The sequence below is a fragment of the Python bivittatus genome, unplaced genomic scaffold (genome assembly GCF_059951505.1).
Source record: "Python bivittatus isolate LINGU-HERP-01145 unplaced genomic scaffold, Pbiv_v1 ctg000980_np1212, whole genome shotgun sequence".
Taxonomy (NCBI): Eukaryota; Metazoa; Chordata; class Lepidosauria; order Squamata; family Pythonidae; genus Python; species Python bivittatus.
Genome location: NW_028277125.1, coordinates 17,155,006 through 17,299,184, shown reverse-complemented (window position 1 = coordinate 17,299,184; position 144,179 = coordinate 17,155,006). Strand labels below are relative to the sequence as shown.

Here is a 144,179-nt window from a genome sequence, read left to right as displayed (position 1 = left end):
GATGCAACTGCTAAAAAGGCAAACATGTTTTTGGAATATATTAACAAGAACATAAAGTCCAGATCACAGAAAGTAATTGCCCTGCTCTACTCAACCTTGGCCAGACCCCACTTAGAATGTATTCACTTCTGAACACTACAGACTAAAATAAATATCAGCAAACTAGAGCAAATTCAGAAGATCCTGAGGGGATTGGAAACTCAGTCCTATGAGGAATGGTTAAAGGAACAGTCAATTTTAGCCTGAAGAAGAGAAAAATATGGGGAGGTATGATACCAGTCTTCAAATATTAAATGGTTGTCATACAGAAAAGTGGACTTCTCTGTCACCTCAGATGGCAGGATGAGAACAGTTGGGTTGCTGTAGATTCATGTCAGATATTAGGAAGAATTTCCTGAGGTTAAGAAATATCAACCACAGTGGCTGGATAGATATCCATGGAGGTATTCCTTGAGTTACAACAGCAATTCAAACCAGAATTTCCATGGCTAAGTGATGCAGTTGTAAAGTGTGACTGCATCACTTAGCGACAGTGATCCCTGCAGTCCCAGTTGCCATTGTTAACCAAATCCCAAAATTGTTAGGTAAGGCAGCTTCCTGGTGGCTTCCACCACCAAAGTCAGTGGGGAAGCCAGCAGGAAGTCGCAAGTACCAGGCTGGCAGACAGCTAAGTGACTGCTGCCTGGTGGGGGAGGGAGTGAGGGGGTGCAAGGGAGTGCATGAGAGGTGCAATGTGGGTCAGGGAGGGTGCATAAGGTTGCCTAGGGGTGTGTACTGGCTGGCACAGTGCGAACACAGGGAGGCTGGGAGAGGTCTGTAGGTGGGAGAGTCTAACCCTACCAACTTGCAACCTTCCCTGCCAGCTTCCCCATTGACTTTCTGGGGAATTTGGCAGGGAAGGTTGCAAATGGGGATCATGTGATTGTGGGCACTGCAACTAGTCTAAGTGTGAACTGGTTGTCAAGATCGGTGATCGTCCCAGGGTGCTGGGACGGCTGGAACTCTGAGTACCAGTCATAACCACCATTCATTCAGCCCCTTTGTAATCTGAAATGGTCACTGAACGAATGGTTGAAGGTCGAGGACTACCTGTATGAAATACTATAGCAGAACCTGCACTAAGCAGTGAGTTGGGTGACCTCTGAGGTCTCTCCCAATTCTTTGATTCTATGAAATGGTTTTGCTGGTTATTTGTTTGTTTATTATTTATTTAATCCAGATTTGTAAAATGTCATGAAAAGACAAAAGCAGCAAAATTAAAACCAACAAATTCACCCATCCCCAAATGAAATCTATTTTTCCCATATATGTTTGACTGTTTCTGTTTTCATATTTTACTTTCCCTTTGTTAGCTATTGTAGAGCAAGAATGCATAAAGCACACTTGCACCTGCATGTTCTACCAAATATAAGTAATTGTTCTCAAAGTAATAAAATAAGTTCTGGGATGATAAGAAAATGGATATTCCAAAACTACAGTGTTCCTTTCTACCACAGTTTCCCTTTTCCCATCTTCTGAAGGAGGGGGAAAACTGTAATGCACACACTGTAGAAGTGATTGATTCTTCATCCTAATCAGAATGAATGCTAAATTATAGGATTGTGTAAGAAAGCACTAATTTTACCTTAACAAGGTGACCCTGTTCACTTCTCTGAGATGCTTCATATCACTCTGACATATCCAGTATACAAAAGCAGCTTCTGTGCATTTGTTGTATGTACGCAAACGCCTCTTTTAGACAGACTAGAGGAGGCAGTTGGAGTAACACAAAGGAAAATGAAGCTACAATTTCAGTTTTGTGTTTTAGAGGTGGGTCTGGTGGTTTGCAAAGCACCTTTGGAGAAGTACTTTACTCAAGGCATAGTCAAAGCAAGAATCCCTTCAAAGTCCTTCACAGTCATATTAAATACAATCATAAACATTTTTTTCAGCCACAAATATTCCAGCTTGATACTGTTTCCTCTGCCTTAGAGATCATAGAAGATGTGAGGGTATGAACCCTAATGTGCAGTTGCTTTGAGGAAAACCATATTGCTTGGATGCATATTTCCCTATTAGTAGTTTTCCTAGTAATATAAAACAAAATGTTTCTAGAAGAATTTGCAGGTCTGAAAAATGAGGTGGGATTGGGCTCCAAGGATGTATATCCCTGAGGGGTTGAAAGAATAGAAAGTTCCCAGAACACAGAGCCAGTTTCTTGAGCCAAGACTGTAGGAGATAAGCTTGTTGCCTAATAAAGTATAGCTAATGTGTTGCTGATACCTGGGGTTTGAAAAGGAAGCCATTTTTGAACATGCAGAAAAAGATGGAAGCTCCAATTTGGTGAAGGCCCAGTGATCATTTAACCCTTATCTGGACTTTGCCATTGTAACTGGGGATTGTATGTTAGGGTGGGATTCAGGCTGTGAGATTTCTGGCTGGGAGCCCAGTGATCATAGTCTCTGTGTGACTGAATAAAAAAAACTTAGTTGTATCTGTTTCTGAATTCTTTAGTTCCTTTATTAGTGGACAATTTTCCAACAACAAGGAGGTTGAGAGGAGTATTTAGGTAAACCTGAAGAAGGAATGTGAAGCACCAGCTCAGCTCTGAAAAAGAGGAAAGGGAGAAAAAGAAACTCAGGATTATCCTGCTTGATTCTTTTTGTTATAAGAGGGGGCGGGAACTGTCAGAATTTCAAGATTCAGTTATTATACCCCAGAACAATAAAAGAGTCCTGTGGTTCTGGTGATGTCTGTTGCTCAGCTGACTTACTCAAGGGGCTGACAGGAGGTATACAAAAGACATTGACTGGCATAAACGTTTTGTGTCTGGTTCTACCCTGACCTGATTTCCATATAACTTCTGGTGATTTAAATTTCCCTACCTCCCACCTCCAACATTGGTTAAGTTCTTTCAACTTGCTAGACAAAGGTGCAGTGGAATTGGGTAGTACTGAGTCGAAATTCTTGTGGGAACCTGGCAATTTTCTTGGAATATATTTAAAATTGCATCATCTGTAACTTGATTTGTTTATTAGGCATGTTTATTTAAACATAGAAATTGTATTTGGGAAGGAAGGAAGCAAGCTCAGATGTTATATTGTTTGCAGGTGCTTTCCTATCAGTATATCCAAACCAAGCAAATGTAATTAATTGCTCTGGAAAATCCCTTCTGAGTGCAATTTCCTTTCATTGTCCTATTCCAAAATCTGTTCCAAGGCATGCTAAATAAGCTGAAAAAGTAGAAGTCAGGCAATGACTTTTTTATGTGTATGTTTAGCTTATCCAACTCTCACACACACCCATACTGAGAGAGAGAGAATCTTCATTTCATCATGGTAGGAAAAAAAATCTGACAATATGAAGTTGCATGTTTTTCTCTACCTCCCCCTCCCGACAAAAAAAAAAAAACCACAAAAACCCTCTATTTGAACACTGAACATGTTTTTTTCCATAGTGCATTTTATAACTTATTGCACTTTTCCATCCTAGCCAGCTGCCTTGGGCTAATCATTTGGGACAAAGCTGAACTCCAAAGCACAGTATGCAATTGGCCACAGTTACACCAGCAGGTCTGTAGATCCATGAAACATTTAAGATGGAAAAAGCTCTATTAAATCAAACTCAACGTGCCTTTGCAAAGAAACTACCTTAAAAAGAAAGGGAGGGAAATATTTTTGTGTTTTTACTTTTTTAGCAGCTGTGGGATGTTTGGTCTCTCAAGTGAGCCTGAGGTAAATTGGTGTCCTACAACTGAGTTAATTAAAAGCAGTTTTCATCCTTTGGTAAGCAAATGGTGAGGAAATGAAAACAACCGCCATTTTCTTGATTGATAAGTGATAATGAGGCAAATGCCACCAGATTGTGCTATTGCTTTCGTACATACTATGATGGAACCATATTTCCAAGATCCTCTGAGGTAAGTATTACTCTTTTTGAAGGAACCTCCAAATTGAGCACATAAAACAGGAAAAAAAATATGCCACTTATCTTAGGTTCATTTTCTCTGTAGTATTTGCTTGGCTCTCCGATTCAAATACCAGCAATGTTCACTGACTATGAAATTCAAATACACACAGCTGTAAAGGAACAACTCATGTGAAAGAGAACTTGCTACGAATGTGCAGAGCTATGGTGAAGTTGGGCATGCTAAGTTAATTCATTTCATGGGATAGCACTGATATTTAGGACTTGCCAGTGGCATCCTTTTGTGAACTTTGTGACAGGTATAATTTGATCTTCTTTCTTTCTTTCTTTCTTTCTTTCTTTCTTTCTTTCTTTCTTTCTTTCTTTCTTTCTTTCTTTCTTTCTTTCTTTCTTTCTTTCTCCCTCCCACCTACCCACCCACCCACCTACCTACCTACCTACCTACCTACCTTTTCACAAACTCGGCTAAGAAAACTTTGCAAAGTCATATAAACAAAATGAGTTGGAGTGAACATTCAGTTTCAAATTATTTGATTTCATATGAGCAAATTCCCACATGGGAATAAGAACTTTATTAGTGTGTTTATTTATTTTCCTGCTTTATCATTTAAAAAGCCATCCCCAAATTGGAATAAACTTTGAAAGATGGCAGTGCCTAGATTTGTATCTAGTGCACCATGCTGTAACTTATATAAAGAGCATTACAGTTTTATAAAAACAAGGGTTTATTTTATTTGCAAATGTAGGGATTCCATGAGGATTTCTCCAGACTTTTTGACTTTCCTTTTAGATCAGAAGGACTCTGCCTGTAGAAGAAGAAATCCAAGATTACATTCCCACTTCATCTCTTGCAGACATTTATGCAGTTCTTTTCCCTGATGTCAGATGTCCAACACCAAGGAAAGGGAAAAGGAAAGATTGATGGTATGGCTTTGGAAGATCAGGATAAGTACTGGAACTGCTGAAGGACCTAAAAGACAAATTTCAGCACAAGTGTAAATAAGTTTCTTCCCATTGGTTGCAGTGAAGAGGAAAGTTAACATCTTGGGGCCAAGAAGGGGATAGACACATGCAAATGTCCCTTTTCCCATACTTCTGCTTTACTGATTTCTTGCCAGAAGATTTTTGGAATACAGTAGTGTTTGTGGATGGAGTGTTTGAAGTAATTTGATAAGATTGTTCTGTTCCAGAAATTTAAAAAAATGTGTTGGGGGGGAGAGAGTTTGCTTGCCTGTTTTATCTGAAAATACAGTGATCAGTTTATAATCTGTCTGTCTCTTAGCCAAAGTGATGGAGTAGGCAGTGCTTGGATTACTCTAGTAAATGACCTTCTCTTAAGAGAGCCAGAAGGAGTATTACTTTTCTTGATTATATTTAGGACTTGCCAGTAGCTTACCTGTAGTAGTAAAGGTATTGATTTGCAGAAAGTGTAGTCCAAGTTGAATCCCTTTCCAGAAGGTGATGCTGAGGAATTACACTTTGATCCCTATATTCTATGCATTCTGGAGAGTTCATGCATATTTGTATGAAATTGCTTAAAGGAGTTTCATGGGAATTTGAGATGAGATATATCTGTTAAATATTATTTTCAATCAGATAAGTCCAAGTCACTGATGGGGAAACCAGGGATCCCAGAATCTATAGTGAAGCTATCTGCCAAAAACATTATTGGATGAGTTGTACCCATTTCAACTGGATGAAACAATACATGGCCATTAATTTGTTTTCACTTGAGGCATGGATTACCAGGCTTAAAATATAATATTTTGGACATATTATGTGAAGATCTAGCTCTCTTGAGAAGTCTATCATGCCTGGAAATTTGGAAGGAGACAGAAAAAGATCCTCAGCAGCAAGGTGAAAGGGCTTGAGTGCATATCGTTGGAAGGCCTGAAGGCCCAGGTTGGGTCAGCTCATCCTGAAGGAAGTGTATCTATGTGGTTGCTAAGAGTCAACAGCAACTTGAGGGGGATCAATCAAATCAAATCAATCAATATTATTGGAATGCCAGCGGTATCTGCAACAAACTATAATGATGCAAAAATGGCAACATGCACATGGTGATGTCATATACGAATGGTACCCTTATACAGTATATGTGTGGCCCAGCATCTGATGCAAGTATGCACGTTGAAGTATTGCATGATTTCCTGCTATTCCTTGGGAGAAGCAATGTGTAAAGCAGTCTTTGTTGTTAAGGGCATCTTATGAACTGCAAGTTACAGTAGTTAGGGTCAAAAAGGGGACTTATACATGACTCTTAAAAACAGTAGTGACAATAAAGAATAATTAATGAGATTACTATTAGTTTCTCATTTTGAAATGTGAAAATTATCTGAACAGAAAGAATGGACACTGTGATTCTGCACCTTTCCTTGGAATGGGAATGTAATGGTAAAGCAGCAGCTTGTTCATAATACCATATTTGAAGTTAGTAGTCAGTATTGAACAGAGTCTTCTTTCTTTCAGGATTTGTAAAAAGTCCCACAGAAGAAGAGGAAGAAATAAAAAATTCTTCTTTGAAGAGGCTCGTTCAGCTTCCATAGCTTATGTGTATGCATGTGTCTTTGAGCCTTGTATTGACTCCTGACAAGTCCATGGACAATTCCCGGCAGTTTTCTTGACAACATTTGTCAGAAGTTGTTTGCCATTGCCTCCTTTGTAGAGGTGAGAGAAGATGACTGGCTCAGTCACCCAATTGTTTTCAGACCTAAAGCACAATCTCCCAGTTTCTTAACCATTAACTGTCATACCAAACTGGTTTTCTCCATATTGTTACTGCTACCAAAATCCCATCCATGCATAGACTGAGAAGCTCTCTGTTTAGCTTTAAAACATAGGAATGCCCAATGTCCTATTTTCCCTATTCTTTTATTTATCTTGTCTTCTCAGTTTTTTCATTATCCAATATAATAACTTTTAAAAGTCTACAAGGGATTCTGAATATGATATTTAGATATAAAAAAAGAGGATTTTAAATACAAACCTAGAAAAGATATTTTTTGTTGCTTTAAGGAACAATTAAATAGAGACTTATAGCTCCTAGAAGGGTACAATACAATTGGTTAAAACCTACAAATATTTCATGGGGAAAATAAAAACTGTAGCTAAGTAATTTTGTAAAGGAGGGGGCAATTGGGGAAAATTATTTAGATTTCTAAAAGGGTTATAATAAAAATCCATCTCAAAATATTATTACAGGAATCCAATCACTTCTTGCAAAAGGTAAATTTCTGTCAGGGAGTAAGAACTCGTTAAAGAATACAGAGGAAACTTGGAATGAAAATAAATGGTTTCTTCTCAGGAAGAAAGAAAAAAAAAAGGAAATTTGCCAAGAAATGAAGCTCATCTTGGTCTACCATAGGATGAAGAATAAACATGGCTAGGATAGACTTTCTGTAGCTCACATTACATTACGGAGCTTTGCTGTGAGAAGCCACCATGATGCAGATGCAGTATTAAAAAATGTGGGTGCCTGAGGTGTGCTAACGTATTAGAAGATATTTTATAAACTGAAACTTAATCTAAAGATGGCAGGGATACTGATGCTGAGAGCTGTAATTCATTCATTAATTCAAAACATCCCATTCTTCAACTGGAAAGGGTCACAGAACCATTTATTTACTTATTTATTTTTTTAAAAAGTCTATCTAAGTGAGTGGTATTTAGAACTATTCTTGAAAGGATTCAACTCCATCTAAAACAGTGTTTTTCAAACTTGGCAGCTTTAAGATGTGTGGACTTCAACTCCCAGAATTCCCCAGCCTGAATGGGGAATTCTGGGAGTTGAAGTCCACACATCTTAAAGTTGCCAAGTTTGAAAAACACTGGTCTAAAATATCAGGATGCAGTCTGGGGATGCTTTTTGATCCACTATTGTCATTAGTGGGTAAGTTGACTCTATTATTGTTATCACCTGAACTTCAGTTGCAAATTAGACTTTGATGGACAGAGTTGACCTAAAGTACTCATGTTCTATCAGTTTCTCTCTCAGACTGCTTCTGTATGTGAATGTATTTTGGAGAATGCTCTGGAAATTATAGCTGGTTCAAAATGAATTTTTCTGATTATTCAGATTATCATAGTATGCTAGAGATTTTTGACCTGCACAGGTTTTCCGTCCATTTCTGGGTCCAATTCAAACTGCTGTTGTCCATCTTTAAACACATAGTCCTAGTTACCCAAAAGCTTGCCTTGTCTTAGAAATATGTTGTGATTCACACACTTAGTTCTTGGAATACTTGTGCTAAAATTCATATCTATCAAAGAGAAGCATGACCTTCAGCAAAATGTGATTCAGTGCAAAATGTTCCTATTCAGCCATGCTTTCTTTAAAGATTGACCAGCCCTAGAACTGGCAAACTGATATCCTCCAGCTGAGCAGAATTGGATCTATTAGTATTTAGATGTAAAAGTCACACAGTTAGTGGGAATGTCCTCAGACTGACTAAAGTACCTCTAATAGCCACATCTGCCTTCTGGCGAAAAAAAAAATATAAGGGGCAAATCTGCTAGGCAAGAGAGGAGATCTGTGGTGGTGTTTGTGAATTAAGTAGCAAGGACTGGAGCTGCTGGAAAAAAGTAGGCACCGTTAGAGATAAGATGCTTAGAAGAAGGTGGGATTTGCAATTGAGCAGAAGAATTGACCATAGAAGTAAGCAAGATCAGAAAGAGAGATCTGTACTATAGACTGGACTGAAGAATAGGTCTGAAGTTGCATTTGGGAAAGAAAAAAACAAGATGTTGGATTACCAAAAGTTCTTTTCCATCTTTCCCTCCTTTCTACTCTTAAAGCAAGACCCAAAATGAAACAACAAACACTTTAATTTGGAGAAGACACTGTGTGTGTATGTGTTTTGAAGTAACTGTGGCTACATTAAGCTGGTTTTTCCCCTCTATAAACTCAGTAGACTTCAGGGGAGTCTAGTCAAAATTCTTGTCCTACTTTTCTCAAAGTAGTAAAACCTTCAGCAAAACAGGCAATCAGGTGAATGGAATTTGAGATATAAGCTTGCTTACTACAGCTGCAAAGTCATTTGCTGCTGTTTTACTCTCCTCCTTGTATCCAGCTACAGTACATCTTACATCATGGCAGGGGCTTCCACAGCAACCATTGCTGACTCCAAAATAGTGGGCATAATTGGGTAATCAAAGTTTGTGGGTTTAAGAGGAAGCTAATAATTATTTTCCCATTTTTCATTTATGAAATCTTACACAGGGTATCTTAATTCACATTCTGCTAGATCAACCAGGCACCTAAGATCCCTTCAGGTATTCTCCTGAATGGGTAAGGGATTAGAAGTTGGTAATGGATTGGGTATGTATGTTAGCTACTGCTCCCACTTATTATTTCCTCAGTAAATAGGATCCAGATCACATCAAAAGCTACATTTGTATTCAAGCGAGAATACAGCTTCCTTCCAATACTTTCTATCCAGCCTGAGCCCTCTATGCTTTTAGTGGACCATCTGACAGCATTCAGTTTAGATCAACATTTTATTCTCATATTGGCTCTCCAGATGCTTATGATTGCCAAAAAGGGAGGCATGAACTTAACAGTATACTTAATCTTCTGTTTCTCCTGGGATATATAGCAAGTGGAAAATGAGCTTAACAAATTATTTTAATTGTTTTTAATTTGTGTTCTTGATTTGATCCAAAGTCCATACATCCTTTAACAAATACTTTAGATTAGACTAACTTTGCAATTTTATATCATTTTTTTTATGCCCACCTACAGAAGGAAGAGCTAGAAATATTTATATACAAACTTATTAACTCATCTGTGCTCTATGCCAGCCCTTTGAAGTAGGCCAGATCAGGAAACAGACACCAGAAGAAACATTAGAACTCTACTTTTATTATATGAGCTATAATAATAGAACCTTGAAAGCCTGTCAGCCTTTCTCCTTCCCTTCTTTTTATATCAAAAGAAACTCAGGGTAAGGCAATCTTGAGTTTCTTTCTCACACCTTTTCCTGGGCTAAGTTAATATTTTCCAGCAGTTGCTGCATATTTCTCCAAGGTCATCTCAGTATTCCTCCACAAAGTATGATATATAAGAGCTTTGATGACACTGAAATATGATGGAAGTATTATTCCAGTGTCAGCCATTTCAGGTAGGCTGTGTCAGAAAACAGACTCCACAAGGACTACAGGAATTCTATGGCTGTAGGATATAATAACAGAATCTTAAAAGCCAGACAGAATCTCTCTCTCCTCACTCTTATATCCAAGAGAATCAAGGCATGGCAATCCTTGGTTTCTTTTTCTTTCACTCCTCCTAGGGCTGAGCTGCTGCTTACATAAGCAGTCTCACATTCCTCCTTCCGGGTTATCTCCATATTCCTCTACATTAACTCACCAGGAGAGTTAATCTCTTCTAGAATGATGCAACCCATGATAAAGAAGTATGCTGAAGGTCTTAAAAGTCTCTAAGTTTTAAAAGCTATAAATATTTTAAGCTAAAAGTCTGGAGATGATATACATGCAGGACTTGTAAAAAGAGGGATTATTACACCAAAAGACTGGAAAGAGCATATAATATAATTTAATATCCAATTTAATCTAAAGATATTTATGAAATGATGTAATTTATTTTGATAAATATGATTTGGCATATTATTATTTGATATTAGTGTTTATTGTGCTTTACATAAGCCAGTGCCTTCCACTTACAATTTAAAGTTTAATATAGCAGAAGAGGGGAGGTAAAGGAGTAATAAAAAGAAAAAGGGAAATGCAATTACTTCTATTAAATATTTTATTAATGTCTTACCTACAAATTATTTGCTATAGAGCGTGGTAATATGGGAATTATATTAGCAACAGTAGAAAAAAACCTTCCTGAGAGAAACTGCTTTTCTAAGATCTCAACAGTCATTCAATTCATAACTATAGCTTTATATTACATCCATCAATATGGAATTTATGTAAGAATAAAATTTCCAATTCAGCGTTGTACATTCTTTGTCGCTAAAGCATGCATTGTTTGGTTAACCAGTTAAGCTTTGCTCAGAGGTTTTGTTTTAAATAGGGGGGAAAATACAACTGAGATTTATATTTAAAGAAAAATCTCAGCAAGCTTTTAGAAAATCTAGTCCATTAAATGACCATACCATGAGTGACTGTAGAAATATAGAATATATAAAATCTACATCTTTATTTTAATGCCTATATATATATAGACAGACAGACATACATACATACATACATACATACATACTTTAGAAAAGATGTCAGGATGCCAATGTATGACGGACAGGCATGCTGAAATTAAATAGGCTGGGAGACATTTATTTATTTATTTATTTTTCTGTAAACATATTTTAAACCTCAATAGGAGTTGCATTCCCCTCTTTTTTTTGCCACAAAAAGGAAGTAAAACAAGAGTTTATTGCAGTAATACTTCACACTGCCCTACTTCTGTAAATTGTCTCTAAGCTCTAGGGTAAATACAAGAACATTCATGTTTTTAAATTGGATACAAAAGTGCTTTCTCTGCTGCAGCATAAATTGCTACATGCAGGCTATCAGATATGTTTAAACATATTGCTGTTCAGCAAATTGCAAACATTGTTAAGCATTGCTTTAACTAAAGCTGTTATTCCTAGTGTTCATGTTAAGGGGCATTTTTCATGCTTTGGGGTTAAAGGTTTAACAATAATTAAGTTCTTAGCTACCAGCAGTGATTCCTGGCTTCTCATCTGGAAACACTGACAATGTATCAAAGTGCAGGGTAAAGGATAAATAAAGTTGGAGGTCCCAACACAAGGCCCCAGATTACACAAGGAGACACGTTGAGGTGTCTACAATTCTATTCCTTTACCTGCAAATGAGCAGGTAATGTACAGAAGGCTAAATGGTACGGAAAGAAATCCTTGAAAGTGTTCTTGGGTCAACAGAGTCTCTGGTATTTCTTTATTTCACCTCCTGACACAATTCATTGGAGCAGGGGGCAAATTCCATAACTGAAAAATACACAGTCCTTATTTCCTTGCCTTATCTTTTCTCCTTCCTCTACCTTGTCTTCCCTATACCACCCCTTTTTTTTCCTTCTCCCTCTCTTCACTTTTCTGCACTCTGCATCAGACAGACAGAGAGAGAAGGGATAGAAAAACAAGACTGGGTTCTGCTCCTAATTGTTGTGACCCAATATGCCCTTGTAGTGGATGTGTGGTTATATCTGTAATCTGTTTTAAAGATGAAAAATGTATTTATGGGCCTGAAAATAGTTGGAGATTCTTCAGCTAGTGCATTGTTCTTCATAGGTCCTCTTGGAACCATTCCTTCCTCCCTCCCTATGCAACAGCTGAATGCAAGAGGCAATAGAAATGGCATTTACCAGTTAATTGTCCTCCATTCTAATTCTGAAATTTCACCAGGCTTTCACTTTAGCCAGGTTGGATGCACTACCTTCCGCAGTGCAGTGGGGGCCTTATAAAAACATCTCTCTACATTAACACATATGCCCATGTGGGAATGGCTTCATAGAGTACCTGAACGATATGCTCTTCTGCTGCTGTCTTCACAGGGAATCTCAGATGACATTCATCTATCCCATTCTAAAGAAATACTCTGGTAGAGAGTACAATGCTTATTTGTCACTTCTTTTGTCTGACCCGGGTTCTCATGTATCTTCCCAGGTTGCATGATTTGGTGCCTCTATTTGTTCTGTTTGTCCCATTTACAACTAAAACTTAGTGCTAATCTTGCTAATCACCACTATTATTTGTATTGCATTAATATTATTGTTATTTTATTGTATTTTATGCCTACCTTTTACTCATGTCTATGCATTTTAGGTGTATATGTTTCTATGTATCTGTGATATACATATTCGGGGGGGGAGGGGCTTAAAAGCCATAATAAAGAATTGATTTGATGTGGAAATGACAATGATGGTAGCTAAGTGTTTTTAGATTTTTTGGATTTGAACCATTCTTAGCATCGCTCAAATGTTCTATTTTAACCAGACATTTCCTATTCCTTTCAGGGAGAGGTGGAACAGGGTGAAATATTTTTAAAAATATCCAGAGGTGGGAATGTAATGACAGAGTTTGTCCCCCACACACATACATATGCTAAGGATGCCAATGATCATCTCCTTCAGATCAGCAAATCTGGTTTTCAGGGGCCAGTGTGCTATTTTCTGAAGAGTGATGCCCTTGAAATGGTACAATTTGGAAGAAGAATGGGGGTACTTTTGTCATTGTGTGACTGTAGAGAGCCATAGAGATGATCTTGAAGAAAATATGCAGAAATGTTTATAAAACAGAAGCATGCTTTAAGCCAAGAAATGCTGCCAAGGGAATGGTCAGATAAGAGACAGCACAGCCCACAGCTGGATAGTGGGTCGGGCAAGAGGCTCAGAAGGGACCCTCCCTGATTCCTCAGGCTGTAAAGGAGATGGGGGGGAAGGAATTGTACTTTCAGACTTGCAAGATTCTGTTAATGTAGCTTTACAATGAAGCAGAATTAACTCATCTGGTCATGTTTCCTATCTAGGCTACCTAGTAAGGCTGACAACAGTATTAGGAAACATGCCATCTCTGATCCTGGAAGTAATATATAGTGTTTATGAAAATGCCTTTGATAGTCTTATCCTCCAATATCTTTTAAAGCTGTCCAAGCTGGTAACTATTAGCATCTGTGATAAATTCCATAGTTTAGCAATGCATTGTGTAACCAGGTACTTCTCCCTCTTTGACCTTTGCCTCCTGACAATCAGCTTCATTAGACTATGACAATTTGAGAGGAAGGAAAATGCCTTGCCATTTTTATACATGCTAGACCATCACAGAAATGTTCTCTATTGAGGATTTGCCTACCTTGTAAGGAAATAATGATTCCTTTCTTGATATGATACTCATACTTTTGCCCATTCTATTGGAAGAAAGTTTTCTCTTTTTAATTAGCTGGCTCCATAGAGAGATAAGGAAAACAGAGTGATAAAAAACTGCTATTGCTAAGTTTGCATCTTAAAAGAAACAAATGTCTTTCCTTCCATTCTGAGTTTTTGTCATTTTTTTTTTTTTTTAGCCCAACAATTTATCCAGCTAACAAATAGTGCTTCCCCTATTTTGACCACTGCTGGAACATTCCAACTTATAACATTTTAGACAGATTGATAATTGATAATCTGCTTTTGCTTGATAGTCTCTGTTTTTAGTTTTGAAACTCTGAATAGTTTTTATTCAGCAAAGGATTTCAAAGATAAGTTCAGTTTTCTAGTGCAGTGCTGAAAAAAGTTTTTGGTTCAGGCTCAATTGTCTAATATTTATTCAGAAAAAGATTCTCTATTAATTTTTTTTTCTGAAATCCACTATTAGCCAATATCCTGTCCATGTTCTGTTAATGAAATTGTGGTGTTGTAAAGATTGGAAATAACTATAATAAGCGTCAGTAATTCCATTGCCATGAGATGCATTATTATTGGTTTGAATACAATTCAAATCCCTTTTGCTTGCAAGATCTATCACTGAGCAAAAGACAAATAATGCCTTTTGAGATTTGAGAAATGCTAACCAGAAAAAAAAAAAGGAACAAATTAAACTTTGCCATGGATGAAGGGAAATAATACCTTTATGTAAAGACATTTTGAAATATAGCTGCATTTTTCTTTTAAAGAATATCACCTACCATTTAACACTGAGCTGAAAGTGATGGAAAACCTGAAGAGATTTTGTTTGGTTATTTTTTCCCCCTTTAACCACTGGAAATAGTGCAAAACACTGACATGAAGGGACATTGGTTTTCCAGATTTACAGTTGTAGTTTAAGTTTAACAGACAGCAAGGATTCCAGCAAAATTAGAATATTAATGGAAACACAAAGACAGAACTTTTCCTCTGTTGTATTGAGCAACCAAGTGCATGGGTCCCTCAATATATTAAAATAGGAATAAAGTATGTGTCACAACTCTGCCCCCCTCCCCATGAATTAACAGGAACTAATCAGCATACCTTTCATTCTCTGATGAAATTCTAGTGACATTGAAAACATGTTACATTTTTGACATCCTGAGGGGAAAAAAAAGTACCTTGCTATGAGAATGTTAAGCATGACTTTCCTTTACCCTTTTTTTAATGATAAAATCTGTTCTGATTCTTGCATCTGAGAATCAAACAGGATACACAGATCTTTATGCAAAACGTTTGTGTTGACTGGAACAATTATCAGAATTCTAGAAAACAGGGAATTGTCAGTCTTCCTTTGAAACTATCATTTTTCCTTTCTATATAAATAGCATTTCAGAGGAGCTTTTTTTAAAAATCAGGATACAGCAGGAAATAATTTTGTTTGTTGTATACATACCTTTGAAGTAAATAGTAGGGAATAAAAGGTCCTTCAGTTAAGTTTCAGGAATGATATATGTTTTCTTTCTGTCTGTCTGTCTTTTTTTCTTTCTATCTTTGTCTTTCTTTCTCAGAGTTTTTTTTTTTTTTTTTATAAATTGGAATTGTGATTTTCCCCACCTGATGCTTCTCTCTGGGTTTATATTGGAAAAGGTTGCCCTTCATTTATCTCATCTCTCCAACGTGATGCCTCTGAAGTTGCCAAGTGAGAATCATATCAATTCACCAAAATTGTTTTCACAGTCTAGGATCAATGATTTGATGTCTCTGAAATGCTTCTTACATTATTTTTCTCCACCATATGCTCTTGTTTTGTGTTCAACAGCATTCCTAAGCAGAGATAGTTACTATGAAAAGTAAGATAAACATTTCAGGACTTCTGGGGGGGAAAAGTGAACTAAAGACAGCTATGACAAAAGTGGAGCTGACAACCATGGGGGAATGAGGAGCCAGCGAGTAGACCAGCTCTTCGTAATTCCTCTCTGGACAAGGAGAGGACTTGAGATTGCCCACAAGTGCTCCATACAGTTGCTCCTTGCAAGGAGAATGCAAGACAACAGTCTCCAGTGCCTTTAAAGCTCTGGGAAATGAGAGAATAGCCATCTTGCTGAAACTGCAGTCAGTGCCTGCAAAAAAAACACTGGGTTCACATACAGTACTGTCCAAAAGTTTTAGGCGGGTGTGAAAAAATGCTGTAAAGAGGAATGCTTTCAAAAATATGTATTGCAATTGTTTATGTTTATCAATTTGCAAAATGCAAAGTGAACAAACAGAAGAAAAACCCAAATCAAATCAATATTTGGTGTGACCACCCTTTGCCTTCAAAACAGCATCAATTCTTCTAGGTACACTTGCACACAGTTTTTGAAGGAACTCGGCAGGTAGGTTGTTCCAAACATCTTGGAGAACTAACCACAGAACTCCTGTGGATGTAGGCTCCCTCAAATCCTTCTGTCTCTTCATGTAATCCCAGACAGACTCGATGAGGTTGAGATCAGGGCTCTATGGGGGCCAAACCATCACTTCCAGGACTCCTTGTTCTTCTTTACACTGAAGATAGTTCTTAATGACATTGGCTGTATGTTTGGGGTCATTGTCCTGCTGCAGAATAAATTTGGGGCCAATCACATGCCTCCCTGATGATATGGCATGATGGATAAGTATCTGCCTGTATTTCTCAGCATTGAGGACACCATTGATCCTGACCAAATCTCCAAATCCATTTGCAGAAATGCAGCCCCAAACTTGCAAAGAACCTCTACCATGCTTCATTGTTGCCTGCAGACACTCATTATTATACCACTCTTCAGCCCTTCAGCAAACAAACTGCCTCCTGCTACAGCCAAATATTTCAGATTTTGACTCATCAGTCTAGAGCACCTGCTGCCATTTTTCTGCACCGCAGTCCCTGTGTTTTTGTGCATAGATGAGTCACTCAGCCTTGTTTCCACATTGGAGGTATGGCTTTTTGGCTGCAATTCTTCCATGAAGACCACTTCTGGCTAGACTTCATTGGATAGTAGATGCGTGTACCTGGGTCCCGCTGGTTTCTGCCAGTTCTGTGCTGATGGCACTGCTGGACATCTTCCAATGTCGAAGGGAAGTAAGCATGATGTGTCTTCCATCTGCTGCATTAAGTTTCCTTGGCCAATCACTGTGTCTCATCCAGTTTGAAGCCTCCTACACAGCTGTTTCTGTTTCAGTTAATGACTGTGTTTCAACCTACATATGAAATTGATGATCATTAGCACCTGCTTGGTATAATTGGTTAATCATACACCTGACTCTAATCCTGACTTTGTGCAAGTGTACAAAGTGTGCAAGTGTTAAGAATTGATGCTGGTTTGAAGCCAAAGGGTGGTCAAACCAAATATTGATTTGATTTGGGTTTTTCTTCTGTTCACTCACTTTGCGTTTTGTAAATTGATAAACATAAACAATTACAATATATATTTTTGAAAGCATTCTTACTTCACAGCATTTTTTCCCAGCTGCCTAAAACTTTTGCACAGTACTGTACTTCCTTTTCTAATCAGTTTTGGATATTGCTTGTTAACTGCTTTTCAGTTATTAGGAATCCTTGCATCATCTGAAGTCTGAACTTCTGAGTGAGTTTCCTTCAATCCTTAGTGAAAGAAGATTTAAATACAATTTTAAGGGCTTAAAACTTTTTTCGTTTGGAATAAACAGAAAAAGGATGATTACAACTTTGATATTGGAAAGTTACAAATGGACTAAGGGTCCACAGGGATTTGAAATAAGATTTTGGAATTAATCGTAAGAATCCTTCCTGTGGGAAAATGCTTTTGTTTTTAATTCTTTTAAAAAAAAATGATAGGATGAGACTTAGAAGGTTGGACACTGGAGGGAACCAGAAGGGAACTGTGCCTGGGAACTGCTGGTCAGTCTGAGAAGATTCCTGTAAACAGGTGCTGACAAATAAACCTTGCTGATTGAACCTGCATGGTCTCCAGGAGTTCTTTGGGCTAGGCCTGACATAAATCTTCTCAGACTGACCAGCAGTTCCCAGGCACAAGTCTCTACTATCTTCTGGAATGTTTAGGGATGCGCCAGCTTTCTCCGCCTATCTCCAGAGCGTTGCTCTGGAGATGAGAGCACCGTTTTCACCCCCCTTCCTCCATTCCAGTTCATCACAAGATTACAGTTAAAGGAGAAGAACACTTAAATTTGACTTACTAATACAGAATGAAGCAAAACATTTTAACACTGGATATATTGAAGGATATTTTTGAACAATGGACTCAGAAGTTAATTTTAAGAGTACCTGTCTCTATATATAGTCTATGAAAGCAGAACAAGTTCTATCTGACAAGATTGAAAATGACCTGAAAGTGGATTAAAAAATGACAGGCTACAAGAATGATATGGTAAAAAAATGCTACACTGGATATACAAAAAAAGCTGGCTGATGTCTTAATAATTAAAAGGAATATACAAATAACAAACCAGAAGAGTGACTCGGGTAATTTTCCTATATTGGATTTATAACAGAGACATGTTAAAGCTTTGAAGAATTTTGTGGGAAACAAAAATGAAAAGAAATAAAGTTTGAGGACATTATCTGAAGGGACTAAAGATCAAGATTGTTAAAAGTAAAAGGAAGGAATATAAAGCTGGCTTATTTGATCAAGGTAAAAATAGATATGTTGTTATTTCTAGCAACATTTAATGGACTTTTCCTGATTGGGATTGAAACAAAGAGGCTTTAAAAATTTGTGTATAGATAAGAGATGGGATATGAGAAGAAGAGATCATTTGTTTTATTTTAAGAGGCGATAATAAGTTACTAAAGTTGTTTATACTTCTTGTGATGAAGGGGGAAGTCATTTCTTTATATATTTCTTTACTTTTTCTTTACTATATTCTTATTTTTTCTTTCATTTCTATTTTTCTGTCTTTTTTTTCCTACACTTTCTGTTTTTTATTTTTATTCTTTTATAAATTTTTAGTTTATATTTCTTTTTATCCTTTTAATTGTATATAGTAAATATAGTAAAATTACTATAAAAAGAAAAGAACAGTAAGACAAACATTTCAGCAGAGAATTTCCAAAGTAGGAAAGCATAATTTCAGGTGCATTATTTGATCCCATTGCATATTAATAATAGACATAAGACCTTCAACTTTCCCAGTTGAAACTATGATTTTGATTAAGGAGTTTTTATAATGTCTTCTGACTGTCAGATGGTGTTCATAGGACAGACAGGCAGAAGACTGGCAGAATGCATGCATGAACACCAACCAGCAGTCAGAAGACATGATGAAAACTCCTCAATCTCACAACACATGGACAGACTCAACTATAGTTTCAGCTGGGAAACTGTGAACATCCTAGACTAAGCTAAATCCAAAAATGTTAGGGAATTCCTGGAAGCTTGGTACTCAGACAAATCAGCTATCAATAGACACAATAGAGATAAACCACATTTACACACCATTCAAAAGAGATGATAAGAAAGCTAAGAAGGAAACAAAAAGACCAGAACACATCCTCTCCAGCAGCCTACACCCAGGTAAGCAGGGAGTAACACCAGACAAACAATCAAGCAAAAAACAATACCCTAATCAAGGAACTAACAAGGAGAAAATCACAACCCATGAACACTGGCAGGGCAAGCTACTGTATATAAACAGGGAGCAAACCCCACACTCACTAGCATTGATGACATTACCTAGTCAGGTAATGAAATGTCTGCACTCAAACAACCAAGCTCAGAAAGCACCAAGGACTCCACAGTTCAACTCTGAGCTACATATATTCTCTTCTATATAATGTGTATGTCATGCACAGTAATGCTAAAAAGCCAATAATATAGATTGTTCCTTTGTAAAAGTAGTGAGTTAACAGTTTTCTGATGAGATCTTAAATCTTAACTGTGAAGGATCCTTTGGTATGTGTTGTTTCTGCTTCATTAGGGAGTGTTAGCGATAAGGATGTTCAGGCCATTTCAATTGTCCTTGAGATGCCTCATCTCCTAGGGAGCAAGATCTTTCTCACAGATCAAAAAGAAAGAGGAACTAGAATCTCCTGTTATGCCAGTACCTAGCTAAGTGATTTAATGTAACCAAACCCATTTGTAGGAATAAAATAAGAGCTTATAGAAGAAACAAAACCAAGCAATGGTCATAATTATAGTGGCAATGGCTTGTTTGAATAGACATTTCTCCCACATTCCCCCCTTTTTTATAAAGTGATCATCTCCCCCACTGGTTAGCAAAATGAGTGGAGGTATAGCCCAATCAGGAATCTGTGGGTTTGCCTAGTGTGAAATAGACAGACAGACATCAAAGAGATAGGCACAAAGTATCTGGTCAGAAAGATAGGAAAGTGCTAGTGTTGTTATGGGACAAACTAATGGTATGGGGAAAGTTGATAGCCAGACACTAAAGAGTTGAGAAAGTTGTGAAATCTGAAAAGTTTGAAATATGATTGATCAAGAGGTTCCAAGCCGAGGTATGAAGGGATAGAGAATTCTTGAACATACCCTTTTAGTAAAGTATATGAGGTCTGAATGTTGAAAGAGTGAATGTGAGATGTTTACAAAATAAAGCTTTCAAAACCTACCAGTAGTCTAATGAAATTGTTAATGGTTTCCTGATTTTATAGCAGAGAACAAACTTCATGTAACATAAGTAGTGGGGAATGTAAACAAAGGTAATAAGTGCCCCAAAAGAAAATCAAAGTGCCTTGAGAATTTAAGTTGGAAAAAAAAGTGTCGTAGGAAGTAGATGTGCCTTTCTCAGACTGAAATAAGAGGATTGGGCAGATCTTTCTTTAATGGCTGCCAGCTGGCTTCCTAAGTCTTATACATGTAATGTCTTTCATTACAATTCTTGGACTGCTTTAGACCTTCCTTGGTTGGGTGCCTACTTGTTCACTGTCCACAGGGAGTTTCCTCATACTCAGCCCCCTGAGTATGACTAGACTGGACAGCCTTGGGCTCCTTGGTTGCCCTGTGCAGCAGATTGCCTGAGAAATCAATGTTTGGGAAGACAAAGGAAGACATCACAGAAGAATTATGCTGTGGCCCAGTCTTCATTTAGATATGTTCGTGCCTGAGCTGAAGGATCATTAGAGAGGCTGCTGTTGTTGTAACCCTATCCTTGCTATGGCTATATCAATAAGCTGTCTGTAAAGACTCTCTCATGTGGAATATTTGATACAAAACACAAGTTTTCAAAGGACTGAAAAGTTTTATAAAGGTATAAAAGGTGTGGACTTCTCCTGGAATCCAGGAGAAAGCACATAGTGATGCTGAAGAGCCCAAGTTAAGAGATCAGCCTTGGGACTGTACTAGCGTTGACTACAAAAGGATCCACCAGAATCCAGTAGAAACCATCAAGTGATATTGGAGACCTGAGAAATTTGACATTATATTGGTGAATAACTGGAGAACTCTTTGAGAAGGGAGCAGCTGAGATTGAGAGTATTGTTTTGGTAATGGATTGTTTCAGAGAATGGTCTTGGTTGTTGTGGTATAACCTTCATTATTTAGTGTGATTGACATATACAGTCTAGAGGCATGGGGGGCACTTTTACTATTTGCAGTAGAAAAACTGGGGAATAATTTGTGTTTTTTGAAGATTGTAAGAAGTCCCCCCCCCCCCCAGTATCCCTCTCTCCCTCCCTGGGTGTTGGTATCATCAGCAAAACAAGCAGAACAAATGTGGCTATAAGATAAACATTTGTAAGATAAACTTTCAATTTTAAAGAAAAAGGGAGAGTTTCTTCCAATTTAATGTTATAGTTTAGCTGTTTACATGCTGGCTGGGGAATTCTGGGAGCTGAAGTCCACAAATCTTATAGTTGCTAAGGTTGAGAAAAACTGATTTAGAAGATGAAATAGTCTCTAACATGCCTATCTATGACTTGATATTGTAAACCAGGAAGTAACCTGGTAGGTAAGGGTAGGTAAGGGTAGAAGGGCTACGTGATGTGCTTATCTTTTGATTTTGCTGTTGATTCATCCTGTGTTAAACTTAGTCTCTGCTGCATATCTCACCACAGCCAGACCAGATTATCTGCAAAGGACAGAAAAGAACTCTCGGCACTGTCAAGCCCTTCCACCCTATGCTTTGGAGTTACCTTAAGGTAAGAAAAAAGCATGGGGGAATTTGGTGAGTTGGAATAGAACTCAGGCTGGATTATGTAACCCAATGATAAATAATATGCTTGTACTCCTTAATACAGTCTTAAATATTTCCTCCACTGTACATTTATATAAAATTATCATACCAGGAGCAAGGTTGATGGATTCAATTATATTGGTAATGGTTGTACCATTGGAAGATCTGAAGGATCAGGTTGGGAGAAGTTTGTCTTGGAGAAAATCTCTCTGTGTGGTTGCTAAATGTTGACACTGACTTGATGGCACCTTATCAATCACATTGATATAAAATATATGAAATTATTATATAAAGTATTTTGAGGACTTTTATAAAAGATCCCTAGTGTTGAGCTGGCAATGACTAGTTGGTTATAAAACTCAAGTTTCAAAAACAGAAGATTCAAAGTTGCACATGGTTATCTATCCTTTATCTCTTCATTCCTAGTGTCAACTATAGTACAGCTTATTAGAATGGTAAAACATTTATGTAAGAAAAGCTACCATGTTGTTGTCAACATTGTTTGACTCATTACAAATTCATAGGCAATTACATATTTCATAAAGGCCATAGAATTCTGTCAGGCTGAATATGTGAACCAAACATTGAAGGAAGTTCTTAAAAAGCTTTGCTATCCTTCTGCTCCCTCGTGGCTTCTATACTTATCAACTATTTCATCTGCAATTTGGTCTTCCCAGAGTGGGGGAATATAGTATAGCCTTTATGAGATATGATTTGAGCATCAGCTGGTTTTAGGATTTACATGATCACCTATAATTTTACATCCCACTGTTACTGAATATACCGTGGAACTAGCTGATGTTAAAGAACAAATTGGTAGGACTATTGAACAAATAGAAGAAAAAGCAGCATTGTGAAAAGGAAAACATTGATTGTGGAAATTCAGGTAGAGAATAGAGTAATGTGTCAGCAATTAGGAGCCAAAAGCATAGCCATAGTAGAGGTGGGAAGGACCTTTCACAGCAATAGACATAATTAATCTGTATCTATCTCTGTTAGAGTTACAACCTGAATTCAAGTGGGTACATCATAGTCAAATATCTACACATATGAATTTAAGCCTTATTTTCTCTGTGAATCTTCAGGAAGGGTCAAAAATAAGAGCAAAAGCTCAGCATGTTCTTTTTAAAATTTACCCTAATGGGATTTTTCCAGAACATTGGACCTGGCACTAGTTTGAGACTCACAAGTACCCTTGGAATTTAAGAGGAAAGCTTCTACATTGTGCAACCTTGCATACAGTAGTTACAGTATTTCTACTCTATATAAGAAGAGAATTCTACTATGGAAATTTTGAAGTTCATGCTTAAAGGTGGGAAGCATGCTGTATGCAAGCAAAGTTAATTTCTTGTTGTCCTTAACTATGGCAGTTAACTACCCTATGGTAGCTAAGTAACAAGCATATTACTAATCATTTGGTTTGCATTATAAATGTATGATTTTGTTCCAATCAAGATTTCGTTTCAATCATATACACTTGTTCAACTGTGATTAAAATTATATGATTCAGTAATCCCAGGAATCATGGCTGTAAGTATTTGTGCACTTAATTCTGTTTAGGTTACAGATTGGGCAAGCTACTATGGTCCAGATATGCTTTGTAATTCTTCAGTGAATATTTGTCCTAGAATGCATGCATGTATGCCTAGATTTATGTGTCTATATGCATTTGTCTATGTGTCTAGGTGCATGTGTGTGAAATATGCCACCTCTATACCAACAGCAAGTGTTCTTTTCACTAGCATAATAGCTCCTCAACTGTCAAATACAGAAATGGACTTGGACTTTCCACACTATAGGATTGTAGAGTTTAAGGCAATTGCTTCTCAACCTGGGGGAAAAATTCCAATCTTACCAGTTTTAAGGAGCTATATCTTACTGATATATGGAAACCAGAAGGGTAAGCCATAGATCAACAACGTGAATCTGAGGACAAGTAACGGAGGATAAATGATATAGGGAAAATTGGTCCACCAGAGTGGATAATAAAAATCATAGAACTAAATGTATCATGGGAGATATAGTACTGAAATAGAAATGAAATAGGATATTTGAGAATGTAAGAGTGGGCAATAAAGGACATATAACCTAATTCAACTCTGTGCCCAAGTAGAATTTGAGGACCTTACAGGAAGACATTATGCAACAACATAAAAAACACCCCATTGTGGAGTGAATGAATGTCTTAAAATGGGAACAAGGAGGAAAGACATTTTGGGAACTAAAAGGAGTAACTTTAGATTCAACATACTTGAGCTTATTCTCTGCTTTCCCATCATGTAAGGAATATGTGCAAATTATTTATAAGGTATGGAGAACATTGTTAGACAGTTGGTATGTTAAACAGTTGACTAGATATAAGAGAAAAAAAGAAGATACAGCAGAAACACAATTACAAGGAATTGGCACAAGAACTGGAGTTCTTAATACTTTAGATACAGGAATGATAGGTAATAAATTGGGTGATATGACTGAAAAAAATCCAGAAACTAAGCAAACCAATTTCTGCCTTCTTAACAACTTTGCTTGAATTATTAGGGGATACCACAAAGATGTTGTCTGAATGGCACACCATTAAATTGTACAGCTATTGAGACCCTTAAAAAGATGTGTCCTGGGCTAACAAAAGCAATACATTTTACTTCACTGCCTCTTTCTAACAAAATTGTTATGCACACATTAATTATAACAGCCCCAAAGGAATGGATAATATATTCTGTGAATAAGATCTAATACTAAATATAATGGCTAAGTGTACTTGATGAGTCCTAGTAAGGCTGAAACTAGTTATACGTTGCCTCCTTGTGGCCAAATAATATATAAAATTAAAACAAAATAAGTGCACAATTTTTTTTTTTAAACGTAAAACAGAATCTCTACATCTATACATGAATAGATATGTATGAATATGTGTGAATAAGATTAAAATTTCTTTCACTGTTCTCTTCTGATTTGGCTTGATCTTGTTGGTAATTCCAGGCCTAAGATTGACAGTCCTGAGGGCATGAAAGAATAGGAGCTGCTCAGTAACTTGAGCAGATTTAATGGATTTAATGTGATCCAAGAGCCAGTTTGGTGTAGTGATGAAGGCATCAGGCTAGAAACCAGGAGACTATGAGTGCTAGTCCTGCCTTAGGCATGAAGCCAGCTGAGTAACTTTGGGCCACTCATTCTCTCAGTCCTAGGAAGAAGGCGGCAAGGGCAAACCACTTCCAAAAAACCTTACCAAGAAAACTGCAGGGACGTGTCCAGGCAGTTGCTAGGAGTCAAGTCTGACTCAAAGGCACCAAAAACAATGTGATCCAATCAGTTTGTAGGATTAAATAGGAGCTTATGTGTGTGTGATATTGAAAACAAATGCACGCAATGATTACAGTGACTGCAGCAATAGCTTGTTTAGCCAGCAATTTCTTCAACACAAGAAATGCATATATAGGAGGACTGTGTTCCTTTTCAAGGAAAGGTTTTGGGGTAGTTGGAAGCCCAGAAGTGGAGTAGGAGGACCTGACTTTTCCCTAAAACTATTTTCATATAAAAACTACTTAAAACCATTTACCTCTAAAGATTCTATGTAGAGAAAACAGATTAAATTCTTCACCTCCCTCAAATTATCCACTCTTGTTAACCCAGAGCTGATAGTTGGGTGAGAGGAGCTTTGAACCCATCTTCTACCTATCTAGAAATGCCTTTTTGTTCATTGGGACAAAACTCCTTGGGCTGAGGAGGCCGGGCAGAACTCCAGTTGATTCATTTTTCCAGATTGTGTTCAAAATCCACCCCTCCCCATCTGAATTATGTATACATCATTTCTGTATAAAATGTCCCTAATATATGCCGTTTGGAACAAAATCATGCTTATTCAGTTTCTTGAATGTCATGCTTTTCCTATATATATCTTCCCCTTGGGCTTTTAAAACATACTTTTCCCTGATATAATCTCTTTTTTAAACAATGTAATTACTCTTTTAGTGTGCCACTTTTATAGAATCATAGAATTAGAAGGAGCTATCAAGTCTTCAGCTCCACACAGGAAGAACATAGTTTTTAGAAATGTATACTTTTCAGAAATCCATAGGTTGAGCCTATGAAAATACTTTGGCCTAAATTTTTGGTCAAAGGTTAAAAAACGCTATTGGACACTGTTCAGTACCACTGATTCTGCTGCAACCAAATTCATTTTGGTGGCTCTTACAGATCTTTCTCCATAGAAATTTGTGATGGGTTTCTATAGCATCCTTCTCATCAACATGGGCCAGCAACTCATGCATTCCAAAGAAAGTGCTATGAATGGCTGAACGTATTTTCTTCAGGGAATGTTCTGCTCTCTTGCTATTTGAGAAAATATGAAAAATGAACAATATCTTTCTCCAAATTGTCATCTACATAAACGTCATAGGTCTTGACTGTACAGTGCTTTATTCAAAATCCCTAAGCATAAAGTCAATTTTAATTTATTTGGTAAAATTGGAAAATTAATATTTTATAGAGACTGGGGCAGATCATGAATGTGCTTCATTTTCTGACCTAGATTTTTGTAATCACTAAAGTGGTACATTTTACTTCTCTAATGCAACAATATAGTTCCTATTTTAACAATCTCCTCTATAAAATATTATGTCCTTACCTTACAGCATTTGATAAATTCATTTTAGTTTTGTTTCCAATGGATTGATTAAAAAACAACAGAAACTTGCCTGCTTTGTTTTTAATAAAGTTTAACAGTAAGTTTCAGAATGTATATGAAGAAACTTGTGGAACATATTTTGACTTTGGCTGCCTTTTATCAGAAGTGGTGAAAAGCATAACCCATCCTGAATTAAGATCCTGTTCAGATATAAAGATCTTGGTTCTAGATTTAGAATGAGTGATATGCCTGCATGCTTCATCCACTCTATCCTTCTCCTATCTCTCTTGTCTTCTAATTCAATATTTTTGACACTTCTAAAACCACTGTTTCATATTATTTCTGAATCATGAAACCATGATTTAATCTTATACCACAAAGTGGAATATAAAAATATGTGCAAAATTGAGCACATCAGCTTGGTAACTTTGGCAGTTGGGAGGCTCATTCTCCTGTCCCCGCAGAATTTAAAAGCATTTTAGCTTCACCTGACTTTGGCATAGGGTTATCACTGATAACTGATTAAGGACTGAGGAAAAGTGGACTCACAACATTGTTTACATTATTTATGGATACTGAAATCAAGGCAGGGAGAAGGTTTTGTTTGTTTGCTTTTCATGTTTTCTAGAGCAAGGTAAAATTCTCCAATAAATTGAGGAAAGGGATTAAAAAGCACACATTTTTATATCAGTTAATTCTGAATTAAACTGCATGGCTGGTACCTAAAAGGAAAGAATTGGAGTGGGTTAAGAGAGGAAGGTTCAGTGGGGTAGGCTCAGTTTCCTTCAACAATATTAATACTACAGGCATGAAATTTGAATTAACAATGTATCTATTATGTTACTTTAAAACTGTTCTTTCACCTTGATGGATAAAAAGGCATTGTATAAGAGTATCCAAAGATAACTGAGAACAACAGCAAATGAAACACAGACAGATCAACTGAACAGGTCCTGGGCATTTCAAAAGATGTTAAAGCTGGTCTCAAAATGATTGTAATGTTAGCACTGGCTCTACTGCAATTGGGAAGATAGTACATGCTGTACTAGAAACCAGAACATTGTGAGTTCTAGTCTTCTCTTAGGCGTGAAAAACAGCTGGGCGACTTTGGGCCAGACATGCTCCCTCAGTTCAACTAACCTTACAGGATTGTTGTTGTGGGCAAAATAGGAGTTGGGAACATTATGTACAAAATAAAAGATGGAATTTAAATATGATGATGATGATGATGATGATGATGACGATGATGATACCTCATTGAGAAAGAACCCTCTTATTCTCCTATAATTTTACTCTAGGTAGCTGGAGAATACCTAACCTTGATTCTTCTAATTATGCCCCAAGTTCTCCACTATATTCAATGATCCACCAAATTAGGGAAGGCATTCTGTTGGATTTTGTCAAGAGGAAGCCTGAAATTAGTTCAGAGATGTCACAAATCCCAAAGCAGCTCTTCCCTTAAATTCATTAAACATTAAATTCAACATTGCTCCCTGGCAACTACACTCTTCCACAGAATAGCTAGCAACAGATCTATGTCCCATCTAGAAAGCTCTTGGGTCTTAAAGAGGCTGTATCTTTTGCATCAAGCCCTGTGGGGTGAGGTTTGCTGTGTTCCATCCTGCCCTTTGAATTTAAGGAGAGGGAAAAGTATCCTGGGAACTGTGGTATGCCTCTATTGTAATCTCTGAGTCATCCTGAAATTGTAATGATTAAAGAATAATAATAATATTCATATGTCCAGAACTGCAGTAGTGTAAAACACAAGAAAGTCTAGAGAGGTACTGACATGTCAGTCTATTTCCAGGCCATAAGCCTAAGGAAGCATCCAGACTCCATGAGGGAGACTAAGACCAGGGTGCATAACATTTGTTGGGCTAAAAGACATACTGCAGAAAAAGTATAAACAAAAAATATAAACCAACAATGACACATAAGGGGAAGATGAAAATGAAAAATAGCAATACAATGGTAATTTAGTAATATCTTGATATCTTCTAAATGGCTGGCAGGCCTTAGGAGTTGAAGATATTTTTTAATGGTGATTCTGCTCCTACCTTAGGGGGCATTCCCAGTCAGTGGTCATGGGAGGAGGGGAGACAGTGCTTGAAGTTTATTCAACCAAAATTGAATCTCCCTCTCAGGCCAATCACCTAGTTCAGTGTTTCTCAACCTTAGCAACTTTAAGGTTATCATGCTGGCTAGGGAATTCTGCACTTGAAGTTCACATATCTTAAAGTTGTCAAGGTTGAGAAACACTGATCTAGAGGGGACTTATTGCAAGTCCCCCCTTCTTGTGAAGTCTGTGGGGAGTAGGTCATGTGACACCACCTTCTCAGTGGTGGCCCCATTTTATAAACCACCCTCTACCTGGAAAGATAAGTGGCATCTACTCTACAGGTATTCTGAAAACAAATGAAAGTCTCATCATTCCAGCATGCATTTTGTCCTTCAGTTAATTGAATTGGACCTTTGGTGTATTAGTTTTATTGTTGTTGCTGATTTTTATTAACCACATATTTTTAAATACACCCCTTTGCCCTTCACTGTATCTTGTTCAGAGTTTGTTTGCATTGGGATCAGCTATCAATACTGGAAAATACATAAGTAAATCAATACATTATCATGTTAATATGATTATTTAATTGTTGAATGTTAAATAAATGCTAAATAATCATAACATGCACTTCTTGTGATCTGCATCTCTCTATAGATTCACATACTTAAAATGAATTGACAACCATGTGAGGGGGAAGAAAGCCATTCTCTTAAATACATATTCTTTACACGTAAATAATATATAACCAGTTGACCACACAGACCTGGGCTTTTCTAGTAGTCTCCTAACCAAATATTAACCAGTTTCAACCCTACTTTAACTTTTCTGAGATTAGATTAGCCAAGTGCTATCATTTACTCTGGCACACCGGTAATTTTACCCTATTGTCCCTTAAACATATAGGCACCTTAGCACATTTAATGCCAAAGTATGTTGAAAGATTGTCAGTGTGTTTAGTAGAAAGCTCTGATAGCCACAACTGAGGATCACATGTTATCAGAGTTCCCAGTTTTGGAGAAAATTGTAAATACATCTATTTGTTTGTTTGTTTGTTAAATTTAGGTCACCCAGCTCCTTAAGACCTTGGGTGGTATAGAACATTAAAAACAGTATGATAGTAAAACAAAGAACTATATATGCCCAGAAGAGAAAACACTGAGACTTATAAGTGAGTTGCCACCCTCACCTAAGGCCTGGGGGAAAAAAATTCAAAGACTTTTTAAGCATAGTCAGGGTGGGAGATATACAAATTTCTGGGAGGATGCTGTTATAGACTGCATCCCAACAGGTGACTTTATTTGATTGATAGGACCTGGAGCATACCCACTTTGTCTGATCATACAGGAGAGGCAGAAACCATTGGAAAAAGGTGGTTCCTCAGATAGTCAGATCCTATTCCACAAAGAGCTAGGTGGCAACCAGCATCCTGAATTCCACCCTTAAGCCAATTGTCAACCACTGCAGCTCACAGAGCACCATTGTTACATTGGTATATGCCCATTACTACCTGTGCCCTGTGTTCTGGGCCAGCTGTAACTTCTTCAGGGTCACCCCATGTACAGCACATTGCAATAGTCCCCATGTGAGCTGACTAGGGCAAGAGTGGGTCTCTTCCATGAATCCATTCAACAGATTTCTACTTAATGGACAAAGAACTACAGAGAAGCCCTCATTCCCACTATGTGTTAAACTTCTTCATGTGCCAATTAAATAGATGCAAGGGCTGAATTCACTTACATGTGTTCACTCATAAATCAATTCTACATTAATTCATGATTTTATTCTAATCTGCATTTACATACAAAAGGTAATTCTTCCCCTTAAAAAAACCTTCAAAAGCTATCTTCTCCCTAAATATACATAATTAGACAGACAGACAGACAGACAGACAGACAGACATTAATCCAAGAAGAAAGAAACAGATCAGATTCCACTGGAATTTGCAAAAGTATATTATTTCATTCCCTTGTATTAAGTAATTATCAGAATTATGGAAATGAAATTAGCAAATATGAAGCAATAATATCCAATTAGCCTCATAGTGAAGAAAGACATGTTATCTCTCTCTTAGTTTTCTGCATCTTGCAGAAAAAAAAATTACTACTACTACTACTACTACTATTATTGTTGTTGTTGTTGTTGTTGTTATACTTTCCTTGAAGGCTCTCAAAGCAAATGGAAAACTGCAACTTATTTACAGAAGCAATGGTGCACCTCTTGCACTAAGAGATGTTACTATCTATATATTCTCAAACTCCTGAATATTTATCCCTGATTAACCAACCTTCTCTCATTACAAACACATTTATTAGACATAATCTAGGGAATTCATTCAGGGTACCTAACAATCATAAATAATAAAAATAAAAACATCAGGCAACATATAATTACTCCTGCTAGATGAAGAAACTGTGGGAATTCCCATTTATTTAATGTCTAAAGTGCCCAGTGACATGTACTGTAGGTAGGTAGATCACTGCCCACTATGTAAATCAGACCACGAAATCAACCCTACAGTTGGTATACAACTACTTTTATTGAGATTGGGTATAATAATAAAATCTTACAAGTCTGATTTTGCTGTATCTCCTCCTCCTCCTTATAGTTCAGTGAATTAGGAAGGTTTCTGTCTGAGGCATCTCTGAATATTCTGGAGTTTAGAAATGCTGTAGCCCTTGTTGCCTTGCAACAGACTTTCCATATCTTCATCAAGGTCATCTTCCTTACTCTGTATGCATGCACTTTCATTATGTATGCAGTAAATACATGTCTGTGTAGGAGTAAATGCTAAGACTATTCAGAGACTACCCAACCAGCTTTGTGGCTGGATCCTCACATTGGAAGATAACTCAGTCTGCCTTGTGTTGGCCTGCAGGAGAAGCAACTCATCCTGACTCATTCTCGATTATGAAGCATTATTTGAGAAAACCAGAACTCCATCTCCCCTTATCTAACATAGAAAAAGAAGCAAAATATTGCCTGTATGCCTACAGCTTTTTAAATATTCCATTGAGGTGTGAAGAAAAAGATGCAGGGCAGTTAGAAATCAAGCTTTCAATTTCATAGAATTTAGTGCAGGCAATCTTGAATTAAATTTCTTTGTAATCTTCATCGCTAACCACTCATAACTTTTTAAAAATAATAATAATGTCATGAGAATGGGATAAAGTGTACAGGTGCCTTATAAGGGGATGAAGCATACTAAATTTAAATAAGAGTTACTCACAGCTTCTCAAGCTAACATGCATTTTGATGGTAGCAACTTTTTACTATAGTTCTACAGTATTTCCAGTTCCCCTTTTTCCAATAAGAGCTCACCATTTCTCCTCAGCCTCAGTCTGTCCAGTGACACTCTCTAATATATAAATACAAATAGCCATCAATCAGTGAGGACAAAAGATGACAGTTGACAAATGTTGCATGCAAGGACAAAAGGTAGGAAGAAGTTGGGTGTATGGAAGACTATATTGACTATATTTTAATAGTTAAAAAAGAAGATAGTAATAAATAAAGAATTATTTTCAGAGAAGGCAAAGGAACAATGAAGCAGGACTAAGTAAAAAGACTTAGAACAATTGAAAATTGTCATTAGACAAAGTAAAAGATTGGAAGAAGAATGAAATAAGGGAAGGGAATGACAGGGAAAGGAGAGGAATGCAAATTATAGAAACAGAAGCCACCTGAGTGGCTTTGTCTGATCTTAAATGTTAGTTGAGATGTTGTAAGACAGGAAGAGAACAAGGGATAGATTATCTGTCTCTTCCTGAAGTTCCTCCATGAAAACATGCATATATCCCATTTTGGCTTCAGGGTGATTTATAGTAAAGGAGATGGAAAATAAGATAGAGGGATTAAGAATTCAACCTCACATTGCTATTTGTTCTCCAAATTGCCAAACAAACTGCTTTATCATTTTTGTTTAAATGCCTCATGGGTCTACATTACATATCTTTGGTAGTAAGGTCTTCTACAGTCTCCAAATATGAACACTCCAGAGTTATGTACAAAAAAAGTGACAAATGTATTTATTAATGGCACACTGCTGAACAGTTAAACAAGACAGGCCATTAAGCACATATATTTATGTGCTATTATTATTGATTGGGTATAAAGCTACAAGTTATTTTACTCATATATGTCATAGTATTGAAATTAAGATTGAGAAATCTAGATTGCATTAAAGGAAAGCCATAGAAAAACAGAAAGTGGCCTGTTAGCCCAAATGATGTGAAGAAAACAATGCTGATATGGAAAAAAAATGAATTCTTTTAACAATCCTCCTTGTTGGTTCCATTTTATGTTCTTTATTCAAATAATAAAGATCAGGTAGACTTTTTTTTTTCCAGGAAGATTCCATAGATTCCTATGTCCAAAGGTAAAGTCACTTTTAAATTGAACTGGGAAAGAGGGAATATTTAAAAACAAACAAAAATCACTTTGATCTAAATTTTTTGAAGCATTAGCAGATGAGCCTTGACAACAGTGACAGGATGAACAAAGACAAGCATCCAAATAGAAGAAAGATGATGAGGAGGAAGAAAATCCTCTCTGAAACTTGTTGCTACTGCTACAGAAAATATTTATATTTATTGTAACTCTATTAGAAAATTTACTATAATAGTTATATATTATTATAAATGTATATCAAGGGAAAGGCAACAAGAATGAAAGCAAAAACAACAGGATGAATTTGTTAGGTGTGTATTAGAAGGTGGGTAGCAGAATCCTGATTCAATAAAATGGTATAAAAAATGACAATGAGCATCATTTGGTGAGTGCAGGCAGAAGAGCGTAGACCAGATTTTGTCCTCAGAAGAACATTGAGATGTATTTGAATGTGCAAAAGAAATGTTATTGCATATTTGTTGACTTAAAATGAACAGGCTTATATGGAAAGTTACATGCAAATGTGGAAACGAAGATTGTTTTTTGAATGCGATAAGAGTGGAAATAAAGTATGCATGAGAATAAATAGAATGCTTAGTGGATGGTTTAGAACTGAGCAGGAGTAAGTCAAAGCTGTATGATGTCCCCTTGGTTTTTAAAATTTATTTATGAATAAATGTATATGGAATGAGGGTGATGTTAGAGATATTTTTGTTGTGGATGGGTACCTTGGTATACTTTTCTATGCATATAATAACGTGTTGCTGTTTGAGGATCCAAATGATTTGAAGCAAATGTTAAATAGTTTGTATGATGCAACAAGGAATATGGATCTGCATATTAATATACCAAAGAGCAAGGTAGTTGGGGTTGACTTGGAAAATGAAATAAAACTTGAATGCATGTTGTGATGTCACAGGGATGTACATGGATGAAGCATTGCACTGTTGGGATGCTCATTTCATTCTATTGATCAAATTATTATACTGTGTGGATGTCTCTGGTAAAACAAGAAGAGATAGGACTGAGAATGGACAGGTTCTAAATGAAGGTGGATGGTAAATAAAACTGAATAGCTAGTATGAAAATAGTGCATTGGGAGGTTTGGTCATATTGTGAGAATCCACGTGTCATGGATTGCTCAGACCCAGATGATGACACCGACAATGAGCAGCCAGTTCCAGAGTTGATGGACAAACCTGCTGCCTGAGGAGCTGCAGGTAGAGGAGGTGGGCTGAGGAGGTGGGTTGCTTGGTAACCAGCAGGCACAGCTGCTACCAGTCTCTGAAGATGAAGAATCTGAACTGCCACCCTCTCCCAGGCCACCTTCCTCCCATGGAGGAAGCAAGGGAGGCTCCTAGCAAGAAAACACTGGGGCTGCTTCTCTTTAAAAAGAGCAGCAAGTTCAAGCCTCTCTGTTTGCAACCACAGCTCATTTACTCAGGCTCTGTGTGCCTTGACTCCCAGTTTGAAACCCTGTGACTTTGACTCTGGACTGACAAACCTTCTAAAACCTTTGGATCCCTGGACTCTTGTGCCTGCTGTTTTGGATTGGAACTCTTTTAAGGCAAGCTTGTTGGACTTTGGAGGACTTGTTTCTCCACCTTGTGTGTGTTTGCACTCACATTTCCTTTCCCACTTGTTTATTTATTTCACAAAACCTACCAGTAAAGTCTGCAACCACCTTTCTGTGTGCTTGGCCTGGGACAGGACAGTATGAGGATTACTTTGTAAAACAAATACATGAAGAAGAGTGAGTAGGTAAATGGAAAGGAAACATGGAGAAAATCAGATGGATGAGAAGATGGGGAGGAGAAGCCTGAAGAATAAAAGGTAATGTATGAAATGGTGTATGGAGATGGTGGAAGCAAGGATATTTTCAAGGACAGAAAGGTATAGTGAATAATGTTGGTGTAAACAACTTTTACCTTTGTTCCCTTTCTTTTCCTTTCTTGGGTCTTTGGTTTATGATTTCTTATTCTTTTTCTGTGTTCTTCAGAAAATTGCTTATCTTGAAAGGAAATAGCATGATCGGTATATGTGTATCTCACTATACTTATTATTGCAGCATCAGCGTACATGGCAATTTGCAGAGCTTCCCAAGCTCTTGTTTCCTGCAAGATTACAGAAACCTTTCTCCACTGATAATCTCTAGAAGTGTTGAGTGAATCTTCAACAGCACTATTTGCAAGGTGCTAAACTGAGGAAGGTTAGCATATAATCTAAGTGTAAATTAGAGAAGATTATTAATATATAAATTGGATATAAATCCAATAAAGCAGGGAAGCAGATGAGGATTGACTTCTATCTCCCACTGCAGAGATAACACAAAATGTGAGAAACAGATCTACAGCTTCAGGATCCCTTTCACCCCAAGGAATATGACAACACAAAAGCCAGTAATAAGATAGACCTCTTCCCCAACTTTCCAAAGCTTCAGCCCAGGTCACTTTCTGGAGCAGGGAGGTAGAGATAACTTCCTGGAACAAATCTCCTGTGTCCCCCACAACTACATTACTCAACCTTTCCATGAGGTCTGCCTTTCATCTTCAGAAACTCTGATCTTTATACTGCAACGACTTAATGACATTGCAGTCAAGGTGGACAGCTTCCAAGAAGCCCTTGATCTGCAAATCCTCCAATGGCAATCAGGGGCTTAAAAAGGCAGCAGAAGCTGGCCACATTGGCATTCTGGCAGCCTGTCCTATAATGTCAACAGAGCATCCAGAAGCAGTTGTTGCAGCCAACTACTGTTATGTGCTACAGAAAAAGCAACTCCTCCTAGAAATCCATCAGAATCAGAGATGGAACAGATTCACACAAATGAGCAAATTCATATGGGAGACTCATCACATCCAAACTGTCAGAGTGTTTAAGGACAAGTTAGTCCCTGACCTCAACAGTGGGATAGTGACAAATGGTCTTGACCCTGCAGGTAAGAGCCATAAAAACCTATGTTCCACATGCAGTAAATCTGCCAATCATGCCAAGACCAAAGAGCATAAGCACACTTCAGGGGAGGAAGTTAAAGCTATAAGCACAGAACTCATTAATCTGAGAAAAAAAATCTAGCAGACATCAAAGCAACAATTCTGACACACTCTCCCAGTGCTGCTAGTGATATGGAAGTCCAGCACCAACTTAATAAATCTGCCCCATTGAACTTCTTACCTTCTAAACCATCTCACTATCAGGTTCGGTCAGCACGGGGCTTCGGGGAAGCTCGCAGCCAGACCACGCGAACTCCACCGGCGGCAGCTAGCGAGGGAAAGAGGAACTGAAAGCGCCGCTAATTAATGGGCCACCTGCACCCAGCCAAACAGGAAAACCGCAGCGGAAGTTTTAACTATACACTGATAACGGCGTGAGCCAACAATGAACGGGGCCGCAGGCAGCGAAACAAGATCGCCGCACAACACAGAACCCTCGGGCTTGCACGTAACCGGGGGGGACCAACCCAAGCCGGAGGGGGACTGCCAATCAGGGACAATGGACCCTGACCGAACCTGCCATCATGGACAATCAAGAGGGATTATTGGGGGGCCGATAATCCGCAGCAGTAACGTGATCGCGGGGCGGAAAAAAGCACGGGAAGGGGGGAATATAATGAGTGATGCAATTGTACCAAGCCAGTCCTGGCTTTGCTTGTGACTGCTACGTTACGCATGAGTAAACCTCTTTTGTGAACCACATGTGTCACGGGAGTTTCTCTGTCGAACGGGGCAAACCTTACATAAAGCCAGGACTCACCGTTAGTACTACCCGGTGCCACCGAGGAGCGTTTCCCTTTCTAATACAGGCATGACCAGCGACGAGGAATCCGTGGGTCAGCTGGAGCACGAGGAACCCGGACTCGAGGAGGGACGGTCAGAGCCACCCGGGAGCGACGGGACAGTGGCCAGGGCCGGGAACCCTCCAACGGAGCGGTGGTCGATGTATGTGAACCAAGGGCCAGACAGCTCAGGCGTCACGATGACCCGGGGTTCGGGGGCCCAGAACCGCAAGTAGGACGAGAAGCTCGCCCGACTAGAGGAGAGGGTCGAGCGGCGCCTAGACGCCGTGGAGGCGATGCTCCAGACCTTGCTACAGAGCGCGGGACCATTGGCGGTGAGCGATGGCACGAGCAACAGGGGTGGCAGCCCGGCACCCCAGCCGGCACCGCCCATGATGCCCCGGTCGGTGGACCGACGGGCGGCGGACGCCCTGAGACTTCGAGGCATCACCGGGAAGTTCTCAGGGGACCCTGAACAGCTGCCGCACTTCTTGACGCATGTCAGGGGTTTTATGCAGAGGGGTGGTCACCTATTCGCTAGGGACGAGGATAGAGTATCCTACGTGGCCGAGCTGTTAGACGGCCAAGCGGCTAGCTGGGTGATCGGACTATACGACGCCAACGCGGTGGAACTGCGGAGTTTCCCCGACTTCATGCAGGCGCTCCGGGACAGATTCGAGGACACATTGAGCACCAAGCGGGCTGAAGATGACATCCTGCAGTTCAGACAGCGGGACAAGTCGGTATCGGAGTACGCCCTGGAGTTCCGGAGGTTGGTAGAGAAGCTCACGGACTGGCCGGAGTCCCTGAGGGTGAAGTATTTTAAGAGGAGGCTCAATCCGGAGATCCTGGAGCGGGCACTGGGACGGGATGACCCGTCCACAGTGAAAGATTGGATCTGGCTAGCCGGAACGGAGGAATCGGCGTGGCGGCAGATTCAACAAAGCGCGAGGCGACGGGACCAGACGAGGGACCGGCCAAGGGAGAGACCCCCAGAGGAAAGGCGGAGCAGTCAGCGGCAGTCCACTGGGGGACGAGAGGCAACCAGAACCCCGAACCTGTGCTTCTGGTGCGGAGGCAGAGGCCACCGAGCGGGGCAGTGCCCGACGGAGCGGGAAGGAGCCTCACCACGGCCCGAAGTCAAGCCCCTGCGTCCTACCGGAAAAAGGGCCGGCGACTGACCGTGGAAGAGTGCAGTGGCGGCGGTGACCGAAAGAGGACAGATGGGGTGGTCGACCTGGAGACAGCATCCTCCGGAGAGGACTCGGAGCTGGCGGGAAACGAGGCGCGCTCGCACTGAACAGCGTCCCAGTGCGAGCAGGGGAACCGAGGCGCACGGATCCAATCGGGGATGAGGACTGCCCTCCGTTCCGGGTGAGGATACACATCCGGGGGGTGAGATCTGGAGGGGAGGCACAGCTGCGGGCGCTGCTGGATTCAGGCTGTACCCACTGCTTGATGCACCCAGCTGTGGTCTCGGGACTCGGACTACAGCTGAGGCGCCTCCGGGATCCCATTGCATTCAGCCAGCTAGACGGCTCGCTGGCAGGGGGGGGTCCAGCTCAGTATTACGCCGAGCTGGTCCAGATGACGATCGGGAGCCACTGGGAAGAACTAAGATTTGTGGTGGTCCCAGTGGCCAACTACGCGGTGGTGCTCGGCTTGGCGTGGCTGCAGCGACGGAACCCACGGGTCGACTGGACGGCGGAGGCAGTGCGATTCGGGGTCGACAGGCCGGCGGAGTGCGACAGCAGAGGGGATCGGGCCGTGGCGACGGGCGCGACCGCAACCACAGACGGGCAAGTGGAGGATCCGAGGCACAGGGAAACGAGACGAGAGCAGACGGAGTCCGAGACCCGGCCGGCAACAGCAGCAACAGCAGCGCCGGAACCCCGGAGACTTGCAACGATCCCGAGGTGTGGGAAGGCAGCGGCGACTGGCGGAACAACTGCAAAACGAGGGACAGAGTCCGGGGAACCCACAACGAGCGGTGGAATCCCGAGGCAATATCGAGACCTGGCGGTGGCGTTCGGGGAGAAGGAGTCCGACCAGCTCCCTCCACACCGACCCAGTGATTGCGCCATCGAGTTAGAGCCAGGGGAAACGCTGCCCAAACCGAAAATGTACTCCCTGTCAATGAGGGAGATGGGGGCTCTGCGGGAGTTCATAGACAAGAACCTAGTGCGGGGATTCATCCAACCCGCGAAGTCACCATTAGCGGCCCCGGTACTATTCCGGGAGAAGAAGGATGGCTCGCTCCGGATGTGCGTGGACTACCGGGGGCTGAACGCAATCAGCACCGAGTACAAATACCCCCTCCCCCGATGAAGGACTTAATGTCGCACCTATCTAAGGGGAGGGTGTTCACAAAACTGGACTTGCGCGAAGCTTACTTTAGGGTAAGGATCTGCGCAAAAGATGAGTGGAAGACGGCGTTCAACACGCCGCTCAGAAGCTACCAATTTTCCGTGATGCCGTTCGGATTAAAAGGGGCTCCAGGGGTGTTTATGCAGCTAATAAACGAGGTGCTGCACGACCTACTCTACCGGGGCGTCCTGGTCTACCTGGACGACATCCTCATCTACACCGAAACCCTGGCGGAGCACGTGAGCCTGGTGCGCACGGTGCTCCAGAGACTGCTGAAGGCGCAGCTGTACGCAAAGCTATCAAAATGCGAGTTTCATCGGGAGCAGCTGGACTACCTCGGCTACCGGATATCCAGTCGGGGGATTGAGATGGACCCGGCGAAAGTAAAAGATGTTCTGGGCTGGGAAGCGCCGCGAACCCGGAAGCAACTTCAAAGCTTCTTGGGGTTTGCGAACTTCTACAGACAGTTTATCCCGAACTTCGCCCAAATCGCCCTTCCCCTGACAGACTTGCTAAAAACCAAGGGCACTGGAAAACCCCCCAAGCCCAGCATGACACTCGCATGGACTGCGGAATGCCAGGGGGCGTTTGAGGAGCTAAAACGGCAGTTCACAGCGGAGCCGATCCTGCACCATCCCGACCCAGATCGGCGGTTTATCATACAAGTAGATGCGTCAGACGTGGCAATGGGGGCGGTCCTGCTCCAGCCCAGCCTGGAGGGGGCCATCCACCCATGCGCCTACGCCTCCCGCAAATTCACAGAGACAGAGAGAAGGTGGATGGTGTGGGAGAAAGAGGCGTACGCCGTCAAGTGGGCGCTAGCCACGTGGAGGCATCTATTGGAGGGGGAAGCTGAACCATTCGAGGTGTGGACGGACCACAAGAACCTCGAGGCCCTGAAGGCCCCGCGTAAGCTATCCCCCAAACAGGCGCGGTGGTCCCAATACTTCGGGAGGTTCAGGTTCACCCTAAAACACATCCCTGGGAAGCGCAACTTCCTAGCAGACGGGTTGTCTCGCATGCCCCAGCACGCCAGCCTACGAGAGGAGATCGTGGACTCCATCATCCCTGCCAGCAGGCTGGCTGCAAAGGCAGTGACCCGGAGCCAGACCAATGGGGAGCGACGGGACGCGGCGCCTGAGGTAAAGCAAGGGTCTGCGGAGGCGGCAGAGCGGGACGCTTGGCTCAAGCAAAACCGAGAAGCGCTAACCAGCCAAGAGGGTTTGTGGTGGCACGAAGGGAAGTTGTACGTACCCGAGGGGTGCCGACGGGGGGTCATGGAAAGAGCCCACGACAGCCGGAACGTGGGGCATTACGGCTTTGTGAAGACGCTCCACTTAATTCGGCGGCAGTTCTGGTGGCCAACGCTCCAGAAGGACGTGGAGGCATACTCGGGGGGTTGCCCGGTGTGCGCGACGGCGAAAGGGACCAAAGGCAAGCCTAGGGGGTTACTCCAGTCGGTAGCGGAGCCCGACGGCCCATGGCAAGAGATCGCCATGGACTTCATAGTAGAGCTCCCGGAGAGTAAGGGGAAGACCGCCATTTGGGTGGTTACAGACTTATTCTCCAAACAAGCGCACTTTGTAGCGTGCCGGCGAGTCCCCACGGCAGAGAGGTTGGCGAGGCTGTTCGTGCAACATATTTACCAGCTGCACGGCGCGCCCCGACGGGTCGTCAGCAATCGGGGTGGCAACTTCATCGCGCGGTTCTGGAGGGAGTTCCTGAAGCGGGTGGGGACGAAGCAAGCCCTTTCCTCCACGGCGCATCCGCAGATGGACGGAACCACGGAACGCCTGAATGGGGGGCTCGAACAGTAGCTGCGCTGCTACATGGGACACCAACAGGACGATTGGGCGGAGCTACTGCCATTCATGGAAGTAGCATACAATAACGCCGTCCACAAAAGTATCGGCTTTTCTCCATTCAAAGTAGCCACCGGGAAAGACTTCGTCCCCATGCTGGAGTTGCCTCAGCTGGAATCCCAAATCAACTCCCTGGACGCCTGGTTCGCCCAAATCGATGCCACCCGGCGAGCGGCGCACGCCGCATTGCAAAGAGCCAAAGCCGATTACAAAAAACACGCGGACCGCAAGAGACTCCCCGAGGGGCAGTGGAAAGTGGGGGACCAGGTGTATTTGTCAACCAAAAACCTAAAGACACACCAGACATCGAAAAAACTCAGCCCGAGGTTTGTGGGGCTGTTCCCCATTGCAGAGGTCATCAATCCAGTAACCGTCAGGCTGACGCTCCCGAAAAGCCTCGGGAAGATCCACCTGGTGTTCCACTGCAGCCTGCTAAAGCTGCACCAGCCGGGGAACGCCTGGCACAAGGCAGAGGGGGTGCCACCACCCATCATGGTCGGTGGGGAGCAGCATTTTGAGATCAACCAGATACTGGACGCCAGGAGCCACAAGGGGCAGGTCCAGCTCCTAGTGCAATGGAAACATTTTCCCAAGTCCCACAGCGAATGGGTAAGCAAAACCCACATAAGAGCGCCGGACCTAGTACGGGACTTTTACAACAAATACCCCGGGAAACCGAAATATCGGGCAGGGATTTGTTTTCAGGGGGGTGGTATGTCAGGTTCGGTCAGCACGGGGCTTCGGGGAAGCTCGCAGCCAGACCACGCAAACTCCACCGGTGGCAGCTAGCGAGGGAAAGAGGAACTGAAAGCGCCGCTAATTAATGGGCCACCTGCGCCCAGCCAAACAGTTAAACCGCAGCGGAAGTTTTAACTATACACTGATAACGGCACGAGCCAACAATGAACGGGGCCGCAGGCAGCGAAACAAGATCGCCACGCAACACGGAACCCTCGGGCTTGCAAGTAACCAGGGGGGACCAACCCAAGCCGGAGGGGGACTGCCAATCAGGGACAATGGACCCTGACCGAACCTGCCATCATGGACAATCAAGAGGGATTATTGGGGGGCCGATAATCCGCAGCGGTAACGCGATCGCAGGGCGGAAAAAAGCGCGGGAAGGGGGGAATATAACGAGTGATGCAATTGTACCAAGCCAGTCCTGGCTTTGCTTGTGACTGCTACGTTACACATGAGTAAACCTCTTTTGTGAACCACACGTGTCACGGGAGTTTCTCTGTCGAACGGGGCAAACCTTACACTCACACCTCTACCTCTTCTTTGACTCAGACATACAGAAAGCTGTCAGCACACTACTCTGACTTCCTGTGTTATATTTTAAAATGTTGACAAAAAGTTGTGGGGCTCAATCTTACTCAATTTTAGCTACAATAGAACCAACAATATATCCCATGAATCCTAAATACAGGTAGTCCTCACTTAACGACCACAATAGGGACCAGAAAATTGCTTGTTAGGTGGGGCAGTCATTAAGTGAGTCACCACATGACTGGATCCAATTTTACAACCATTTTTATGATGCTCATTAAGCAAATCACCACATCATTAAACAAATCACGTGGTTATTAAACAAATCCAGATTTGCCAATGGACATTTTTGCTGGAATTCACTTAATGACCATGTGATTTGCTGAACGACTGCAGTAATTTGCTTAACAACTGTTGTAAAAAAAGGTTACAAATCACAATCACGTGACCACAGGGGGTGGTGTGATGGTTTGCCATGGTTGTAAGCATAAGTACAGGTTGTAAAGCACTTTTTCCGAGGGCAACATAACTTTGAACTGTTGTTAGAACAGTCATTAAGTGAGGACTACATGTAAATGGATAAATATGGCTTGGCCCATAAATTACTTTCTGAAACGAATTGCAATGAGTTTTCAAAGTACCATGTTAGATAATCCCCTGTCAGAAAAGGTCCTGGTTGTCTTGAGCTTCTTTCTGGTTGTTTGAGTTTCTCTTCCCAGAATTGCCCATACCTATGGCTGCCTTGGCCAAGCATTCCATTCTAATTCTGCATCAAATTATTTTTCACTAACTCTCACAGCAAATGATCTTACATCACTTAGGCTTTTCAAATTGCTTGGATCTTTGTGCTGTAATTTGTTGGGCTGCTTAAGGAGAAGAAAGACCATGTTAAATCTACTTAAGAATAAATTTCCACAAGGATCCTGGCCTCCATATTTTCCACTTGCCCTTTCTTTGCCTTCATCATAGTATATAATGAACTAAAATCTGTAGTCTTCTCTACGTACTCCTACTTGGTACTTTTGACTGCCTAGAAATGTACCTGCATTCCTCTTTTTAATTCCATTTATATATTTAACTTTCCTTTCCCCCTGCTTTACTGATCTCTGTCTCCAGGCTATAGTTTATAATTGCAACAATCTATAATGGCATGGGATTTTTTTGCTCTTAGTAGTTTTGCTCTATATAATCAGTAGTTCTTTTGGCAAACCCTGGTAGGCTAGAAGAGATGTCCAGCCCTTCAATATTGTTGGGGAGTCAGCTCCAGAAGCATTACCTCTTTGACCTTGTTATCCTATTGACCAACAGGAGCAGTGGAATTAGAATTAGCAAGTAAGAGAATCCTTATTTGTTCTTCTCTTTTGCTGTGCTCTGTTTTCCCATTTGGAAAACTATTCGCTTTTGCTTGTTTTCTATAGGAAAATAACTTTTTCTTTCTTTTCCTTACCCTTCAGTCCAAGGATCAAAAGCTCAGAGCATGTAACTTCCTCAGGAAAATTTACTCATGTTCTCTTAATCTATCTATAGTTGATCATTTGCGAAAAGAATATCCGTGAATAATGCTCATTAAAAGGTTTAATCAGTTGGTAGTAGTTTATAGTTTGCAGTTAGTAATCCGTAGTTAGTAATTTGTAGTTAGTAGCCTGTCATTTACACACATATATGTGTGTGGTTGCAGCAAATATGCTGAGGTTCATGAAGCAATTCAGTGTTGCACAGAGGAGCTTGTAGTCTTTCTTCTTCTTTTTTTTTTTTTCCAGTTGTGTGATTCTTCAATTGGAAATGTCAGGGGTTGAATTTGTGCATGAAAACTGAAAGGTGTGTGCTGTACCACTGAGCTATGAAGTATCAAATCCTCAGAATTTCAATTGAGTCATCAAATATTTCACTCTGAATTATTCTCATCTTTTTAAGCGGCTGCTCCTTTATATGGAGAGCCCCACTTATGATTGCTTGTAGACTTATATTCCATTAATCTCACCATAGCACATCCCTGTTTTGTAAATAGAACTAGTCCAGCTTTATGCTTTATTAAAGATATGTTTCTTTGATACTTTTCTTGCCTTTGATAAGGCTTTTGGGGCGGGGGATTTTACAGATCATGTGTGATGGGTAAAAGTATATGATTTCCTCTTTGGAGGTTTCAAAGGGATCTTGGCTCTTAAAGCAAAGTTTCACCACCTTCAACCTTAGGCCACTACGAAGACAACTTAAACAACCATTCCTTGTATGTTAATTTATTACACCTTCATATTTTATCAGCCATGAACCCTTCCTTTTCTCTAAGTTCAAGTTCCCTTAGCAGGATGTCTTAACCACTTGTATTTGCAAATGCTAGAAATTGTCAGTCAAGTTTGCAATACACCATCTCTCTTTTGTGACTAACCTTAATTAAGCTGTTCCTTTCCTCTTTCTAGGTGGAAGTATCAAACTACATAGTCATTCTTTTAAGTGTGAATTTTTCTTAGCTTCTCTTCTTCAAGAAACCTTAAATCTCATATCTTGTTCAAAACCTACCATCAGCTTTTCACCAATATAACACACTTTCCCGCAATGCCAACATGATTAAGATCCTGCTTTTCACAGCTGGTTTCTAATTCTTATTTACTATTCAATTCTCATTATAATTTATATGCTTATCTGTGCTTGCTGATTGTGCCCTAACATTAGGCATGGAAGTAAGATGGTTTGCCTCTGATTTACATGACTACATTAATTGCACGGTAGAAATTGGGATGGGAGCAATGAACTTCAAATAAACCCCAAACATAATAATTGCAGGCCAAATTTAGATATCATTATGCATTCTACAGAAAAACCTATTTTGAAAATAGCTTTCTTGATCTTATAATGGGCCTGTTATTAGATGAATAGCATTCCATGCTTTCGGTAAGTCTTCATATATATCAATTTCTAAAAACTTAAAGGAAGAAATATTAACTGTCTAACGTAGCATGTTTTTGAGCTACATCTTTCCACTCCCATCAGCTACAGTAAATGCCAAAGTCATAGACCAGATGGGGTCACCCTACTATGGTGAAGCATTTGTATTTGAAAAAAAGGTTCATATCAATGGTTATTTACATATTAAAAACCCACAATCCAGTCAAATGGGTGATTAGCGTTTAAGCATTAAGGAAAACAACTTTGTTTCTCAACTTTCTAGAGTGCTGTGAGAGGTGATCTAGTTGTGTGATTATATCAGCTGAAAGGTTAGGGAGCAATTTCAACCCATTTTTTTTAAACAAAAATTATTTATACAGGATTGTTAACAATATAACAATAAAGGAGGCAAAGTCTACTGTTACAGTTCTTCAAAAGCTGTCTCCCTGCAATTACCCCAAAATATCTTCATAGTCAACAGAAGCAGAGGCAGGACAGTGGAGAATAATTCTGCCTCAACATGTTACAGCTTTCTCTACCTTTCTGAGAACCCATCTTCTTGTTCCTCCACATCTGAGGATGATTCATAGGCTAGGGACATAAGAGCAGATTGGTCTACCACAGGCTTATAATTAAGAATTTATAATTAGAAAGTGAAGCTGGACAACACCACTTTGTGCATTGTTTAGTTTAGCCCAAAGCTAGTTCTGTTAATATTGGATATGAGCTATTATTCTAATAGCTAATATAGAACTGTTAATACTAATGGTGGCAATTTAGCAGAACCTTCATCTGTTTCTGTTACAAGTCCTATTTATTTTCTTTACTTCTTTCAAAACGTTTTACATTTATAATTAATTACATGTTTTGATTTTGTTACATGAAAATAATTTACACCTTTGAGAATAAATAGGAAGATATTTATAAGTGATATTCAACAGCTGGGGAACAGAGACCTGGAAAAATGCATGTACCTCCATATGTGATTACAGAGAAAATAACAATTTTTTAAAAACGTTAGATTGAAGGTACAATTTTTTCCAGAGATAGAAATCTACTATATTTCTGTAGAAGTCTCCATAAGTAATATATATAGTATACTATTCGTGATGGATCCACTTGTTGCAAAAACATACGGAACTTGCACGGTCAGATTTTTTCCTTTTCTTCCTGTTTCTAGCAACATCTAAGATCCTCAAATCCTCTCCAGAATCTATCTTCCTTCCTTCCTTCCTTCCTTCCTTCCTTCCTTCCTTCCTTCCTTCCTTCCTTCCTTCCTTCCTTCCTTCCTTCCTTCCTTCCTTCCTTCCTTCTGTATCCCACTTTAGTTGTAGCTGACTTAAGCAGCAAACTTTCCAGCTTTGTAACAAGGATTAAAATAATACAAAATAAGAATGTAAATGATCAACATCCTAATATACCACAAAGGTCTGTTGGCACAAGATCCTTGCAGGCATGACTTGGGCAAATGGCCAAATATACTCAGTGCATTGAGCTCCTGTCACAGACATGTTTCAATGCTTAAGGGTTTCATACAGTATGATATTCCTTAATTTTATTTGGGTAACTTGGATTTTTTTAAACTGTCCTGGTCCAAAACAGATTTCAGGCAGTATTCAAAGCATGGAGATTCAAAATGAAAAGCACAGTATTATAAAAAACATGCTCATGGGAACATTATTTGTCAAGACTATGTATTATTACCTCTCATGCTTTCCAATATTTGCTGCAGGAGAATATGAGTGGGAGGTTATTAGTGAGCTAATATTCTGCTTGTGAGGTCCCTTATGCATTTAGTTTATCTTCAAAATACTGGACTAAATAGGCCTTTGCATTGAGTGAGAATGTTTTTTTCTAATATCCTTAAGTGTCATTCAAGCAATAAGGTGGAGAATCAACTAATTATTAAAGTATACGCTCAGAAAGGTAATGCAATAAATTAAAATACCTGGGCAGATCAAAACAACTTGTCCTGGCAAGAAAATGATTATATTATGATGCCAGTTGAATCACGCCTTTTTCTTTCTCCTACTGGTGCTACTTTAAAAATGTCTCATTTGATTATCTTAATGTGCAGAAAAGTTGGCATGATAGGAAGCACACCTGTTGATATTTGGATTTCAAGTGCTATTACCATCTGTTCCAGATTTCAAGGAAGTGCTCTTATTTAGATTAAGAAAGAAAATAGTTTATTCCATTTGTTCGAGGGCCAGGCAGGCTACTGAGTACAGTGAAAAGCATGCATAGCACCAAGGATGGCTTCATGCTGCAGACCTCTACAAAATAGTCTTCAGCCCTGTGAGTCAGACAACAAACTGGTATGTGTTTTAAACACACAAAACTAGCATTTTAACTAAAACTTCAGCTTTACCTATGCAGAAGGTCACAGTAGGCTATGCATCTATATTTGCCTACAAGAGAAAAGAAAACAGGGGCCATTAAACAATGACAAACGTTCTTCAGTATTATATAAGGAATGAAGTAAGCTATTATACACTAACTCAGAGCATTAATCTAGTATTGTTAACATTGGTGGACAACAGGTCGTTAGTATTTCAGACAAGAATCTTCCCAGCCTTACATGGAGATTCTCAGGGTTGAACTTTGAAAGTTTACCTATTGCGATGGAATGGACTTATGAAGGCCAGGCTCAGGGAGATAAGGATGTTCTTAGCCCCCAACAGGAGTGTGGGAAGTTCAAGAAGATGAGGCTGGCACCTCCCTAAGGAATTCACGGTGTTGTGGCTGGCTTGGGAGTTCAGTCTGGGGAGATTTTCTGTCTGGAGGTTGTAGCTAATAAACGCAACAGAAATGTATTTGCATTGTCTCTGGAGTTCTTTGGGCTGAACCTGACACCTATGATGTATTGTGCCACTGAGCTGTGGTTTCTCAGTATGTAGGAGTTTCAGGGAAGGGGGAATTTTCAGACACATGACCATTAATGCTTAAATATTTGTGAACACTTTTGAATTTTTCAAGCTTTCTGCATAAATATGACCTGAAATGTGATCTGTTCCCCACACAAGTTCTAAAACTACAGAAAGAGAACCCAATTAAACAAATGAGTAAAAATACATTATACTTGTTCATTTATTTGTTGAGGAAAATTATCCAAAATTACATATTTGTGTATGGCAAAAGTATGTGAGTCTCTGGGATTATCAGTTCATTTGAAGGGGAAATTAGAGTCAAGTGTTTCGATCAATGGATTAATAATCAGATGTTAGTGTGGGAGGTCCTGCCTTATTTAAAGAATAGAATTCTGGATATTAACTATAAAAGCCTGATCTTCACAGCATAGGTGTGTGGAAGTGTGCTATGGCTCAAACAAAGGAGATTTCTGAGGATCTGCAAAAAACAGTTTTTGATGCTTACCAGGGTGGAAAAGATTAGAGAACTATTTCTGAAGAGTTTGGACTCCACTGTGACATCCCCAGGAGTGGTCAACCAACTAAGATCACACCAAGAGCAAGGCACGTCCAAAAAATCTGAGTTTGATCTTTGTGTGTTAAGTGAAAACTTTGGACTGATTTGTTATATGATCTATTTGTTTATTTTCTTGGCTATCCATGGTATTCTCACGAGTCTTCTCCAACACCAGAGTTCAAAAGTATCTTTATATCCTGTTTTTTCAAAGTTCAACTTTCACTTCTATAGAGCATCACAGGAAAAACCATTACTGGCACAATTCTGGTCTTTGTAGATAAAGGTGTGTCATGGCATCTGAATATCTTTTCCAAGTCCTTCATTGCTAGCCGCCTAACTGCTGATCTGTGGTGTATATCTTCACTGCTAGTTTGTTTACTTTGATAATTGATCCTAAAAGGCAGAACCTACCAACCACTTTAATATCTTCATTGTCTATTCTAAGGCTGGTTGCTGTATCTGTTGTCTTTAGTTTGGTCTTCTATTTATTTAATCTTAGTCCCATTTTTCACTATACTCCCTGATTTTCATTACCAGAGGTTGCAGATCTTTTGTATTTTCAACTACCATAGTATTGTCAGCATCACCCAGATTATTGATCTTTCTACCTCAATCTGTAATTTTTTTTTAATGTTCCAATCACCTTTTCCTAAAACCAGCCTGAATATCTAGCATCTCCCTTTTCATGTAGGGATCTAATATGCATTGGATGATCCCACACATTATTTTGTTAATATGTGAAATCAAGGATATTGGGCAAATATGTTAAGTGTCCTTTCTTCAGAATTAGTATGTGGATTGACCTCTTCCAATCTGTTGGCCACTGTGTCATTCTCCTAATTTGCTGGCAGTGATTAGAAACTTTACTGATTCTTCCTCTACTGCTTGTCATGGTTCTGTAGATTACATCAATTCCTCTAGCTTTCTGATTTGGCAATGATCAGAATGCTGATCTATCTTTATCTTCTAGAACTAGAGGTTCTTGTAAATAGGGGATAATTCTAAAGTATCTCAAATGTTGACAACTTTATTGTACAGCATTTCAGTACACACCTTCCATCTTTGGTTTTCTTTGAATCAGTTATCTGTCTACTGGCTTCCTTTAGCATACAAATTTGAGGTTGGAACTTCCTTCTGAAATCAGACATCTTTTGGAAAATTGTCTTTATTTTCCCATGTCTGTTTTTACGTCTTTACAGATGTTCTAATATTGCTTCTTGTCTTTTCTAATGGATCTCTGAAATTTTTTAAGTTCCTTACTGAGTTCTTCATTTTTCTTTGCTTTGGTTTCTATTCTGTAGAATTCTATAACCATTTCCACTGCTTGTTCTGACTTTCAGGTTGCTTTCTTCTGTTTCTCGATTTTTAGCAGTCTATTTTCATAGTCACCCTTAAGAAATTCTTTAAGTTCATTCCCCAACTCCTCTGGTTTTCTATCAATGAGGTTCAAGACTTCAAAGAGATACCTGAAGTTCTCATTGAGATCGGTGGGTGTATGCTCAAAATCATGGAAAATGGTTCCTTTGATTTTTCACTTTAGCTTGATTTGGAACTTGCACATGACCAGTTTGTTGTATGTTTCATAGTTAGACCCTGGTTACATCTTTGCTGTTATATCTGATTTCTTCCATCACCTTTTACCAATCATATAAACAATTTGATTTCTTCGTGCTCTGTCTGGTGCTGTTCATGTATGTAGGCATCATTTTATTGGTTTGAAGACTATTTTAGCAATGAAGAAATCATTGGCTTGACAGAAACTGAGCAGTCTTTCTCTTGTTTCATTTCTATCTCACTACATTTTCCTCTGTAAAGAATTCCAACATTGTTATTTTAGTCCCTCATCACAAGCAGAACATCTTGTTTGCACATTCTATTGATTTCAGGTTGGACTTGGCCACAAAACTCATCAATATCCTTTTTTTCTGCATCAGTGGTTGAGTATAAACTTGGATAACCAACATATTCAAGGGCTGTCTGTGAAATCAAACTTATATTATTTTGTCACTGACTTCATTGTACCTACCATTGTACCTACCATTGTACCTTTGCTACATTCTTCCTGACTATGAAAGCAACACATACTTCTTTGCTTTGGGTCCTGGCCATAAAAGATATGATCTTCTGACTAAAAGTATCCAATTCCATTCCATTTCAATTCTCTGATGCCTAAGATGACATTGTGTAGTCAATTCATTTCATCTTCCATTGTCTGAGCTTTCCTGTGCTCATGCTTCCCACTTTAATTTTGTCTTTGCAGCTTCCATGCAGGAAAGACAGCATGATGTTGCAATGCTGTCTTTCTTGCATGGCAACATCGGCAACTAGTCATCCCAAAGTCTTTAATCTAACTATTTCATAAACACCATTAATACTCCTAAAGATTGCCAGCTCTTTATCTTATGTATGTTGAGTGCCATCTGACCTGAGGGGACCATCATCTGGCACTATATCATTAATCACTTTATCTTGTCTATCCGTGTGGAGTTCTTGGTAAAATACAAGAGTGATTTACCATAGCTTTATTCCATACAGTATGAAATGATGCCTTCGTAGCTGAAGGGAATTCTTTATATATCTTAATTGAAAATAACACTAGAGAGAGATACAGTCCTTTTTCTTTTTTTAAGATTGATGGCGAGCATATCTTGATTATTATGTCAGATAATTTTATATTACAGAGATGTTCCTTATTATTCTTCAATTTTTATGTTACAACCTTGATTCCTTCCATTTTAATATTTACATCACAATGCTAATTGTGTTCACTTCTTTCTTTGTTAGTAACATTTTCTTTTCTTTTCTTGTGAATGTACTTAATGCAGCATGTAATTATAGGAACAGCACTTTGAATTCAAGTGATGATTCCTAGAATTGTGATGATTTAATTTGTGTAAAATGTACATTTTTTTTCTTTTTTTTCTTACTACTCTTGAAGGTAATAGGTGTTATTGGCCTCCTACCAGAATTATACGAGATGAAAATATTCCATCTGGTCTTTCTTCCTAGGGGCATTTCTTACACAAGTAAGACAGTGAAGACAGTGTTTCCAAAAAGAACAATATGATGTCACTGCTGAGATATGAAGTATGAATTCTTATCAAAGCAGAATCAAATGTCAGCAAAACTCATAATCAACTGAACACCCTCAGAGCAACCTCCAGTCATCAATGTGAGAAGTACATCCATGTTTTTCCACTATTTTGAGGAAACAGAAGCTAATGATTATATAAGCCTTAAATATAATTTTAAAAATAACTAGACAACCTGTGACCTATTGGGTCATTGTTTCAGAGATATTTCCTTACCTAAACAGAGAAACAGAAAGACAACGGGGGAAAAAAAGCAGTGGGAGTATGAGAGACTTATGACTTGCTGCTAGCTTCCCCGCTGGCTTTCTTGTGGAAAGCTAGCAGACAGCATCAGAAATCTCCCTCCCTCCCTCCCTCCCTCCCTCCCTTCTTTCCTTCCCACATATGAAATGGGCATGCACTGTTTTCCTTCCCCTCACAACCCTCAGGAGATCCCCGGTGAAGCCTCCTCCTCCTCCTTCTCAGCTGACCCCTGAAACTGCCTGCCTCTTTGCTGGAAGGAGGGGGAAACAGCACCTCCACTCCCCATTCCAGCCTGTCCCCAAGGACCTCCTCCCTTAAGGAAGGAAGAGTGCTCACCCATCGACCACTGGCACCCCTCAGCCAGCCCTACCTTGCCAGTAGGCATCCAAATCACTCCCTCATCCTACCTTCAGTGCCTACTGCCATGTGACCAGGGCTGACTGCAGGGCACAGCAATGCAGCAGCACTGAAGCAGCCACATATTTCCCAAATTTCAATCCCACAGGAGTAATGGATCCCAGATTTTGGATGCATTCTGTAAGTTAGTCCATTTGAGGTACCCTGGTTCAAAAATTGTTGCCCTATGACATATCACTTTGTCCAGTTGAAGGTTACAGACACAAGAGTTTTAGTAGCATATAGGTAATGAAGTCAACAATTCTTCACTACAAAATTCAGGAAAACAAAAAGAATATCCTAGCTTATATGCATTATGTGGCTGTGCCTATAATGGTCCTTGCTGCCATAGATCTGGCCCTCTGTGATTCCCCATCACCAAAAGATTGCTAAACTAGAGAATGATTTTCTGCAGAATAGCCTGACAAAGTTCCAGTGCTGCATTAGAGGCATAATGGATAAGGAAGACATGCTGCAGTGATAGTAGATAAATTCACAGAAGCCATTAAAGGGTCATTTAGAGTGTTAGTGCAAAGATGTGCCATTTAATTGGGATTACTTTTTGTCATGCAATGTTGTTATTATCTGGGAAACAGTTCAGTCATGACTGGGCTTTCTGCTATCAGAAAACAATACATTGTTTTTGGAAACAACATAATATATTGATGCAGAATCAATTGGACTCACTTGATTTTGCAATTCTGTATTTCCAAGTGTGTGATTGAGAATTAGACAGTTTAGAGGAATAGAATCCATTTTAGAGTCAGACACCAGAGAAATATGCCTACTTTGCTTCCAGGAAAGTTATAGTTCTCTCTTTGTGTGTGTGTGCATGTGTGTGTGTATGAATGGGAACACATAGTGGACTATTTAAAACATTTCCATACAGGCTTCCTCAAAAAGTTGAGAATGTGCACCATGAAATCACTAATCAGTACTCCTCCAGCCAAAAGGAAAGGACCATGGTCTTTGGTCAATGTCCCACCCCTTGATCTTCTGCAAGAAGAAGATCTTTTGTCTTCCTGAATGACAAAAATACTCATGCCTAAATATTGGGGAAAGAACTAGTTCTTTCATGCTGTATCTTGTTAAATACAATGGGGGCCTGGGAAAAATGGGATAGAGCACAATTAGACTAATCAGTACATTATATTGTTTAATCAGGATATTAAAAATATTCCTAATCTATCTATCTATCTATCTATCTATCTATCTATCTATCTATCAAATTTGTATGCTACCCATCTCCCCCAATGGGTGACTCTGGGCGGCTCACAACAAAAGTAAAAGCCGCAAACAGTTAAAAAATAAATACCCCCATTCATTAATTAAAATTAATTAATTAATTAAAAGGTCAAACCACAGAAACCAGTCCTATACATAAAAACTAAAAAACATTCAAGATGACAAGGGAGTAACATCAATTACCACGCAAGCTACTTCCACAGGTGTGAGCCCCCATGTGGCCCCCAGGCCATCTGGCATAGCCAGGATTTCATGCTCTTCCTGAAGGCCATGAGAGTGGGGGCACACCGCATCTATCTGCCTATCATCTGTTTATCTAATCTTGTCCTCAACACCCTCCACAGCTTAATGATCTGATAAAAAGACCAAAAAACCAATGTGATTGCCATAAAAAAGCTATTACATGTCTCGTTACATGTTATATTATATGCACGCCCCACCCCCACTGCTTTGAAATTTCACAGTCTTTTGTTTCTTACTCTGATTACAATTTTATTCTGGCACAAAAAGATATTAGACTTTACAGAAATTCATCATACAAGGAAATATATACTTTTATATTTTTATGTGCTAAAGTAACAATATTGTAGTATATTCAGGTAACAAATGGGTATGAAACCCAGAAATCACAGTAACGTAGGAACCAAATCCCATGGGTTCACTTTAAAATCATGGCTTCTTATATGCTTGTGTGGGGGGAGGGAAAATATTTAAGAAAGGAATTTAAGGAAATAAAAGCCTAAATTTACATGTACACAACAGACTATCCTATTACTATCCTATGGGTTTTTGAATTACAAAGATTGCAAGTCCTTGGCTGCACTTTGCACAAAATAGTAAAACCAGTTTATTAAGCAAAATATGTCCATTCAGGCTTTTGCCTGAAAGAGAGGAAAGTTCAAAATAAAGCTTTTCACACAGCAGTTCTCTGACTCTCTCTAACTTCCAAATGCTCAGTCAGGAATTCCAATGAGAAATCACAGTTGAGGTCATGTGAACAAGAGCACCTCTGCCTTTGTACTCCTTTGTTTAGGTCCTACCCAAGAGGTCCTACAACAAGGGAGATTTCCTTCAGATCTTCTACTTTCTCTACTGTTGCAACTGCATGTTTCTACTTTCCCTTCTTCCCTAAACAGCAACACTAACACTGCTCAGTTTAAATTGACTTGTCATCTCCTTATCCAGCCAGTCCAAAGGACAGTGTATTTTGGAGTCTGTATTCCCTTACTCTATGAGCATTCATCATAGCAATGCAAAATATTCGAATTTTGATATCATTATCTATTGCCTTTCCTGTTAAATATACAGGAAATTGGAATTTGCAGGTTTAACTCTGAGTGTAATTCACATGCATTTCTTACCAAAAAAAAAAAAAAAATCACTGAAAGGTGTGAGAATATCTGGGTTACGGGGGGAAAGAGAAAGAGTTTAATAATGTGGAAATTTTTCTCTCAGTGTAAATAGCAATTGCAGTGGGAGGAGTGTCTTAACATGAAAGTAAGGAAGGAATTACTACTACTCCAACATTTGAACCTTGATGCTGTCTGAACTCTCCCATAGCTACTATAAACATATTCTGTACAAATACAATTATATTCATGCAATTCATTTCTCATTTGACCCTGATTCCCATTGGTTTTTAAAATGAATGGCCCAAATAGGCATAACTGAGGAAGTACAACTTCTTCAATTTAAAATTTAAAATTTATTTAATTTATTGATGTAAGCAAAAGGACTACTTGACAGGTTTCAGTGGTTTCATTTCCTTTGGGCTAAGTGCATCGTAGATGGAAGGACGCAGGTTAAGCAAATAGGCAGCCAAGATAATGGTAACCCATTTTGGGCATCTTTCTCAAGGAAGGTTGAAACCAAGAAATAAAAGTCTAGAAGCCAAATTCAATTAATTCATTTAATTAGCTTAACCCACATTGGGCCAACTTTCAAAATCCTTGAAAATGACTATCATTCTTTATTTCTCTTTACGCTTACCATACCTGGTCCTAATTAATTTTTCCTCCTCTTTTTCTGATATCACCTAAAATCTAGGGATTCAGTCCACATTATAAGAGGTAAACCAACAAGACTTAGTAACACAATACTTTTTTGCATGTCAGTTCTGCAATAGATTCCTTCTGCAATTAGAAACCAAAATACAAATGGCATTTGCACAATACCCTAGGCCAAAAATTAGCCAACCATATTTTAGCTGAACACTCTACTTGTGTGCTTAGCTTATGGTTCAATGAAATGTATTATATATAATGTATTTTAGGTGTTGCTTTTACTGATATCTTTTTTAATTGTTTTAACTGATATCTTTATAAACTGGAAAACTATTTCCATGTTTGAAAAATTTGAAAAAGGATGGAGTTTCAGTGCTTACGTTTGTCCAGAAAGTCAAAATCTCTCTCCCTCTTCCTCTCTTCCTCTCTCTCTCTCTCCCCCCTGCGATTTCTAGTGGAATAAACTGACAGCAGAATAGTGTTAGACCAATGGGGTATATCTCCCTTTCACTATGGAGAGGAAATGAACCTCTGCGGAGAGGCTCATGCCTCAATATGAGTCTGTATATTTCCCTTGTAATGTGTGCCCACCCCCCACTAAATAACTCAGAAGTGATGTTATTGTCCTTTCCCAACACTGTTATTTCATTTTTCATAAGGATATTACAAATGGGAATCACCAGACTGTTTCCAGCAATAACACGAGGGACAGTTCAGAATAACTGCACCTTCAGAAGTCCCCACAGTTTCCCACTTTTAAAGGCAGCTGCTGGAGGCTCATATTTTAATCAGAGGGATGGCAATCTTCCTAACAGAACCATTTCCATTATCCACTCCCAATTTCCATATACTCAAACAGATTCCATGGAAAAGTGAAAAGTGGAAAAGTATGCATGTGTATACACACAGACACACAGGCACACAGACACACACACAGAGACATGTATATGGAATTTTTCCATTTTCAAACCACACCCTCCTTTCCAACTTTTCAACTGGGTTATACATTTCTAGCTGGCGGTCATTAAAATCAGGATTGTTTTGACAGGAAAGGGGGCCAATTACACCCCATTTTCCATCACCCTTGATGCAATCAAAATGGCCATTTAAGTGTGAAAAGTATGCCAAGCAATCCAGGGATGGGGTTTCTGCATCTCACCGATTTTGGTTCTACGAGTGCAAAGACAGTTCAACTTCTGTGTTTAGGGCTTTTTTTTAAAAAAAAGTTGTTTTGTATTTAAATGTCATCCATCCCTGAGAGGAATAGACATTCAATATAATTAGACAATATTTTTCAACCAAAAATCATTTATTAGGGAGCAGCAGTAGCCAGTGAAAATATATTCTTTCCCCCATACTCCTCAATAGCACTGCACTTTGAGATAATGTTCTAATTAACCTAATTGCAAACAGTACATTGAGCTGAGGCTGAGATCCCAAATGGCAGAGCAACAAGAGGCAAGACACTGAAAGTCCTGGCTTTCTCTACTTACATTCAAAAATAGATTTTTATTACAAAAATAAGGAGGTAAATCCTCTTAATAAGGTAAAGCTTGAACCAAGAGGGTGTTCCCTTCACCATTCATTTGATGGCAAGGCATAAATTAAGCATCCCTTCTTCAATTTAATTAGTATAAGCCATCATTATAATGTAGCCCATAAGTGTTTGCTTTTCCTGTCTCAAGCAAGCCTTCTGTACTCCAGAGATTCACTGTAAATCATTGAATATTAATTTTCTTGGATTTTATTGAAGCACATGTACACAGTCAGCTTCTGAGAGGGAATGATTGTTTCTTTCCCCATGCAGGAGGGTCCTACTTAACACACACAGTATGAATTTCATGAAATGACATTCAGATTTTATGATTTAAAAATAAAAAAACACCGAGGTTTCTCACAACCTGCATTTCAGGAATCAAGTTGAGTTTAAAATCCACACACTCTGAGAAGGAAACTGAGAGCCAGCAATTCCCTGGCCAGACTTGGCAGTTATGGAAGCACTCAGAACTGTTTGGTTTCAAGACCACTAAGCACAGCATAGCACAGAAATCCATTAATCAGTGGAAAGGATGGAAAAAGGAAGGTTATGGGTTTAAACCGTTACATCTTTTCATGGACAGTGGGTAATACATTTGTTGGTTTATTCTGTCTTGTGTGACACTCAGTTCAAAATGTCTCTGAGTGGCTCACATCAAGCAAGAAGAAACATAAGAACAAATTATAGTAATCAAAACAACAAACATCCCTAATAATGCCACTCATTGGGGGATAGGTCAAACCTCATTATCACCCAATGCTTTCCTAAATAGTCATGTCTTCAAGCCGCTTCAAAAGTCCAATAAAAAGGATGGTCCTGATATCAGGGGACAAGCTGTTTCACAGAATGGGGCTACCACTCAGAAGCCTCAATTATGGAGTTAAATCTACTGTTTTATTTTCATAAAACATTATTGCATTTCTTTGGAGAAAAGAGGAACATATAGAGTCCTCCTACACATGGAAATAAATGGAATATTTGGAGATACCTTTGGTGACCTCATGGTTCCAGATGACTTGGCAGAGACTAAACTTTGGGTCTTAAAGCCCTCTTCCCTATCCCTCCTGATTTTTCATTCCAAATTGGAGGAATAATGCCCACCAACTTCCTAGCAGTCTTTGGAAAGCAAATTGTAAGCCAGCCTTGGTGAAAAGGAGGGTAGATTTATCCTCCGTTGGGAATGGCTGGAAGTAGGTTGCCTATCTAATGGAGGGTTCCATCTGGGCAGATCTGAGAGAGAGAGAGAGAGAGAGAGAGAGAGAGAGAATGGTCAACTAGACCTATACTTTTCTATTTTATTTGCTGCCATCTAATGGTCATTCCAAGTTTCTGCAGTCTAGAGCTAGTGGTCCCATTATCATCTCCCATAGCTCTTTAGCATATTCACTAAGTCTTACGGTCTACCCTAGTCTTTCCCATTCACAAAGCTGAACAGAAATGCCCTTTTAAAATTTCTGCCAAATACGTAGACAGAAAAAATTGATGCTGGATTTCCTGAAATTGCCCTCAAGAAGATAAATTCTCAAACTATTTCTAAAGGGAAGGACTTCTGATAATAGCACCACTCATTAAAAAAAAAAAAAATGGAAAGGAGGCAATGTAATATCCTTTGGCTGCTATGAAATTAAATAAGTCCAAGAAGCTCTTCCTCCACCATAGAGAATTTGAAAAAAATTAGAGAATTTCAGAAAATTCAGAGAATTTCACTACAGAGAATTTCAAATTTCTCTGAAATTCTTTTCAGCAAATTGAAAGCGCACTGGTGAGGAAAAGAGCAGGATAATATTTCTGTCTTGAACCACATTTTAAAGAAAAATAGACCTATTTCCAAAGCATTGGGCTACAATCGTGGTTGTAGTCCAATGCCATGTGGGACTCAGAAGCATTCTTGGCAATTTCAGATAATGTTGATGCTTTGCTTTGACTATGCTAGCTAACCATTTGATTGTAAAACATGCAATATATATATAATTGCATGTTTTACAACATATATATATATATATATATATACACACACATACACACACACATATTGAAAGGCAGTGGGGCAAACTGAGAATTTCTGTCCCATAATATCAGGAAGAAGAAGGGGGGGGGGTGTTTTCCAAAATGTTTTGCTAAATGTTATATAAAATGTGAACTAGTGAAATAAACATGTTGCTTAATAAATGTAATTAATGCCTAAATCAATTATGTTTAAAAGAAGTTATTGTGATGTAGCTGTTTTAGAAATATAATTTGATTAAGTCCATAGTGAGTTTTTGAACCTTGTTATGAATGTTTTGCCATCCTATTATGAAAATAGGTCTGCTCTAAATCTGAAAAATGAGCGTGTCTAGTGGTACCTTTATTCCTGAAGTATTACATACATTCTGTAATTGTTGTTGTCATCCTTGAGCAGGTTTATTCAAATATGAAGCGCTTTCCTCAGGCTGTTGATGTTGGAAACGAGTAACCTCAGTAGTCACTGGCTGGAAAAATTGTCCCAGAAATAATTCTGCTTTCTTTCTTTTTTCTTTTCCCATGTTTGTTTTTGAGCTTTCCAAATAGTCCTTCCAATCTTTACAAAGAACTCCCATGACTCAGGAGAAGATTAAGAATGATGCTGGTCAGCTCAGAATCTTTTAATGGAGCCAAGGAAGACTTGTTAAACCTTTAGTGTGTATGGTATATGCAGGGAAAGGATTAGCTGTCAGCATGCTGACTGAAAATCCACTGTTGCGGTCTCATTAATTTGTCTACAAGTACTTCTGCAAAAAGGATTTTAGTTTGGCTTCATCAAGTAAATGAAAGGGATGATATATTTCAGTCCGACTTTGCTAAGCTGTTTCATTTAGGTGACTGCTTCAAAAGGTCTCCCAACAGCGCTCAAGAATTTTGTGCTATTCTGGGCACATGCTGTTGTGTGCCCATTATCACAGCTTGCCTTCCTGCTTAAAGTTAAAGATAATGCACTGGATTTCTGTGCCTTCATGATATAATATGGAAATACTTTGAGGAAAGTTTCTGTTCAATGGAAGTAATAATATGCGTAGCTGAATCCATTACTTAAAAATCTCATGTCCTGACAGTCCATGGCTTTAATGTGATTTAGTTTCTAGGATTAGCAAAATCAAGTGGGGGAAAAAAGACAATATTGTGCTAGGTTGGAAATGATTATTAAATCAATTCAACCCTATTAAAGCTGTTCTCTTTCCTTTATTTTCATACAAAGTACACGCAGGACACAGGTCAATGTCCTCTCTTTTTCCATTTTGATTTTATAAGCCATTGGATTTATACACAAAAGTATGTGCACAGGTCAATTTATAACAAGAGAAGCATGAATGAACTTTATCAATATATATTTATTTAATATGAATTGAGATGAATCAATAATCTTTCAGATCTCTCTCTCTCACACACTCGATTCTTAAATCCATTTGACTGCTTATGTTTGCAGTTTGTATTCATTGAACTGATTCTTGAGAGCTGAAAAATGGTGTAACATGTTTCAATTGCTCATAGAATCATAGAATCAGGAGTGATCTAAGAGACCATCAAGTCCAACCACCTGCACACTGCAGGATTCACTACACCATCCCCAGCAGATGATATTCAGCCTCTGTTGAAAACCTCCAGTGAAGGGGAAGAAACCACTCCATGCAGTAATATATTCACTGAGTGACAGCTCTTATTGTCAAGTTCTTCCTCATGTCTAATCTGTATCTACATCCTTGAAGTTTCATCCCATTAGTTCCAGCTATACCCTCTGGAGCAAGTGAGAATAAGTCCAAAATGTGACTGCCCTTCAGATATTTGAAGACAGCTATTGTGGCCCCTCTTAACCTTCTCTTCTGCAAGCTAAACATACCTAAGTTTTTTTAAACTGTTCCTTGTAAGAATTGGTTTTCAATCCTTTCAGCAGCTTGATAGCCCTTCTCTGGACTAGCTCAAGTTTATCAATGTTTTTTTTAAACTGGGATCTACAGAACTGAATGCAGTACTCCAAGTGAGGCCTGACCAAGGCAGATAGAGAGGGATCATTATTTCCTGAAATCTGGACTCTACAGCCCTCTTGATGCTTCTAAAGATGTCATTAGCCTTCTTTGCAGTTGCATTATAGTGCTGGGATATGTTGAGTTTGTGATCTACTAGTAAACCCAAGTCTTTCTCACATGTGCTGCTTTTGAGCCATATCCCCCTGCCCATTCTGCACATGTTTCTTTTGATTTTATTATCTAGATGCTTTATTTTACATTTCTCCCATTTTATTTGTTTTTACCCACTGTACTACTCTAAGTCCTTTTTTTTTTTTTTAATTTTCTCCCTCTCCTTCCATGTATTAGCCACCCCTTCAACAGGAGGAGAAACAGTATTTAGCTAAGTATCTCTGAGAAATCCCTAAGAGGAGGGTGTAGAAAGAAGGCAACCTGCTTCAGTTTGGTTGGAGTGGGATGATCAGAACTATGATCTGATTCTGCTATGCTAGTTAATGCAAATATGTGTACAATTCCTTCATGCAGATGAACTGAACTGCTGAAAGCACGGTGGTTCCAGAAAAACTCAGGACAGTGCTCCTGAAGTGATCATGGGTGGGCTTCAAAGAAAAAAGAAAGGAGGGGCTGGTAAGCAATATATCTCCGTAGTACAGATAGCCTCAAGTGGAGGTGGGAGGCTGAAGAAAGAAGATCAGTTCCTAGCATCAGAGAATTACCATCCTTGCTCATCTCATTTCCCTACAAGGGGGTTCGTCAGTAAAGCTATGCACATAAATACCACAAACTTAAGCTAATTAGATTACATGGAGAGGAAATAGTTAATTTATGGGTTCAAATAGAAGATAATCCATGACACATTGTATAACTGCTTTAATGGAACACTGCATAGAGATGGAGATGGAGGTAGAGATATATAGGTGCTTTCAAGTCAGTATTGACTCCTGGTGACTACCTGGACTAGTCCCTGCAATTTTCTTGGCAACACTTTCAGAATTGGCTTGCCCTTGCCTTTATCCTAGGGCTGAGAGAGAGTGACTGGCCCAAGATCACCCTGCTGGCTTTGTGTCTAAGGCAGGACTAGAACTCATAATCTCCCAGTTTTCAGCCTGGTGCCTTAACCACTACACCAACTGGTTCTCATATATTGTTTTATGCATTTGAAAAAAAAACTAAGAAACTTACCTATCTCTGTTGATGAACAAAGGGGAAAAAAAAGTATTGTGTACTGTATGTTGGATCATTTCCTACGAAGCCCAAGCCCTGGGGACAAAGAAGAGGCCTAGTTAGAGAAACAGAACCTCCTTCTTATTTTTGTAGGCAAATCCAGAGAATTTAGATAGGCAGGATTTAAAAATTTCTATTTTTTTTTTCCTGAACCTCAAACATGGGAGTGTGTGCAGAGTAAAATATACACTTTCCTCTCAGCCAGATCTATTATGTGAGCCAAACAAGGTTTGATTTGACCATTTCTTTGCCATGGATCATCTATTTCCCACTAAGTTTGGGTTCGCTTGCCCAGGTTTCTGTTACTTCAGAGTAAGCTCACTGAATTCAGAGGAATGAATGTCAGAGCAAAAGTATTATGAGAATTCAGAAATCTAACCTCTTGTTTCAGCCCCAGATGTACATCAACTTTAGCAATGTTTCATCATCAACAACAAATGTTATAGTATTTATAAATGCAGCAAATGTGATTTTCTTTTCCTTCCTTCCTTCCTTCCTTCCTTCCTTCCTTCCTTCCTTCCTTCCTTCCTTCCTCTTTCTTTCTTTCCTTTCTTTCTTTCTTTCTTTCTTTCTTTCTTTCTTTCTTTCTTTCTTTCTTTCTTTCTTTCTTTCTTTCTTTCTTTCTTTCTTCAAAGGACTGAAATACTTTCTTTTGCTTGAGCTTTAGCTTCCAGTGACAAATAAAAGGAAGGCAAATATAGGAGGAACCCTGAAATGGTGAAGTATTTACAATTAGGAGGGATGTCAAAAATCCTAATTGAACAATGACATGCTGTCATGGTGAACTTAACTGCAATTGGATAATGGCATGCAGCATCAACCATGTCAAGATGAAAAATATGTACAAGCTGCCCTTTGAAAATTCTGAAGTTTTTATGCCAATGACAGATATTGCCTTCAGCAGCAAAACAATTCAAAGAAACCAAGCTATTGAAAAACAAGGCTGGTAACCAATTGAATGAAGTAGAAAGATCAAGGCAGAGAAATGTTTTGCATGTAAGGTGAGAAATATTTCATCACAATAGTTTTCTTCTATTTTAAGGCACATCATGTGATGGTGGGGGTAAGAGAAGCCTTTTTTATGTTTTTGAGTTTCTATTGAAAATTATAATTCAGCTAGATGAAAAGGGGAAAAAAATGAAAATATGTGGGTTCTTTCCTCCTACATAGTGCTCTGCGCCCATCCTAGCTTCTGAGTTCTTACACTAAGGTTCATACAACACATTTAACCTGGTTACTATATTAATCCATTTTTTTTGCAGGGACAGACATTCTGCAATGCAGTGAACCACAAACTGACCACATGATCTTCACACATCAGGCTAAGTCAGAAAAAATTAATAGCCAGAGTTAATGCTAACAAAGCTTAACATACTGGGCAAATGCAGCTGCTAAGTTTGTAACTGACCTGGTTAAATGTGTCAAATAAATAACCAAAACACCAAGAAGGTTTTATGCAATTTATATGCACCTTTCTGCTCATTTGAGTTAAAAGCAGCTAGCGTTTTTTTAAGAAGGGGAAGAAAAGCTTTACATTAATTTCAGTATGGATTGTATTTATTGTCATGTGAAACTGAAAAGTAATGAAAAATGGGTAATAATAAAAAGAAAACAAAACCTAACCACCCCAGCAACTGTACTGCAACAATAAAATCAGCTGTGTAGGATTCTTAAAAGAAATTTTGAAGGACAGGTTTTAGCACAGTATAGTTCTGGGTCCCATGACCCCTTTTTCCTCTCCTGTCTGTCTAGGAGCATACAAGCAAACTAGAAGGCTCAAAAGTTGGCAGTTTAGAAGTGAGCAAAGCCTTATCCACAGAAATCTTGTGAGTCCTTCTAATGGCAGTGGTGAGGCCTTGTAATATCAAGAGCCTCTTCCATAATGGGTAGCCAGACAGCAGTGGGTGGAGGTGGGGGGAGTGCAGTAGAAAAGCACAGAAAAGAAAAAAACCTCAAAGGCTGCAGAACGCCAAGCAATCCACCAAGGGCCCTGATTCCTACTCATTCAACCATCCCTTTGGATGTCTGAGCCTGGCCTCCATAATGGAGTGTGTAGCTATGACTCAAGCATGCATTGTTGGGTCTTCATTCTGTGTCTTGTCCTTCCAGGAACTGATTCCCAGGATGACTCGAGGTATCCCCAGAACATCAAAGCATCCTTTGCTTGTCTTTGCTTTCTGGGATGAGAAAAGGTGATGGAGAGAGGTTCCAAGTGAAGGCAGGTTGCAAAGTCACCCACCTGGGGGTGGGGCGAAGGAGTATGGCCAGACCTTGCAAGCCCATTGACAAGTTAGGGGGTGCACACTGCAATGGCACATTTTATAGGCAAAGCAGTGGGACTACAAAGGTTAGAAAACTGAATCTCCTGGTGCCTGAGGGGGATGGAAATGCTAATCAATAAGCCAACATTAAGGAGAGGTCTAGGCCAAATGTTTCTCAATCTCAGCGACTTTAAGACCTGTGGACTTCAATTCCCAGAATTCCCCAGCCAGCATTACCAAATCTTTATTCAGAAGGTTTTTTTTTTTTTTTAATTACTCTATTATGCCCTGGAATTATTCCTCTTAAGCCTTTAACAGCTAATCCTAACAATAATTTACTCTGAGCTACAAAATGAACAAATGCCTTTTAATCTGCTTTTTAAAATTCCAACATAAAAGACCCTTTTTGTATCATTTTGAGTGTCCTGTCCATAATTTAATATTAGAGCTTTGCAAAAGTTCCCATATGTTTGAAATTTTGATTTTGTTCCCCCCATTACTACCAAACTACAGATAACACACATCCTTGTGTTGTCAGGAAACATTAGTGCACATAGAATAGACCAAGCATTCAAAATGCCAAGAACTATGGTAACTGAGCTATTTGTTTTGTTTGTAAATGATAATAAATGCATGTATTTTGCTTTAAGGAAAGGTTCTATTGTTAAATGCAACTGACTTATCAGAAAGATCAAGACACTGGATTCCCTATTCAGTACTGGTTTCCCTGGGGCAAGTTTCTCAACTCCTAGGTGAAAGCATGCAGCACTTACTGCAGGACAAAGTTATATCCTGGTTATCTATCTCTGCTTACAAAAATACAGTATAAGAGAATATGGGCCTTATTAAGACCCAGTTAGTCTAATGGCTGCAATAGATAACACTCAATAGAACTTAGTTTACAGAAATATATTATACATCAGGCTGCCCTTGATTATGATTTGGAAGCTTTTGTCAGTACAAAACTTTAGTATCAGCATGGGTTTAGCTAGGTGAAGCCACACTGCACTCATTTGACAGACTATTATCACATAGACCAGTGTTTCTCAACCTTGACAACTTTAAGATGTGTGGCTGGAGAATGGTGGGAATAGAAGGGCACACATCTTAAAGTTGTCAAGGTTGAGAAACACTGACATAGATTATCAGAAACATGGGCATATCCACGATGGGAAAAGTGATAGCACTTAGAAAATGACCTGAATTCTGCACTGGCATTTCTTCCTCACTGGCATCATAATGTCATAATGAAAATAATGTAATTACATAATATGTGCAATGATATCACCACGCGTGTGGTATCATCATGGTTGCTGACTGTTCAGGAAAACAGATCAGGCTACAATCCTCTTTAATTCAGAATCCAGTATACATAAATTGGACAACCAATGTCTCAACTTATGAAACTCATAAGAAGACATAGCTGTTTTTATGATTCCTGTAGAAATGTAACAATTTGTTAACAATTGTGTATTTAAGACACCCACATTTCCTTTGATTCTGGAGTTAACATAGTACCACCAAAGCTAAAGCACTGAGGACCTTAGTTTTTATGGAGCAGTCTAGTTCCTTGTCAAAACCATCTTCCATAATTTAATGATATGCTGTGAAAGAGTTCAGTTTATTTGCCCTGTACTTCCCCTCTTCTAGCCGCCATGCGTGACTGGGTTTGGATATGAAAGAAGAAAAACTTTTCTCTGTCCACACATTCCACATAATATATGCCCCCTTTCTAAGCTACATCAGCTCCCTATTTATTTGTGAGGCCAATTCAAGGTGGTAGGATTTACTTTAAATCACTAATACGTAGCTCTGGAGGAAGGCCAGACAGTTCAATAGCTTCTTCCAGTCCTAAGTTGTTAAACCAAAGCAGGTGACTCAGGTTTCATGGGTCAATAGGGTTTAATGGGGCTTAGTGTAGAGTCAGCATTCAGTCTCATTTGGAAGCCTAAACCCCATTTTGAACAGCCCTATTTTTGTCTAGTTTATTGGAAAAAGGTTCCTTAGATTAAATGAAATCCACAATTTGTGGCATCCCCTAGGTCTGAATCAAGGAAGCTGAAGCCCAAACCTACCCTAGTCACCTGCCATGAATTACTTGTATTCAAACTAAAATCCTTGTTATGATTGTAGAGATGAGAAATAAATGTTCCTGAAATTGTCAAGTAAAATGAAACATCTTGCTCAGCCAGGCTTGACAAACATCCTGAAGCTTCACTTTCTGTCTTCTTTGGATCATCCCAGTAGTGTCAATTGTTTACCCCAGTTTACACAGAGTTAAAATCTACCTTTCTAAGTATAACTATCATTGAAGCTCAACCTGGCTCAGATATATTCCTCCACATACTGTATATATGTGTAAGAAATTTGACCTAGAATTTTCCTTAAATTTCCTCGAATCAACTTTATTGCTGAATTAATTTTAGCCCTAAAACAAAACAAGATTCATAGAGACAACCTCTTTCTGGACACAAATAAAGAATAACAGCACCAAAAATCTCATATTTCATATATCTAAGAATAAAGTTCAGCCAAAGAAGCTAATTATGGGTTAGGAACGAAGTTATCCCTTGCTATTTTGCTTCTTTTCTGAGATAAGTACACAGTGATTCCCTGCCCTGTTAGGAAATATTTTACGCTCATGTAACCCCATTGATTGATTTAATTAAGCCTGTTGGTAAATTAGGATTTCAAGGAGTCACTCATCCAAATAAACAGCAAATTAGCAAAATGGGCAGACTCCAAGGTCACCTCCTGATTTTCAAGCTGTGCCCAGAAAACATCTTCTAGAAATGTACTGGATAATGTGATTCATTAGCAAAATCATCTAGGCAGTTGAATTTGGTTTAGGAAAATTGTAGAGGTTAAATGTGGTTTGCTTAAGAAAAACTGTGATGTAGCTTATGCCATGTTCCCTTATAAAGATTTCCATTTCAGATTACAAAGGTTTAAAGGAAGGCACCTCCATTTTAGTGAGGGAACCAAGTGAAACCTTGAGTGCTTCGTGCTTCCCTGCTAATAAAATCAGAAGATCTGATCAATCTTCAAATAAAGTTGTGATTGAAAAGAAGTTATTTTATAGACTTTCTTCAAAAGTGAAATAATACAAGGTGCTAATGAATACTTCAAGCGTTGCTGCAGAATGAGATAAGTAATAAACCTAAATGGTTCCTTTCCTTAGCTAAAGCAGTTAGACAAAGTCAGGGGCAGAAGAACAGATTTTCCATTTTTAGATAAGAAGTTTTGTACTTCTTCACATATCTTATATTGTAAGACATTCTTTTAAGATTTACAAGTCCCTATTTCAAATGCATGGCAAACTCACTGCCAGAAACAATGAAGTAACTTCAAGATTGAAGTGCAGTCATGGTATTCTTCTTGTCTTTTTTTAATTTTTAAATTCTCTTAATTTTTAATTTCTCTCGATTTTACCTTTATATTCTATTTGCAATGCAATCATAAGTACCATTTGTCTACCATACATGCTATACAGTATAATCCATTCTGAAGCAAACCCCAAGTGTTCGAAGTTTTTCCAAGATGTGGGTATAGAATTATGGTCTAATTGGCCACCTGCTAGGATGTGAAAGTCTTAGAAAGTGTCCATTAATACTACATTGGCCATAGGGGAGACTGGGTAAGACACATCTGAGAACCCCCAACTATGCATTTGCCATGCTGCCCAGTTGCAGGCAATAAATAGATAATTGTAGTGCTTAAAGGGTTGGATTTTTGACCAGGAGACCCAGTTCAAGTTCCCTTTCATTAACCATGGAATTCAATGTTTCTCATACCAATTGTTTTCATCTATATGAAAGTGTAGTTATGAGGATAGAGGAAAAAAGTAGTATCTGAGAAAAAAAGGATGTGGTAATGAAGATGATGATAATGAATTTTCCACCCACACTTTCAAGAAGAAAGCTTAACTGCTCAGAAAGAATTTCAAATCACTCGATCACTATTTTTGCACCTAAAATAACATTAAAAAAAAAAACACCTGCTTTTCTGCTTGTGTAGGCAACAAAGCATGGAAGTAAATTTTATGTGGCACAAACATATCTCAGGGAGCAAGGCTACATCTCCTCTCCTAGGTCATATAATCAGTGGATCTAATCAGCTTGAACTGTGAGACTTATCCATGTTGCTGAGAGAGAACAGTTGGTAAATGTCAATGTATGTATAGATGGAAGGTGCTGTAGGTATCTAGATTTGTGCAAATTATCCTCTGTAGAAGAAATCAAGCCACTATCAATAGTAAAGGCAGAATGCAATTTCCAGGTTTATCACAGTGGACCACATTGGCAATGCAATAAGAAGGAGTGTTCTGCCTTTCCCCATTACATTATTTCATACCATATAGCCTTTAGAGGTTGATTGACTATCAGAGCCTCACGGAATGTGTTTTGGTAGATCAAAATAACTGATCATGGAAGCTTCATCATCTCACTCTATAATAAAGACTTTCTAATAAACTGACTTTATAGAATAAAGCAATCATAGGTTTATGCTGTAGAATTGTAGCATCAACCTATATTTCTACCCAACAAATAAGATGCTTCAGGCGTATTTTCATACGTGCACTGGCTTTCAAGTAAGCCAAGACCTTAATACTGTAATGCAGAATCTTATCTTGGGTAGAAGCCAATGAACATGCAATCATATACTGTATACAATGGCTTTTCTTCAGCAGTTATTCATACTGAATACACTAATGCCTCCCAGAAGCCAACGGGTAGTTCCAGGAAATCTCAGTCATGGTGGGACTTATTCAGAGTGCTCATTTGCTGATTTTCTAAGGAGTGGAAAGGTTGAGTGATATGGTTAGCACTCAAGCCACAGCAGATGAACTGGGAGCAGCCTCATTCCAACTACATTTTCAGGAGAATCATTTGGTATCACCTTTGCTCATTTCAACTTGAGCTCCATTCGAAATGTGAAATTCTGAAAAAATGGAAAAATGGTTTTAGTTTATCTTAGAGAAATAAGGAAAAAGATGGAAATCATCAGAAAAATGAAATATATGAAATACTTATTTTTAGCACTCTACAGTTATATCCTCACTTTGTGGCTTGATAATCTAGTTTAATCATAAAAGTAGTTTAGTGTATGAAATTGAGAATGAGCTCCAGTTCTCTAAGGAATGAAACATATCTTCATTTCTGTTTAGGAGAAACAAGTAGCCCCCCCCCCAAAAAAAAATCAAAATTAGAAACAGGAAAAATGCTTTAATGTTATACTGAAACAAGTTTCATTCTGGACAGATACAAAAAGCACTAATTTTCTGCAAAAACAGAAGGGTGGGTACCAAGAGGATGACATTTCTAACTGCAATTCAGAGTGATATTCAGAAACCTTAAGGTCTGCATTTCTACTGACAATCCCTGCCATGGGAAATACATACATTTTTGCTTGCTTGTTTGCCTGCCTGCCCTATCCTACTTTTCATTCTGGAGCTCCAAGCAGAAAACATACATACATTCCCCCCCTCCCACAACAACAACCCTGTGGGATAGTTTGGGCAGGGATGGAATGACTGGCCCAAAGTCCCCTGCTGAGTTTCCATGGCTGAGGGTGGATAAGAAGCTGCATCCCCCTGCCCTTAGTCCAACTCCTGAACTACTGCACCATATTGTCTTTATAGATGTGGGGAGTCAGGTTGTAGACAGATTCTACAAAGTAAGCATATCACTTACTGAGTTGAGTAGAACAATAACTTAATGCTAAGCTACATTACCACATTTACTTATAATTATTTTAATAAGAATCTTGCAGTTTGGTCTTTTAGGAACCCTTAAAGTAAGTTGCATCATAAAACAAGATAAAACACAATAAATCACTCTTTTAATAAATCATTAAAAAATCCACAACTAGATGTATACATATTAGGAACAGAGAAATCCATTCAATCCACTTAGCTAATTTTTAACCATTTAGAAAGAAAACAGCAGACTTTGCTGCTTTCTCAAACTTCTTAGATCAACCTTAGTTAGCATGCATTTATTGATTTACTTCCTTTACTTGCTTACTCAGGTATTTACTTACTAACCTATACATTAATTAGAAGTTTCATATCAGAGATGCTACTACCAAAATGGTAATGACTCACAGAATTGGACATTGTTTACACATATCAGTTCACTATCCATTTTACTGTCTGCTGATCTGTGTATACTTGGATTTGCATCAGTCACATATAGTTTCTTAGGGGCAAATTTGAAAAGGCACTAAGAATGTATGTTGTCCTGCTTCGCTTCTATTTTTCAGCCTAATTTAGCAATGGCCTACTCTAAACCGGGATCCTCCTAACCCTTCCTTTTGATTCTTTTTTGAAAGCAGAAATCATGTCCCTGAAATAATGTAAAAGTTTTGTTTTGATTAAAAACAAAACAAAACATGATGCCAGCGGCATTTTCATTTCATTTAAAAACAACAAACCTATGGGTGTGTGTTTCTAACAAAATATGGGAGATGGGCAGAAGAAAAGTTAGGTCATCTCTAAAATTAAACATTGGAAGAGGAGTGTAATGTCTTATGTTCTATGTGGCATCTATTTTGCCCCAAAGATCCCGACTCTGATTCTTAACTGGCCTGTATACTTCCCTTTGGTGGTTAGTGGAGGTTTTAAGTCTTATCCTGAAAACAAATGATGCAATACTCTAATTCAGAGGGAGAGAGGAAGGTTTTTTGCTTCACATTTAATGAATCATATTAATATGTTCTATTAAATAAATGAGATTTCTCTCTGCTAGTTCTTTGTTTCCTATCATCCTTTGGTGTTTTACTTATTCTCGTACTATGTTCTTTACATGGCTTGAGGGTTTTTGCTTTAAAAGCTGAGAAACAATGCTGAAAGATATTGCATGGAGTGGTTCAACATAGTTTAAATAAGTAAATGAGACATTCTAGGCACCTTAGCAAAATATTTGGCTGTCCCCAAAAGCTACACTTGATTTTCACCTCATAAGCAACTTGGTAATTGTTTCTGATTGTTTTGCTTTATGTAACATTTGGGTGACAGTTCTAAGCAACAGCATTCATGACACTATTATGATTCCTCCTACTTATCTAAGGCCCATGTATGGTTTATCTCAAGGCCAGAGAAAGCAATAGCTTAATAAATTCTATTTGGCAGTTACTGCCTGATCTGTCCTTTAAATCTTGTTATCAGATATGAAGCATCTGGGTGACTCGATTAACAGCTGTGATTATATAAGGCAAATCTCAGTAATAGTTTTTAAATAGGAGCTAGGAATTGTAAGCTGCACTGTACAGCAAAAATATGCATATAAACAGCATGAAAGGACACTTTGCACTTAGTCATCTCAGAAAGCTGTTTCCATATCCACAGGTAACCCTAACCTTCTTACTGTAGGGTTTGTAATAAAATACTTACAGTATACTCTGTTTTCCCCAAGATTTGACAAATGGCTGCTCTCTTAATATTCATCTCAGAAAACAAGGTGGCCCACTTCTTTAGCTGGTTCCACATTATGTCAACAATCTACACAGAATTTTTGGCAGCTATAAAATTTACTTCATATTCTTCGTGTGCTGGAAGAAACACTGTGAATTAGACTGTTGGGAGAAAAGTGTTGGAGTTTCAAGAGTGTCCACTGGATGTGCATCTCCCCCTTGATAAAAACCTGTAGCTTGGGTTGGAGGGGGGCACATCCAACTTTATATGGGATACACAAAATTCTTGGCTACAGTGTACTGTTCAGATCATCCATTAATAAGATAGACTCGTTATGACTGACTGTATTCCAGCAGAATTTCTTTCCAGGCTGTGTTGAAAGTTTGATAGAAATGGTATATTATGGATAATATTTTAATTTTCTAATTGTTATTGATAATGTCCGTGTTTCAGATATTTTTTGTGATCAGTAAGTTCAACAATCTGGAATGTGGAGATGTGTAGAACTAGATCATGAGCTGTCTCACAAGCATATAGAATTAATGTTGTTTTCGGCTACTTACACTTTCCTAAAGCTTGGGTCAGTCTTTCCTAGCTGATTCTTCCTCATTGGATTATATGATGCCATTAGCAGTCATCCACTCAGATTGCTGTTACAAATATGTCACAAGAACATCAGAGAGAAAATGAGCCAGTTCAGCTTTATTTTCATCTGTGGCAATAAATTGACTCTGCAACTGCCATAGCGACAGATCATTTCTGTCAGTGAGCTTTTATATATAGTAGTTGTACAAATTCTAATGTATCCATAAAAAATGATGTCTAAAATCAGAATACTCATCCGGTGCTTGAATTCCTAAAGTTTCCCTTCTGGCATACCTGCAGATCCAGATATGTTTCAAATTCCCTCTGGTGAAACTGTGATTCATTTATGGCTTGGGCAGAGTGCTCATTTGGTCACCAGCCTATACAAACAACAGTGGTAAAGTGGGTTTGGTCAATATGGGAAGCATCAAGGCATCTCTGTGTGAATTTACTGTTGCTTTGATTAAGCTGCAAGTTGTATAATTTTCAAGTTAGGTTTTGTTGTTTTCCTCTATAAATAAATGAACAAGCACAATGTTTTTTTGACTCATTTGTTTAATTGGGTTCTCGTTATCTAGTTTTAGGACTTGTGTGGAGAGCAGATCACATTTTAGGTCATATTTATGCAGAAATATTAAAAAATGAAAAGGGTTCACAAACTTTAAGCACCACTGTATTAAAAAGGCATTACAATATAGTAACTCTGATTTATTTATTATTTAACTTTTAAAGTGCCTTTATTTTTGGTCAGCCCTACACATGGAGAGGTTGACGCCTTCCACTAAAAGTATATGATTGCACACATGGAAATCACTGGAAAGGCAGGGCAGTCCTCTTTGAGTTTAGTAGCTATAAGTACTGAATTTATTTATTTCTCACATTTATATACTCGCAAAATCCCAAGACTCCTTGGACTTTGACTTTACTTACCTGAAAAGTTTTTTTTGGGGGGGGGGGGAATATGATAGGATGGCAAGACTTCTTCAGGATATTAAGCAAGAAAAAATAAAGTATGCATAATTGCTCCAGAAGGAGGAAGTAAATTGGAGGTTGGGTATACTCAAGGCCCAACTAAGAAATAAGTATATTTTACATTTTAATTCTGTAGAAAAGACTGTAGACTTAAAGGTTAAAACCAACATTTTAATTGGAGGTAGAAATTGGAGGTAGAAATGTGGTGGCACAATAGCTTAATGATGCTGAAAGTTGCTGGCCAGAAATGGTCGACACTTCAGCGGTTTGAGCCCAGCTCCGCGCAGTAGAGTGAGCTCCTGCTTCCTCCCCAGCTCCTGCCAACCCAGCAGCTCGAAAACTCATGTGAGTACTCTCACCCCGGTGGGGGGGAAAATGCTGGCGGCGCTTGCATGGGAGACGGGAGCAGTTGCGGGTACGCGGAAGCTGCACATGCCCGAAAAAGGTGCGAAGCAACGGAAACCCTGCCTCCTGCGCTTGCCACCTGGGCTCTGCTCTAGGAAGGAGGCAATGGCAAACCACTTCCGAAACACCTTGCCTTGAAAACTGCAGGGATTCGTCCAGGCAGTCGCCGCAGAATCGGCAATGATTGAATGCGGATTAAAAAAAGAAAACAAAGAAATTAATTGGCAGCCATCATAGATATCTGAAAATAAGTGTTAAAAATGAGAGCTGCAACACCATAGTTGGAATGTCCCTATTCAACATTATAGCTACCATATCTGTCTTTATTATTATTATGTGTCATCGTTATTATCTGACATAATAGATACGTACAAAGCTTGCCAACCAACAAGCTACTTCTCCACATCTCCTGCACTGATAATATTACTTAGTATGGTTATGAAACATTTGCATCCCCAAACCAAGCTCTGAGAACTCCAGCAACACAACATGATGAACCTGAGCTACACATTTTTTCTACCATCATCTCTACCTTTCTTTTTCCAAAATGTTCTTATCTGTCCTTTCTTCCTCCACCACAGTTTTTTTTTTCATTTCCATCTCCCCAAATAGTCCATTTCCTGTGACTTTTGAATATGATTAGTTATCTTCATTGAGCTTTTTTAAAAGGTTTTTTTTTTAGTTCTTATTTATTTGTTTATTAAATTTATATAGCCGCCCATCTCACACATGTGATTCTGGGCGATGCATACAATTAAAGTAAAAAAACCAACAATCAAAACAATGAAAATCAAGACAATTAACATACAATTAAAATGGTTAAAACTATAATAATAATATTAACAATAACAATAATAACAATGGGAGAGTGCATTCCAAACTTACAAACAATTTAGCAGGCTCCCTACTTCCATGGGATCCCCAAGCCTGATGACAAATCCAGCCTTATGGAAGGTCAATAGGGTTGGGGCCAACCTCATCTCATTCCAAAGATGTTCTTATCTTTTAAGGATTTTTTCTCTAAACATACTTTTTATTATTATCATTTTTACACTTGTGGGATTTCTTTAAACCTACTGAACTCCTCTCTGTGTCAATGGTTCTGTCCTCATTATCCAGGGATCCATCCACAGAATTTTTTAGCTATTAGTGACTATGATTTGCATGTACTGATCCAAATCTACCAACAAGCAAACAAACAGCTTTTTTTTTTTTTTTTCTTAATGGTATTTCCAGACTCTTTCTACATGGCAGCCATTGGGGTTGGGGGAGAGGGGAGGTGTTCCTCCAAAGAAGAACCAGCTTCAGAAGAGGAATTTGTCTGAAGATATTCTGAGAATTGGGGCAAATTATGTACGCCATTGGTAATTAACTATGGCACTGAGACAACCATTTTTATATGAATGGAAACATTAGACATGACTGAAACAAGGTTGAGCTTAATAAACAGGTAGAAGGAAAAACATACAAAAGTTGCCAGAAATGTTGGGAGAAAGGATTGGAATGTTCACAAAATTTGAATGTACTTTCTTAGGAGGCTGTGAGGAAAATCGATAAAGCAATAATGAAGATAGCATTTTCACAACAAAAACAATAATATCAGTATGACCAGAACAAGCCAAGGGGTTATGGAAGGGCAGTCGAAATAAATATTAGATTCCCAGAAACATGCTGGATAAGCAAAGACCACCAAATAGGAATAAAAGCCCTTATGAATACAGCACTCATATCCTAAGAGTGAGAATCTTCTAGTATGGTCCGAGGATAATAAATGCAAATGCTGTAACTTCACAGGGAAAGGAAGGAATTTCTATTTGCATCTGGGGAATAGATCATGCCCTAGTTTAACATCTCCATTGTGCTTCACACTCACTTCGCTAGCTCCTGAAATTGTGATATATGAATGATTAAATGAATTAATAGGAAGACTTACGGTCATGCTTTGTATTTTCTACCATCTTGCCTATTTACGACTTGATACATCCTGTAGATATTTAGCAATAAAAGTTACATAAAAATAATTGTAGATCAGTGGTCTCATTTTAGATTGATAGATAGCACTCTCTATTAATCCAGCACTGTAGTTTTGATCTTTCTGCCATGTTTGGGAATAAAATATAATAAATTAAAAACTGCATCTAGCAGCCACAGCATGGGAAGAAAGGCTTGAATTTCCTTTCCATTCCTACTGTGATTCAGATCATTATAAACCCTCTGCCTAAAAAACACTATTTGCATGCTTTAAAAAAATATAGATTAAATGCAGTGCTGCAATTAATAAACATTTTCCTTGCCCTACTGATTTAATTTGAAATAGGCAAATTTCTGGTGCTTTTGAAATAGGCAAATTTCTTTTTTTCTTTTTTTTTTTACTGCAAATTAGTTTTGCCTCATTTATTCATTAGTCTATTTTTTAAAATGAAACGTATAGAAATAAGGGTATATATTGTAAGCTACATTTTTTTCTAATATATTTTCATTTCCTAATATACCCATCTCTGCAAACAGTACTGCCTTGTATTCAGTTTGTGAATGTACGTGTGCCTTTGAGTCAGTGTTGACTCCTGGTGACTGCCTGGACAAGTCCCTGCAGTTTTCTTGGCAAGATTTTGGAAGTGGTTTGCCATTGCCTGCTTCCTAGGGCCAAGAGAGAGTGACTGGCCCCAAGTCACCTAACTGGATGTGTGCCTAAGGCAGCACTACAACTCACACTCTCCCAGTTCCTAGCCTAGTGCCTTAACCACTACACCAAACTGGCTCTCATTCAGTTTGTAACCAACCATTATTCCAAGTTCTTTTGTGACATGTATTTTTACCAAGCCAGATATTCCCCATCCTATAGCTGCACATTTTATTCTTGTTTCTGAATGGAGAGCTTTACTTTTGCTTCTGCGTTATTTTCAGTCCAATGCTCTAACACATCAAGACCATTTTCAATTATATTCCTCTCTTCTAGAATACTAGCTATCTTTTCCAATTTTCTGTCATAGTATTTAAGAGTATTGCCTCTCTTCAGATTTTCTGCCTGAATATACAGAGGTTGGAGAATGAAGGAGCAGGGCTATATGCCTGAACACAATTGACTTTCTTTTTCTTTTGTATTTTTGAATATTGCAATATGGTTTGTGACTTTTTTGTTTTGTTTTTTAAGTACTGAAAATCATACACACACACACACACACACACAAACACACAAATATACGTTTGTGTATGGAGAGAGAAAGAGAGAGATTAAAAGCATAAAAGAAATTAATAGAAAGGAAATTCCTACAAAAAGGTAAGTAATTGTAAGGGAAGGATCCATTATGTTACATGGAGCCTCATAAAGAGTCTCTTTATATCCACTGCTACTTGTTATTTATCGTATGGAAATAAGAGTAATCCATCATTCGTCCTCTATTGATTCGTATGCATTTTGTTTAGTTAAAAAGAGCAAAATACGTTTTCACGATCCTCTCTGTTTGGAAAAGAATAGATAGTTGTACCTTTGAAATATCTTGTGAATAAAACAGTATCTTTAAGGTTGATTTTTTTTCCAGCCTCCCAGTACCACTACTTATAACTGTCTCACAGTCCCTTGTGGATGTTGCAAAAAGATCTACACATTTTTAATTATTGTATGAAGTGGATCCTGAGAGTATGTTAGTATAGTACATGCATTCCAAGTTGACAGGAATGCAGAAACAGTATACTGGCTTGCAAGGTATCTCTGTATTAGATATTCTAGCTTGCCTAGTCTAGAATATTATGAACATGCTTGGTGTAAAACCAGGCTTTGCTTGCACTTGTAACATACTGGCGAAAATGTACCAGAACAGGATGATACTGTCTTTTCCATGAACAAGGAATGCTATTATGATTAAGACTGGCAGCTTACTTTATTTTCTCTATATTACTAAAAAGCATTAAATTAAAACTTTGACTGAATAAAACCATGATGAAAGGCTGAAGTCAATATTTATGGGCCATCTGGTGATAAACATGGAAGATTGCAACTTGAAATGTTGAGAGGAGTCAATAGTAAAAGGCATGAATGAAATGAAAGAAAAGAAAATTAGACATATTGTGTGTCTATGAAATTAAGAGGAAGAGGAAGCATATAATACATCTGAATGAAGGTCATCTGATGTTGAGTAGTGGAGTTGATAAATACCTGCCAGGAAGTGAAGATGTGTATTTAATTATGAATGAAAGGGTAAAAATAGTGCATGTTGTTCTTCAGTGGGATGGTATTAATGGAAGAACATGGTCAGAATTTTGGAAAACTGTTTTAAATGAATGTGATCTAGGAGAAAAATCCTGTTGTGCTAGGTGGGAATGAGATGAGAGAGTACAGAAAAGTATTTGGCTATTTGGAGATCCAAAAGTGATTGAGAATAGGACCTATTTTGTTTCTGCTTTGAAAAATATCAGGCTGTTTTGAAGATGTGATTTAACCACAAGATTGTTTAAATGTACACATACAAGGTAATGAATATAAATTGATAAGCATTTTGGATTTGCCAGTTTATGATGAAAAAATTAGAGAATTAATAAAAGATACAAGGGCAATGAAATATTCTCAATGTGAATAGGATTAAACAAGGTATCTCCAGAAAAGAGAATGGAATTAAAAATGAACCTGATTTGGGATGAAACTGAAGTGAGGGAATAGGAATTACAGTGAAACGTTGAAGAGTACCACTGAAATAAAATGAAGTTTCAATGTCTACAAAAATATTGTTGAAAAGGAGATGTTCAGATGCTGTGAGAATGTTCAAAAATGTAGCTACAGGAATGTTGAAGTTTGGATGTGGTTTGCTTATGGTGTGGCTGTGAGGCTTGTTTAACATGCATGTGAAGATTGCTTTATTACTAGAAAAATGCCATTATTGTTCCTTTTTCAAAGGAAAAATTGCTAGAATGGATGCAAAACTTAAAGGAGGATTCGTTTATTAAGTGTGCCTGGGAAGGTGTTTGGCAGAATTCTGATTGAATGAAACAGTAGAAGAGGTAAACAAATTTTGCGGAGTGCAGTTTTATGCCAGGCAGGAGTGTGCAAGACCAAGTTTTTTCTCTTCAGCAGATCGTTGAAAAATGTATGAATGTTTGTTGATGTAGAGAAAGTGCATAATAATTTGAAATGTATTATAGTGTATGATAGGCTTGAAATATGGAATGTTTTCTACAAATATGGAAATGATGGTTGGTTTCTGAATGTGATGGTGGAAGTAAAGCGTGTGTGAAAATAAATGACTACTTAGCAAAAGATTCAGCGCTAAACAGGGAATAAGACAAGTATGTGTGATATTCTCTTGGTTATTTAAAGTATTTATGGATGAATATATATAAGGATTGTTTATGGTGATATTAGTGGCATGTTGGTTGGGGACAGAAATGTACATATTTTTTATATGCAAAATGTTGTTATATTATTGACTGAGAATCTGAATGATTTTCAGCAAGTGTTGTATAGCTGCGGCAAAGAGTTGTCTTCTCTTTATAGACAAAAGGGCTGCAAAATAGTGTAGTAGAAACAATTGTTTGTTAAATGTATATCCAGGCTTTCCTCAAGGACCTGAAATGGCATATATAGAACTCAGTCCTCCATTTTGCCTCTGACAAATAGCAGACAAACAACAGACAAAGATGTAAACAAGGATGAGTGATAGCAAGTGACCCAAAGTCACCCAGTGTCTTTCCATAGCCAATAATAGGCTTGAATCTCAATCTTTTGGGGTCTATTCCAATGTGGCCTAGAAGTCCAGGAAATAAAATGTGAAATACAAAAGTATTTCTGATGTTTCTCACATATTTGATAAATAGTGTTTTATATGCAATGATTCTTGAAAGAAAACTTGGCAGTGGGATCACAGTAATACTTGTATGCAATTTTCTACAAACAAGGTGAGGATTACTCTGACATTGTAAGTGCCAAACATCTTCTTCCTTGCTTGAAGGTGAAATAAATTTTGGGTAAGCAGGACACCACTTTTTCTAAAGTTATTCAACTAGGGTTCTAGGTTCCAGTACTTCCAGTGGGAAAGTTTGCTTATCGGCAACCCTACAGGCCTTCCATCTCAATGGGATAGGGCACGGCATTGTTTCCTTCTTCAGATTCGATGTGAAATCTTCATTGGTTCTCCACTGTAAAACATATGCTCCACTGATGAGGTGAGAATGCCTGCAACTATCATATCTATCCCAACCTTTGTTGGTGGTTTTATGTTAATTTTTAAAATTTTCAACCATAAATGTGTTATTCATGTATTGTATTGCACTGTATCAATAAGAAACATGAAACTGAAAAAGTGGTTGTAGTATAAACATCTATGTGTGTCCACTTGCACCTGCCCCAGCATACTTCTAACTGCTTTTTTAGTCTGACTGGGAAAGGGGAGAAAATGGGGAAAGGGGAATCATCTAAGATCACTTATTAAAACATTAAATATAGTAATTGTTATTTCAGAACAAATTTGAAAAACAGAATAGAAAAAAAAAAAAACTATACCCAAACAGCATGCCTAAGACTGAGAGGAAAGGTTGGTTGAGAAAACCACAGGAAGAAAATATGGATCTCTTGTTTTCAGCACTGCCACATGTACATACAAACAGGAGAAGGAAAGACACAGTGGCATGCAACCAAATGCAATTTCTTTTAATGCTGGAATGAATTATTCTTTATTCAAATTTGCTTAAAATACATTGGCTTCTGCTAATCTAGGACATCTAACATAGCTGGGTACACAAAATTCAGCTGTCACTTTTGGCTTAAACAAAACAGCTAATGCATGGAGTTCATGTATGGACACAATGTGAATTGCATTGGTGAAGTGAAAAGACTATCAGGCTTGCCTCAGCTAAAAAAACTGAGGTGGCCAATGCTACCTGTCTGGAGTGGCTTTGGGGTTGCCTGGAAGAACTTCACAGAGCACCAAGAGGGCTTCAAGCTTGCCACCTCTGACACGGGCTGCAGAATTGCCCTCAATCATCACCGGAAATGCCCAGTCTGGAAGATGTTCAGTGAATTCCAGGTTAGTCGTGGTCTGCTCATACTGTGGCAATCCTGAAATGTTAAACAAAGACACCCTGTTTTTCCACCAACATATCAGGAGAAGGCTCAGAATGGCCCTCTCTTGTTCAAGCTTGTGAAAGAAGTCCAAGAGTGGCTATGAAGCAAAGTGAGACAAAGCAGCCCGGTTGCTTCGATTCTAGAAATGAGATGACCATATTGCTTCACAAAGTAGCCTGGAGGGCCTGCTTTGTTTGAACCTTCACTGAAAGTTATTCCTGATCGATATATCTTTTGAAGCTTATAGTAAATTACTTTATACTGGATTAGATTTTTGGTCTATCTAGAATAGCATTCATTGTGCTGATTAAGGACAACTCTCTAGGAATTTGAGAAACAGAGTGTTATGAGTTTGATTTTAACTACAGATGGATCAAATCTGAGACTTCTTACAAGTCTGTCCCATAACATCTTTAATTCAATGAAGAGTTATAAGATTGCTGAGTACAGCAAGTAATATCAAGTATTGTGTGTGTGTGTGTGTGTGTGTATGTATGCATTTTGTGTGTGGAGAGAGAAAGAGAGGTTTTCAAAACAGAGAGGAACACAGTTGAATCAAAAGAGGTAGAAATTCATTGGGCATGTAATATAGTGAGTGCAGCTAAAATAAATGGAAGATTCCTCTGAGAACTTTTTAAGGAATACAATTTGAAGGAAAGTTTTTTGAAATAATGAACAGGATGAAGCCTTACATAATTGATAAATCCTCAGGCTGTTGTCTGCTGCTTTTTCTCATAAACTGGGAGAATTTTCATACTAGATCAAAGAAGACTGTATAATAAAATTGTGATGGAAACAACCCTTTCTGTTTTCAAGAGAATGACTATGTTGTTGCTTTCTAAAGGTCATATACCACATTATGAAGATGGAGCCTCATCACAGTCCCAGTACTATTTTAGTCCAACAGAAGGAAAACTATAATTTTATTTTTGGGTTTGGAGGTGGCATTCCCCCTGCCCCCTTTATGAATTGAGAACTTCTGCGAGGATTCTGGTGGAAGTCACAATGCTATTGATAACATCAATGAAATGTCTTATGAGTCCACACATCCCCGAAAATCTCACTTTTTAAGACCTTTTAGTGGAAACCTATGTGCTTGAACAAGGGGAGAAATGTGTTATAAGAGAGAAGTTCTGACCTTGGATTTTAAAAAATTGTCAGAAATGCTACTTGGTTTTGCTTTTCAATTATTTTTTTTTTAATTTCAAACTTTACTTTGAAAAATCTGTGTCAAATACTAACTTCATTATGTCTGAAATAGCAGTAAGACTGCTACTTTCTTTTAATATCATCATTACCTTTCAGTGCCTTTTCGATAGTGCAGTGGCATACAGTTTTCTCTGTAGTCTGTTGCAAAGCTATTCTCTTTCAAACACCTAGAAAATTAGCCTAATTGTTCTTATGTCCTGGATGGATATAAATTGATTTTCTGCCTGTATACTGGGAAATACTTCCTAAATTACTTACTTATTAAAAATGATTGAGTCTTCAGATGGGAAAGCATGCCACCAAATGACTACTTTAATTGCTTATGAAGGAATTCTGATCTTCCTACTCCCTAAATTTTCATGTATAACTGTATCTATATCATCTATAATATACACATTTTAATGTGCTTCCTTATACAACACTTTTTGTAAAAAAAAAGGTTCCATAGTGAAATTCACGTGTGTTTATTTTCTCCTATATTTCTTTAGTATATCCATTTTTCATGCACACTTCTCACTCAAGTGAAACACAGACTTGTGGATCTGGCCTGCCTTTTCAAGAAAGGTTTTGTGGTTGCATTTCAGAGCTTCTGAATGTAAGGAGAAAACATTTCCAGGTAAAGCAAGCAAACTTCAAATCATACATAGACACGCACATATGTATTTATGAAACAGGACTATGTGTTAGTAGAATGTAATACTTCTTAAAATAAAAGTAAAATATGGAAAGATAAATTTACAATGGCATTTTTTTTCTGCATGAGAAATTACTTTTATTTCCAGTTCTTTCTACCAGCTCTTTAATTAATAGAATACTTGCCTTTTTTTAATGCATGGAAACTTTGGCAGATGTGGTGTAACTTGACTTCAGCAGGTGAAGAGAGAATGCTAGAAAATAACTGGCAGCTAGATTGCCTGCCTAAAGCAGCTGTGTATATTTTAAAAATTTTGTGGGGATTAGCACTTTGTCATTTTCCAATCTATCACTCTGAATAACTTGTAGCATAATGTTCTACATAGAACGATGCAACTGAACGGTATGATGTGTTGGAAAAATGAAGTGACATATTTTTTTAGAGAAAATCTGTCCTTGTTTGAACTGCCTACTAAATTTCTGTAATAAGTGCACAATACGTGACCCACAATGGATCTTTCCTTTATAGGCAAAAGTCCAGGCCACCAACCCACACATTTCCCATAAAAGTGGGGTGAAAATAATGGAGATTTCTTTCAGGGTTGTTTGAAGCTCCAATTCAGACTTTCAGTCTGAAACTGGTTTGATTTCCAAATCAAACTGGAAACTTGAATTAAGTCATCAATTCAGATACCCTGGTTCAAACTGAGCCAAACTGATTTGGAAAAGTGAGTCAGTCTGAATCATCCAATTAAACCAACGATCCGAACTGAATCAAAGAATCAGAATGGAAATAATCCACACCTTACTCCTTACTTTTATGATCATATTTACAGGGGTGATGGCATGCTTCTCCCATCTTTCTAGCACATATTTAGATACATTCATTCTCATTTAACCCTTGCTTGTTTAATAGCACAAAACTGAAAACCAATTCAGATTTATTTCTGGCATGGTAGGATTAATCCTGAGAGAGCCATTTTTGTGTAGTGCTTTATTATTATTATTATTATTATTATTATTATTATTATTATTCATATTTCAATTGCTAGCAGCAGACTAGCTTTCAGCAGATAATTTCAGCAGATAAAAAGTGAACCTTTTTATCCCTGTTCTTGTTTCAAGCACCAAAGTTGTTAAAATAAGAGAAAAGTTAAATTGAGTGGCATGGGGGAAAAAAGTTAGATGCAAGGTCAAACAAACCATGCAAAAGATTTGACCTGCTGCCTGATGAACACACCTGGGAAAGAACCTTCAAACAGAACTTTAAGAGTTGCCAGACTCTTGGTGGCATTTCCCCATTAACCAGACGTGGATTTCCCCATTAACCAGTGAAACACTTTTAGTCAATTCTGAAAAGTGTTAATTTATTATCCAAACCCTACCTGTCTCAGCTCATTAAATCTAATCACTACCAGCCCCTGTTTGTTTTCTCTCTTTCACAGCACTTAGATGTTTATCCTATTCTCGTTCCCCCCACATTAACAACTACAGCAGATGGAAGTATGCAGCCTTTAAATGTTGGACTTCTCTGAATTAGAGAAAAGACCAAACCCATAATGAAAATAATTTCTATACAAAACATTTCTATGCAATTATTGTATCATTCTGTTAATGTGAAATAAACACAGACCCATGGTATGAATAAAAATCCATACTAAATAAATTTTAAAATGAACATAATTTTAATAAGAATATAGTTCTTATGACCATAATGGGAAAGATTCTGAGACATGTTATGTCTCTCCCAAATACAATGCAGCTGGAATGCACTAAATGTGGATTTACTGCTTCAAATCCCTTTCATCTCATTCTTTATTTTTATACCGGGGTTGCATTAAGTAGCTATTCAAGTTGAAGGTATCTTCAAAGCAAGAACTGTTCTTTGTGAAGTGGACCCCAGAAGCACTTTTGCCCCCAATAACTTTCTTTCTTTTTTTTTTTAGAGAAGAGAAGGCAAATTCTCAGTTATTAATCTTGTCTTTAATTGTCTTGCCTAAAAGCTAGTTATGAAAGTCATATCTAGTTATTGCTACTGCTCTTATCTCTGATTTTCGGTAGAAAATCCAGAAGGGGGGGGGGGCAGGAGCTGGAATTCACAAAAATGCCTGGGAGCTACACAGCTGTGGCCAGTGGGTTGCCAACCTATGTGCTAGCATTAGAAGTGTTTCTTCCTTTTTTCTTGGTGGTAGTTTTTGCAATCATTGTCTTTGATGTGGGGACAGGCAAATAGAAACATTATTTCTTAATGAGAATCTGAGGAAAGAAGCATGTTTTATCAGTTATACTTCTTATACTAACTTGATTCCTGGAAATCTTACTATAGATAAGTATGAATTAGCAAACCATACCTGTCCAGATATGCACTGGTACTTGCCATAAGCTTTGTGCAAGTCTGTGGTTCTGTATTTCATAGGAGCTTTACGTGCTTTGGTAAAAGGTCTTGGCCCATCTCACCTGAGGATAAGGATTTATTAGTTGGGGTAGCTGGGTGACCACTGTTGGATACTATATACCATTCCTCACTAAAATAGTCCTTCATGTTTTAGGAATAAGATGCTTCTACTTGATAAACAGTGGGATATACTTCCTGCAGTGTGGGAAGGTGGAACTCATACCGATAGTATAACAGCAAATGCAATTATCAGCATAATCAATTCAAAGATATGTATAGAACTTTAAAGACCTGCATGGTTTAAGATGCAAAAAGTTCTTTCTTTTTTTATGATTCTTGAGCTGCTTCTTAGGTATTCAAGATTCGCACAGTTAGTGTACAACTTTGTTAGTTGTCAGGACAATATATAAATTTCAGCCTTAGGGAGCTCTGTTGCTGTTCCTGAGCTATTTTATTTATTAATGCTTCTTTGAGTTTTGATGTGCTCTTCTATGGTATTGTATGTGTGGGTGAAATCTATGAAGCACTCGAGTAAAGATTTATAGCCCCTTTAAAGAATGGCAATAAAAAGAATGTAGAAAAGACATCCAACAACGATATGCTCGTAGCTTATCAGTTCTCAAATATTATGGCAATGCAAGTTGGAGAAAACCTGTCTATCGGGGGTCTACATTAAATAAATCCCAAATCCCATTGCAAAACCTGCACTGTATCTGCAATATAAATAAGAGCAAATCAATACCTTCCATGTTCTCCATGAAAGTAAATCTGGAATCATAGTCATGAATGAAAATGCAGGATATGAATGTAAATGTTTATGATATTAATTAATTCAAAAGCAAATTGCATTGTATCACTTATGTATTCTGAATGTTTCAACTTTTAAGAGTGCATGAGTGCATTCATTAGTTATATACTGTAATTTCCCCCACTCATATGTCAATATTTGGGCATTAATTGTTACAGTGTGTAATTTACTCCCATGTGTCAGCTTGCTAATTAAGAACTTAAATATTCTCTACAAGTTTAATGTTCCAGTCTGAAATTAAACATGCTGGTCATGTTTAATTGCTGATTTAATTTTGTTAATGTCAATAAAAAATTATCAGAGATATATTTGTTCCAAAGCCTATGATTAGTATAAATGGGAAAAGATGAAAATAAAGGGGGAAAGTTTTTAGATGTGTATACTGCAAAGTGCAAAATGGAATGACTCTCCATTTTCTGTTTATATTTTCAAATGCATCTGACTGAAGTTTGTCAAAATGTTATTTATTTGTTTGTTTATTCAATCACATTTGTATAGCCACCCATCTCATTTAGTGAGTCTGGGCGGCGTACATAAAAATAATCAAGAATGTATAAGAACCATTAAAAACAACCAATTTAAATTAAAATAGAAACAAGATAAAAACAAATAAAAAAGCAAAATGGCAGAAAAGCAGAGAGTCCATTCAGTTAACTATCATATAGCTATTAGCAGGCTCCACTCTATCATAGGATCCCCAAGCTAGTTGGCAGAACCATGTGTTATGGGCCTTCTGGAAGGCCAACAGGGTTGGGGCCAGCCTCCCATCTAGGGGAATGATATGTCACATGGTGGGGGGCATGGCAGAAAAGGCTTTCCTCATAGATCCCACCCAACATAACTCCCTGGCCAATGGGACCTGCAACATATCCCTCCTACCAGACCTGATGGGATGGGTAGATGTAAACAGGGAGAGGCAGTCCCTCAAATATCCAGGTCCCGTGCCATGTAGGGCTTTAAAGTTGTAACCATCACCTTGAATTGGACCAGAAGCAAACTGGCAACCCTGCACTGCTGCATTATGTTATAATCTTAAAGACATTTTTTATAAAATGATGTACCATTGGTATATGTCACTGGAAAAAATGTCTAGAATGTATAAAGGTATTTCAAATTTATGTTGGAAATGTGAAAAACAAGAGGGGACTTTTTACTATGCTTGGTGGTTGTATAAAGAAGCTACATACAGGTAGTCCTTGACTTATGATCTTTCATTTAGCAACCATTTGACGTTATGATGGTGCTAAAAAAAGTGACTTACGACCAGTCCTCACACTTATGACTGTCACAGCATCCCCAAGGTCATGTGATTTTGATTTGGGCACTTGGCAACCATCGCACATTTATGATGGTTGCAGCATCCTATGGTCACTTGATCACCATTTGTAACCTTCCCAGCCAGCTTCTAACAAGCAAAGTCAATGGGGAAGCCAGCAGGGAAGGTCACAAGTCATAGTCATGTGATGTCTCATTTAATGACCATAGTGATTTGCTTAATGACCATGACAAAAAAGGTTGTAAAATTAGGTGTGGTCATATGATGCCTTACTTAACAACCACAATGCTTAACAAAGAATTTTCCACTATTTTGGTCGTAAGTTGAGGACTACCTGTACAGTAATTCACAAAATCTTAAAAATTAATACATGATTAAAACCAGAGCTGTTTCTTTTGGGATGTACAGTATCAATAAACAGTTGGGAAAAAAAGTCTTTGTGCAGCGAGACTATTATATGCACAAAGATAAAAAGATTTGACATTACCCATAATGGAGGAACGGATGGTGAAGATGATGGTACTTGCTGAGATGGCCAAATTGACATCTTTAATGAGAGAAAAGACATTAAGTAAGTTTAATGCAACTGGAACCCCCTTATAGACTTTTTGCATGAAACAGGAAAAAAATGAACTTTTGATATATGGTTTTGATGATTAGAAGAACAATAGGTGATTAAAAAAAAATGAAAATCATGCTATAACCGTAGAGTAAGAGGTTTGTAGTTATAACTCTATTTGTACTTACAACTGCTGTAAAAGAAAATTGGAAGTCACTTCTTTATAGTTTCTTTTTCTGAACTTTTGTCTTTGTCTTTCCCTTTTTTCCCTTACTTCTTTCTTTTCTTTATTCTAAATATTAGTTTATGTTAATTTTTATCTTTCTTGTTTAAAATTTTAATAAAGTTATTTCTAAAAAAAATCCAAGAGGCTTGTTATTGTAGTAGTGCAAAAATTTGATGTAATTGAACAACATGAACATGGTCATGGCAACGCTAAAACAAGACAAGATGTTGGAATGACTAAATCTACAGTAGAATTTTTTTTTAAGAATTGCTTTCTATAACCACACTGTGACTTTGTTAACCATTAATTTAAATTATAGCTATATTCTTTTTATCCCTTACTGTAATATCTAATTAATCTATGTATAAAAAATTATGTTTTTTATATTTGTTAATATTTGTCATTGCCTGTTTTCATTGAGCTGGAACCAATTACCATATTTTCCATAGAAATATCACTTTGAATAATGCAAATTTAAATAATGTGACCATATCTTGGGATTCATTAACCACACTAATCTAGACCTACCCGTATGACTATGCAGCAACATCTCCCAGGAAGGGCAGAAGTATATTACACTCGTCTTCTTTCAATTGTACTACCATCAACACCATCAATGGATCAGATAAACTGACATTAAAACGGTAGCCAAATTTTGTGTGGCTCGAGTGAAAATGCAACCATAACTGGTGCAAATGTGACAAATGTGTAAGTTTGGACTTAGACCAGTAATTCTATTTGATTGATTTTATCATTTGGTTTTATTTATTTTGTTCTATTTTATCTCGATATGCTGATCTTTGATTGCAATAACCAATTTTGATTTGATTATTTCCACTAAAATTCAAATTAATCTAAAGGCACCTGTTTTGAACTGTATCAAGTAAGGAAGCCACATCACCTCTTTTGCACAGCAACTCATATGGCAAATACTAGGGCTGTGCAGTGATCTCCAAATGTGCATTGGACTACAGGAGAGCATGAAGGTGACCCTTGTCTGCAATACCTTAAAGCAATCATATCTGTTTTTGGGATTACACCAGACAAATAACGAACTAACTTGCATTGGAGTGTTCCATATATCTCCCCAGTTGCTAAACACATTTTGGATATGATTTCCCCTTCCTCTCCCTATTAAAGGCACCTTAAAAAATAAAAAGGAAGACATTTTTGTAACCTCACAGAAACAAAGCATTATTAACTGCATACATACTGTATGTCTCACAGAAAATGTGTTGCTTCTCTTTCTGTCACTGAAAAAGGGTGAGGGAACAATTATTTAGCCACCCATTTTACTAACGGAAACTTCAATTTCTGTAAACTTGAATCTTCTTGGGGACAAAAATATATAATTCTCCCCCCAAACCTCAGCCTGAGTGATTTCTGCTGAACAGTTGACCACATGACTTTGAAACTAACAAGCATGTCTTTGAACCCAGTATCCCAGGGTGGTGGGGTGGAAGGTCTAGTTTGCAATACAGTGTGACCAAAAGCTATCAGGTAATGTAAAATGAATTATTTTATCATTTATTCTAATAGTGGATTCATTTTCCAAATGTGGATCTTTAGGTACTAAGTATCATTTCCCTGAGTTCACCTGGGCCCTGATCCTTCTGGCCTTCCAGAAGGACTTGAAGACATGGCTTTGCTGTCTCCCCTGGGGTTCTGGCAACATGGGCATGGAGCCTACAAAGTGGCTGCATTGCTAGGGAAATTGAGTGCTCTCTCCTGCATATTATGTTTTTTTAATGTTTCTTTTTACAGTTTTTATTGTTTTTAATTTTTTTAAAATGATTTTTGTTCTTATGTTTTTGATTATTTTGTAATATTGTTGGAGTCTCTAGACTATGACACTAAATCAGTTTGTATTATAGTATTTTGTGCCAAACAGCACTTACTCTTCTGTTAATATACATTAATACATAGTGACTTCACAAAAATGTTGTGAGTAGCATCAGTGGACAAACAATAGGCCCTTAATGTGCCTCTTTTTCTTTAGGACCAGCCAGTAAGCCATGTGTAGCAGCATGAAAATAATTATCTCTATTCAGCACAAACAATTAATCCTAGCATATAACTATTTTCTGCTCAGTGTCTGAAGTAGTGGACATACATGAATATAAGAGGATTGGATTACTGGCACTGTTTTGTGTTGATCTGTGCGAACCATACAGAAGCAGATTAATAGTATCCTCTCTCTCATGCGATTGCTAGCAGATATATTCTTTGTCCTGAAAGCTTTCTTGCATCTGTTCAATTTCCGCCCATTTCAATCTGAGTTGTTCTTGTTTCTTTTCTTTTCTTTTCTTTTAATCAGTATTGTTCTGTGGTTGCCATGGAGTACAGAACTCCTATGGGCAAGTTGAAACTTTTGGAACAATCCACCTCGCTAGTGTTGATATACCATCAAGGAAAATCATTTGGATTTAGATAAGGTGCATAGTTCGTTTAATTTTTTCCATAGGGATAATACAAATTACTATGCCTCTGAAAATTCTGATTTTCTGTGCCAGGTGTCCTCCAAATGTGTGGAATAATTTTTCAGACAAGGCGGTTATTGCTGACAATTCTGGAAGTTAAAGTCCACATAACTGGAAGGCATCAAGGCTGGGGAAATGTTCTTCTACTGCCTGCAGTCCTGACTGAGGGCTGGTGAAGAAGGTATAAGTTACCATACAAATCAAAGGCAGATGGTCATCTCAGAGAGACTATTCTGTTTCAGAGATGTGATTAAGCCTTACTGTTTTTCCTTGTGATTCTGAGAACAATTTGTATAGTTTGAATAATAAGCCCCCATCTGACTTCTGAGGTCCTTCAGTAACTTTGGGCAAGTCACTATCTGTTATTCCAACACCACAGAATGGTGTTAAAGAAATGAAATTAGATGTATGAAAACCATCTTGAGTTCTCAGAGAAAAAGCAGGATACAAATTATTATTCTGCTCAAGTTGATTGTATATGGATCCTGGGAAGTTATTTAAAGTCACAAAATGGAAGTATATCAGAGAGAGAGAGAGAGAATGTGTGTGTGTGTGTGTTTAAATGTACTGAAATAGAAAATTAAGGTTTGTTTGTTTTTGGTTTTGGATTTGCAATATCTGAACTAGAGATGGATACCAACCAAGCCAGAACTTTTTGATGACCATGAGCTGCAGTGATTGAGATGACAATGCAGGTTGGATTATCTAAGTCAAACATGGGTGGTCCAAAAATTTAAACTCTAACCGGGATGTTCCATGTTTAAACCACATGGAAGCTATTTTAGGACTTCCATGAAAACTTTTGGCAAACCTGCTGTCAAAATTTAGTCATAAAAAAGAGGCTCTGGAATTTCAGGGTACCTGTTCAAAGGCTGTTTCATTTTTTTTTTTTTCCCTCTTTACAAAAAGAGTCACAGTTCTTGATACTCAAAAAATATGCAGCCCAGGAATTGTGTGTGTTAAGCCATGGTGTCATGTAAGGGTGAAGGCATTAGATTAAGTTTGGGGACACTCAGATTCAAGTCCTGCTTTAACTATAGAAAAGTCATTGGGTGACTTTGGGATAGACACACTCTCTCAGGCAATTCATTTCACAGGGTTGTTGTTGTGGAATCAATTACGGGAGATTCCCATGTAAGCAGCCTTGAGTTCATGTAGAAAAGGTAGGTTGTAAATCAAATAAATACATATTTACGTATTTTTTTCATTGTAGTTGGATACTCTCCCCACTAATGAATGAGGCATTCCTGGCAGAAACTCTGCTGAAGTGTATCCTTGTGGCCTTGTTATTTTATTTCAACATTAGGCTTGCCACTTACTAGATGCATAAATTGAATTATACTTAATTTGAAATGTTTTCAATCCATTTAAACAAATGAATCAGTATAATAGGGTATGAAAGCAAGGAATGCCTTATTTCAGACGACTCACCTGTTTCTCTTAGTCCTTTGCTAGTTTCTAGCTCTGAAGATGAAAACTGTATTTTTTAAATCTGTTTAACCAGATATTCCATTGATATGTTATTTTATTAACCCTGTTCTTATTGTTTTTCCTTTTAGGCAAATTTGCATAAAATATTTTCTGTCATGTGAACCTTCAGATAATCCTTTCACTTCATCCTAGATTTGTCTTTGGCTTATATACTTATGCAGATTGTTCTTTAGTTAAAGAACTTTAAAGATCTGCTTGGGTACCGAGGCAGATTCGTCAACCGTAGTAACAAAAAATATATGTTTTCTGAGGCATCCTCAGCATTATTAAATGGATGTTGCAGTGCAAAAATAATGACAGGCTGCAATTCTATACACCAGATTTCCCCAGTCAGCCTTCCAATATCCTAGCCTGCAATATGATTTTATTGTTATTGTATGACAGCTGTTATAACTCCTACAGTTCTTATGCATCATTTAGGTCTACAGCAGTGTTGCAGTTTTTCACCTATTATTCCAAAATATCAATGTATTTGTAATTTTAAAATGCTGCAAAATCAACATTCATTGCTGTTCACACTTTTTACTAATCTATGGAGCTTTTTATATGATTTTTTCCTATCAGCCGGTAAAAGGCAAAAGGGCTACACAATGCTATGGACTCCACAAAGGTGCTTTAGAGCATATGAGTGGAAACATACATAGTCTGCAACTCATTAAAGCAGCTATGCTGTTTGTTTCCCAGGATCACACACCGGCTAACTCCCATATGGTTCCAGGAAAAAAAAATGTGTTTAGTTTAAGAAGTTGCAAGCAGGTGTTACATTCTTATCTTCCAGGCTCCCCAAGTAAGTTTTTGCCTTTAATCCAAAGAACTGAATAACCCTAACATTTGATGACTCTACCATATCCTTTGGGAGAACTTACTTTTCTGAAATATAGGAACACATCTTTCTCAGACTTATATTTTAGGTGCTTTTGAGCAGATAAAATAAGGAATGTTAGTAGATATCAAGTATGATTGCCCATCCATGTTATGACAGCATCCATTGTAGATTGAATCATTTCATTTTTACTGAAAATCATACAGGATTTATTTGATATTCTTTGAATCAGTCTAATTCAGATACTAAGAACACCAAAAATCCATGTCCAAAAATAAGTTATCATTAGTATAAGTGTAATATAATTATAATAATACTATAAGTATAATATTGGTATAATTGTAAAAGACTATAAATTCCATCACACAGCATGCAATCAGAAACTTGATTAACAAATCAAGCTCTAAAATGGGAATTAGCAATTGGATATTTTCTGATAGATTTGAACCAGCACTGTTCCTGTCCTCTGTTACAGTAGACCTTGGAGCCCTGTTCCTTTCCTATATCACAATGCAATATAGTTAAAATAATTTCGTTTGAAAGTATGATGGAGACAACGTCTTTGCATGGATTAGGGTAGCTTATTACTTTATTTTATGTTTTAGAGTTCTTTGGTTTTTTCAGCAACTGCACACAGAGAGAGAAAGAGAGGGAGACAGAGAGAGAGAGAGACAAAGAGAGAGAGAACCCAATAATTAACTGCATGATTAAATTGATGTTGATCATAGTTTCTATTAGAAGTGATAATATGTCAAAGGATATAAATTCTAACTATGAGAAATTGTGTTATATAACATTTCATTCTATATTCTGATTCATTAGTAATAATCTACTGATATTTTGAAACATTTATAGAAATTTGCAAGATGATTCCATTGTTTGGCATTCACTAGAAGGCAAAGAGAGAGGAACTGTTGATAGCAAGGGTAACTGATTTATACTGATTTTTAGAGGAAGACATTTATGATACTCAAGTAAGCTCTCATAAGCTACAGCTCTTGTAAATGAGGAAAACATTGTTTTGATGGCAGAAGAAAAAAAGTGCTTTGAGAGACTAAATGTTGCATAAAACACCATAAAATTTCACTTAAAAATGAAATTGAATATTTATTTTTTAAAAAAAAGTCAGTATCTCAGCAGTTTCTTAACATGAATTTGCCAAAAGGGGGGAAATCCAAACTTCAGGCTGAGAAATGTCAAAATATCTATAATCAAATTGCTAGAAGATTTAGTTAGAAGATACTCAGTGTTGTAGTAATACCTTTTTGTTTCTGGGGCCACAGTTGGGGCATGTGCTAGTGAGCTAGCTATAGTCATAACTGTTTTATTAATTGTGCATATTTTGAGCCAGTTTGAACACAGATTTATGTCAATGTCATACAAATAAACAAATAAATGTTTATTTGATTAAACTATTAAGGAAACTTTCTTGATGCCTAATTAAACAAGATGCTGTGAAGCCTTGTTGCATTTCCAATTGAATTTAAATATGGCTTTGTATGTGTGTGTGCGTGTGCGCATATGTGTGTATGTGTGTGTATACACAATATATATATATAGTGGAGATGTGTAAAATAACTGACTATATGATTTATGAAGCTTTTATGTATGTAATCCCAAGATGAATGGGAAAATGCGTGCATAATGAGTCACTGACATTGTGATCCAACAACTTTCAAATTAAGTACAAATGCACCATTATGCTCCTTTAAAGAAAGGTGACAGCATGGTAATTTGGGACTGTTGAGTACTGTAATGGATTCACTTTTCTTCTGTCCATCATTTGCTCAAACCACTGCTTAGCAGAGCTCCAGACTTGTTGCAAAGCCAAATATATGCACCAGCTCTCAGCTTATTTGTTGAACTACATCCAGGGGTCTGATTTGGGCATAATGTAGCATTATGTTAATAATTATAGATGAGCTTAAGACTCATGCAAATCCTTGTGCCCCCTCCTTCTTTGACACTCCATGAGAAGGAAGCAATTACTTCCACTTTTAATCAAGGCCACCTTACCATTTGTACATCTCCCCTCAAAACCCCAACCCTATATTGTTTTGGAACCAAACCAATTTGAAATGATACTTTAAGAGCTAGTCTGTTTTGATAAATTCCAGTTCCAAAAAAGCTTTGTTTCAATGTACATATAGTCCTGTGCTAGTAAAACCTTCTGATTCCTTCCCTAGCTTTAGCCATATTACAGAGGTTTGTCTAAATCCAGTCCATTCAGTGTCAAAGTTATTCCTGTATACTTGCACTCTCTTTTCCCCCTTTTTCCTTTAAGTATTTAAAATAAGTGAGAAAATCCATATTGTTGTTATTCAGAATGTTCTCTTCCCATCATGTATTGTCTTTAACACAACTGGCCCTGATACATTTTTTAATGTAACTAACTAGTGCACTCCATTTTTTGTTACTCTACCGTGGAGTCCATTTTGCTAGCATTAACATCCAGAAGAAATGAAGATGGTGATCAGTTAACCCTAACTTTTATGTGCTTTCTGCCTTCAGAATTGTTATTTAGTTGTTATTTATATGATGACACCGAAGGCTATATTAATTATGCAGACAACTGCTAATCTTCTGGTGGAAGAAAGAACACAGAAAGGCAGTAGACAAAGCAGAAAGGAAGAAGAGGAGAGGAAATTAAAAGCTACATAAGATGGACAAAAGGAAAAAAAATGCAATGGAGCCAATCCTGGACAGCAATTATCCTCTAAATCAGTTGAATAACCAAGAATTGAGGAATTCCGTCTACCCACAGAAGCTATAGGTAAAGCAATCCCTACTTCTACATTCACTTCTATCCCAGTCTCCAACAGATTTGTGGGGCTTGAATGGGACTTTCAAACAGAAATAGAAAAGCAACAGTTGTCCAACTTGTCAGCCTCTTTAAAGGATGGTCCAATTGAGTGGTTTAATTCCTTCCCAGCCTTCTCACCTGCTCCTCTCTCTAACTCATCCTGTGTATCCATAAACAACAAGGCAACATGGAGGCCAGATTGGGGGAAGATCTTTTTGCAGGGTGACTCAACCAAATGAACAGCTAAGCAATGCCTTCTTGTAGCCTAAACAATTACTTCAGTTTTTGAGCAGTTAGCTTCTATTAGTGAAAACTGGGAGTCACTTGAAGAGTGGCTTTGAAGCTTTTGCTCATAAGCATACTAAAAGACTTTCTTCTTTTATCAAAGCTCATGAGATAGATGGGGATAAGCAACACTCTCTGGGAAAGAGACATAAACAACCTCAGACTAATAAAACTGACAGCGGTGTCCAAGCTAAAATTTCTACCACAATAGAGACAAACGTCTCTGTGTCTGTTTGCCATAAAATGTACTTGCTCCCTGTATCCAAGTAGACTGTGTTACATGTATCAATGAACAGCCTAAACTTCAGCCGCCAGTCACAAGAAGAGCCATCTTAATTTCTTTGAGCCATCTTTTACACTGTGAGCTCCAGTAGATGGATCTCTGTGCAGCTGAGTGACTGCTAAGTCAATCTGGAAGTAAACAAATAATACTGATATTTAAACAAGCTACCCTACCTTACAAGAAATGTTTTAGATCCCTAGAGGAAAGTGGAGGGTAAGTGTGTAAGAATATTTCTGAAGTGTTAAGCTATATATTCATAAACATGTATATTCAATCAATATGTGCACGTACCATGACTTTAGCTTCAGTAGCTCTCCTCCAATTTTTCCTTTAAAATGAGGTGCAGATCAGAATTTGTTTCGCTTATTTATTACTAAATTTGTACGCCAGACGGTATACAGAGTGTAGTACTGTGCAGATAAAAATCAGATTTTGCACATCTTCAAGAGGTGTGATTCAGTTCACAGCTCAAAAATATACGAAAATATGCCTGGAAATGTGTGCTTTGAAAGAAAAATCATTCAAAATGTGTGATTTAGTTAAAGATTTAATTTTTAAAAATACCAAAAATCAATATAAAATGGGATATATTTATGGATAAACACGTGCAGAAGGAACCCTTACCAGAAATAGACTGTTCTGTCTATCTGTATTTTCTTGCTCATCTTGAATGAATCATAAATAATGTAAAAGTTTCTATTCCCCCCCCACAAAAAAACCCAAAAAACTAGGGTACTAGATCTTATAGATTGTGCATCCATAATCTGCTAAAGTAAAATAAATAGGAAAACAAGATGAAAATCAATAAAGGAAAGTAAGTATGAACAGTTATGAATGCAAACAAGTTTAAAACATGAACATGCTACAAGCTTAATAAGTGAATACTGTCATTTAGGAATCCATGGCATTGATTTTAGTACCAGAACTGATATTAACTCCAGTGATCAATATAGCCCATCCGATACACATTTTTAATGCCTACATATTGTTGGATGTTGAAAGAGAAGTTGTTTTACCATACCTTCCAGCCACTGGCTATTGTAACATCTGTAGAAGACTTAGATGAGGATTCCTCCAAATACTGAGCCTTGCAAGTCTGGGACTGAAAAATCAGTAAGATCCCTTTAACAGTCCAGACAGATTCTCTAGAACACAGAGATCTATGGTTACTTATCCATAGTTTTCTGAATAATTCAAAACCGTTCAAACAATAAGCTCTGGTTTACAGACCTTACTGGCTGAGGCCACAAAACAGAAGCACTTCACATATTGATTTAGCGTCTTATATTAGCCCAGCTAATGGGTAGTAGATGGTCCTGAGGATAGTGAACTCTGACACTTCTATGGCTGTAAAGTGCAAATGCTCCTTATCTGAAACAGAAAAATGCATTGCTGGCTAGTGGAAGGATAAGAAGAGTTGCAGCAATACTTTGTCCATCCATACTGTACACATGGCAGTGTTTGAGATGTGGATATAGAAGCTGAAATTCCAAATTGCAATTAGTTAAGAACAGAATACATTTACTATGGGTTCTTTAATGCTGGAACATGTTGACATCTTGTGAATTTGGCTGAACAAATACATTTGAGAGTTCAAAACCACTTTGTCATATTGAACTGTTTAATTGCTGGTTTTATTGTATGCCGTCAGAGTCACTTTGTGTGAGATGGCTTGCTGTATAAATTTAACAAGTAAATAGACTGCTAAAATAGAGAGGTTGTTCCACTGATTTTTTAAGTTACCCCATAATTTAAAAAATTAAATTAAACTGAATTTCTCTGAATATCCTCCATGTTTACACAGTCTTTCAGTCTGTACAATGTGATCCATTTAAAGATTTAAAGTATGTTTTATTGTCATTGTTAACTTATTCCTTAACAGCTACCAAAGCAAAGTAATGCAGATTGTGAAACAATTTGCTGCAAACTCTACTGCCTGAAAAGTCAAATTTGCACTCTGGTTCAGTAATCAAAACGGTATTGTAGATTTTAAAATGGATATGATTATAACGTGAATATTTCTGAAGTTGTCTGTGACAATATTTCTGAAGTAGAATGTGATGCAGGGGGAAAACACAGAATAGGTAATTTAATAATATTACTCCAAGGGGTGGTGGAACTGTGGTCAAAATACAATGTAATCCACTTCACAAATGATGTGGCATCAAATATATTCAAATGTCCTTAGAGCACATGAGCAAATAGTCCAATTAGATAACTGGCTGTTCCCACAGGCACTAGGTCAGGCAGATGTGTGAATTAAGACATTAAGATATAATTGATTAACTGAATCTGTTTCCCTGCAATGTAGTCATGTTGTTGTTCTTGTGTTATTTTTATTGTTATTTTATCACTATTAACTAATTTAAATCTGTAAGATACCCAGAGTCATTGATGAGTGTGTGGCCTTAGTAAATAAAATTAAATGAACAAAAGTTATTAGGGAGAAAGGAAATATAGGTCATGATTTATTGCACTGATTGATATTCTGTTTCATGTGCCTACATCTTTTAGCTTCTAAAATTGAAATATAAAAAGTGTAATGAAAGATGATGTTCCATCAATTTGCCTTCTACAATTTTTTAAAAGATGTATTAAGTATACAAAATTATTATACTTGGGGAAAACAATTGTTCAGAGGCCCAAACTGATCAAAAGAAATCACTTTTTTCCTCCTCCAATCAAGGAATTAACAACGCTATTTGATGCAGGGCAAAAATACAACTGTGAATAAGCATAAAACATTACCAAAATTCGAATGCCTGAGGCCATTTCATATGCATGCTTGAAAATTGGGCTTTTAAAGCATGACACTTTTTATATTTCAATTTTAGATTTCACTCTAATTTTACAAGCTTTAGATAAATATGGATATAGATATAGATAGATTTACACCAGCTAGCTGAAAAACAACATGCTGCAAAGAATTAATAAGAAAGGAAAGTGTTCCACATAAGAATTTAGAGTTTAATCCAAAGACCTTCTTGAGATTTGCAGAGCGGATTTAGTTAAAGTGTGTTTGCCAAATTGCTTTGGCCCTTGATGTCAAATCTGTTTTTTTCTAGTGACATGGGGACACCTCTGTTCAAGAAACACCAAACCATATTTAATAAATACAAATATAATCCCCAAAAGTTATTTTCAAAGATCCTATTAGGATATATAAATACTCGGTGAGAGGCAAAAAGCCTGAGACCTGATTGACTCATTACAATAAAAAGAGACCGGTGGTCACTACTCCTCTGGAAAACACGATAGTCTCAGCCTGTTGCACTGTTCTGCCAGGAAAAAAAGAGGAACAATCATTAAATCTTGTTTCTGATATAAATAAGGCTTGCATTTTACACTTAGCAGTTCTCAGATTTGCTCTTTAACAGCTTTCTTGCAATTCATCTATGTACGAAAGGAGATCCATCCTTAAATCACTTGCTGCATGGCTTCTAGGCTAGAATAGAGTGAGAAAAGCCTGACAGTAAATCTGGCAATTCCTTTTTCCACCTTTATGAGAATAAAAAATAATTTCACGTTCCTCAATCCAAACCACGCTCAACCTCTTGCAGCACTGCTAATTGCCAACAAGGTCACTAGTACCTTGCTCCTGTATTAATTGCGTCACAGCATCAGAAACAGGTGGCAATCCTGAGTGACTATTCACATCAGATGATGAACCAACCATTGCAACAAATGGAGCATGCCCAACTTCCATCAGCTGCTGTAGCACTCACCTTAGGAACTGGGATCTCCTGCCACAGCAGGAGCTTCAACTGTTGCTCTATCATCATCCGGTTCCTTGCCTAACAAGTATGATGAGAAGTCCAAGACATTTGCAACCTTCATTACTCAATGCAGTTCCATATCAACTTGAGATGAGGAGAATGTTCCACAAGTTGTTCCCGAATAGATTTTATATTTGGCCTTTTAACTGGAGAGCTGCAAAATGGGCAACAGAAGAGCCTACATATGGAAAATTATACTAACCTCATTGCCAGAGTGAAAATTGCCTTTGATGACCCCCGTCAAATAGGGGAGATCTGATGCTTATGACAAGGTAGGCATGCATAGCTGATTTTCAACTTCTTCCCCAGAATGTGGGCTGGGATGAACTAACTTTAGTCAACCACTTTAAGGAGGCCCTACCTGGAAGGAAGAAAGGAAGAAAGAAAATATTTTTCATGCAGTATTGGACAAAGCTCTGCTGGTTTATATGGATGACTTTTGATTTATTCTGAAGATACAAGCACCAAACATACAAGGGGGCCTATTCCAATGGGTTTCCAGTGCCCAACACACCTTTATCTCACACAGACCTTTGCTACTCAATCCCTCTTCTGCCATTCAGATCCAATACACCTCTTTCTGGTTTGGCTTTGGAAGCAATCTTCTCCAGGTAGTTGAGAGCTTAGAAGAAAGCCTTCTGCCTTGTATTCTAGATACTGCTGGCTGAGATATATATACATATACAGTGTGTGTGTGTGTGTGTGTAAATTCCCCTCTCACCCCTATGGGTGGTACATGTCTTCCTCATTCTCGGGTCCTCTACCAGAGGCCTGGGAATTTGAGGATTGCATAGTATCTGAGCTGTTCCTAGCACTGCACTGTTCTGGACAGAGAGCTCTGATGTTGTTCCTGGGATCTGTTGGAGCCACTCTCCCAGCACAGGAGTCATAGCCCTGAGTGCTCCTATCACCACTGGGACCACTTTGGCCTTTGCTTTCCACATCCTCTCTAGTTCCTCCTTCAGGCCCTGGTACGTCTCCAGCTTCTCATACTCCTTCTTCCTGATGTTGCTGTCACATGGCACTGCTACATTTATCACTACCACTGTCTTCAGGTCTTTGTCTACTACCATGATGTCTGGTTGATTGGCCAGTACCTGCCTGTCCGTCTGGATCTGGAAGTCCCACAGGGCTAAGAAGCCCTGTTATTCTCCAGGACCTTCTGTGGAATCTCCCATCTGGACTTGGGGGGGTCTAGCCCATACACTGTGCAGATGTTCCTGTACACAATGCCAGCTACTTGTGCAGTATTTGCTGTTCCTGGCTGCATCTTACACCCTGCCACTATGTGTTGGACTGTCTCTGAGGCCTCTTTGCACAATCTGCACCTGGGTCCTGTCTAGCATGGTAGACCTCTGCTTCTATGGATCTGGTGCTTAGTGCCTGTTCTTGTGCTGCTATGATCAGTGCTTAGTGCCTCAGTGCTGTCTTTTAGTCTAGCCCTTTCCAGCCACTGATAGGATTTCCCTATGTCCGCCACTTCAGTTATCTGTCGATGGTACTTCCCGTGCAGGGTCTTGTCTTGCCATGGGACTTCCTCTGCTTGAACTTCCTCCCATGTCTGCTGCTGCCTCAGGCATTCTCTCAACAGCTCATCTTTGGGTATCATCTTACTGATATACTCCTGGATGTTTTGGGTTTCATCCAGGACAGTGGCTTTGACACTCACCAGACCTTGCCTGCCCTCTTTCCAACTGGTGTACAGTCTCTGGGTGTTGGACTTGGGGTGGAAACTTCCCTGGAGCTTCCGGGTCTGCACATCGGTAGTGTCCATGTCCGTCTTTGGCCAGCTCACTATACTAGCAGGGTATCTGATGACGGGCAGGGCATACGCATTGATGGCGTGGATCTTGTTCTTCCCATTGAGCTGTCTCTTCAGGACCTGTCTTACCCTTTGGTGGTACTTGGATGTTGCTGTCTTCCTTGCCTCCTCCTCATGGTTCCCATGTGACTGTGGGATACTGTCAGGCCTAGCCCAAGGAACTCCAAGAGACCATGTAAATTCAGACCAGTAACAAGTAAACAACCATGCCAGTCCCAGGAGGGGAACATGCTCTATGGCCACTTTGTGAAGGCAGCCACCCTGATATATGGCACAGAGGACCCCATGTCCTTCTCAGACCAAGAGGAGGAGAAAATGGACTTCTCCATGGTAAGGAGGCTGACCAATGAGCAACTGTTCCAGGCCTGTGGGGGAAGAACTGTCCACAAGGGGGCTCGGCACAGCCTCACAATGAGGGCAAATCTAGTGCAGCGGGAGGAGCAGGAAAAGGCCTTCTTGGCTAGCTGCGTCCAGCAGAAGGAAGGACTGAAGATGCCCCCCAGCAAAAGAAGCAAAATTGTGGGTGCTACAAAGAAAAATCAGACAGAGGGGGCCTGCATCAAGGCCAAGCCCAAGAAGAAGAAGAAGAAGAAGAAGAAGAAGAAGAAGAAGAAGAAGAAGAAGAAGAAGAAGAAGAAGAAGAAGAAGAAGAAGAAGAAGAAGAAGAAGAAGAAGAAGAAGAAGAAGAAGAAGAAGAAGAAGAAGAAGAAGAAGAAGAAGAATGCCAAAGAGATGAAGAGGCACTAGGGAAGCCCAGAGCTTGGCAGCCGGATGGGGCAGAAGGGGAAATGCCTCCTGGGCCAGTGAGCTGAAAGTTGGAGTTTCAGTCCTGCTCAAAACCATCCTGCTACTGTCCCAGAAGCAGAAAGGCTGTTTTCAATTTCCAGTCCTCTTTTTATCAGACCAAGGATTGGCTGATTTCCTTCACTAAGGAGTACATCAGGTTGGAAAGGGTGAAGATAGATAGATAGATAGATAGATAGAGAGAGAGAGAGAGAGAGAGAGAGAGAGAGAGATAGATAGATAGATAGATAGATAGATAGATAGATAGATAGATAGATAGATAGAGAGATAATTAGCAAGTTTCCGTTAACAGTCAGAGATATCTTTCAACACTGCATCACATCCTGGAAGAGAATTCATACTCTGATGAACTTCAAATAGATCATAAAAATGTTAAACATCTACATTTTTTTTTCAAACATTCACATAATGCTAGCTCAGGTAGCAACAATTTAGTCTTGCATCACCTATATCCCTAGTTTGTAGAACAAGCAAGCTGTTGTTTTATCATATAAACTGGAATATTCTATGATTCTATGTTTTATCATAGAAGCTGGAACATTCTATGATTACCCTCCATCCTGCAACCTGAAATCTTTGCCCCCCTCTTCCCAAATCTCTGATGTCAGCTTTGACCCATGAAACAGTAGGAGCTGGAAGGTATAGTCTTGTTTTCATCAAGCAAATTTGCACATAGTAACAGCACAATCCTTCTATACATGAATGATCTTCATGGAAACCCCCATTCACCCTCCCTTATTTCTTGGGAATGTGGAGAACTGTGAGATAATGGCCAACTGTACATGTCTCCTTCTCTAGGGAAGGATGTTCTGCAATTGCAATAACAGCCAGCCAGGTAGACGTTTTAGAGTACTTAAAATTATTTACCTCCTGTTCCATGATTTTGGTGACCTTGTGGTCAAGGTTTATGTTTCTTATTGCAACACCTGCCATTGTCATGGTATATGGAAGTGACCTTGGAAGATGGGGGGAAGAGATTCTACCTAGGGAATGATCAGATAAGAGGGGAGAGAGCCTGCAGCTGCATAACAGTAACAGAAAGAAACTCAGAAAGCATCTTCTAACCACCTAACTTATCAGTCTGTAAAAAGAGACAGAGGGAGATTTGTACTTTCAGACTTGCAAGATTCTGCAAATGTAGTCTTAGAATAAAGTTGAATGACCTCATCTGGTCATGTTTCTGTCTGGTCCACCTAGGAAGGTTGACAGCCATCATGCAAAATCTCTAATCAATAAGACAGCTGGTCTGTTACATCCCTCCCTGCAGGGGCATTAAACCACATTTCTATGGAATTTTTTTCTGACCTTCCACATAATGAACACATGAAAGGGGGAGGCAGGCACTGAAGTAGATGAGGAAGTAATCAACAACTGTTCTTTGCTATGAACTTTTTTTCTTGTTTTTATTCTATGCTAGCCACCCAGAGTGATATGTTTGAGATGGGTAGCCATATAAATTGAATAAATAAATGAATACACAAAAAGAAAATTTATTATGGTCAATGACCAGTGCAAGGAAAGAATCCTAAATGCCAGGAAAAAAAAGTGCTTATTTGCCAAACACATTTCAGAAAATATTCCTTTTTCAAGGGCACTGTGCAAGTAGAAATAATATAATAAACCAATAAAAGATACAAGGCATATATTAATTTGATCTCAAGTCTTCAGAATTGTAGCTTACAAAACTGGACCTCCTGCATCACCAATAATACATTGCAGCTTTCTCTATTTGAACACATTCCCTCCCAAATTTCTCCAACAATCTGAAACAGAAGCTTCTCAGGTCCAATCCTTCATTTTATTGGAGTTGCAAAGCAACATTTCTTTATCCTGTTAGTCTTGGTCCAGAAGTTTCTTGAGGTCCACAAAGGCAAATGAACTGGTTACTGATCAAGTAAAACACAAATCTGTATTAATGGTGTTCTCTGTATTTATGGTCCATGGTTTTTAAACACGAAGTCCAACTGGTGGGAAGAGGTCACATTTGTAAGGATCATAGCACATTGGATGAGTAGCTTAATCTTCCTCCTTTGCTCTGGTCCTGAGAAATTTCTCCTGTAGCTGAAGCCATTTGCACTGAGAGAAAGTCTTGTATGAAGTCATTTTTTTCCATAACACAAATAGCAACTACTAAGGAAGGATTCAGGACCAAAGGAGCAATCATAGCATTAATACTCGCACTAACCACTTGAGTGCCTATACCAAGCCCTGGCTTCCTATTTATTACAACTATATCAGGCACGTTCACATTTGCAATTCTATTATCAGGATGATCATCACATTCAAAATATCCAGACATAGGGTCTATACGAGCTGTAGCACAAGTAATTTCTTACGAACTTACACTAGGACTAATTTAATTTTCCCTTCGTAAACATGCACATTTGGATAGGTAAGCCACATTTTGAAGGTAAACCAAAGAAAAGAGTGTAATACTTGTAGCAATAAAGAAGTTCAGCAATAAAGAATTTTACAGTGATTTTTTTCAGATGTTCCGTTATGTGTGGGAGACAGCTTTAAATATTCAAACAGGATCACACCTGAATAATCTCATGTAAGAAAACAGATTATACTTTCCAAATAGTACTGTGCAGGTGCTGCAAACTGGTAAACTGAAGTGATTCTTTTACTGATTCTTTCACTTTTGATCAAACAATTCTAATTCTACACAACACTCTGATGAGCTTTCCTTCTTTCTCATTATTTCCTTCCTTCCTTCCCTCCCTCCTTCCTACAGGTGAACGTTGCAGCTGATTCAGTTGATGTGTTCATGATTCAGACCAGCATCCAAACAGCCCCTTTCAGTATTCCCCAGGCAGCTTGCTTTTTATACTCTTTACCTTTCCTGAACGATAAATCCCCATGTTATATAATGCTGCTTCTGAAGTTCTCTTCATATTAGATATACTGCCATGAGATAATGGCAGTTAAAAATAAAAGGAATAGAAAGGGTGTTTTGCCATGGTGTTAACCGATATTAAGAAAACAAGAGGCATTTAACACTGTCCTGTATTCAATTATGATTATTGTGGAATCAGAGAATAAGCCCTTTCCATCATGTGTCCTTTCTTGCTGGCTTATCTCTTTTCATGTGTTGGAGAATAGCCTTAGTAGATCTATGATAAAAGCTTCTTCTGATTATCTGGCTTCTTCCACTTTCTTTCCTTACAAGTTGTCTAAGGCACACATGTGCGAGAGACAAATCTCATTCTTCATGGCCCAATAATCTCTCCATGAACCTTTTTTCTTTGTCTTCCTCATTTCAATACAAAGAGAAGAGATAATGTGGCAAATCCACCATGTCCTGCAGATCAAGGAGCGTAGAAAATCAGGCAGCCTGCAAAGTGATGAAAAATCTCCATTGCTTTGATTCCTGTCTAAATCACAAAGACTGTATGGCAGAACACGCTCCCTTTATGCTCTTCACTCAAATATGTGGATGTGACTGGCCATGTTAGTGCATTTGTGGGGTGAGATAGCTAATGGAACAACAACAACAACAACACACAACACCCCAGACTTAACAACTGTTGATAAGAAAGACAAAAAAAGTCTGGAAAGTGGACATTGCAATACCTGGAGACAGCAGAATAGAAGAAAAAGAACTGGAGAAAATTGCAAAATATAAAGACCTGCAAATAGAAATAGGATGACTGTGGCAAAAGAAAGCAAAGATAATACCAATAGTTATAGGCACCTTAGGTGCAATCCCAAAACATCTGGAGCACCACTTGAAGACCATCAGCATTGACCAAATCACCAACAGCAATTGCAAAAGGCAGCTTTACTTGGAACAGCTTATATCCTGAGGCGATATCTTTAACACCATCAAACAACATCTGCCTAACTCAGGCCCTTGGGAAGGATTTGATAGGTGGACAAAAAGGCCAAATCCAGTCTAAACCTCTTGCTGACTGTGCGACCAACCATAATAATGTATTATATTTATATGCTGCCCAACTCCCAGTAACTCTGGGTAGTTTACAATTGTTAAAACATTTGAAAAACAAAGAACAATACAGAAAACATAAAAACAGAACTAGACAAAGGGACAATGATGGCAGAGGGGAACAGAAAGGAGGAAAAAGATATCAACTGTCCTCTCTAAAGGCCTGGGTGAACAGCCAGGACTTTAAGGCCTTTCAAAATCCCAGTAGGGTGGGAGCCATTCAAATTTTATGGGGAACCTCATTCTTTTCCATACAATCTAATCATGTGATGGATTAGGGCCAAAATTAGTTAATGCTGATCAGATATTTACATGTTGGTCTTTAATTAAATGGTTAAATATCCATTGATAAATGATTATTATTAATTTATGTGTTGAATACCCATTTGCACATCAAATATATCTCAGATTCTCTGAGGCATGGCACCACCTTGTGCTCCCTGAAGGAAAGACAGTGTATGATAAGATGTATCACTTTCCACTATATGCTGCTTTGACAGCTTTAGCATTTAAGAAGTAGACCCTAACACCACTTTAGAATACTTTAGAGACTTCAGTAGCCTGCTTGATTGCATTTAGGATGCTTTGGAAACATGCTTTCTCCTATTTCCAGGGATAATTGTTGCCTGTCCTTGGTACTTACTCTTCATTTTCCTGCAAGAGCAACTCAGGTTTGTCATTACTGTTGTCTTGCCAGTACTGCCTGTGGGATAAATTAGTCAGAGCCATCGCAGTAATGTGTTTTGATTCAGGTTTCACGATGACTCAACTGTCAGCCAAGGTGATAAAATAAACTGGACGTGTTTCTGTTTGACCCTCAGTTACCAGATTGCCCCAGTATTTGCTTTTGTTATTGGAATGATTCTGTCCTGAAACTCAGGAGGCCATTCTATTTTTTTTTTTTTTAATTTAAGCACACACAAATGTTTGAGCTTTGTACAACCCTGGAAATCTCATTAATATTTTGATGTCTTCCGTTTAAATTGTGCCAATGTTCTGGTTCCTCACTTGCCAAATAGACTAATTACCATCCTTCAGTTTTTGAATTAAACCTGTTAGCATCTACTGCATAGGTGTGGTTTGCTACAAAAATCCAACGAAGGCTTTCTAAATCCATTTACAATTTCTATTATCTATAGCCCTCTCATGCCTTTTTGATTCTTACCATTTTCTGTTTGTATTATACATAAAAAGCCAAACACCCAAATAACTAATTCCTGATTTGGCAACAGCAAAATAAGCTGCTTTGGGAGTGATATCTAGTCAAAAATAGAATTAATGCATATGTTCAGACAAGGTCAGATGGTAATATATTTGAGAATTTGAGGCATTGCACATGAATTTGGATATGTGAATATATCTGCATCCAGTGAATACGCAGGGTTTTTGAAAGCATAAGGAATGCTTTAAACATCATACACTGTAGTTGGGAGTTTTATTCTTTGTAATGAGAAAAATTATTTAGGAATTATTAACAAGGATAGTTTAATTTTTATTTTATTGATTAAAAATAAACAATAACATTGGGGGGTTCTTTTTTTTTTTTCTTTTTATGGAAGGAAAAATAATCATCAGCAAATAGATCAGGGCACTTTTCCTAAAAGCAATAATACTGACAGGAGAGGGGGGAAAAAAGATAAAAGTAGGGACTTAGCATTTGCCTATTTTTTGTGGGAAGACTGCTAGAGAAACAGTGATGCAGAGCACGGGAAGCCATTCATGGACATGGGAGCATAAATAGCACAGTCAAATGCCTAATTACATGAAATGTATAGTCTTAGAGAAATGCTGGAGCAGGGGGAGACATGAAGCCAAGATGGACGTATTCAATAGGACTGTGCAAAGCTTCAGTGGGGTAATTCCATTCAAAGAAACAGATTTGCAAAATAAAGCAGCACAATGCTTCTGCTTATAAGTTCAGAGCAGCTGTACCCCTGTGCTCCGTGGCCTCTTTGCGGTCTTTGCTGCATGTGCTACACATGTGCAGAAGGTACTTGTCTTGAAGCCAAGCAGCTTGTTGTGATAAAAAGAAAATCCACTTCCTCTACTCTGAGTCAGTGTTTCTCAACCTCAGCAATTTTAAGATGTGTGGACTTCAATTCCCAGAATTCCCCAGCCAGCATATTGCTGAGGTTAAGAATCTCTGCTCTAAGTGTTGAGGCAGATTGCGTCAGATTTCAGTGAAATGGGGTTGGTTAGTTTGTGTTCATGTCATGCAAACATAAGCCACTACCACTTATAGGGAGATGAGTTTATGTGCCTTTCACTGGGACATAGTTCCTGGTGATATCAATATCTGACTACTTTATTATGGTTTTGTCTAATATGAGTAAAGAGAAGGGAAAGTCAAGGATTTAATACAAAAGAATCTTAATCTTATTTAACAGCAGTGGATGTTTCAGTAAGTATATTGTGGGAGCCAAGTCTTGGACAATTTTTATGAAAAACAATCATTTTGGATTCACAGAGTTCACAGAGTAGTTAAATAGTATTGCAAGATCAGTATGCAAAACAATTTGCAGTGGAGCTGTTAGATCAAGGTATAGTCACAGTCCAGTTGAAAGTCCAAGTTCAATAGCAGCAGTGAAGATCCAAAAGATAGAGAGTATGATATTATGAGATACATAAAAATATCAGGGTCTCCAGATAGTCAGGCAAGGCTTAGAATGAAAAAATAAGGACAAGCTGTTGTAGAAGTTTTTCCAATTGTGTTTCCACGTAGAGTTTCAAATAAGGAAGTTGCTGGACCTTACCCAAGTAAAGCTGATATAGTTCTGCCACAATTCATTTTTTAGTGTCTGGCTGTCTAGAATGGAACCTGCCTTCTGTATTATCTACCCACCCACCCCCACTCTTCTTTCTCTTCCCTGGATGAATAATCATCCCTGAAGGCCTTAATATAAGAATGGAGATGGTGGGAAAGTCTGAACACAGGTCCATGGGCTCACCATCATGATAGAATTATGTGAAGATACTAGCTACTGGTAGTTAGATGCTATCTAACCATCTCATCCTCTGCCATCCTCTTCTCCTTTTGCCCTCAATCTTTCCCAGCATCACGGTCTTCTCCAAAGAGATCTCTCTTCGCATTTTATTGCCTAGCAAAGTATTATAAAGTCAAAATGATAGAACTGTGATACTTTAAGCCCCGCTTGGTCACCTTTCTTATGGAGGAAGTAAAGAGCATGACAGATCTCTGAAATGTGGTCCCTGGATATGTGTGTTGAATAAAATTCTGTGGAGGCATTCTTCCCACTAAGTGATCAGAATTGTATGATTTGAGGAGCAGGCAGAGAAGTACAGCTGAACCAGATAAACTTACAAACTTCTAAATCACTCAGAAGCCTACACAAGTGGGGAGGGGTGCTGCTGAAGATGGACACAGAATTATGGTTTTAAGTTACAGGAAAGTAAGTTCCAGTAGAATGTTCTAATTGTAAGAGCAATTGAACAGTAACACCAATTACCTAGAGAAAAAGTGGACTTCTTACAAATAGATGCATTCAAGCAAAAGCTGGTCAGCAATCTATTATGGATGTTTTAATATGAATTACTGCACTGAACTGGAGGTAGATAGCCTAAATCCAACATTGGTATTCTGTGATTGTAATTTCATCCTCCAAAGTATGAAGGGGTGGACAGTTGGGTTTAATTCCCAGCAGGCATTTTTACAGAAGTTGTAGTGAGTCCTATCCTAGCATTTATTTCCTCTTGATAAAGGTAAACTGAGTTGCAGGATGTAGACACACATATAATTAGTGCTTTTCCTAAAATGTTCATATATCTGTCTTTCATATACTTGCCTACTAGATGTTTACATGTTCAGTAGGAAAAAAAAAGAGCCATGTAAACACATTCAGCTGAACATGTTTTCATTGCTTCCATAATTTAGCATTCTGCCTTATAAGGAGTCCCAGTGGCAAGAGTGATGTCAGGACATCCAACCAAAAATGTTCATAGATACTTTTCAGACCTTCCTGCTCAATGCTGAATCCCATGATGCACAAAGCCTGCTCACTCCTATATATGGTTATATAACCCCTCATCCTAGGGCAGGGAAAAAGCATTGGTGGTCGTTCCAGGGTCTCTTTGAAATTTGCCACCAAACTGCAGTTTTTAATGTAACCTAAATTAACTAATTATCAGTAACAAACAATACATGTATAGCTCCTGAGGCTATTAGCTACTGGGCACCATTAAGTCCAGGGTGGCTCAGGAGTTTGTGGCTTCCATGGCAATCTTGGACCTGTCCCAGATTATCAGTGGCCCAACACATTGGACCTGGTTTTTGTTTCAGATCAGTTGTGACTTGATCTGGTAGTGAAGGAAATTAACATCAGTCCATTCCCATGGACAGATCACTCTCTGATCATTTTTTGGCTCACTGGAGTCACACTCACCATGGGGAGGTAGAGCCTATTCAGATGGTCTGCTACAGGTGACTGATGGACCCAGTGGGATTCCACAGGGAGCTTGGGATTTTCCCTGAGGATCTGATGGACAGCTTGGCTGAGGCCTTAGCTGAACAGGTGGGGCTGGGGCCTTGGGCCATGTGGCCCATCTATGGCCTCTCCCTATGTGCTGATCCCAGTATACCAAGGTTTACTGAGGAACTCCCTGAGATGAAGGGCCAAAAGAGATGCCTGGAGCACCATTGAAGAAAGACCAGAAATGAGTCTCACTGAACATGGGTAAAAACCAATATTCAGGATTACCTAAGAGTGATCCACATGGTGATATACATAATCTGTTGGGTTAATTCATCTGCCAGTTTGAGGTTTGGTATCATCAATATGCTGATGATATCCAATTTTATCTTTTTTGTTTAAGCCACCAGATGAGGTTGTTGAGGTCCTGTCCCAGTGCTTGGAGGCTGTGCAGGCCTGGCTTGGGAAGAACCAACTCTAATTCAATCCTACCAAGATTGAGGAACTGTGGATATCAGGTCTTCCTGCACCTGATAATTTTCCATACATACTCCTGGTGGGGTAGCACTCCCCACTCAAGAGTGGTGAGCAATCTGGGGGGTCCTCTCAGACTTACAACTCCTTTTCAAAGAGCAGGTGGTAGCTGTGGCCAAAGGGACATTTGCACAGCTCCATCTGATGCATCAGTTGTACCCTTTCCTGGATCAAGAGGCCCTTCAGACAGTCAGTCATGCCCTAGTCCCCTCAATGCTCAACTACTGCAATGTACTGTGCACAGGGCTACCTCAGAAGCTTCAATTGATCCAGAATGCAGAAGCATGGGCAGTGATGATCATGCCTCTGTTTCCCCAAGTGACACCTCTGCTTTGTGAGCTGCAGTGGTTGCCTGTATGCTTCTGGGTGAGATTCAAGATGCTGGCCATCACTGATAAAGCCCTACATGGGATAGGGCCTGGTTATTTGAGAGACTCCCTATCTCCCATGGTTTCTGCCTGGCCAGTACATGCCCACAAAGTTGGCATTCTCTGGGTTTCTTCAATTAAACAATGACATCTATCAAGGACCCAGGAAACATGCCTTCTCTGTTTGAGCCCCTGTCCTCTGGAATGAGATCCCTTAACCTCTCTGTGGCTTCCATCCTGTTGGCGTTCCATAACACCTTGAAGAGATGGATGGAGCTTACATTAATCCTAGCTGTCTGCAAAAAAATGAAACATATTTCCACATAAAACTTATTTGGGTTAAAATTCCTGCATATTGCTTGATCTTTCTAGTTTGGCTTGGTTATTATTACAGTTTCAACTATAATCACTAAAGATTATATCATCATATCATAATACTATGATATGAAAAGATTAAAGTACATTGAAAAGTAATGTTTTCAGGCGCAAGAATGAATATTTAGATGCTGTGTGCCATTAAGTGGTTATGCTGGACCAGCAAATTCTTTATTTTAGATAAACTTGAGTGAATTAAAAAAAAATGGGTAATCTAAGATGTCATCTACAGAACTGCAGGAATACGTAAGTATGGCAAATGGATCCATAAGAAGATAATATTTCACAAATCAATTGCAAGTGGTTGAAGAATAATGGGAGAAGAAATGATTTAAAAAAATCCAGGCATCAGCTACTAATTCCTGGCATGCTCAGCAATTTTAATATACCTTTTCTCAATAGTTTTGATAAGACCAAAATCCCTCTGAATTTTCAAGAGAGATGCCTAAAATTAGTACTTGAATAATTTCCAATGCATCTTTCAAGCTCTATAGGACACAACAGTTCTAATTTGGTGATATTTATGATGTAGTTATTTGAAGCAGAGATTTCTTGAGCTTCCAATTTAAAAGAAAGAGGAGTTGGCAATCTCACTACTAAGCAATGTAAAGTGGTTGGTCCAACTCATGCAGATGAAGACACTGAAGTCAGACCAGGGAAGTCAGCATTTTCTTTTTGAAAGAAGCAGAAGAGTTGCAGATGCTGCTGTCTAGATTTAATTTAGTCTTAATAATAATATAACATGGAAATATTGAAATTTGTCTTTTAGACTCCAAGAACTTTTATTCCATTAAGAATGTGGCTTCTATTTCCCTTCCCTCCCTCCCTCCCTCTTTTTCTCAAAATGCCTTATTGTTGTGAGGTAGGGGAGGAGACTATTCTTATATTTGGGCAGAGTAGAGGGGTTGTTTCATTCCTTTATTCTGTAGCCTCCTTAGCTGTTCTGCTTTAAAAAGCTGGAAAGCAAAATTACCTTCATAATGCTTTCCACTGAAATTTAATTGAAGGGAGCTTGCAGATCCTCCAAGAAATGATTACACATACAAAAACAACACACTTGTGCACATCCTTCTACCACTCTGTAATTACATCCCATAAATCCTGAACTGGATCTATGACAAATTTGCCCAAATCCTCTTCTTCTTCAATAAAAAGAAACAAAGGAGAAGGAATTACTTTTCCATCAAATGGATTACAGATTGAAAATCGGAACATAGCACTGATCCAATTGGCCAACTTCAACTGAGTCCAGTGGAAGAGCAGGTGGTAGCCATTGCTAACCTGCTTTTGCACACCTTCAGGTTGTGTGCCAGCTGTGCCTATTCCTGGACCAGGAGGCTCTGCTGACTGTCACTCATGCCCCCATGACCTCCTGTCTGGACTACTTCAATGTATTCTTTATGGGGCAGCTCTTGAAGAACATTTGGAAGCTTGAGCTGCTGCAGAATACAGCTGCACAGGTTATAAATGGTGTCAGTTATTCAGCACATGTAACATGTGGGCTGCGTTGGTTGTCAGTGTGCTTCCAGGTAATACAATGTGCTGGTTGTCACCTTTAAAGCCCTTCGTAGCTTGGGACTGGGTTACCTGAAGGACCTTCTTCTCCCAGTTGTTTCTATCAGTACAATCCAGTCCAGCAGGATGAGCATGCTCTGAGTCCTGTCAGCCAAGGGATGTCAGTTGGCAGGGACTAGGAGACATGCTTTCTCTGCTGTAGTGCCAGCCCTCTGGAACATCCTCCCTCCTGAGATTATAATGGTCCTGACTCCATTGGCCTTTTGGAAGGCCTTGAAGACCTTTGCATGTGCCCAGGCCTGGGAACTCGAGTGCATGAAGGGCCCTGTTTCCTGATGATGCTAATACCTATGGATTGTAATATTTCTCAGATGCTATATGTATTTAATTTTTCTTTTTGTATTGTGTTTTTAATTGGTTTAATTGATTTTATGATTGTTTACCACCCAGAGTCACTTGCTTGAGGTGCTACACAAATTGAAAGAAATAAACAGACAAACAAACAAACTTTTTCTATATGTAGGCCAATTCAACTACAGTAACTCAACATTCAAATTTTGGCATGTACAATGAAAAAAAATGTTTGTTGATCAGAAGAATCAGAAGAAATGTTAAATTATTTTCTCTGCAGCATCTGTTTCAATTTCTCTGCTGTTTAACTTTTGTAATTGCATTGTTTAATTGTAGTAAGCCCCTTGAAGCTAAAGTGAAATATGTGTAGAATATATTGCTCTTCTGATTTATGCTAATGTAAGCATGCAGGATCTGATTCAGTTGAGACAACTGTGCATGGAAGATTTATTCCCTCTCGTGCACAAAGTGTTTTTTTTAAAACAGACTTTATTTGTACTGATAAAGACATGCATTAAAAAAGCCAAATGAATACCTACCTACCTACCTACCTACATATCCACCCACAAGAAAGAAAGAAAGAAAGAAAGAAAGAAAGAAAGAAAGAAAGAAAGAAAGAAAGAAAGAAAGAAAGAAAGAAAGAAAGTTAGTTGTAATGGAATATAGTGTGTTGGGGGTATTTGAGTCTTCCCTCTGTTTGGATACCCTCTTGCATGATTGCAGTATGCAGACAAAAATCAGACAAGCATCCTACATATTCAGCATTTTTTGGAGTTTGTCTTAAAAGAGCAGATATGATTGAAAAAAAATCATAAATAAAACACGAAACAAAGAAGAATATAACCTCCTGAACTAGTATCACTATATTTATTTAAGAGTTTTATTCCGTCTTATTATGTATAAGCCCTAGGCATAAATAATAGATCAGAAACACCAATAAAAGGACTGGAAGCAGTATGTGTATGCTGTGTGTGTACTTATGAGTGGGTGGATTCCCTGGTAAAACTAGGCAGTAATGCAAATTAAAATAACAAATTAAAACAAAGGCAATTAAAAGGATATTAAACAATAAACAACCACCAAAGACCTAGGAGAATGCAAGGATTTTTATCTGATGGCTAAAAATAGTAAATGGTAAAGAGAATGCCAGGTGTGTATGTCTAGAGAAAGAGTTCCATGGTTTGGATCTCTCCACTGAAAAGATTTAGTCCCAGCAGCACCCACCCAATCTAGTTACTTGCTAGTCTTATGACTAAGGGGACATTATTTCACTCAGATTGTCACCCAACAATCCCGTCTCACCCTGAACCGAGCAGATAGATTCTTTATGGTATAATTAATATTCTAGAAGATAGAGCAGGCTCAAATTATCCTACTTTGGACACATTATGTGAAGACCTAACTCTCTGGAAAAGACTCTAATGCTAGGGAATGCAGAAGGAAAGAGAAGAAGAGGATGACCAGCAGCAAGGTGGATGGACTTAGTTACAGTGGCAATGGGTGCATCATTGGAAGACCTGAAAAGCCAGGTTAGGGACAGATCGTCATGGAGAAAATCTATTCATGTAGTCGCTAGGAGTCAAAAATGACTTGATGGCATATAATGAATCACCAATCAGAAGACAGAAACAACATTCAAAATGATCTTAATGGATTAAAAAGGTGCACTAAAAATAATGGAATGGAATTTAATAGAGATAAAATGAAGTATTATTACAGTTTTTCAGTCTCTTTCAACTCTTTGTGACTTGATGTATACAACTTGGTCAGGACTGTGTGTTAGTAACTGCTTCTTTAAGTTCTTGTATGTTTGTGTCATCAGTGGTAGTATCTATCCACCTGACCTTCTGCTGGCCTTTTTTCAATTGCCTTCAGTTTTTCCAACACCCATCAGGATCTTCTCCAATGACTCTTTCCTTTGTATTATGTGCTTCAAATGCAATTCAGGCCATGAAAGTTTACATTTTAAAGCTAAATTGCATGATGCAAGATATAGAATCTTTGAAGATGGTAGATAAATAAAGGTTGTTGGAAGTAATGAGAAGCTCTTCCTAAAACTTCTAATATCCAAGTTAAAATTTAGCCATCTCCTACCCTAAAGTTCCTGTAGTGGGAAAGGAGATACAATAAAGGTAAGTTATTTTGAGAATAGGCAGTATTAACTCCGAAATGTATAGAAACCTCAAAATGAGGTGTGGCCATGTAGAAGAGGGAGAAAGGAAAAGAAGCATGGAAAAAAATATTTGGAATCAGCAGACTGTCTACTGGTAGAAAGAGTATTTATGAATGAGCAAGCCAGAAAGGGGGAAATGCATGGAGTGCAAAGAATTCCAAAGTATTTGTTGGCAGCTCAACCAAACTTAATTTCTTCAGGCACTGCATCAGATGTAATCAGTTAAATGTATTCTTTACATTCACCACATATTCATAAGAATATTGCTATAGTGTCTTGTTAGTCTGATTATTTTATTTGTTTAATTTAAATTGTAATTGTAGTTTTTCAAGGAGTTTGCGGTCTGAGCTATAGATGTAATCAGAGGTAGAATTTGATGCCGCAAAGTTATGTACATCAATGGTACAGAGAAGTTTAGAACAATGAACCAAGGCAAACCTGTTAAATCAGAAATATCAAGGTAGACTTTATGGGGATCAGGAAACTTAAATGGACTGAAATGGGTCACTTCACATCAGAGAAATATCATAACTTATACTGAGGACAAGAAAAAAATCATAAATGAAATAGTGTAGCTATCAATATTAGCGAAAGGGTATCAAAATCAGTGCTCAAATGCAACCCTCCAGATGATAGAATAAGTCCAAGCCAATTAATATTATAGTAATCCAAACCACACATGTGGAGGAAACTGAACAGTCATATGGTGACTTGCAATATCTTTTCAACCTAAACTCTCCCAAAACCAGTCTTACCAATAGGATACTAGAATCTTGAAATTTGAATATTCTTGAATAATAAAATAAGGAGGAGACAAACAAATGCCATGGAAATTCAATCTTTTTAGCAAATACCTTCTCCCAACAATCTAAAGATTAACATCACTGGATAGACAACACCAACATCAAATTAATTACATACTGAATGAAAAAAAAATGTGAATAAGCTCTATTCAATCAACACAGAGAAGATTTAGTGCTGAGTCAAAGTGGAAGTTCTCAGATAAGATTCAGTTTGCAGGCAAGGTATGGAGGCAAGGTGTTTTGTAGGAGAAAATAGTTTTAACTACCTAGATTTTGTTTTATGGCATCTACACTCTAAAAAATTAAACTTAAACTCATGGATCAAGCCTGGAAACCAACAAATAGCCACACATCTTTTTAATACTAGTAGAACGTGTTTTTTGTGTCAGACCTAGTACAAATTTGCTCACATTAGTTCTATTTCTGAACTCTCTTCAAAGGCATATTGCCGTAATCCATAATTTGGCCAACATGTTCTCTTTGTGAATCCTTTTCAAAAACAACTTTGTGTATAAGATATTACAGTAATTCAGTTTTAAAGTTACTAGATAGTAACTTCTCCCCACCACCTGTACATCAGGAGCAAACCTGGATTTAAGAATGCTATAATCATGAATTTCAAGTAAAGTGTTATCCTGTCAAGTACAAACTAAATACTTCTTCTCTGCCTGACAGGGAATTAATCCACAATTCCTCTTTCTTGTCTAGATTTAGTGTCACTTTATTAGGCCTGGTCTAGCCTGTTATTGATTCAATTATGCCTTTGGCTACATCTTGACTTGTAAAAAGAAAGAAAAGGATAGATGCCATCAATATATGATTGACATCTAATTCCTGTCTCGTGAATAGTGCCTGTAAATAGTCATTTAATTGTTGAACAGCTTAGGGAGCACAAAAACCAAGTTATGATGCTAAACTACATTTCATACCCCCAGAACCAAAAACTATCCATCAAAATAGGATCAAAACCACTGGAACAGATTGCTCCAAATCTTCAGATCAGACCACCAAGCTTATTAATGAAAGCCACATTTATCTAAGCAATTTAATTTTAAGCTGATTCCTTTGAGGGAATACAATGCATCTTCCTCTAAAGAATTAACAGTTATCACCACACAATTAATTAATCCACTTGTGGCTATGTTTACGAGACCAAGGGAAAGCTCACGTGTGTAAAATCTACTAATCCAAAAACCTTGTACATATTCTTGGGTTGCACAGGCTGCAGTAAATACTGATTAGCAGATCAAAAATTGTCAGAGGTTCATTGCTGAATTTTAATATGAAGACCCAGTCCAACTGGATCCAAAGTGTTATACAAATTGATGGTCAGGGATATTATGCTTATGAACATGTACATAGAGTATATCAGAGGAATATTTAGAAAGTCTGGCTGAATCCATCCAGGTTCCAATGAATCTATCATTCTGCTTCCCACGTGCCTCTGAACACTACAAAAATTGATTGTGGACTAGCCATCACCTCTTTAAACTACCATAATGTATAGCTATATAAATACATAAATACATGTATGTATGTATGTATGACTACTTTCAATGTAGACTAGGTCAGAAGAAATTGGGATTATGAAATATTTATTGTAGCTGCCAGCTTTCTGACAATATTCTTATTTTCTTTTAGGTCAAAGCCAGCTTCAACATCAAAAACTCACTGAGCCTCACTGAGATCACGGTGCATAATAGACAGGCTATATTTATATTGGTGGATTTCCTTTCTGATAAAGCTGGAACCAGCAATATATTCTTCTGATTTTAGGAAATATAGCTCTCAACAGTCACAATTGGTATAATTAAAGATCAGAGAATTTCAGTTCAAAATATTCATAAGGTCACCAGACTGGAGGAGATTGCCCTAAAATCTGAGGGTTGACAAGTTAAATAATTAATATTTTGTCAAATTAATATTTCACAAGAACAAATCTATCATTTGGTTGGTTTTGTTTCAATCCATACTCGTCCCCAAATACTTTTTTTTTTTTTTTTGCTTTAGGTACCACATATAGTCAAGAATTAGGAACAGGAAATAGCTGACATTGTACATATTTTTTCTTTAGAGGAAAGACGGTAGCTTCACAAGCAGTATACCATTTTTCTGAGTGTGTAAATATTGTTAGCTTTCCCAATTATAATATGCATATTTTAAAACTTCCTGGTTTTCTCCAGAGACGTAAGCAGCTATTTACTGTGCAGTTTCATTCTATGAACTAACGTGTTTGACTACTGTAAAATCTACTTAAAATATCCAGAATGAAATAAGATGAACCAATTCTGTTTTTAGATTAATAATTTGTTTTGGATGGGATGAGGGGACTGGATGGAATGAGGGGACAAAGGCCAGCACAGAGGAAGTGAAAAAGCAAAAACCCAAGATCTTTTTAAACAATGAAGCCAACAATAAAGTCATCATAGCAACTTTGGAGATATGTTCCAGGCAAACATTTCTTCTGCATGTTTTAACTATTCTTGATCACTGTGATGGAAAATAAATTGCTTTTCTTTTTTCTTTTCCTTTTTGAAGCAAAAGAACATTTTGGTGACATTAATATAGGTGAGTTGTATGGTTTTTGAATGTACTGCAGTTACAAGATGACTGAGAGATAATAAAATTTTGCATTATAAAAGCCTGTTGAGGAACACATGAAGAAGATGGAGCAAAGTTGTTCATCCCCACTCCTGAATGGGATTAGACGGTTACAGCTTTTTATAATTACTGAAAAGAGCTGTAAACAAAGACAAATAGCATTTTCTTTTTTTCCAAAATAATTCATGGTGGGGTGAGATTCATGCTATCTCTTTGTAGATATTTGACATTCTGAATCAAACCTCATTTTTTAATTGAGTTTACATCCTCTGCCCCCATTGGTATCTTTTTCTGCTTTATTATTCATTATCTAATCATTGTGGCACATCATTTAGAGAACTACATAATCTTACTAACCATTATTTAAATTAACACCTCAGGACTCAGGAACTATTCTGGCATGATTAATTGAAAATAATATATAATGCTATGTAGAACAGAGGATAAATTCAGATATTTCACTAATTCTTCTTGTGGATTAATTTTCAAAGGTTACATTTTGAAAACAGTACATGGCACAAATAATGGATTTTCAATGACACCGTATATCTCTCTTCTGTCGGATTAGCTACTGGCCTTATTTATAGCATTCAGCAGGTGACAGAAACATGCAGGGAAAAGCATGAATCTCTCTGTTTCCGTCAAAAGTACAACTAATACATTATCAAGTCTCGGCCATTCTTGTTACACTTACTTGTAAACCAAGAGTGTCTCTCCTAAATTATTTTTGATATTGAGCCTATAGATGAACTGCAAAGGTGAAAATTAAAGTGTGATTTATATGTGATGTGCAGTATGGTAGTAGAGCACCAAGTGAAGTGTGCAACACTATATCTATAAATATACTTCAGAAGGTTCTTTATAACTATAGCCAAACAGCTCTATTTTCCCTCCTTCCTTCCCTTTTCTTCTTTCCTCTTTTTCTATTCTGGAATAACGTGTGATAACTCATCACTGATAAGATTCATCCTATCTTAGGCATTTTATAAATGGAGTATGGGGGAAAGGTGTATCCAACAGATGATGATGATGATGATGATGATGATGATGATGATGATGATGATAAAGAATTGCAATATCAAACTAGTACAAGAGAATAAAATGTTGAGTGCATGGGCATCCAGAGAGAGAGAGGTGGGATGATGGCCTATGTGCAATGACACCAGCACACGAGTACCATGATGATATCATCAGGCGCATTATCACAGTTTGTTACCAATACTGCTGGTTTAGTGCCATTGCATACTTAAAAGAAGTACCTATAGGAGACTTTAGTTAACTGAAAATATAATTCACTATGATCTGCCCATTGTAATTGTGAAATACTTTAGAATGGTGTAAACATAGAAATATATATTTTTTTATTTTTCCTTTCTAAAAGTGAATGCCCCCCCATGCTGGACCACACATCTATTCCCATCCTACTATATGCTAATACTGCTCTAATCCTTTCTTTAACTCTGATTGCCTTCCAATACTATAATGAGATTTGCCAGATGTAACAGAAATAATTTTGTTCCAGCTTCTGCCAAACTGTTCAGAGCAAAGGTGCTAAGCCTCTTGCTGTATGGATCACAGCTCTGTTTCTGTAACTTCTTCAGCACACTGGAATTGATTCAATCAAAATTTTTAAGTACCTTACTCTGTGTCCCTCACTAGGTGCCTAACGCACTTCTTCATTTGGAAGTCATTTCTGCCTCTGTTGTGACATGCATAAGAATTTGCTATTGAAAATATTACATCTTTACCTGAGCAACATTTGCTCATTTTGGTGTAGTTCTTGTAAACTTTGTGCTTCTTGGCAACTGCCTGTTAAAGCTGATATTCTTTTTGTGCTATTTACTCGCTATTTAATTGTTGTATGCTGCCCAAAGTCACTTTGTGTGAGATGGGTGGCTATATAAGTGTGACAAATAAATAAATAAAACTCGTATTTATTTTGGAGTGGACCCTAGTTCAGTCATCTTTGTCGACAGTTAGTTAGCCAAGACTTAGCCTACTGTATCTTTTCAACTGAATATCTGATCATGCCTCATCTTGAAATAATCTTTATAGAAGCCAAGGAAAGAAGAAACAGTTACCCGGGGGGAAGAGGAGGAGGAAGAGAAGGAGGAGAAGGCATCTCTAGTTTTACATATTTTAGGAATGGTATAAGACATGAGGTCCATGGAAATAATTACTGTCCTTTCCTGGGGTCTCGAGGCCTACCTCTATGAAGGCATTCTAGTTCAAAGATTTTAGGACTGTTTGTAGATGTCTATTCTGGGATTATAAGGCTTGAGAATGAAGGATTGCCTGGGGATGCAATCATTTATAAATGACATTTTCCCCATTATTGTCCTATGGCTGACGTTTGGATGAGACTTCCCCTACCAACAATAATAAATAATAAAGGAGTGCTGTGAAAGATTGCATTATGCAAATGTATTTCACTACACATCTTAAGTGAAGCAGCCTTGAGAAAAAAAAAAAGTTAATTCTTTTATCAGCAGTGAACAGATATGGCAAAGATGAACAAGAAACCTGACCTATATCTCAATACAAGTGTTAAGGAGAGATCAGATAGAAATGGATGTAACTAGCTCGAGAAAGAATAATATCTTAATCTAACAATAGCTATGACCAAAAAGGACTGTGTTGTGGAATAAGGATTCTATTCCCAATGAATATAGGTTAACTAAAAAGGGGAAAATATTAGCTACAATATCCACAGAATCTGCATTGCAAGACAGATGACAGAGTTAAAAGGGCTACAGTATGCATAGATTTGAAGACAAGCGTGACGTAATGCATCTATTTCATTAGCTACATGTATGTTGCTACCTTATAGGGCAAAGGCTTCCATTACTGTACATACTGATTCCCCCAAAGAATCACTAAAAAGTGGACGCCATTTTAAAAACAGTGAATTGTCATGTTTCCATTTTGAAGCCCCTTTGACATAAACACTGAATTTATGGCTACTTGTTTTTTTTTTTTTTGGTACATTACCTGTCTATCTGTAGATAACAGTAGATAGCCTTCATTTGCTACAATCAATTTTAAAAACCGGCAATAAGAATGTCAGTGATGCAGCAGCATAATATGTATTTACGTGAATCTCTGGACTTTGATATAAAAGGCTGCGCTTGTGCTTGAAGACCTAGTAAATTCTACCAAAATAGCTTTATTCAGTTACACCAGTGAATGCCTTTGTCTACCCTGGCAGCCTTTCTTCTCTCTCTATCCTGTTTTCCCCTTTACAGTCTCTCTTCACTATTCTTCCCAGCTCCTAATCTCTAGTTAATCATTCTGCAGTTGAGTCTCAGTGGTCAATCATCAGGAGACTGACCAAGGGAGACCATGGGATGTTTCTGTGGAAAGGGATGGAGGTAGACAAGGCTTTCTACATGACCTCAAGGGTCTCTGTGGGCAAATCCTTGGCTTTTCAATTTCTGGAAAACCAAGGATTTAAAAGCAGTTCACTGCTCAGGAGAATGTGTGATAGGTGTGTGAATGAGAAAGTCAGAATTTATGGGAAGGCATAGCAATTACTACAAAGAATTAGTGCATATGTGTATCTGAGGTTAATTTTGCATGCCACTCAAAGGCTGGTCTGATCCTCAGCCTGACTAAAGTTGCACACTTCGATTTAGGCACATGTCTCTCTTGTTTAAGAAAGTGAATCTTCTGCACTTCATTGGAAGACAAAATGATGACTTCCCTCTGCCTCTGAAATTAAGAGTGATGTTCTTTCAATAGCAAACCTGATATACATGGTACAATTTGTAATATTACTGACTTGAGCTTTCCAAGCTAGAAGCAAGGCAATGCAAAAAAAAAAAAAAATTAATGCAATTAAAAATATAGGATTGTTTTTCTCGGTATCTTTTTGTAATGGCATTGATTTGCAATTCCTCATTCTATTTAAAGTTCAATATTAACACAATTGTAATATATCAACTTTAGCCTGAAATCAATTCCAGAGCTGAAGCCACAGCCCATTATGAAGTAATGGCCATGCTAATTTTATACTGCCAAGTGTAAATTGACTGATTTATCACAACATTATGGGACTGTATTACTCCCTTAATCTGTTTGCAAAGGAAAGTGCAGAAAGGGAAAAAAAGTGTATTATACTATCTATACTTTGCTCAGAGTAGTAGCTAAGGCAGAAAGGTACTCCAGGGAGGGGTAGGAATGACAGAAATGTTTGTTGAAGAAGATAGTCAAGAACAGATGTTCTTTGCTAGTATAAGTCAACATAGGCCCATTGATTTTATAGCATCCCTAAGGAGGTTTTTACCTCAATTTACCCATATTGCTATAAACAGTCTGGCCTCTCTATTTAAGTAAGCTAAATCATGCCGGCAAGATGTACAGGGTTAGAAGAAACATGCATGTTTTCCGATGATTTCTCTGTGCAGGCCAAGAGAAGACAAGAATCAGATGGCATGCAACTGGGACTCCAGCGTAAACCTGAAGAGCAAAAGTCTAGGTTAAGATTAGCTCCAGGATGTCCACCTATCACAGAAAACAGCCATCTTGGCTCAGCCATAGATATTGGAGCATGGGAAACTGAGAGCTAGGAGTCAAGACTTATGCCAGGAGTCAGAACAGGAGGTTAGGATTTAGCTAAAAAGTGAACAACTTGAAATTCCAGGGCTAGTTGCATCACTAAAAGCCTAGAACATGGTCTCCAGACACTTCTAAAATAGGATATCAAATTCTACTTTTTATTTTAACAGAAGAGGAAAAAAAAATAAACACATGACTGAAGAACAATATGAATCATATTTATTTGTGATTATACTATAGTACATTATTTTCTTAAATGACAAGAAATCTTTTTTTTTTTTTCTTGGCCCCATTCACCGCTTTTTAGAATGTGATCCCCAGTAAACCACTTCAAATGTGGCTCTCAGTCCAGAAAATTAGGGACAGAACCCAGAGACAGAACCAAAGAACAAACTACGTCTGCGACTTCTACTCAAGCAAATTCCAAGCCTAAAAAACAGAAAGCTTTTTATGGTTAGATTAATGCAGTGACATAATCATGCAAAGATCACTAGTATCTATCCTGACCTCAGAGGTAACATCAGTGGAACATTTGTTTGATGTCAACATCGCAACCATGGTTTGACAGAATATTGTCCAATATAAGTAAACCAGTCTGGTCCAGAGGCAAAGGTAGTGGGGCTACTGTACTGTCCAGACAGATACTCCAAATCAGGGCTTTTGTGTTCCTGTTACAGCAACAACAGAGCTTAGGTTCTCCTGGTTTCATGATAGGAGAAACCTAACAGCAGTAGTTCAAACTTTAGTTAAAAACACAGCACATAAGTGAAACCAAATGAAGAATGTAATGAAGACCTTCATCGTCTTCTTTGCATGTCTCTCAGTGATGTACTAACAAGCTGAGACTCAGATGTTAATTTTAAAAATTGGGTGACCTTATAAGGATGCAGGAAGTCTTTCAGCTATGTCTTAGCAAGCAGTTCAGAAGTGTAAAGGCTCACTCCTGCTTTAAGACTTCTTTTTAAATGATCTCCTTCAAAAACTTTTCCCTGAATTTTTGAATTCAGAATTATCTGATTTATTTTCAAATATAATCAACCTATTGATTACATGATGATCTAGGGGTAGATTTTTATGGAGAAAATCTATATATGTGGTCACTAGGAGTCTAAAATTATTTGATGGCACATAATCAATCAATCAACCTTTAGAAATCCTCAATCATCTAATTATGAAAAGGGTGGATTTTCTGGGATTTCACAAAGGATTATAGTATGCTTTCTCAAGAATAAATAAAGAATAGAAATAAAGAATAAGAATAAAGAAATAAAAAAGAATCATAAGTACCCCGAGAAAGTAAAATAAGGAAATAATGCACAATACAAGCTTTGCTAACCACATACCAATTTATAAATTCTAAACCTTAAATTTTAATCTAATCCCACACCAATATATCCCTACTTTACACAATTTAGAACATAGCTGGATGGTGGAAAAAAGGTTGAGGGAGATATTACATTCTCTCTGTTGTTACCTCTTCCTGTTTTGGGGTTGGTGCCTTCCATCGGAGCACTAATGGCACATATGTGCTTAAGGGTGTCTTCTGCTAGAATATTCCCTGTGATGTTGCGTGCAGAGATAAATGCCCCCCCCCCCAAAAAACCTTGATGTTACAGTAGGGTTTGCCCAAAGTGTTTTTCACCTTTTGAACTCTTGGCTTGAGTAGGTTGACACCGTCGGGTCTTCTGCCTGAGTTTGCAATTAGTGTTGCACGCTTTGTCCATTAACATTTTGTTATCAACAACCTGCACAGGAATTGTGAGTAATTAGGGAAGACAGCCTGCCCCCACCTTTCTTTCCTGAGAAGCTAGCATGCAGCGCTGGCTGGCTGATGCAGTCCCAAAACGGCTGATGAACTGTCTTTTTGAACAGGATCTACTGACAATTATCTCATGAAAATGTACTGGATTTTATACTTTATTAAAAGGAGTTTATTGGCCAGTTTGTCTATTTGATACTGAAATACTGATTCTAGATACTGTAAAAAAAAATTTTTTTTCCTGAAGGCTGATCCACCCATCTCAAGATTTGTCTCCAGTTAGGACCTAACATAATCACTTGATTGAATACTGAATTGCACTAGACAGTACTGGCAGCTTCACTAAATAATTGTTTTCATTATTTTATGTCTTTATGATTCTATACCACCCAGAGTCACTTGTTGAAATGGGCGGTGATAGAAATCAAATAAATAAATAAATAAATAAATAAATAAATAAATACGTACATAACTTTTCTACATGCCATGATCTAAAGCATTTGCATATCACTGAGCTAATTATTATTTTGCAGACCATTTTATGCATTGGCAAAATACCTCTTGCCCTTTCTCATTGCATATCTAATTTACTGAGAGCAGAAGCTAATAACATTACAGTTGCTAATGTGACTAAGAAGCATGAAAAAAAGCAGCTATTTCTGTTTCGTTTTTAGACTTGCTCTGAAAGGACTGAAAAAATAGTGGTCTGCCAAATGCAACATTTTCATTTTTGCTATGAATGCTCCTATATTTTTTCATAGGGGCAGGTTTTTCTGGCTGTACATAAATTAAAATGATAGAAACACTTATTTATTATTTTGCAATAACAAGCACAGTGAGATAACTTCAACTCATCCCATCCACTGATCTTTAGTAAGGCATTTACTTTCCCTGTTTTTACTTTCCTTAAGCCTGAGGGTCCCATGAGATGCTGTGCAAAAAACAGAGAACAGAAGTGCAATTATAAAAATGCTGCAAGTAGTACTTATTTTATTACAATTTTGGCCCTATCTAATTGCAAAGCATTCTGTTCAAATTGGATTGAATTACCTTTTATACACAGCTGACTTCTGTTGTTCAGCAATTTGAATTTTGTTCTTTGGTTGATTTGACTTTCATCAGTAGATTCTATTAGAGGATAACTATAATGAACTAGAAATTTTCTAGCTGCAATCACAACTATTCTTTGAACTTACAATTTGAAGCTGACCCCATTCATATGATTACACTTATGCCCAGAATTGAGGTTGATATGAAATATGGTCTTCTGTTTTGTCACAGATTTCACAACTTGAAAAATTAGGTATAGTCTTTCAGCATTCGGGGGGGGGGGGGAAACCAGTTTGTGGTCTGATACATCATAGAATCTAAGCAGCTGGAAGGTATATCTTCCCCCCCACACCCCACACCCAGAATTCCCAAGACTGAAATAAATCATCATGAACCCAGGCTAGTCCAAACCCATATACTATTCTATAAACAAGATCCCAGTTAAGCTATACTTTGGGAACTTCTGAAATTCCAAAGCTAGACATAACCCATTTATGGCAACCACTAATTTCTTGATAATCCTTCACAGTGCATTGTTTGTCAGACTGCCAGATAGATAGGGTGGGGGAAGGTTCAGCATGGTCCAAAAAACTCAAGAAGAATTTTGGACAACTGAGGAACATTCCATTCCCAGATGTGAGGGTTACAGTTGTAAGGTTGGAACCAAGGAGCCTGAGAATAGACCGGATGATCATCAAACACAGTGGAGGTGTTTGATGATCATCCACATTCTAGGCTGAAAAGCAAGGGGCAAGAAGTCCATTACCTCTTATGGGCAGGAGAAAGAGACATTAAGATGTAAACTCTGGAGCTGTTACATATAATGGACTGGATTGCCAGATTCTGTACTAGCTCATATTCTTCATTAATAGGACTGCAATTAAACCAACTTATTTATTTGAGCCCTGTCCTTGTTTTTTCTTCCATGACTTCCTGGATGCTGACTGAGTTTAGAAAGAGATTTATTGCTGTATTCTTGGTGAAGCTCTGACACCGTATCAAAGAATCTAATATAAAAATAAATGAGGATTGCTGTCTAACTTATTCTACCTTTTGTTTCCTTCTTTTTATTAAGAGATACTATTGACATTCTTTTTTTCTCTTCTACAGATCATAGACCACGTTATGAAGAGTTATATTTTAGTTATTACAATTTGGGTACGGGAACAATGGCCAAAAAAGAGTTATTTATATGTAATCAGCTAGATGCTTGTTACCAATAAATGTGGTTGAGTTTAATATATAACCTCTGAAAGATAAGACAGCAAATAAAACAAAAATGTCCAAAAGTTCTAGACTTCCACATGAAATGACTAAGTCAAGCATGAAATGGCTGGTGTGGGTCTTCCGGGCTGTGTGGCCGTGTTCTTGAAGTTTTGTTTCCTAACGTTTCGCCAGCATCTGTGACTGGCATCTTCAGAGAGCAGGAGCACAGACAGGAGCTGGGCACAGAGAGAACTGCTCCTGTCTGTGCTCCTGCACTCTGAAGATGCCAGTCACAGGTGCTGGCGAAACGTTAGGAAACAAAACTTCAAGAACACGGCCACACAGCCCGGAAGACCCACACCAACCATCGTATGCCGGCCGTGAAAGCCTTCGACAATACATCAAGCATGAAATCTTCAAATTGAGCAAGGAAGCAAAGATGGTTTAGTGCAGTGTTTTTCAAACTTGGCAACTTTAAGATGTGTGGACTTCAAGCCCTACACACAACCCTTTGAGTCAATTTTTGACTCCTGGTTACTGCCTGGACTAGTCCCTGCAGTTGGGAAGTTTTTTTCAGAAGGGGTTTGCCATTGCCTTCTTCCTAGGGCTGAGAGAGAGAGAGTGACTGGCCCAAGGTCACCCAGCTGGCTTTGTCCCTAAGGCAGGACTAGAACTCATGATCTCCTGGTTTCTAGCCTGATGCCTTAACCATTACACTAAAGTGGCTTTCTCAATTCTTTAGCAAGAATTACTATACCTGAAATACAAATACAATACATCTCAAATGTGGACCATTTTTAAGATAGATTATGTAATAGCAGAGTTTAAGAAATGACAATAAAGATAGCTCATTCTCACTTTAAATTCAGTCAATCAATCACAGATTTAGATCTTGGCTTTCTGACATCACTACATTGTCATTTATGTAACTACTCAGATAACTCATTGATTGATTGATTATGTGCCATCAAGTGTGTATTGACTCTTAGCAACCACATAGATTTTTTTTTCTATGATGATCTGTCCCTAATCTGGTCTTTTAATGATACACCCCATTGCTGCTGTAACTGAGTTCGTCCACCTTGCTGCTGATCTTCCTCTTCTCTTTCCTTCCACCTTTCCCAGCATCAGTGCCTTCTCTAGAGAACTAGGTCTTTGCATAAAGTATCCAAAGTAGGATAATTTGAGCATAAGTCAAATAACTAAAGTTGACAGAATCATACTAGAGACCAAGGCCACAGCTTATTAAACAATCTCAGTTTCTTCTTCTGCACGCACACACACACATACACAAACACAAATTCTTGCTAAGTGAGCATCTATGATTGATTGGTGCTGTCAAGTCATGTTTGACTCCGAGTGACCACATAGATTTTCTCCATGACAATGTTCTAGAAATACTTAGTATTTTAAATATATCTAGAATATACCCAGATAATAAGTACACCAACCTATATTTGGTCTCAAGTGACCTTTTTTTTTAGCAGAAGAAATTAGCCAAATTAGCCAAATAGACTAATATTCAAACACAGAGTCTTTCTGTATTAACGTTCTTATTCTTGCAGGTAAATGGTATTTCTTGAAGATATTCCAAATTACCATTGTTGCTACTTTGTCATGCTGTTGTTTGTAGTCAGTCAGTGTGATCTTCTTGCAACAGTTAACTACTGTAGGTGGTCCACTATTTCTTCAGCTTCTTTGCAGAGGTGTCATTTGCTGTCTGTGCTGTCTTCTCAATTCTGGCTTTGTATGCATTTGTTCTTAAGGCTTGGTCTTGTGCAGCCAGAATTAGCCCTTCTCTCTCTTTCTTAAACTTTCCTGCTCTTAGCCATTGCCAGGTCTTCTTGTTATGTGCTTTGCCTACTAGATTTTTTGTGTACTGGCCATGTAATACTTTGCCTTGCCATGCCTCTTTTCTATTCTTCATTTGGTCTTTCTGATAGGCCAGTTTGGTCTGTTCAGTATTCAGTAAGCCTTTAAGGTGTATTATCTTCAGTGTATTTTCTTCACTGTCCTTCAGATATTCTTCTAATGCCATTTTTTCTTCTTCAACTGTCTCGTGTACTTGTAACATTCTATGCCTACCTATGCTCCTTGATAAGTAGAGTCTGTCAACTTTGCTGTGTGGATGAAAGGCACGATTCATTGCCATTATTTTTCTGGTCTTCCTATCCAGAGCTTTTAGTTCAGCTTGAGCCCAGTCCACTCTTCCATCTGTATATCTAATGACTGGAATTGCCCAAGTGTTAATTGCCTTGATGGTATTTCCACCACTGAGTTTGGAGTTTAAGATCTTCTTCACTTTTCTGATGTATTCACTACTAACCTTCTTCTTGACTTCAATGTGCTTGATGTTGTCAGCCTGAATGATGCTCAGGTATTTTCTTCATCCAGACTCTTGATATTATTTCCATTGGGCATCTTGATTACTTCAGTTTTCACTATTTTTCCCCTCTTGATGGTAAGGGTGGCACGTTTATCCAGTCCAAACTCCATTGCAATATCTTGGCTGTATATTTTACAGTGTTGAGCAGTGATTCCATTTCAGATGGTGTTTTTCCATATAGTTCCAGATTGTCTATGTAAAGGAGGTGGGATAATCAGGCAGATGTTTTTTGATGTTTGATGGCCATGGCCTGACTTGTTCAGTTTTGTTGACAGAGTAATCAATGCAATGACAAACAGTAGTGGTGAAAAAGAGTCTCCTTGAAAGATTCCTCTCTTGATGTTAACATTAACTGTCTTTTTTTTGGACTATAGAGTAGCCTGGCATTTCACAACTGGTGGGTTCCTTTTATGCAGCCCTTAGTGCACCCCAAGATTTTGCTACCAGAAATCAACATAAAACCAGTGAATAATGTTATTTCAATTTCTAACCAATGTTCAACATGAATCTGAAAGAAATAGGTATGCTACACATTCTGACAGCTTTAGGACACCTTGAAATTAAAGTTAAAAAGAAAATAAATTTAAGTTGGAAGAGAAAGAGGAGGGAATGGCCCAAAAAACCTTGCTTCAATCTGGGAATATCATTTTGTCACCATTTTATCTACTAAGGCCCCTGGACAATGTAAAATGGGTTGTCCATGCTTTAAGGTAAGTAATAAAGTCATGGAACAGAGAAAAAGGGAAGTAGAAATAGCAAGACAGATTCATGTTTAAGTGTGACTTATCTGAATGCTTATACCTTCACTAGTAGGAAAGATACAAACTGGTCCTAGTACCATTTATATAAACCTCCAGGCATGAATGATGACTGAAGCAGCAGGACATTTTTGCAGGATGGAATTCAAATAAATGAAGACCTTTAGATGGCAGGTGTTCCAAAACCCTGTTAATACTGACATTAAAAAGACAGATGCTGTATTAATCCCTCCACATCCTTGGTCTTCAACTTTCTGAAATGATCATATTAAGGGTTAGCTCAGTCTACAAATTTGGAACCCAGAAGAATTGAGCTAGTCTCCAGATACCTCTATGTCTTCCAGGCTTAGTTCTTTAGAGATCTTCAGTCTCCTTTTGGCATTCAGAATATATTGGTGTCTCAGAACATACGATTCTAGGCTTAGAGAACATCAGAATCAAAGAGTACTTCCACTGAGATTCCTTTGATTAACATATCACAGTCAGATGTGCAATGAAAAATCTTAGTGGGTTTCTCCCTTTCTTGCTTTCTTCATCATGAACATTCAGACTGTAGTTAGTCCAAAATACATGCTTCTTTTGGCTTTTAAATATTCTCTGGATGGTGGCCAAAAGTTCAATCTTAAATACCTGATATATTAGATTTTAATCCACACATGAGACAAAGACAGGCTTGATTGGAAAGCCAATGGGAATATTATAAATAGAAGTTGTTGTAACCTACTCCTACTGAAAGAAGATAAATGGTAATATACATGCATTTTCCCCCTTCTTTTGCAGTTGGAATGCAATTAGAAAATCAGTGTAGAACAATATGTTCTTGTGCCAAAGCATTAATTACTGGGGTGGGGGAAAAAAACAGACAGATTTTCCTACTTTTTGTGACTGCTCCTCTTAGTGAGGCTACAGGAAAACTATTTTTAGAAGGCTACAAGGAGCCATCGGGGGAGGGGCATATCAGTTGCATAATTTAACCCTAATTTAAATTTATGGTGAACTAAAATCCTAATTTAAAAGCTAAAATCTGCCTTGCAGTTTCTCAAAAGACAGGTTTTTCCCCCTATTTTATTTATTGGCCCTGATGGCCTTTTGGGAGACTCTGAAGACATGGTTTTGCCATTGTGCCTGGAGATCCAGTGGAAGTGTAGAGTCTGCAAGATGGTTGTCCTTTTTGTAATGTGTAGATTGCATTTTCCTGCAAATTACATTTTATTTGATTTTATTTGTTTTTAATGGTTTAAACCCTAACCCTAATGGTTTTATTTGTTTTGATTATTTGTACTTGTTTATTGTTTTCTTGTTATGTAATTCTTTGAGCAGCCCAGAGTCACATATGTGAGAATGGGAGCTATATAAAATGAATGAATGAATGAATGAATGAATGAATGAATGAATGAATGAATGAATAGACAGACAGACAGACAGACAGACAGACAGACACATCCCATTCCACCTATGAAAATCTACAGGAATTCTCTTACATCAAGAGAAATTCTGAATCATTAAATTAAATATAAACCGGTAGAAAAATAAAAGTTTCCCCCCCTTTCCTGTACAGCGTTAATATGAATATTATCCACTGCAGCTTTTTTTTTTTTTTTTTAATGCATGCTTGCTACTTTTCCTGTGGAAATAAGCTTCTGGGAAAAAAACAGCAAGTAGTGAGAAAAACAAATAGTTCTTCAATCTTCTGCTCCATGATGAGTATTTCTTCCCTTTCACTACCCCAGTAGCATTAAAGACCCTTTTCTTTTGCAATATTGATTTATTTGCAATATTAATATAGTATTGAAAACCCAACTGGGGAGCAGAAAATAGTTGTGGTAACAATGGAGGGAAAGAAATGGGCAGGGAAAAGATTAAACATTATTTCTCCTTCTTCCACCTGATGCTTCTTTCATACAAATCTTCCTGATAATGGAAACCAGAGTTTCAACATAAGGGATGGGCTTAATAATTTTCAAAATTATTTGAACTTTATGTACTATTATGTTCTAAAGTTGTGCTTGAAATGAAAATCAAGCCAAGCATGACAACCTTGTATAAGGAAGGGAAGAAAATAAAATGCAGTCATTTTGACAAAATACCATCAAGGTTTACTTCAAGTATTACATCATAGTATTTTGTCTGAATTTTGCAGCATATTTGGAAATTTTAGCCTGGAAATAGAAGGAGATGGCTTACACCTAGCTTCAGAGGTCTTTTAGAAATCATATGCATGAAATTTGACAGTTTGACTATAAACTTTTACCCTTTTGGAGATTCTGACCTGCTCTGACATTTCAAAGTATGTTGCTATCAGAATGCAGAGACTTTCTCTCTTAAAACTAATATTTATTGATATTTAATGATGCTTGGCAAGGTTGAAGGAATTAGAAGAAAGAGAAGATAATAGATAAAGTAGGTGTATGGGATCATAATGTTTACAAAAAATGCCTTGGAAGACAACTTACTATGAGAAACAGGGCAAGATGTTTAGAGTCAAATGTGACTTGATGGCACTTAACTAATCATATAGTAACAGTAGTAGTAGTAGTAGTGGAAGTACATACATTTATTTGCAGCCATAGGTTTTAGCAAAATTTGTTTAAAATTACAGCAATCCATATCAGTTCAATACATCCTCTCTAATATTAACAGCACTATTTGTCAACATCTGCTTTTGTATCTTCCTTGTGGCCATTGCAAACAATGCAACTTGTTTTGTTACATGTTCATCTATATCAGTCAACAGAAAATAGACTTTTTTCTTATAAACTAGACTGATTCAGTTGGATTAACAAAAGGCATGATGAATCTAGCTCTAGATTCCTGATATAATTTGCAATGCAATAAATAATGGATCAGATCTTCCACCTGTGAGTTATTACAAACGCATAAAGGGTGTGTAGTTGATAATCCTTTATATCATCCATCTAAATAGACTGTTCGCATTGTTTGAAAATGGAGTTTTGTGAAAGCGTGTCTCAGGGAATGGGATGTAAGTGTCAGGTTCAGCCCAAGGAACTCCATGAGACGGTTCTGGAATTGCTTAGTTACTTTATTAGCTTACACCTGCTAGACAGAATCTCGCCAGATTAACTCTAACTCCCAAAGTCTGTAACTAAACACTACGAATTCCTTAGGGTGGTACCAGTCTCATCCTCTTTGCTTTCACACGCTCAGGCTGTGGGCTGAGTAGATGCTTCTCCCCATGACCTTGAACCTCCTCATCCAAGTCCTCCACCACAGTAAGAGACTGTAAATAATATGATCATATAATATATCATGGAAAGGAACTGGGTAATCCACCTATTTTGTCTCTTCTATACGATCTGCCTTAGCAACTCATTTTGCATATCCTGTATTAGAAAGTAAAACAAAACCATGCACCAACCATATGATCTGATTAAAGAGCCCAGCCTGAGCTCAAGAAATGGCCTGAATCAGAAGTAATAAAAGCCACCTTAGTGACTGGAACTTGAACCCTATTTTGAAAAATAAAGTTTGGTTCTCTCTTATTCTAGCATTTGAATTGGTGCAATCAATGATGGCCTGATTTCAAGGATTACTCTGAATTGAGGGCAAATATTTTGCTCCTTGAATCTAATATTTCACCTCCATCTCCTTACCATGGCATTTTCTTTTGCAATAGTTGCTATAGTTATAAATCAACCTAATTTACGCAAAAGGATAATCCAGGAAACACTATAATACCTAACAACAACTAAAGAAAAATGGGAAGAATCCAGTTTTGGCTGGTATATGGCTGAACTGGAGAATAAGGCTTAAGCTATATTGCTTACAGGTGAGCAGTATGCTGGCTGGCCTCTATCTAACCCAGAACTAGAAAATTTTGGAAAGCCCTTCCCATGAGACCAAGATGTATGGGTATTGACAAATTATTAGAATCCAATTTGGGGGAGAGAGTCAGTTTGTTGTCATGGTTAAGGCACAAGGCTAGAAACTGGGAGACTGTTAGTTCTAGTCCCACCTTAGACACAAAGCCAGTTGGGTGACCTTGGGCCAGACATTCTCTCTCAGCCCGAGGAAGAAGGCAATGGCAAACCATTCCAAAATCTTGCCAAGAAAACTGCAGGGAGTAGTCCAGGCAGTCCCCAGGAGTCAACACTGATCTGAAGGCACAAAACAACAATTTTGGGGAGAACAAGGGGGAAAAAAAATCTAAAATGCGAACAAGGTAGAATAGAAGAGGGGTAGGGGAACATTTGCTATAAATATTTCTTAAGGATGAGACACCATGCAGAAATTCATCAGATATAAATTATTGTTTGGTCTCCGTGTTTGTTTTCCATTTATGATCCTTGTTCACATCTTGCTTTTATTTTCCTTTGTGCATGCAATCTCCTGATTTTTTTCACTTTTGGATGTTGACTGACATCTATATGGTCTTACAGTTTCCTGGACTGGTAGAATTGATCACTGGAGACAGCTACGTAATGTAGTTCTGGGAAAACAGATGAAAAATGGGGTATCATGAAAGCCCAGAACCGGAACAAATCATAGTCAGACCAATGTTCTCAATACTAAGTGAATGAAAATCTGTTCCAAATTTACACCACTTGACTTTTGATCCATGCTTCAACTAAATCTGATGCACATCTCTATTAGAAACTGTATACTGCAAGCAGGATAATACAAGATGTATTTCATCATGACAAGTTACTGTTTCAAACTGAAAGCTTCCACAATTTTGTCTGATTTAGTGCAATTTTTTCAATCTTTTCTTCAAGGAAATTCCAGGAACTGGATAACAGAAGAGTTGAAGTTCAGGCCTGAACCATGTCATCAAAGTACTTACAGTCTGCTTGAGTGTATTTATCTCTGGTACATGTTGTGTGACAAATAAGATAAAGTCAGAAGTAGACTTTATTTTATTGGTCTGCCTCTTATTTTCAAGAGGACCAAAAAAGCAATATTTTAAAAATGTAGTATATTATAAAATATATAATATACAGTCACAAAACTTGCATGTGTAACTCCAGGTGACATATCTCCAATATATGTCATACTTCCTTGTATTCACATCTCATTAAAAACTACAACACTCTGAATAAATTATGCATTCTGAAAAGAAAATTATTATTTCATCACTAGTCATAAAGTACTTTTAAAAATAAGTTCTAAAATGGGTCCATTGAATTCCTTGGTGCTTGACTTCTGAGTAAGCATACTTACAGTAGCACCAAAAATTCTCATGGAAAAAAAATATGGAAGTTCTCAAATCTTTGTGAAGGAAAGCCATTTCTCTAATCTGTTTACTAATATATCCCAATATATATCTGTCTGTAACTTTTGTTCTTCCCACTGCACTATACTCAATGTATATGAATGTTGTCCTTGAATTTATTAGAGTCATCTTTAAAGTAATTGAAAGTCATTTAAGTCATTGATCTGTGCCATAACTAATTTGTTCAATTAATTTCAGTTGGTCTAAGCAGATTCCTCCTCCTCTTTCTCCACTTTACAAATGAATAGCTAAGGAATAAGGATGCTTGCAGAAGTATTTATAAGATCTGAAAATTTCAGTGAATCTTACTAGAACTGTTACAAATTATGAGTAAGGGAATATGTTAATAAAAATAGAAAAAAGTTGAAAAAAAAAGTTTCCCAACTCTAATATTAAATCTAGTAACATCCAATAAAACTAAAATGTAGCAACTTTCAGGGCAAGTGAAAAGGAATTATTTCCCCACATAGGACATAATTATATAATTAACTGCCATGTTATATAGTTATGTCCTATGTTAGTGACGGCCACCAATCTGGATGGCTTTAAAAAGGTTTTAATAAACAGATCCAAATTTATTTATTTATTTATTTGGTGACTATCAGTCAGGGCAGCTGATGATGCAGCCACTTTAAAAAGGCTCTTTTTCTTGTGTCCCAAATGTTAATAAATGTTGCTAATAAATGTTGTTGATCTATTAGAGAGCAAGTCTACATTAGCCATCTTTCAAATAAGCTTCCCAATTCAACCTTTCGAATGAATGACTAACACCTTGAGATGAGCTCAATCAATGGAGTCAATAGAGAGTTGTTTTGGGAGGCCCAATGAAAGGCCTGTGGGCTTTCTCTGTGACCCATGATCACCCATAACCTTCATAATATGTTTTTTTGTGTGTGGAGGGGGAGAGGAATAAACCTCTTTTTTATTTATTTTATCAGAAAGAAACTGAAAACAAAAACCACTTTGGTAAAAGCTGATTCTGCTAATATGGGCAATTACATGATGAAGAATAAAATGTAATGAGTATTGCATGAATAGTGCCTTTTTCTTTGCCTTGAACATTTTAGATAATCAATTATCTATAATAAGAAGGGGACCATACTTTCCTATGAGTCATCATGAATACTTTTCTATTCACTGTAATTCCTTTTATTAAAAAGAGCCAACTTTTGCATTAATATGGTTAAATTTAATCTCATAGAAAATCAGATGTAATTTAGAATTTAGTTTAGATCTGCAATTCAAATGAAAACACTTCATAAAAGAAGTGTGGCAGTATAGTGCATTGCTTTTTAAGGAATTTGTATTGGTGGGGAATAAACCCAAAAGACCACTATTAGTTATGGAAAAATTATATATTTAAATTGGATTAAAATACAAATTACTAATAAATTAATACTATGATTAATGTATTTGAACATTGCACGTGACTTGAAGAAATGTATTTAAATTTTATTAAAGCTGCTCATATTTCTGAAAGGTTTTATGCATATGCTAAAGTAGCAAGAAACTGTCCTGACTCTCCTGGATCTCTCGGCAGCTTCTGATACTATTGATCATGGTATCCTTCTGGACCAGCTCTGGGAATTGGGGTGGGTAGACACTGTTTTCCAGTGGTTCTTCTCCTTCCTCTGTGGCTGGTTCCAATCATGTTGGGGGTCAGGAAGAAGTGGGGACCAGATGTGTGGGTTGTGTTAGGGCTTGGGGCTCGCCACTCCTCTTCAACAACTACATGAAACTATTGGGTGAAGTCATCACTATGTTGATGACACCCAGTTATACATCTCCACCCTTGGCTGGGCAGCTAATGTTGTTGCAGTGCTGAACCAGCACCTGGAGGCTATGAGGGTTTAGAGGGGAAAGAACCAGATCTGGCTCAATCCTAGCAAGATGGAGTAGCTTTGAGTTTTTGCCCCCCCCCCCCCAGAGACGGGGGGTCTGGCGATGTGTTATCTTTGACTATTGACAGGATAGCACTTCCCTGGACAGAACTGGTGTACCTCTTGGACTCATAGCTCCTACTTGAAGAGCAGATGGCAGCTATGACTAGGGGGGTCCTTTTCACAGATTCATACTGTGTGCCACTTGTACCCATTCCTGGGCTAGAAAGCCTTGCTGTCAGTCACTACATGGGGCTGCTGTTGTAGACCACCTGGAAGTTACAATTGATCTAGAATGCAGGGGTGTGTGCAGTGTTGTGTGCCCCTTGGCTTGCCCGTATTGCACCTCTGTTGCACAAACTGCACTGGCTCCCAGTTTTTTTCAGGGTGCAATTCAAGGTGCTGGATATCAGCTTTAAAGCCCTACATGGCATGAGGCCAGGTCATTTATGAGATCACCTGGAATGGTGCTGAATTGTGCTGAATTGTGCTGGAGTGGTATCTATCCATTCCAGCTGATTGGATAGAATGGGCAAGCTTCAGGTCCCTTTCTTTAAAGTGCCATCTAGGTGAGACCTAGGAAGTTAACTTTTCCATAGCAGCCACTATCTCGTGGAACACTCTTCTCCCTGAGATATGGCAGGCCCCACCCTTTTAGCCTTCCAAAGTTAGCTCTTCCCTCAAGTGGTGAGACAGGGTGAGGTTGGAACCTGAAGATGATGCTGTTGGTTGCATCAGAGGAGAAGGGTCATGGCACCAGGTTTTTGCTTTGTTTTTGTTGTGTTTTGATTTTTACTGCTGTTTTGAGCCACAACCCAGAGTTGTGTCTTCTCATATGAGTACCTATGTAAACCTTTTAAATAAAAAATACATTTTTTCTGTAATTGGTATTTTCTGTACTTTTAACTATAAACACTTGTTCTAGCTTTGCTTCTATTGAAAGTGCATTATTTGTTGAACCTTCACCATTTTTTTGAAATTCACCTTTAAGAGTATTAATCATGTTTGCTTTTGTTTTTTAAATTTCCATAAAATCTTACAACTAGCAGTTGGAGAAATGTTGTAGTCTATTTCCTCTATATATACCAAACTGCATTTACCATTCTCATCACACTTTATAGGAAAACACATGCATTTTCTTTTCCTAATATCTTCAATCATTGTACTCCTTGAACTCACATCAAGCCTTAGAAATGATTGCCTTTCATTGGTGGCTTCTTTTGTGTAGCACAATATAGCAATTTTTGTATAACTTCCTTGTTATGCTATGATTCTAATTCTTGGTAAGAGAAATAGTTTGATCAGGTGTTTTTTGCTTTACCTGAGCTATACCACCCCTCTCTTTTAATTCCAAAATGTCTTTCTCTAAGAGGATGGCATAGCATGCTGCCACAGCAGCAACTGAAGAAAGTTCCTGGGTGTGTGTGTGGAGGGGGGAGAGTTTATTAGAACCTAACAGCATTTTCATATGGTATTTTATGGAAATGATGGATGAGCCTGCCAAATTTATGAATGCCAGAGGATAACTACATTCTAGCCATGTATTGACCTTAGTAAGCTCTTATCCAAAAACGAACTTAATAAAATTCACCCCTAGCTGTGGGACAAAGCTCATACTTTTTACATCACCCATGGCTACTGTTAAAGAAGGAAATAATCAGTGATCAGAATAATCAAGCGTGCATACTACCCAATTCAATCTTTACATTCATGTTTAGAACTGATATGGACTATAATTGATGTAAGCCATACATGTGAAAATGGTACAAGTAGGTTCCTAGGTAGCTAATCACCTATATGCTGCATTAATTGCAGTAATATGAAATGTTAATAATTTCTGTTCTTCTGGCATATAAGTGAGTAGCGAGGTTATAAATGACAGAGTAGGAAATCAAGTACTGTAATTATTGAAAAGAGATTTTTAAAAGTTCTCTCCAATATCTATATATCTTAATTATGAAAGTCTCAGTGATAGAAATGTTATCCTGTTTTGAGTTTTCAAATCTGCATTATGATTTCTGTTTGGGTTAAAAACAAAGTTGATTGATTGATTGATTGATTGATTGATTGATTGATTGCATGTCTTCATGTTGGTGTCAACCACATAGATAGATTTTCTCCAGGGTACCCTCTCCCCAACCTAGTCCTTCAGCTGTTCCAATAGTGTACCCATTGCCACTATAACTTAGCTCATCCACCTTTCTGCTAGTCTTCATCTTTTTCTCTTTCCTTCCACCTTTCCCAGCATTATAGACTTCTCCACAGAGCTAGGTCTTCATATAATGTGTCCAAAATATATATATATATTTTAATCTGCGCTCAGTCGTTACCGACTCTGCAGTGACTGCTTGGACGAGTCCTTAATCATTTCTGCTTTCACACAGTTCTCAGGAATCTTCTCCAACACCAAAGTTCAAAAGTGTCAATATGCTTTATAGCATACTTCTCCTTGAAAACAGCTGGTAAGGACTGGCTTTTTTTAGGAGTTAGAATCCTAGAGTAGGAATGGACCTCTGAGGTCACCTTGTACAACAATTTAGACTTTAATTGTTGGATTCAACAGCAACAAAGGTCAGAAACCTTGCAGTTTTGCCTCCAGATGTTTCAGACTTAACCTCACTTTTGTCCCAACCAATATAGCCAGTGCCAAGGCATTGTGGAACTGTAATCCAAAATATCTGGAAGTTGATTATTGCTAACCAGGTTGATTATTGCTAACGACCTTCAGTGAGATAGACTCTACCATTTCCTAAGTCAGTGTTTTTTACTGTCAAACCATTCTAACCTACAGAATTTTTTCCCCTCCAGTGTGACATCTAGCATGTGGATTCCCTACCTAGGGAGGTAATTTTGCCCTCTACCTTGCTAGTGTTCTACTACTGCCAAAGAAACTATTTTTCAGGGCACTGATTGATTTATTGCATAATATATTAGTATCAGGCTGCAATCATATGGACATTTATTTGGGTTCAAGCTTCACTGATCATAGGAAGATTTATTTCTCAGCAAATATGCTGAGAATTGGACTAGTCATAATTTTCTTTGCTGTCTTTTGATTTGAATGATTTGCTTTCAGCTGACATAGTTTTATGCTTTAGATTGTTAGCTATTTGCCTCTATTGTGGAAGAGGGGAAAATGGCATATAAATTCACATATACTGCAAAATACATATGCTATGGACCACAGAGCTGGACGGAAGTATAATCTACAGCTCTACACTTGCAGTGTCAGGGTACAGGACTACAAACTGTGTTCTGTTATCAATATGATTTAATGATGATAAAATCTCTAAAATGGTAAGCTATTAAAATGTTGAATATTATAACCTTCACTAGTTAAAAAAAAATGCTGTATTTTTTTCCCCCTACAGGTTGTATTTTGTAAATTGTATAATTTGCTTTGGACTTTTATCCAAACACTTTTATATCCAAAGTACAAACTGGAATATAATTTCTCTACAAGTTGTTTAATTTGCTTTGGATTTTTGTTTTTCAAAAGTGAAGTGAATTTTGTGGAGATTCTCATGGGATTTCAGCAACAGAACTGAGTCCCTGAGATGTATTTGTAAGATGGCTTTTGCTGTATCTACTCCATTCCAACATATTCACATTTCAGTAGAAGAGAATATAGGTACCTCAGGGTCGAACTGTTGAGTCATCTATAACACACAGTGAACTGTGAACTATGGAGACATCTACTACATATAGTGTAAGGACTGTAACAGCCACTATGTAGGACAGGCAGGTAGCAGAACTAGCAGAGTACATATATGAACATCAACTAGCAGTCAGAAGATACGATGAAAACTCCTTAATCTCACAACACATGGACAGACTCAACCATGATTTCAACTGGGAAACTGTGAACCTCCTAGACCAAGCTAGATTTAAAAATGCTAGGGAATTCCTGGAAGCTTGGCATTCAGACAAATCAGCCATCAATAGACACATAGAGATAAACCATATTTACACACCATTCAAAAGAGACAATAAAAATGTTAAGAAAGAAACAAAAAGACCAGAACATCCTTTCCAGCAGCCAACACCCAGATAAACAGGGATTAACACCAGACAAACAATCAAGCAAAAAACAATACCCTAATCAAGGAACTACCAAGGAGAAAACCACACCCCCACCAACACTGGCAGGGAAAGCTACTATATATAAACAGGGAGCAAACCTCACACCCACTAGCACTGGTGATGTAACCTAGTCAGGTAATGAAATGTCTGCAGTCAAACAACCAAGCTCAGAGAGCACCATGCGCTCCACAGTATTCACATCACTGAGTAATTTCAGTAGGCCTGGTTCTTAATTTTTCCTAAGATGGAGCTTAAAGTTCTCCTTTTGACTGTCAGTGCATACAGATAAAACACATTTTTGTTATTATGGGCTTCTGGCATTCCTCTGCATCAGAGAGAGGTCAGGAACATATAGCTCAATTGTTCTTTGATTAGATAGTAACAGATCTTGAACCTTATGCTTCAATTCAATCATATTATAGGCTAGAGCTGAGCATCTCCCACTTATAGCTAGCTGTTGTTTTTTTTTAAGTAATAGTTCCTTTTCCTCTTCTGATTCATATAAATCAAACTGAATTATGAACTACTGTAAGGGTGTGCCAAAGAAGAAGCTATTGCAAGAAGAAAAAGCCATGTTAGGTGTGGATGGAGATAATACTGGATTCATCAGTCAAAAAAAAAAAAAATCTATCCTCAAATCAGAGAGACGTTTGTAAACAAGCCACTATTGGTTGTCCCAATCACATGCAACGTAGTGGAAGATTTTAGGATAGATAGTCTGAGCTGTTAGGGCAGATTATATAGATGAAATAAAATAATTATAAATCCCTTTTCATGAAGTAATAAGAGATTAATTAATTATAGATATTTCTTTTATATGAAAGATTTCCTTCAAATGTTGATGGAGCCCACTTTAAAAGGACAAAACAGGTTGCCAAAAGGACAAAATAACAACTTTAGCAAACTTAACAGAACTTATCTATTGTGAAAATATTAATATACTTCCATATTCTATTTAATTTTCAGTTTAGGCTCATACAGTTTGAAATTAATTCACCCTGGAACAATGTGAAACTGATTTCTGCTAGTTTACAAAGCAGGTGGAAGAAGGGAAATTTAACGTTCCCCTTTCCTTATACTTCTCCACCCAGTTGGATTTTCACTCCCATATTTATATTGCAAAAGAAATAGCTCTTCTCCTCAGAATCCTGATTTTTCACTTAGAAATGAGGAAAAAGATCAGTTCTGCAGGAGGAAGTTCAAGAACCCTTTCCCTTGCTGCTTCCAAGTACAATGATCTCTCCAGATGCTAATTTCCAGAAAAGGAGCAGTAGCTAGGGATACGAGGAAAAGGTTCATTAAACAGTATTCAAATTTGTGCAAATTAGCACCTTATCTTTTTTTTTTTAAATTCCATTTGATTTTAGTGACCTGTTCTCATGGGTTGAATATGGTGTTCTTGAAATGTAGGTACAGAGTGGTCAAGAAACATATGTGAATGTCCTACTTTTCATTGTACAATCCTCTTTCTGCAGCTTCAATGGCATCCCGTGCTTCACTTAAAACCTAAAGGAAAAACCCATGAGTGGTCTTTC

At 38.1% G+C, this 144,179-nt stretch overlaps 1 pseudogene; it reads left to right on the top strand.

The window, feature by feature from the left end:
• The first annotated feature begins 36,951 nt into the window (after window positions 1-36,951).
• Window positions 36,952-102,582, top strand: LOC148213550 (G patch domain-containing protein 4-like; annotated as a pseudogene).
• The last annotated feature ends 41,597 nt before the right edge of the window (window positions 102,583-144,179 follow it).